Source organism: Cupressus sempervirens, chromosome 9 (assembly GCF_028749045.1).
Source record: "Cupressus sempervirens isolate cs-2001-9-10 chromosome 9, ASM2874904v1, whole genome shotgun sequence".
NCBI classification, from domain to species: Eukaryota; Viridiplantae; Streptophyta; class Pinopsida; order Cupressales; family Cupressaceae; genus Cupressus; species Cupressus sempervirens.
Window position 1 is genome coordinate 563,531,911 of NC_143126.1, and position 144,179 is coordinate 563,676,089.

The window sequence follows — 144,179 nt, forward strand, 5'->3', positions numbered from 1 at the left end:
TACTTTTCAAATAGAAACAAATCAAATAGCTTATCCAAAATTGATTCAAACCAACAAAGGCCTCCTTGTGAAAATACACATTTGTCTTCAATTGAGCGGATTTCATTAGGTTGCAAAACCACTCCAAACCTTTGGATTTGATCCTCGATTACCTTTTCAAGATAGGATTTTGAAAGGATTATTGTCATTCAACATTGTAAAAAATTTCATCTCAATAGTAGGGAAGAATCACTTCCTTAAAAATTCACATGGACTAAAATACACAATTTATGAATTGTATAATAGCATCTTTAACATGCCTAGGAAAATTCTATTGAAGTACATATTACAAATTTATTTTCCATACTAGATCTCTTCCTCATTTGTAGATCCCCCATACTCTTGCATCCACACATAAAACTTGTCCACATATGGATACAAATCATTGCATTTAATGAGAATTTTGTAAATTAACAACAGAATGAGAATGTCAAGTTGCAAAGGCCAATTGTCAAGAAATAGTTGAATGATGTTGAGTCATAGGAAGATGAATTTGAACATTAGGAAGACAATATCAAGCATGTAGAACATGAACTAGAATCTAAATAGGAGAGATATAATGAGCTTGAAATCATTTTTCAAGATGAACCTATTAAAGATCAAAGCAGAAAAGAACTTGTGCTAGAAAACTATGTGAGAAGACATCATACACCTCAGCAAATTATTAGAGATAAATAATTTGGTGTTATGACAAGAAAGAGACTTAGAAATAAGAAATTATTAATTTTTGAGTTTGATCCCAAATTAGCAAAAGATTATTTGGAAAATGGGGACTCAATATAACCAATGAATGAAGAAATTACATAGATTGGAAAGAACAAAACATGGACACCAATACCTAAACTTGAAGAAAAAAAATGTTATTAGAAAAAAGTGTGTATTCAAAAATAAGATATATGAAAAGGAGAAGTCATAAGGAATAAGGATAGACTAGTATGTAAAGGATATCCACAAGAAGATGGTGTTGGCTATGAGGAGACATTTTTCCCTATTGCAAGACTAGAAGGAGTTAGAATACTACTTGCACATTCTTCTTACAAAGGATTTAAGGTATATCAAATAGATGTCAAATTTGTATTCCTAAATGGGATACTTGAACAAGAAGTATACATAGAGAAGCGTGAAGGTTTTTTGACCCCAACAAAAAGAATATGGTGTGCAAATTACACAAAACTCTATTTGGTTTGAAAAAAGTCCTTGGACCATGGTATGAAAAACTACACAACTATTTGGTGAAGATTAGATTTGTAAGAACTAATGATAACAATAATATATACTTGAAGACTAGTGATAAAAATGAGGTATTGTTGTTTGAAATATTTGTTTATGATATCATATTTGGAGGAAAGGAAGCATTATGCAAATCATTTTCTGATGAGATGGACTTTGAAATGTCAATGTTTGGTAAGATCAAATTCTTTTTTGGATTACAAGTATATCAAATGAAGGAAGGTATCTCCATTACTCAATCCAAGTACATCAAGGATATACTAAAAACTTCTAGAATGGAAGATATAAGACTAGTTAGTACACCTATATCTATTGGACATAAGTTATCTAAGAATGATGATTATACTGATGTGAACCATACATCATACAGATCAATGATTGGAAAACTACAATATGTTGTTTGTAGTAGACTTGATATTGTATTAGCAATTGGTATAGTTACAAGAATTTCTGCAAGTCCTAAAGAGAATCACATGATGGAAGTGAAAAGGATACTGAGATATATGAAAGGAACATAATACTATGGATTTTATTACTAGAAGAATGATAAGTTTGAACTAAAGGTATTTATAGATCCTAATTGGGCGGGAAACATTGATGATAGAAAGAGAGAAACTGGAGGTACATTCTTTAGAGGAAAGAGACTAGCCTCTTGGACAAGAAAGAAGTAGAATTGCATTTTTCAATCAATAGTTAAAGCTAAATATGTGGCAGTAGTAGTAAATTGCTCAAATATCATATGGATCAAGCAATTTTGAAAGGTATGAAAGAAGAGATTATTGATCCAATGGTTATCTATTGTGATTACAATAGTGCTATAAATATATAAAATATCCCTAGAGTGTACATAAAGACAAAATGTATTGCTATCAAGTATCATTATTTGAGAGAGCTAGTTCAAGAAAAAGAATTGAAATTTTAGTATGTGAACATTAAAGAGAAAATAGTTGATATATTCACAAAAACTTTACTTAAAGATGCTAATGAATATTTAAGAGGTAAACTAGTAGTGATACCCCTAGACAAAACTACTTGAACAAAGATGGTGCTTTGCATCAAATATACTAATCAAATTATGTTACAATTTGATGCAGATAGTCCTACTTTTGGATTTTTCTAAGGTAGTAGTAAGGGAAAGGGGTAGAATCATGGTGTATCAGTCATACAAAGATGACAGTTGAATAATTTAGAACTAGCATGAAGGTATCTACATGGAAAAGATGCATGAGTGGAAATGTCTTTGGCATTTTTGTCAAAGAGGGAGATATTGTAAGTGAGTTACCCATGAAAAAGGAAGAGGTTACTAAGAGGGAGAAATTGAATATAAAGAAGGATCTGATTGATTTCATGATCTTATATGATAGAGGGAGCTTATGTGTTTCATATCAAATTTTCATGGATGAGAATCAGAATCAAACTAAAAGATAGGGATTGTTAACACATGGATGAGAATCAGAATGAAGCTAAGGATATTAATGAAGATTTGATATTATACAAAGAGGGAGTTGCTCAAGATAGTGTATATTTTGGATTGCATAGTACCTAGAGGTGTTTCCATAAATTCCAAAGAGGGAGATTGTTGGAAACTACAATTAGAATAATTGTTATATTATAATTGATGTCAAACCTTATTGGTAAGATAGTTTGTTATATGATCTAAGTGTTAGCATGAATGCTAATGGTATTATTTTGGAGGAGTATGCTAAGCATTACTAGAGAATTTGGAGATAGTTAGCACATTGCATTCATCACTATGTTTTCATTGATGACAACATAGTATGGTTTTTGTGAAGCCTAAAAGAGTTCCAGGCAGAGAACAAGATCATATTAACAATGTATAGAGGATCAAGTGAATCACAATTAATGATGGATTCTACACTATGTCTTTATCATGTGGTTAAGTGTGCATACAGAGAATCAAAGATATTAGAAGATATGCTTGATTTATAGAGAGCAGTATATAGACAGAGTATCTAAGAAGTGATTTCTGATGAATGGATTGTATCTCCTAACAGAATTGGAATCATGTTATATGAGGTAAGATAGTGATATAAGACAACTTGATGGTGATGTTAGTGAGTGCACAAGGTATAGAGTCACACATGTAAAAAGTTGTAAAGACTGAGAGACAATAGAGTTATGTAATTGTGAAATAATTAATAATCATAATGTGGTGCTTTTATAATTAATTAAGAAAGCTTCAAGGCTAAATCAAGGAATTTTTTTGAGGACATGGTATAAAGGAAGGATTTTTTTTTTATAGATATATGCATGAATTTTGAAGTTTGCAAACAAGAGAAGATTATTTGGTAAATGTGACTAAGTGATCTAAGGGATTATTGGATGCAAAGTTGGTGATCTGGTATTGAGAATAGAAGAAGAAGACAAGTTTACTTGACATGATAGAGGAAGAGGAAGTACAAGTACAATTTTCTACAAGAAATAATACATAGATTAGTTGGCCAATAAGTTCAGTGATCTTTCCCCTAAATTTATTTGGATAGTGGGTCTATCTACCTTCTATAACCCCTAAGAGGGTTGGAATCTCCTAACAGGGATTCAAACTCTCCTAATAGGGACTAGTATGTACTAAATGTATTTTATTGACTTCTAAAAGAGTCCATCCTATAACAAGGAATATTTATATTAGTACATCATTTTGTGGGTACCATCCACATAGGAGTTTTCCCTCTAATCAAAGGTTTCCTAGTTAACATATCTGGTGTTATTGTGCATGAATAACTTCTTATGGTTGCTAATTATATTTCTCACATGGTTAAGGATTAATACATGTTGGAAATAACAATGGGAAAGTAAGTTCTAAGAGGGGAGGTTGAATCAACACTTAAAAATTTTGCCTCTAAAACATGTCACCATCATCCATCTCATAACCTAACATATAAACTAAAATTACTTAGCATGCATCACATTCATAGCACAAAGTAAACAACACATAACACAATAAATTTGGTCACCTAGAAACCCTCCAATGAGAAGGTAAAACTAGGTGGGCATGACACCCACAAATCTTCACTATTGCAGTTGTATAAGTGCGACCAATTATGGTTACAAATTGTTTGATCACAAGCTATGATCTACCTTATGAGGGGTCTACCCTATTAAAGGCTTACAAAGACTATTAGGTCTCACCTTGCTCGAGGATTTCAAACTCACAATTAAGTAAGCACTTGGTTAAGAGATTTAAAATAGCTTGTTAGGACTACTTTGTTAAGAGATTTACTCTGTGTCACTTGTTAAAATGATTCAGCACTTAATCCTTCGGTTAGGACCTTTCTACTTAATGTCCAATCTCCTCTTTACTGGTTTTTTTCTTGATCCTTCTAATCAAATCTATCTTCACTAAACCTTTTGCTTCTTTTCTATGTTCCTCTTTGATTAATTTTTCTTTGCATAGCTCTATCCTAGCCATCATTTCCACCATGAAGTCTCTCTAAAATCCTAGCATTCATTTCCTCACCCATGGATAAACTCTCTAGGGTTTTACCTCCTTAAATAGACAATGGTGGAGAGGGCTAGGTCAAAATCAATGGTTGTGGTTTAACCATATTGCCTCATTAACCTTCCCTTAATCTAGTTGGTTGCATGTAATGCATAGGGATTCATAATATGACTCCATACTTATCTCTTCTAATCATAAATTCATGTTATGTTAGCCCAAAAATAGTTTACATAGGAGTTTGTGCTATAAAAAACAACTTTTCCAAAATTATTCACTTAGCATCCAAAGATTAATGCCCTGCCTTCACTATGCCCTAAATTTTGTAACTTGGCTTCTATACAACTCAAAAATTACTAATACTTGGCATCTAAAGCAATTGACATGAATAGATTGCTCAGCACTAGAGTGACCTTGCACATACTGGTGCTTGGCACTAACTAGTCATAGTACTCAACATGTACTATTTGGAAACCTATGCTTAGAATGCTTTGATCACTCAGCTCACTCTGATCACTAGGCATGCACTATGCACTTGACTTGCACTATAATTTTGCTAGTTAATGACTAATTTTTTTGTCACTGCCTTGTCAAAACCAAAATGAGATCAACAATAAGGTTCATAATTAATATAATAGTTGGATAACTAATTCATCTCTCCCCCTCTCAGTTATATTGGTGGACTTTACTTTCTAACACTAAGCATCATATCTATTTGATTGATGAAGAGGATTTGAGAAGTTGGTCAAAACCAAATTATCTTTAGTATAGGTTGAGTTATGAAGAGGAAACTACAAATGGACACTTGATTAGATTTTGATAAGATAAAGTTATTATTTAAATCATGTTCCAAGTGGAGAAGATAGTTACACTAAAGTCTTGAAGAAGTCATTAGAGATAGACCAAATGCATAGGCTTGACTGAGCAATAGAGAAGAAGATTAAAAAAATTGAAGTAGAAGTCGAGTGATGCTAGTGTCGATTGAGCCACAGTATGTGCTAAGTAGAAATAGTGTTGACCAAGCATCAGTATTGAATAAGTGATAATATATGTGTCAAACAATAAATTTAGTAGGTATTGAATAACCCAATGATGATGGAGTGATAGAACATAGTGTTGGTCAAGGAACAACACTTTGATAGTTTATGAAAAATCATAATTTTCATCTGACAGAGTTGATTTCTTGGGATATGGAAAATGTGTTGAAGATAAGTATGGATGACTTGGAACATTTAAATCAAGAAAAAATATGTTTGTGCATTTCTATGCGAGGATTCATAAAGAAGCTTCTAGAAAAGAAGAGGATGAATAAGAAGGTGGATAGATTCATTATATGTGTAGAATCTAATCATAACCCTAAAATCTATAGTGATGTTTAAGGGGTAGAAATTAGAACTACCTATTTAATGAGGTACAAGAGCTAAAATTTAATAAGGGTAAAGGTTGGAGCATTTTTTGTTGCTATTGACTGGTAAACTTAAGTAGAAGGCTGAGAAGAGTTGAGAAGAGGTGAAGTGTGATTTCTTGAAGGGTTGCCAAGAAAATCAGAGATGAAAATGGCAATGAAGGCTAGACAGTCAAGCATCTTGTGAGCCAAACTGAGATCTAAATTTGCAAAGTGAGTTGTACTTGAAAGATCAAAATGTGGTGTCACTTTTTAACCATTTTATCAGTATTTCAAATTATTTAATCAAGGTTGACCTAATAGTTATATGTAAATCCTTTAATCAAGGTAGCATTCTAATGCAATATTCTATAGTCCTGTAACAAGACCACTCCTAATAGGGTGATTAAATCCTTTAACAAGGTCACATTTAACAATGTTTTTGTAACCTTTAACAAGGTTAGCTCCTTATAATAAAGCTCACTTTAGAAGAGTGAAAAAATGGTGACATTTTTTTGGTGGTTTTTTTCCAAATTGGGTTTCCATGTTAAATCCAAGTGTCAAAATTGTGTGGATATTATATGTGATGATTTATTGTCAATGTTTACATTCTGCAAGCCTATTATATTTACAATAGTGAACTACTAGTTGATGTTACTGATAGTTGACTATAGAGGTTGAGCTATTGAATGTTAAGATCTAAAGTTTCTTAAGTGTTTGTTTGTTCAATTAGTAGATCTGGACCTTGGATAATTGATTCACCTTCCTTCTTAGTTATTCTAAATATTCTAATAGCATCAATTTCCCAAACACACTACATGTATCCACATATGAAAACATGCAATATTGAACCATATAAAGCTAAATATTATCATAATATCACTTGTGAACATGCAAAATACCTACCTAACCATAGAAATTCATAACTCATTAAATTCATCATACAAACCTCTATAAATTGAACTCACTTAACTACAAACATCCCTAAGCAGAAGTCACACATTCACAAATTCTTATCTTTAACATAATAAACACATCAAACCAATGAACTCATTGAACATCTTAGGAACACTTTCTTTAATAGAAAAAATATGTTAGCATCAATGAAAGCACTTATATTCATATTGTTCCAACAAAAATTTTATGAAAAAGATGGTTTTGTGTTCCTATAATTTTATTTTATAGAAAGATTCATTAAAGTCAATAAAATGCATGAGAAGGAAACTAAAACTTTATGAGGAAAAATAACATTAAAAACCTACATCGTACATGGTTTTGAACCTACCATCTAGAGTTATATATATCTCATAATTACCTCTACCATATCAACCCAAATGGGTTTGATAAAGAGTCTATCATGTCCACCTAAAGACAACTTCATAATTTTCTCTTCTCCCACTTGAAGAATTGGTTGACATCATCAAAGCCTTTTTTATTAATGAAGAATTCCTTTATTTATCTTGGAAACCAAAGCAAGTGAAATAATATATTCATTGATGACCATATCTTGACCATACACAAATATATTTTGGTCTCTCAGGCCTTTGAGAAAAATATTAATCACTTCTAGGTCACTATTTTGTAACATTTCCTTGTATAGTGATAGAACCCTTTCCTTTGAAATCTTACATACTTGGGTATTTTTGACACAAAATTATACACCCCTGCCTAAGGAACTACTTCTCAAGTGACCTTGTGTAACATGGAAATGGCCTCCAAGTGTGGGATTTTCACTCTAAGGTTGAATCTCCAAAGAAAGTCAGCTTCCTTACTATCAAGGTGCACCTAAACTACTCTTGAGAGGAAAAGGGAGAAGGACAGCATAAATTAAAATGTTGAAAGGGAAAGGGGGGTGATGCACCACGATAGATATATGTTTACAACTCTATCCATGTATGTATAACACATCAATGAAAAGTCCAGATAGACAGATCCTAGCTATATTCTATTTTTAAGAACTCACATGCAGGTTTGGAACTAGTTGAAGTGCTGAAAGGAAGGACATCTTCACATATACAAAAATAATCAAGAGTTTGGACACAACATACAAACCTTGAAAACTAGAAAGAAAAACCCCACCAAAAGGCAAGATACATGCACATTTGACAAATGGAAAGAAGAGGTAAGGAAGGAAAACTATATCATTAATGGAAGGCAAGGAATTACATAGCATAATGCTGCTACAAAAAATGCAGACAAAGAAGAACCTAGAAAAAGTATTTACAACTTTTCTTTATAGATCAAGCATAACCTAGATTTGACTATAAAGTTTGAACCCCAACTCAAGGTGGAGTCAAGTTGTAGAGAGTAGCAAATAATGAATATCAGAACTAAATTTGATCATGAAATACAATCTGTTGTGATGAAGTGATAGGAAGGGCTAACCAAATGCACCCAATCATAAGAAATCAAATCCCATGAGATTTGATCATTACAATCATTAATGAGGCATGGAGATGCATAGATGGAATGCAAACAAGACCAAAGAATGTTGTTCAACATTAAAGAATAGTCCTTGTAACATATCATGGCTGCAACAAATAAATCTACATTGCTATCAAAAAATGCGGGATGGGATAACACGCAAGTTAACATGTTGCAAAAATTACAAAATTGACCCACGTGGAATAAATTTGATCTACCCATAAATGTATGAATCATTGATGTAGATCCTCATTTAAGAAAAAATGGACCACATGCTGTGGAAATTTCCCCAATAAAGGAATAAAATACAACCATAGATTCAAGATCTCCACTTAACCACAGATGATTGAGATGCATCTGTAAATATCCAAAAATGCTTCAAAATCTAATGGCCATTGTACCTTCACAAGGGGCCCCAAGAATGATGCAAAAAATATGGACACCATCTGATTAAAAGTAGCCCAACACAAGAAGGATCCACCACGTAGCATGCAACAGTTGGTTGGTAGATTTCTTGAATGTTTGGTTGAAGAGGCAGCAGTGATTTTGTGACTTCAGAAAGAGTAGAAAAGGAATTCTCCAAAATGGCAAAAATGGTTAATGTAAAATGTTAATTTTGGTAGAAAATGTGTTTTAACCTGTAATTTGGCACATGAAGGAAAAATGAGTCAACTTGGCATATGAGGAAAATGAACTAGCTCAGCACATGAAGAGACCACATTAACACAAGATGTTAACTTGACCGTGTGTTAACCCACATCAAAGAATCTATCCCATTAAAGATCTCTTAGATTGGTTATCAGCGATGGGCTGAATGTGGGCCAAAAATGGCCAATAGGTATTCCTATAGACCCATTTGTATGAAAAGAACTCTCCCCAACTCATTTCCCCTCCCATTAAACAATTCACCTAAGAAATTTTAAAATACACTTAGAGATTAGGAATGTTTAGGAAACAAAATTGGATTGAAAATTGATGCTACTATGCATACTTCCAAAGAAACCCACAAGAAGACACTACACACATGATGAAGGATACTCCCCTTACTAAATCAAGCACACACAAAAAAATAGAGAAACAACAACACATTACAAGAAGAGGAACTAGCTTTCAATTATCTTTGATAAAATGGAGTTACAAAATTTAGAAATATGGCATGCATAGCCACATGGGAATTTTCCTTATAATATTATCTGGGCTAGAGCCATCATATACATATCCAAAACCGTCTTAGACAACCCTAAGGGCCTTCTTTATATAGGCATTTTTTTAACTAATCAAGAAGGTTCTAGAAATTTAAACCCTAAACTCTGAGGTAGATCAATATTAAAATATTATTATTCATATTAATTATATTAAAGTAGGCCCCAAACAACTTTAGAACAAAAAATAAATTTTGAAGGAAATTTATTTTTGTCCTTTTCTAGTAGTGCAACTTTAGAAGATCATAACTCATCTTTGGTTGCTCTACTTGACTATTATGACCCCATTTCATAAATGATACAAAATGACTCTTTAATGCCTTATTAGTGAAAGCCCCAACTAGTTGAGGTTTGACTAATTTTTGAAGCCTCTAAAGACTTTAAAATGGAGTTCACAACTTTTGTACCCTTCTGCCAATACCAAAAAGAAATTAATATCTACAAAAAGTGGACTCATTCTTGCAATTAAACTTTACTAGAAGGTTGGTATATTCAAAGTAAAACCTTCACAGAAGAAATTAGAACATTTTGAGCTCCAATGAACAACTTACTAAAAATAATAAGATTTTAAAATAGAAACTCTACATTGTGATAACCCTTATTAAAAAGATAAACCATATAATAGAATTTTTTAGGGTGATGCAAGATTTCCCTTTCACCCAAAATGCTCAAATGCTCCTATGTCAACAAACTTAGATAGTGTGTAAGAATTCTTGTAATTATCATGGAATTAAAAATCCACCCTACAATAACCCTATTGGAACTCATATTTAATGATGCACTGAGCTTTGATGGGAGGGGTTTCAAACATGCCCAAGTCTTTAATGATTTTTTGGTGACACCCATATGTACAAAAACATTATCCACCTTATTACTCTCACAATATATGTGGACAACAAGGATATGTTCAAAGGAATTAATTAGGCTTAGGGAATCAATAAAATATATTCAATAGACTAGTTAGGGCTATGCATTTTTTAACACATTATATTATGTTTATGGAATACTCCTTTAACCAAATATTCCTAAACCTCTAAGAATGAGCCAATTTAAGAGCATTTAAACTACCAGAATTTCAACATATGAATTATCTTCTATAATTTAAGAAAAGGGGATTTTAAAAGGGATTATTTTCCCCAATTCATAGGATATATTGGAATGCACATCCACCTCAATAAAATTATGATTGATTCCACTTAGAAGGTGAAAATGTAGTATCCATACTTGAGGGGTTTTGATTCCTTTTATTTATTAGGATTTGAGAAAGGTAGGAAAGATATTGATGTAAGATACCAAAAAAACATAGATATGATCTGATCTAGTTGGGAATATGATGTAAAGGATGATGGAGAAGGATTTGAGTGCACCTAGAAATGAAGTAGGAGAAGAGAAATTTCACATCTGAATTCTCAACTACCAAAATAATCTATAACTACAAGTCTGGCCCTAGCATATTGTAATCCAATTCTTTACCAAAATGAGTTGAAAGTGGTAGGAATAGGTTGAAACTTGGCCTTTTCCTACGAAGAGGTCACCAATGGCATTATGTTCCATTAAAATTAGGTTGAAAGTTTTTAAGATCCTCCATGTGTACTTGCATTATCCAATCCAAAATCCATATCTCTATAACATGATCCTACATACAAAAATGGGGTAAATAGTTGGGAAAGGGGGTTTTCCTTGGTCAAGCCCCTATTTAGAAATCAACCTTCAAAAATGAAATGAAATTGTATAAGGAAAGATGAAATGGAAATCATATCTAAATTGTAAAGCACCTTAAATCTTGATGATGCAATGTCTCTTTAAATGTGATCACAAATATTAATTCAATATCTTGATCTAAAAGAAAATCTTAAAAGAAATGCCTTGAATGAAGGATGTTATAATTTTTGAAAAATGCTTGATGAAAAAGGAAGAATTATTGGAAGGATTAAAGACTTGGATGCTCAATTGTACAAGAGAATGTTGGAAACTAAAATTGGAACAATTATTATGTTGTCATTGATGTCAAACCTTACTGATAAGACATTTTCTAATAGTGTAGATTAGCATATCAATTGATTGAGGAAGAGGATTTGAAAAAATAAGATAATAAGGTGAACTAGTAGACTTGTTGAGTATAAAGGAGTAAGTATGAGGGAATTACAATGGGCACTTGATCAGTCAGTATTTGACAAGATAAAGTGTTATTTGATCATTATATTAAGTGAAGAAGAAAGATTAGTTGAAGTGCAGTAGAGAAGTTAAGTAAAACACTAAGCTTGACTAAGTGACAGTTTTCATGGTTAATAAAGAAGTTGAAGCATACGATTAAGGAACTTTAGTTATAAATATGAATATAGTATAAGTTGAGTGAAGGTAATGGTCAAGAAATTTGAAGAGAAAGTTGTAGTAAAGACCAACATATTATAAGTCAAACAAGTCAGTGGAAGTTGAGTGAGACAAGATCAGTAGAGATTGAGCTACCTAGTGTTGACTGAGTGTCAACAAATTAACAGTTTGTGAATGAATCAAGATTTGACTCCAACATGGTTGAATTTATGAATTGGTAAAAATGTGTACATGATAAAGATTGATAAGATTGCATATTTAATACATGAATTGAGTTTTTTAAGAGATATGAGTCAAGGATTTAATGTAAAGTTTCCAAAAGTTTCAAAAAGGAAGTAGAAGGACAAAATGGTGGACAGATTCAATGAATCTTATCAAACCCTAAGATCTACATGATGTTTAAGTGACAAAAGATCAAATTGGTCTATTTAAGGAGACATATGAGATTTTTTATGGTTTTTGGACTAACAAATTTGTGAGGAACCTATGAAGAACAGTAGCAAAGGAAAAGTAAGAATTTGGTGAAGATTGATTACTTAAAGGGTTGCTGCACAAATCATAGATGGAGAATGTGATGAAGCCCAGTAAATGAACTAGAAATGAGCTGAATGGAGGTCTAAATTTTCAACGTGGGATGCATTTTATCATATCAAACCTAGTTGTTACTTTCTAACATTTGTGACAGTAAAATCTTTTAATCAAGGTGGACCTAATAGTCATATTGTAAATCATTTAATCAAGGAGATATTCTAATGGAATGATCTAAATTCCTCTAACAAGGTCACTCCTAATAGGGTAGTTAAATCCTTTAACATGGTCACACGTACTAGTGTATTTTGTAACCTTTAATAGGGTTAACTCTTAACTAAGCTCACTTTAGAAGAGTGAAAAGTGGTAGCATGTTACTTGGTGCTTTTTCCCAAATTGGGTTTTAACATTAAATACTAGTGTCATACTTCTGTGAATGTTATTTTCATGGTGCATTTTATTTATTTTTTTGATTACATAAAAATAGGTTTTAAAAGACTTCAAATCTTGTACAAAGTATCATAGAGACAAGAGCAAAGAAGCTCAAACAACAGAAGTCCTCTTATCCAAAAAAGAATAGACAATACAAGCCAAAAAAAAGAGGCTAGAACACAACTATGCGTGGAAAGATAGTAAAAGAGAAGTGAAAAGATAGCCCCGTGATAGCTACAAAGTCTTTAGAAGGTTCATTTCTCAATATGCAAGCATGTTCATATTTTTCGCAGACACTTTCATGTCATCCAATTTCTTTGCTTCCACACCCTCATTCTTCTTGGAATTAGCCCTTGTGCACTTTCTCAGGCCTTGGTCCTCTTTTATAGAATTAGAGTCATGGCCTTTACCCTATTCAAGCTTCTTTAGTAGGGTGTTAAAGTTGTCATCCATGGTCTTCAATATAGTGTGGTTCTAATCTACCAATTTCTTAACCATTTTTCCAGGTTACCCACTCTAGTATCTAGACCATCCATCCTTTTTTGAAGATCTTTTTCCAACTGATCTAAATTTATGTTCTTGGCTTCAAGTGGTGGCACACATTTCATCAAATTCTTTACCTCTTATGCATTGCCTATAACCTCATAAAGTTTGTCAATGTGTTGACCCAATGTTCTCTCCCCCCTTTTCATCTTGTTGAGCTAATCAAAATTCCTTGATATATCTTTCATTTTTTTCCTTAAGGTGCCAATATCCTTCATCATTATCCATGGGTTACCAAAGATTCTGTTTAGAAACCCCTATTCATCCTCATCCCTATTATACTCAAAGAAATCCTCATGCTCCCCCTGTTTGTTCCTATCCAACTCTGTCTCCTTAAGTTCTTTCTCAACATCCACATTGTGAGCAAGCACTTTTTTCCTTTTTCTTTCCACCCTCTTAATTATTTATTTTATTTATTGTTATGTATTTTTGTTATTCGACATATAATAGAAAAGAGAGATGAGTGATGTGATGAATAAGTTGAATTATTGATGAATTGTTATATTGGCTAATTAGATTTATGAGTTTGAATATGGTTGTTGAAGTTGTTAAAAGCTTGAATGGTACATCTAGACATGAGGATAACTAATTCCCACCATAATAATTGGTAACAAAGTCTTGGTGCTTGTAAGGAAAGTTTGAAGGGACTTAAGCTAAAGATCAAGATGTACAAGAGAAATTCTCAGCATGGAAACAATTGATGACATTACATCTATCTAGAGTTGGATATTCTATAATATACTAATTGGACAATGAATATATTGAAGTGCCTAGACCCATGAAAATTGAGAAAATCAAAGAGAAGCCATAACACAATCAAATGATGATAGATTTGGCATCTTCCTTGAGTTATGTTGAATTTTTTGATGTAAAGGATTATAGTATTGCAAAGTATATGTGGAACAAGTTGGCACAAGTTCATGAAGGAGACAAAAATGTGTTAAGGGCTAAAGCTTAAATGTTGAGAGGCCAGTTTGATGAGATCAGAATGAAAGAAGAAGAAATTGTTTCTCAATATTGTGGCTAAATCAAAGAATTGTTAAATGCAATTAGAATTGGAGCACACATATCTTATGAGATTGTGATAAGAAACATATTAAGAACTTTACTTCCTATCTATACCATTATATTATATTCAATACAAGAACAGAGATGTACACTTGGTAATGATTTGACATTGGATAGTAAAATTGGTACACTCACTGCATTTGAATTGTCAACTTTTGGTAATTATACACTTTTTAATGTTGAATGTTCTTTCAAGTCTCAACTAACCATTGATGGATCTAAAAGAAAGAAAAGTTCAAAGAGTAATTATGTGGACAATGATAGTGAATTAGATGATGATCTCGATGATCTAGAAGCATTATTGGCAAGAAGGCTACCAACAAGAAAAAGCAAATACAAATGTAAAATTCCTATTATCTATTTTACTTGTAACAAAGTTGGCCATATTGCTGCAAGATGTCCTAACAAAAAATCAAAGGAGAAAAGGAAAGATAGAAAATACTAAGGAAGGATGGACAATAGAGATAACTGGGGTAATAGAGACTATAAGGGAAAAGGTAAGAAATCTTGTTGCATTTATGAAGAAGATGGCGTTGATAGTGATTTTGATGAACATGGTGAAGAAGTTATTTATGTTGCAATGAAAGATGAATTTGATGAAGATGAAAAATTTGAGAAAAATTCTCTAATGTCACATGTGAGTATGAATGATAATTGATAGTTGTTGCTCACATTATATGACTGATGATGCAAGTAAGTTTGAAAAGCTAGAACATTACAAAGGTATTTATGTTAAGTTTGAAAAATGATGCACCTGTTAGGATTTAAGCACAGACAAAAATAACAATTACATGCAAATATAAACAAATATTAGAAAATAATAGATCACATAGAAAAGAACACAAGGCACCAAGATTTAACATGATTCACCAAATCCTTGGGCTACGTCCACCAAATAGAAAGTCCAATATTATTATGATCCAATGATTACAACCTAATTACAATCCATAATCCCTTGTAACTCAATACTATCACAAGAACTAATTTTCACATCACCCACAATGAAACAATCCCTAACCCTAGGCCCTTTTATACAAGTATTTTTACCTCTTTAGGGTTATAATTAATAATTACATGTTGGCCCAAAATCTCGATAAAATAGGGCCAAAAATTTTTTATGGAGTATGTATAGTACTTCCCTAATTAGTCACCACAATCTAACAATCTCCCACTTGGGAAATAATCAACCTCCACACTTAACAACAATCTCCCACTTAGAGACTAATCTTGTAGCTATGTTGCTACTCCATGAGGCTCCCACTGGATCAAACCACACTAGACTCTGTTGTGCTTTTATTCTTGTTTAGTCTAGAAGACCAACTGAAGCTAAAGAGGAATTCAACTTCTCCCTTGTTACCACCTTTGTAAATAATTTTTTTGGATTGTCATGTATACGTATCCTGTCCATCTTTAACTATCCATCATCCAAAACTGACTGAATGAAATGGTACTACAACTGAATGTGTTTTGTCTTTGAATGTAGAGCTAAATTCTTGGCAAGATGAATGGCACTCTGACTATTTGTCAACAAATAATTATCCCTCTAAGGGTGTCCCAATTCTTCCAAGAATAATTAAACCCGTATCATCTCCTTGGCTACCTTTATAGTAGCAACATACTCTACTTTTGTGGTGGATAAAACATTAACCTTTTTGTAACCTAGAAACTCAGCTCATGACTACCCCACCAATAGTAAATACATAACCTATAGTACTTCCCTTGGTATCAATATCCCCTACCAAATCTGAGTCAACATATCCCTATATATTAGTACTAGAGCCCCCAAAGTGTAAACACTTATTGGATGTTCCTCTCAAATAAATGAGAATCCATTTGACTACATTCCAATGCTCAATTCCTGGATGACTCATACACCTACTAATGATTCCCATTATATGTGCAATAACTGGCCTTGTTCATACCATAGCATACATCAAGCTTCCTACAGTTGAAGCATAGGCTACCTTGGACATCTTATCCTTCTCTTCTTGTTTCTTGGGACACATCTCCTTAGTCAACTTCAAATGACTAGGTAAAGGTGTGCTAACAACTTTAGCATTCTCCATAGAGAAACATTGCAACACCTTCTCAACATAATCATCCTGAGATAGCATCAATTTCCTATTCTTCCTATCTCTACAAATCTTCATGCCAAAGATTTTTTTTACTGCCCCCAAATCCTTCCTAGCAAAGGCATGTGATAACTAGCATTTCAGCCCCTTAATATGATCCATATTAGACCCAGCTACAAGCATATCGTCAACATATAAACATAAAATAATGTAGTTATCATCATCTAACATCTTAAAGTAAGCATAATGATTTAAATAACCCTATTGTATTCATGCTCATGCATAAACTTGTCAAATTTTAGTACCATTGTCGAGGTGCTTGCTTTAAGTCATATAAACTTTTCTTCAATTTGCACACTAAGTTCTCCCAACCTTTGACCTCAAATCCTTGTGGTTGTGCCATATATATCTCTTTATTCAAATCACCATGAAGGAATGTTATTTTAACATCAAGCTACTTCAAATGCAAATCTTTAGTAGCCACAATACTTAAAATAGTGTGAATAGAAGTCATCTTAAAAATAGGAGAGAATATCTCATCAAAATCAATGCCCTTTTTCTATGCAAATCCTTTTACCACTAACCTGGTTTTAAATCTTTTCTTACCTCCATCCTATTCTTTCAACTTGTAAACCCATTTATTCTGTAAAGCCCTTTTATCTATAGGCAACTTGCATAAATCCCATGTCTTATTTTTCAGCAAAGAGTCCATTTTGTCTTTCATTGCATACTCCCATTGAATCATAGTATCCACCTACATAGCTTCATCATAACATTTGGGTTCACCAGCATTAGTAAGTAAAATAGAATACAAAGAGGGAGAAAATCTTTTTGGATCTCTAATTAGCCTTGTTGACCATCTAACATTCACTGGTGTGTGTGATATTTTTTGTTGTGGTTGTTGCACATCATGAGGAATTTCTAGAACATCATCTTTTGGAGTATCATCCAACACTACATAATCATCTTCTTTCTTCTCATGTTGCTGAAATAGATTTTTGTACAACACTTTTTCATTGAATATAACATCCCTACTTCTTATAATTTTCAAAATCCCAATGCCTATAACCAAATTCATTAATTCCATATCCAACAAATACACATTTCTTTGACTTAGCTTCCATCTTGGTTCTATTTTCAGAATCTATATGAGAAAATGCTTCACAACTAAAGGTTTTGAGAAGAAAATAACTCATCTTCTTACCAGTCCATGCTTCCTCTAGAATACCACAGCCAAAAGAGTAGAGGGACCTCTATTAATCAAATAAATAGTAGTATTGATAGCCTCTACCCACATGTGTAAGAGCAACCCAGCATGCAACATCATGCTCCTTGCACACTCCATTATAGTCTTGTTCATGTGTTTAGCCACTCTATTTTCCTATGGAGTCCTTGGAACAATTTTTTGTCTACAAATACCTTTAGTGGAGAATCAATTTTCAAATTTATGATTGCAATACTCACCACCATTACCAGATTTAAGACATTTTAATTTCTTACTAGTCTCATTTTCAACCAAGCATTTTCATTTCTTAAAATTTTGAAATATATCAAATTTTTGTCTGAGGAAATAAACCCATACTTTTCTACTTGCATCATCAATAAATATAACATAATAACTCAGTCTTCACAAAACTCACTCTCTCTTTTTTTCCATACACACAACTTTCACATGAATTTATATTAACACATTTTAGACCTAGTGAAACTTTCTTTGAATGAAGTACTTTCATACCTTTCTCACTCATGTGTCCAAGTCAATTGTGCCACAACACTATATCGAAATCTATAGCAGCTATTTGTTCTCCATCCTCAATTGTAGCAATTGTTCTTGAACATTCACTTTTCTCTAAAACAATTAGAGTAGATGAAACAATATGACCTATACAAAGATATAAGGTGCCTAGTTTCACACCTTTTGCTACTAAAAAGGAACCTTTTGAAACCTTCCAATTTTTATAATTAAAAGTAACAACACAACCCTCATCACCAAGTTGCCTTGCTGAAATTAAATTCCTACTCAGCCTTGGAATATGTCTTACCTCATGTAGTAGCCAATGATTCTCATTCTACAACTTAATCTTAATTTTATTTTTCCAACAATCTGACAAGGTTCATTATCCCCCAAATAAACAAGTCCAAAATCCCCTTGGACACAATCAATGAAATAACCTCTATGAGGTGTAGTATAAAATGAAGCACTAGAATCTAAAACCCATGAATCATCAACACTTTCTAAAGAAAGAAGAAAAGCATCCTCTTCAGATTTGTTACTTACCACAATTGTCTCCTTGTCTCCATCTTGATTTTCTCCTTTATTTTTCTTTCAAGTCCAACAATCTTTCTTCTTATGCCTTGGTTTCTCATAGTACCAGTAGTTGCTTGGTCCTATTGATTGAGACCTCATCCCTTTTGACTTTCCTCTTGATTTCCCATGATTTCTAGAATTACTTCCTCTCTCAGTCGTTCTGCCTCAACTTTATGTGTTCAAAGAACTTCCTAATGTAGATCCACCTGAGGTTTTTTTATGAGTTTCCTCACTCAAAATAACATCGATCACATCATCATATTTTAGGGTACTAGATCCAGAAACATAATTGCTCACAATCATTACCAAGCCATTCCAACTTTTAAGCAAAGAGCACAAAATCAAAGAGCCCTAATTTCTTCATCAAAATTAATACCCATAGAAGATAACTAACTAGTAATAGTATTAAACTCATTTAAATGATCTACAACACATTCATCTTCTATCATTTTCATATTAAATAAACACTTCATGAGAAATACCTTGTTTGAAGCAGAGGGCTTTTCATACAATTTCGCTAGGGTTTCCATCTACTCTTCCATCATCTTTTTTTTTGTAATATTAAATGTCATTGATGGTGCCAAGCATAATCAAATACTTACAAGTGTCTTTCTATCTAAAAGATCCCACTCATCATTGACATAGATCCCTGATTCTTGTTTTATCCTTCCAACGGCTTCCATAAATCCTTCTAATAGAGAGAATCATCCATTTGCATCTTCCATAACTGAAAGTTCTACCCATCAAAATTGTCAACCCTCATCTCCCATCAATCCCACTCAACCATAAGATCCTATAGAGGATAACTAAAAAACAACCTCGCTTTGATACCACTTGTTAAGATTTAACCATGGACATAAATAACAATTACATGCAAATATAAACAAATATTAGAAAATAATAGATCACACGAAAAAGAACACAAGGCACCAAGATTTAACGTGGTTTTCCCAATCCCTAGGCTACGTCCACCAAATAGCAAGTCCAATATTATTATGATCTAGTGATTACAACCTGATTACAATCTGTAATCCCTTACAGCTCAATACTAGGTTGCAAGAACTAATTTTTGCATCACCCACAATGAAACAATCCCTAACCCTAAGCCCTTTTATATAAGTATTTTTACTACTTTAGGGTTATAATCAATAATTACATGTCAGCCCAAAATCCTAATAAAATAGGGCCCAAATAAATTTTTGGGGTGGAAGCTTGGCCCAGCCCTGAACCCCATTGAGGAATTATGGAGTATGTACAATACTTCCTTGATCAATCACCATAATCTAAAAACACCATGTTATTTGAAGGGTAAATGATCAATTTACTAAATGGAAAGATTAGATGTGGCAATCTATATCAAGTTTATGGATTGAAATATAATATGTTAAGTGTGGCATATTTGAACAGTTTAGGCTACCAAGTTGAATTTCAAAACAAGAAAGAAAAAATCTATGATTCTAGAGTGAACTAATTGGAAGTGGAGAGAAAACAAGAGGTAATTGTTGAAGTTGATAAAAGATCAACCCCACAACTCCCAAGAATCACCTGCATGCAAACACCTATCACAGAAAAAGACAAGCAAAAAGCTATGCAAGATCCATAGATGAGACAGCCTTGATGAGAAAAAGGATAAATTTTTATAATAAAAAGTGTATCAATGTTTACAATGAGAGATCATCCTTATAAAAGAGATCAAAACCCTAAAAAGGTCTAACTTAGTTTGCATCATAATAATTAATAAAAGAATTAATTATTAGATGCCTAAAGCTTAGCTTAAGAAAACTAGAGTTAATTAGGAAATATCTAATTTCTCTAACACTGCCCCTTCACATAAACTTAGTGAGTGGCTAAAAACTCAGAAACTACTACTAAAAGTAAATTTAGATATCGACAAAAAGGCCTGATGAGGTACCCAACCACAACCAAATCTCTAAAATGAGAAGTAGAGAAAATCACATGGGAAAAACCCTACTCCAAAAAGAGATGGAAAACATGTTGAAAGAAACTTGTGAAGGACTAAAGAAGCCTCCAAACTAGGGAATGTTCCATAATATGAGAACAAAAGACAATCATAAAGAGCACCCCTAAAGCATGTAGAAGTTGCAAAGATCTGTCAAAAGTAACTACTGGTCTCAAAGAACCTCCACTAAAATGGAACTTGACCAGGTAGAGAAGAATATAATCTGCATCAAATCAAGAAGCACACAAAGGAGGACAAATGAACTAGAAGATATAGATGACATAAAATACCAAAGCTCGCAGAGTTGATCAATCAAACATGGAAGGTTGCAACCAAAGTAGGAATGAAAAGAAAAGTGTTTATATGGTAAATGATCCATCTCACTGAAATGCATAGGTACCCAGCCACTAATCTACCTATTACATCGGAACAAATGCTAAATACATATCTCACTCCATCGAACCAAGGAAGCATGAGAAATAATAGAAGAACCCCCCATAATATAGACAAGGGTGAGGTGACAAAAAACTAAAAAAGTGGGCCAAAAGAACTTCATGTCAAGGAACCATGATCAAGATGCACAAAACAGTGCATATGTGTGTACTGAGGTGATCAATCTCAAACACATTATGAGGATAATGTCATAGGAGGAAAACTCACTGGACAAAGGAAAATGGCAAATAAAGGCAAAACAACAACCACCCACAGCACTTTAATGAGAGTAGTGCATGTATAATAAGGCACAATATATTGTGAATCCTAAGAATGCAATAATCTTCATGAGTCTCCTTAGATTGAATTGCTCAAATCAGAAGGCAAAACAAGGCAAAACGACTTAAACAATAACACAGATGCAATACAACACTTTATCACAATGCCTTTGTAAGAATGCATAGAAATGATGTATAAATAGACCAAAAGAGATGTAAGATTAATACAATAGATAGTACAACCCATGAAAAATCATTTGAAGCAATAAAATCAATCCTTCGACTTGAAACAACCAAGATATCCACCAGGATGAAAAAATGCAAAATATGGAATAGAATGTGCCTAGAGAAAAATCTAGAAAAACAACTAGCATCACTAGAAAGAGATTGAAAAGACCTATCCAATGATATAAATAATTCCCAAGTCAGAGATAGGATGCTCAAGATATGTCTCCCATAGTGTAAAAAGGATCCCCTAACTTTAATAGCAAAAAACACCATCAAAAAAGAATCAAAACTAAAAACTAATAGTACCATTGTGATGAGATTAGAACCATCTCTCTAATGATATCTTGTTTGCAAAAAATGGAGTCTATATACCCAAGATATGAGCAAAAATAAGAAGGTAGGTCCAAACAGAGCTTGAAGTAAAAAAAAATGATGATGTAGTGTTGATGTCAGCAAGTGATGAGCCCAAATTTGATGGTCAAATAGTTGTCGAAGCAAAAAATGCTAGAAAATTACCCCTATTGAAAAACATATATGATCATCAGAAATAAGTGTCGGGCAAAGGATTGGTGCTGGAAAAAAAATCTAGTGGCAAAAAAAAGGTATCTGAGCCAGAAAATAAAGTTTGGTGGCAACCAAAGGCACATGTGTTTTTAGAAAACATGTGTACAAAATAGAACTACCCCAAATTCATGAAAAATGTTGGTAAATAATGTGACATTGCCTTTGAATACCACTGATCAAAGAACCACCTTCAATGCATGAGAAGAAAGCGCACTAGAAAGGTGCATGGAAATGCACATGCAAATATTGCCACACGAATGCATAAATTTGCTAACTACCTTCCCATAAGCCTAAAAAGAGATGCCAATCAGCAAAAAAAACAATTTGTACTAGTTGCATGGCCAAAAAAAGAAAAAGAAAACTTTGCATCACACATGGCACAATAACCAGCAAGGGACGTTAATCAATGCACCAATCCACAACTAGCCAATCAAGTCATTGATCTCCAAAGAATGAGCAGGAGTTGGAAAAATGCATGGGGCATGGGGTGGACTTTGTGCAATGAGCTACAACATAGATTTAGCATAATTAGAACCAAAAATGGGCGCTATTCTCAAGAGTTGGGTAGGCACAGGTGGGTCCAACGTATCTGAAACTACAAAACTCAAACCAAAACCATCATGCATACCAAAATCACTGATAATAGTCCCAAAAACCATCTGGATAGAAGAAATAGCTACCAAGAAAGGAGGAGGATAGAGTGGCCAATAGTGGAAAAATAAGCATGGAGCAACCCAAATTTTTGGCAAGAAACCTAGCAGTAGCAAGAAATCACAATGACCTCCATGTGCAAAAGAACCCATCAAAAAATTTGAGCCTCTCAGGAGGTATGTCAAGTGCAGAGGGACCACAATAGACCTCCAAAATGTAGGATGACCCCAAAAATAAATTGAGAAAGTGTTAAACCACCGAAATTCATAGTTGTGCAATCTCCAAAAAAGGCATTGAAAGAGAGCCCAATGAATTAAAAATACATTCCCATCATGAAGAGTGTGTCCCACCATCCAAATTCCATGATGGAAGCCAAAAAAGATGTGGCCATGTTGATGTAGGGAGCACAGGTCAAAAAGACCTGCATGTACTTTGAGCGTTGATAGGACCCAAAAAGGATCATTTCCATGACACCAAAAAATGTTCAAGCTTCTAATAATGTAGTAGAATAGGTAGGCTATGTTTGTACCATCATGGGGCCCCAAAAACACATGATGCACCAAGAGAAAAAAAGATGTTGCTAACCAAAATGATGGTTTTTTGAACAAGTGTTGAAGATGGGTGACCTCCCTTCACCGATACCAGATGTAAATACAAAGAAATATGCACATTGACTTGTGAAAAACCATAGTTTTTTTTTTTGATAAAACAAATCAAAAAAAATGGTCGCCTCAATTTTTGAGCCCAAGTCAAAATGACCTGGTGCAAAAAAAATTGTCTCTGATTTCAATAGCGTCTAAACTAGACATATTTTATCTGGAAATAGGAGTTTTTGAGTGCTTTGAGCTTAACAGTGATGTCTATTTGGGCTCAAATGACTCTGAAAAATAGATCTTGCCAAATCCAATACAAAATCCTTTGAAAGCCACAAATCTAAAAATAGATGTTAAATCTCTCAAGAACATAATAGGAGTATGAAGATTTGGAGCTCTGATACCATGTTGAAGTTGATGAAAGATCAATCTCACAGATCCCAAGAACCACCTACATGCAAACACCTGTCACAAAAAGAGACAAGAAAAAAGCTATGGAGGTTGGAATTCTCAGATCCACAGATCAAACATTCTTAACGAGCAAAAAGAGAAATTGTTATAATCAAAAGTGAATCAATGTTTACAAGGAGATATCATCCATATAAAGGAGATTGAACCCTAAAAAGGTCTAACCTAGGTTGCATCATAATAATTAATAAAATAATTAATTATTAAATGCCTAAAGTTTAGCTTAAGAAAACTAGAGTTAATTAGGAGATCTCTAATTGCTCTAACAATAACTTATTCTATCTAGACCTATCTAAAGATACATGTCTATTTTCACAATTTGAGGATGTTTGGTTATGGCATAAGAGGCTATGTCATGTGAAATTTCATAATTTGGTAAGCATTAGTAAAATAGAAAGATTGATAATTACCAAGATTAAGAAAACCAAATAAAGTGATGTGCAGACAATGTCAAATGGAAAAAATGATAAATTCTAGTTTCAAGAGAAAGACCTATTCTTCTGGTGATATTTTGGAGTTGGTTCATACTGATTTATGTGGTCCTATTTGAGTGAAAAATTATTATGGTGACGAGTATTATATCTTATTTTTTGATGATTTCTCTAAAATGATGACTAATATTACTTAAAGAAAAATATGATGATTTTCAAATGTTTAATTGGTATTTGGTTGGAGTTGAAGAGGAAATAGGTAAAAGTTTGAAATTCTTGAGATTAGAAAGAGGAGGTGAATTCATATTTGAGGAGTTGAATACAATCTGTAATGATAAAGGAAATAATAGAAAAAATTCAGTACCAAGGACTCCACCACAAAATGGTGTAGCTAAAAGAAAGAATAGATCAGTCATGGACTATACAAGAATACTGAAGATGGAAAAGAACATTTCACAAAATCATTGGAGAGAAGTTGTAAGTATTGTTCTCTATAAACTGAACTAAGTTCAAGTCAAGAAAGGTACAAACCAAACCCATTTTGAACTGTGGTATGGCTATGCACCTAATGTCAAATATTTTAAAGTATTTGGAAGCAATTGTTACATATTGAAAGATGCAAGGAAAACTTGATGAAAAGAGTGATGAAGATATATTCCTAGGTTATCCCACTAAAAGAAAGGCATACAAATGTTTGAATACTAACACTAAGGAAATTGTGAAAAGTGCAAATGTTAGAGTTGATAAATCTACAAAAATGAATGAAGAAGAATGGAAGTAGGAATCTAAAGATTACAGAAAATTTGTCTACATCTATGAAGGAAAATCAGGTACCTTACTTGAACCTGAGAAAAAAACTCTTGAGAATCAGTAGAATCACACTTTTGAACATCATTAGACAAGCTCTATCGAGTGTCAACAAGATTCCAAGCATCAAGTTGCAGGAGCCGAGTCAGAAAGAGAGGAGACTGAGAACCAAACAAACAAAGTTGAGTTACAATAGAAGTTACTTCCAGAAAGCTAAATCAAGTGAATTACCAAAAGGAGAAAGAAGATCTGAACCTATCTTAGAAAAATATATGAGGAGACACCATACACCAAATCAAATCATCAAAGACAAATATTTAAGAGTCGTGAGAAAAAAAAATTAAAGAATTATACATGTTTTCTATATAATTTTGAGCTAAGAATAGCCAAATATGCACTGGAGAATGAAGATTGGATTAAAGAAATTAATTGGAAAATTGATCAAATAGAGAAGAATAAGACATGGATATTGATACCAAGGCCAAAGGATAAGAATGTGATTGGAACCAAGTAGGTATTCAAAAACAAGGTGAATGAGAAAGGTGAAGTCACAAGGAATAAAGCAAGCTTGGTTTGTAAGGGATATACACAAGAGGAAGAAATTGACTATGGAGAGACATTTTCTTCGATTGGAAGGTTGGAAGGAGTAAGAACATTACTTGCATGTGCTACTTACAAAGGGTTCAAGGTATATCAAATAGATGTAAAATATGCATTTTTTAATGGAATCTTAAAAGAAGTATACATTGGACAACCTAAAGGATTTGTAAGCCCTAGTAAGAAAAATGTGGTATGTAAGTTGCACAAAGAACTATATGATTTAAAAAAATCCCCTAAAGCATATTATGAAAGGTTACATACATATTTGATGAAAACTAGTTTTGCAAGAACTAATGAAAATAGTAATATGTATTTGAAAATGGAGATAAGGCATTGCTAGCCAAGATATTTGTTGATGATATTGTATTTTGAGGACATAATGTATTGTGCAAATTATTTGGTAATGAGATGAAGAAATAATTTGAGATGTTAATGTTTGGAGAGATAAAATTATTTGTTGGTTTGAAATTCTATCAAATGAAAGGAGGTATATACATTACACAATCAAAGTATATCAAGGAGATATTGAAGACCTTTGAAATAGAAGATTCAAGACTAGTTGGAACACCTATGGCTACTGGATGATTCTGATAAAGTAAATAAGATATATTATAGGTTAATGATTGGAAAATTGTAATATGTTGTTCATAGCATACCTAACATTCCATTAGTTGTTGGTGTTGTTGCAATATTTTTTGCTAATTCTAAGGAGAATCACATGATGGTTGTGAAAAGGATACTAAGATGTCTATAAGAAATAGAAGAAAATGATTTATGATATAAGAAGAATGAAAATTTTGAGCTTAAAGTCTACATGGGTGATCGTTGGGCTAGAAACATTGATGATAGAAAGAGTACAAGTGGAAGTGTTTTTTCTCTAGGCAAGAGATTGATTTCATGGATAATTAAGAAGTGAAACTGTATTTCTCAATCCACAACAGAAATTGAATATGTTACATCTATAGTTAATTCTTCAAACATTGTTTGGATTGAGAAATTGTTGAAATGTACAAAGGAAGAGATTATTGAACTTGTGGTGATACATTGTGATCACACAAGTGCTTTAAACATATCTAAGAATCATGTGATGCACACAAAAACCAACCATGTTTCCATTAAGTATCATTACTTGAGAGAATTGGTGCAAGACAAATAAGTAAGACTAGAGTATGTAAATACTAAGAAACATATAGTTGATATATTCACAAATGCATTACCTAAGGATGCATATGTATATCTAAGAGGTGAATTGGGAGTCATTCCCCTATCTGAAAAAAATTGAAAAGAGGTGAAGCATTGCATAAATTGTTATGTTTAGAATATCTTACAAATTGATGCAAGAGGTCACACTTTAGGAGTTACCTAAAGTTGTGAAACGTAAGTCAGAAGAATGAGTTGATAAATTCACAAGTATGTAGATGGTGGTGACAGAGGCAAAAATAATTTTAGAGATCAATCAGTATAGAAAGTGACAAAAAGAGGATTATGTGTACATGATATGTACAGTTGATGTTGTCTTTGGAATTTTTGTAAAAGAGGGAGAATATGTTGTCAAGTTACCATCCAGTTACAAGACAAGGGAGAATAAAAATATCTAGAGATGTGTAAGGGAGAAGTATGTCAAGTTACAAATCATGGAATGATGTCAAAGAGGGAACCATTACAATTAGTATTACAATAAAGAAACTACAATTGGTATCATAGAAGGAGAAGTGTAAAGAAGCAAAGAGAGAGAATATGTGTGACTTCATAGATGAGAATCAGAATGAAGCAAGGGATATTAATGAAGATCGGATATAGAACATAGAGGGAGCTAATAGTAAAAATTTAGAAGATACTTTTTCCATTGCATGGTAACTAAAGGTGTTGTCATTAATGGCAAAGAGGGAGATTGTTATAAAACTACAATTGGAACGATTGTTATGTTGTCATTGATGTTAAACCCTACTAGTAAGATATTTTCTAATAGTGTAGAATGTCATATCAGATGATTGACAAAAAACATTTGAAAAGAGAAGATAATAAGGTGAATTAGTAGAGTTGTTGAGTAAAGAGGAGTAAGTATGATGGAATTACAATGGGAACTTGATCAATTAGTATTTAAAAAGATAATGTGTTGTTTGATCATTATATTAAGTGAAGAAATATTAGTTAAATTGTAGTAGAGAAGTTGAGTAAAAAACTAAGCTTGACTGAGTGACAGTTTCCATGGTCAATGAAGAAGTTGAATCAAAAGATTAGGGAACTTAAGTTGTAGCCGAGAAAACAATATTAGCCAAGTGAAGGTAATGGTCAAGCAAGATGAAGAGAAATGTGTAGTAAAGACAAAATGCAGTGTAAGTCGAGTGAGAAAAGATTAGTAGAGATCGAGCTACCTAGTGATGATCGAGCTGAAGAACATAGTGATGATCTAGTGTCAACAAATTAACAATTTGTGAAAGAAATAGGTCAAAATAGGTCAAGATATTAGGATGACATAGTTGCATTTACAAATTGGTCAAAATATGTAAATGATAAGATTGATGAGCTTGTTAGAAATAGGTGTTAGATTGTGGTGATTGATCAGGAAAGTATTGTACATACAAAAATAATTGGGCCCTATTTTATTGAGATTTTGGGCTGACATGTAATTATTAATTATAACCCTAAAATGGTAAAAATACTTGTATAAAAGAGCTTAGGGTTAGGGATTGTTTCATAGTTGTGATGCCAAAATTGGTTCTTACAGCGGTATTGAGTTGTAAGGGATTACGGATTGTAATCAAGTTGTAATCACTGGATCATAATAATATCAGACTTTTTGTTTAGTAGAAGTAGCCTAGGGATTGGGTGAACCACGTTAAATCTTGGTGTCTTGTATTCTTTTCTATGTGATCTATTATTTTTTGATATTATTTATATTTGCATGTAATTATTATTTTTGTTTGTGGTTTAATCATAACAAGTGGTATTAGAGTGAGGTTGTTTTTTAGTTATCCTCTGCAGGAAAGCCTCACAGTTGAGTGGGAGCGATGGCTAATGAGGGTAAGCTGAGGGTTGATAGGTTTAATGGGTAGAACTTTTAGTTATGGAAGATGCATATGGAAGACTATCTTTATTAGAAGGATTTATGGAAGTTGTTGGAAGGAAAAATTAAGAATCAGGGATCTATGTCAAATAAAGAATGGGATCTTTTAGACAGAAATGCACTTGAAAGCATTCAATTATGTTTAGCACCATCAGTGGCATTTAATATTACAAAAGTGAAGATGACAAAAGAATTGATGCAAACCCTAGCAAAATAGTATGAAAAGCCCTTTGCTTCAAAAAAGGTATTTCTCATGAAGCATTTATTTAATATGAAAATGGCAGAAGGTGGATTTGTTGTAAATCATTTAAACAAGTTTAATACTATTACTAGTCATTTATCTTCTGTGGGTATCAATTTTGATGAAGAAATTAGGGCTCTCTTGATTTTGTGTTCTTTGTCTGAAAGCTGGAATGGCTTGGTAATGGTTGTGAGTAATTTTTTTCCTAGATCTAGTGCCCTGAAATATGATGATTTGATCAATGTTGTTTTGAGCGAAGAAACTCATAGGAAAACCTTAGGTGGATCTACATCAAGAAGTGCTTTGAATGCACAAAGTAGAGGTACAGCGACTGAGAGAGGAAGTAATTCAAAAAATCATGAGAAATCAAGAGGAAAGTCAAAAGGGAGGAGTTCTCAATCGAGAGGACCGAATGACTACTGGTAATGTCAAAAACTAGGGCATAAAAAGAAAGATTATTGGAATCGAAAGAAAAATGAAGGAGATAAACTAGATGGAGACAAGGAAGAAAATGTGGTAAGTAACAAACCCAAATAGGATGCTTTGCTTCTGTCTTTAGAAAGTGTTGATGATTCATGGGTTTTAGATTTTGGTGCTTCATTTCATGCTATACCTCAGAGGTTATTCCATTTATTATGTCTAAGGGGATTTTGGGTTTATTTATTTGGGGTTAATGAACCCTGTAAAATTGTTGGAAAGGGAGATATTAAGATTAAGTTGCAGAATGGGAATCATTGGCTACTACACGAGGTAAGACATGTTCCAAGGCTAAGTAGAAATTTAATTTCAGCAAGGCAACTCGATATTGAGGGTTGTGTAGTTACTTTTAATGATAAAAATTGGAAGATTTCAAAAGGTTCTCTTGTAGTAGAAAAAAGTAATTAGGAACCTTATATCTTTGTACAAGTCACATTGTTCCTTCTACTTTAATTTTTTCAGAGAAAAATGAATGTACAGTAATAGTTGTTGCATTTGAGCAGGGAGAACAAATAGCTACTATAGATTCTGATACAGAGTTGTGGCACAACAAACTTGGGCATATGAGTGAGAAAGGTATGAAAGTACTTCATTCAAAGAAATTTTTACCCCGTCTAAAATGTGTTAATATGGATTTATGTGAAAGTTGTGTGTATGGAAAACAAAGGAGAGTGAGTTTTGTGAAGATTGGGAAAGAAAACAAAAGGGAGAAATTAGAGCTTGTGCATACAGATGTATGGGGATCAACTCAGGTATCTTCCCTTGGTGGCTCTAATTATTATGTTACATTCATTGATAATTCGACTAGAAAAGTATGGGTTTATTTTCTTAGATAGAAATCTGATTTATTGCAAACTTTTAAGAAATGGAAATGTTCGGTTGAAAATGAGACTGGTAAGAAATTAAAATGTCTTAGATCTGATAATGGTGGTGAATATTATAGTCATGAATTTGAATATTATTTCTCTACTAATGGTATTCATAGACAGAAAACTATTCCAAGGACTCCACAGAAAAATGGAGTGGCTGAAGGCATAAACAAGACTATAATGGAGCATGCAAGGAGCATGAGGTTGCATGTTGGGTTGCCCTTACACATGTGAGTGGAGGCTATCAATACTACTATATATTTGATTAATAGAGGTCCCTCTACTCCTTTTTATTGTGGTATTCCAAAGGAAGCATGGACTAGTAAGAAGGTGAGTTATTTTTTCTCAAAATCTTTGGTTGTGAAGAATTTGCTCACATAGATTCTAAAACTAGAACCAAGCTGGAAGCTAAGTCAAAGAAATGTTTATTTTTTGGATATGGAATTAATGAACTTTATTATAGGCTTTGGGATTTTGAAAATCATAAAATTTAAAAAGTAGGGATGTCATATTCAATGAGAAAGTGGTGTACAAAGATCTGTTGTAGCAACATGAGAAAAAAGAAGATGATTATGTAGTGCTGGATAATAATCCAAAAGATGATGCTTATAACATCCAGGTTTCTAGGGTCTAAATTAACATCAATCATACTCAAAGATTACAATTTTAACTTCGACTTCATAAGAAGGCAGTTACATCATTCATGTTCATGTGAAGAAGATTACCATTAAAGTCAGTGAAACAAAATTTCTTAACTACATACTTGAAATAATTTTTAATGAAATTACTTCAGAAATTGAAATCAAATACCTCAAAAAAATTGAGACTGAAATTCATCTAAGTATACTTCTGCAACCACCTAGGTTAGTCCACAAATATACTATAACAATTTCTCAAATCGACTGCTATCTCAAAAATCATTTGATGAATACCACTAAATACCAATATAACTTAAATCAGGGCATCACATATCATCTTACCAATTAGGGGATCAAGTACCATCAGTTTATTTAGGGCTTCTGGTACTGCTTTACCACTTAGGGCTTCTATGACCACAGATTCAATTTAGGGCTTCCACGACAATGGATTTTATCTAGGGTTTCTGCAATGAAGAATTCAAATTAGGACTTTTGCAACCACACATTCAACTATGGTTTTCAATACCATGGATTCAGTTAGGGCTTCTAATACCACCATATCAATTAAGGTTCCAGCTGTCACACAATCAATTAGGGCTTCGAATTTCTTTTCCTTCTAATTGCTTATCTACGACAATTTCTCAAGATTAGATAATTACTTATATTCAATATTCATTTATATGAAATAGAATGATGATAACAATGAAATAATTCAATTTAATCTTACCTTTTCATAATAAAAATGATAATACATGTTTCTGATAAACAATTGAATGCATAGCTTACTTTTGTCGGACTCATATCCGACATCTTGAGAGAGGTGAAACATTGTCAGGGGCTTTACCACCCAACCTCGGACCACAATATATCCCCACACGATCTCCAATGAGAAAGGCCCTCCCTACCCAGAATTGACAGGGAACATCTTACCATCCACTGGGCTTCCTGGTAATTAACTCATCGTACAACTTGGCAGTAGAAGTTCTCCATAATAGGAATATGCGTGAGTTATTAATTGATTCATATTAAATTGATAAATATTGAAATGTCATAGCTATTACGGATTCAATTATCATAGATTCCTCTTTTTCACTTCACCACCATTTTTTTTTCTTGGTTACATAGCTGGGTGAGTTCCAAGTAATATGAAATTCTCAGATTAACTGGTTCTGTCAATTTTACATGCATTTAGCCATTCAAAAACTATGATCTTTAAATTATGTTCTTTAAAGGTCTAATTAATTATCTCCACCTCTTCACCGTATTGCCTAGTGAGTTTTCCATGGTGTATGGAGTCTTGATAATGTTTCTAACTGTGTATGATTTAAATGAATGTATTACATTTCTAAACCAGTTTTAATTGCTTACAGCTTCCATTGCATCTCTATCTCTTGTATGCATGATTGATTCAATCTTATCAAATAAGAATCATCTATGATTTAAGAAAAAATTTCCAGGAACTTGAAATCTTTTACTGCCCAACATGATTTAGTCAGCTATTATTATTAGTGCCAATATGTTGGTCTTGCTTTACATTTCTTTACCTCAACAAGAATCATTGCTGATGAATTGGTGTCCTGATTTTCAAAATCTCCATTGCAAGTATATAAGAAAAAGTATTTGGTTCTAAACTAAGATGGTTGATATTATATAAACTATCATGTCATGGATTACTTCAAACTATAGAATGAATCTGTTTACTATCCCTTGGAAGAAACAAATATATCATGATATGGGTTCAGTACATCCATCAACACATTGCTGATGTTATACTAGGAAAGGTAGTAACAAGGAACCAGTAGTGTATGAGTTATTAGAATTTAAACTAGCAAATAAAGAACATATAACATACTCGGCTATTGGCAGTTGTATTACGTGACCTCCACAATGAATCTTGAATAGAGCATTCTACTCGTGATTTTGGTTTGACTTTCTTACTAAGGTTCCATGGTTGGTGATGTTCTACAGTAATCTAACGATCATGAATAGAGACATGTCTACTCCAGATCAACTCACAAGAATAGACTTCCCACGCTCTTCTTAGAGGAGCTACCATACTGTGCACAGGGACTGAACAAAACCTTAGACGAATGAATGGGCCTTCTAGGGTCGTGGGCCATGATATTGGCAACTATTCCACTGATAATTGAGCTATTACTTCCGCTCCATAGAAAAATCATAGCAAGGAGTTTTGATGAAATATCCATCCTCGCACTTAGGGATTCCTTCAACTAAGTTATTCTCAGGGTCAAAACTACTCTTATATGAAGTTGAATCCTTATAGTGAGATTTAATAGCTTCTTGCGAGCATAATACAAGAAAGACAAAAAAGAAAGATGAAAACAGCTGAAGAAACAAAGAAGGCTTATTCTATCATGAAAGAAGTGCATTTTTCTTCATCAACTCTGCAAATTGTTGACGAAATAGCCCAAACCCTTTACTCAAATCAATACTCTGATGATTCTCCATATCTTATGCAACATTGTGGCAAGTTCATAGGTTTTGGACGTTGCAAGGATCAGGAAGCTATATTAGTCAGAAGTCAATTGCAATTGGTGTGACATTTTTTGTCTTCGAGTTCACATCTTCTTAGAAACACATAAACAAAATACAAAAAGACCAATGAAAGAAGTGTTACGAGTTTGCACACCAAGCCCCAATATACAATCGAAGAAACCATTAAAAAAGATGCTTGGCTCTTCAAGTACCTAATAGTTACAAAGAAAAACCATTCGAATTTCCCTCAACTCGATTTTTAAAAGGAAAAGAAAGAAGGAAGGAAAGGAAGAAAGAAAAAATAGGAATTTATTATAATTATTAAAATCTAATATGAATAAGAAACCTTTACTTAATTGATTATTAAATTATATTGGGCTAAAAAGATTTTATAATTAGATGTATCAAATAAATAATTATTAAAAATAATATATTGAAAGATAAAATTAAAAATCCTTTAAGATACATTTTATATTTAATCCTAACTATTTTAATTAAATTATTAAATAACTCATATAAGTCCCGTAGATGTATTTCGGCTAGGTCTTTTACCCATCTGCCCAGTGATGGTGATGCCCTGCCTAATTCTTTTTTGACAATGCTTTCACCCCTTCGACATGCTCCCTGCAAGGAATTTCTCCATAATTTAATTATAAATTATATAATCATAAATAATCATAATAGTTAACCTTTCACCTTAATTTCATGAATTCACAATCAATGATCAACTAACATGTCATCTTCACTTGAAATCATAACGACCAACTATCTTACCATTTCACCAGATTATATCAAATCAAACTGCCAACTGACTTCATGCTAACCTCAATGGCTATATTTGAAGCTAGGTCAAAAATTGGGATGTAACAATGTTCCAGCCATTCTTCATGATGTACAACAACTGCAACAACAAATACCACACACACCAGTGAATGTTAGATGGTCAACAAGGCAAATTAGACCTCCAGAAAGATTTTCTCCCTCTTTGTATTTTATTTTACTTACTAATGTTGGTGAACTTGAATGTTATGATGAAGTTGTGTAGGAAGATACTAAGATTCTGTGAGAGTCTACAATGAAAGACGAAATGGACTCTTTTTTGAAGAATAAGACATGGGATTTATGCAAGTTGTCTACAGGTAAGAGATCTTTGCAAAATAAGTGGGTTTACAAGTTAAAAGAAGAGGATGGAGGTAAGAAAAGATTTAAAGCTAGGTTAATTGTAAAAGGATTTGCACAAAAAAAGGACATTGATTTTGATGAGATATTTTCTCCTATTGTTAGAATGACTTATGTCCGTACTATTTTAAGTATCGTGGCTACTGAAGATTTGCATTTAGATCAGCTTGATGTTAAAACAAACTTCCTTCATGTTGATTTGGATGAAGAGATATATATGGCTCAGCCACTAGGATTTGAGGTCAAAGGTAAGGAGAACTTAGTTTGCAAATTGAAAAAAAGTTTTATGGCTTGAAGCAAGCACCTCGGCAATGGTATCTGAAATTTGACAGTTTTATGCATGAGCATGGATATAGTAGGTGTCATTCAGATCATTTTGTTTATTTTTAGAGGTTTGATAATGATAACTACATTATTTTATGTTTATATGTTGATGATATGCTTGTACCTAGGTCTAACATGGATCATATTAAGGGGATGAAATGCCAGTTAGCACATGCATTTGCTATGAAGGATTTGGGGGCAAAAAAATAAATCCTTGGTATGAAGATTTATAGAGATAGGAAGAACAAAAATTTGACTCTATCTCAAGTTGATTATGTTGAGGTGTTGCAACATTTCTCTATGGAGAATGCTAGAGTTGTTAGCACACTTTTACCTAGTCATTTGAAGTTGACTAAGGAGATGTGTCCCAAGACACAAGAAGAGGGGGATAAGATGTCCAAGGTATCCTATGCTTCAGTTGTAGGAAGCTTTATGTATGCTATGGTATGTACAAGGCTAGATATTACACATGTAGTGGAAGCCATTAGGAGGTATATGAGTCATACAGGAATTGAGCATTGGCATGCAGTCAAATGGATTCTCAGATATTTGAGAGGAACATCCAATAAGTTTTTACACTTTGGGGGCTCTACTACTAATTTATAAGGTTATGTTGACTCAAATTTGGTAGGAGATATTAATACTAGGTGGAGTACTATAGGTTATGTTTTTACTGTTGGTGGGGCAGTCATGAGCTAGGTTCCTAGGTTATAGAAGGTTAATGTTTTATCCACTACAGAGATAGAGTATGTTGCTGCTACAAAGGCAACCAAGGAGATGATATGGCTTCAATTCTTCTTGAAAGAATTGGGACACCCTCAGATGGATAATTATTTATTTATAGATAGTCAGAGTGTCATTCATCTTTCAAAGAATTCAACTCTGCATTCAAAGACCAAACACATACAGTTGCCATACCATTTCATTTGATCAATTTTGGAGGATGGACAGTTAAAGCTAGACAAGATACATACAAATGACAATCTAGCAGATATGTTTACAAAGTTAGTAATAAGGGAGAAGTTGAACTCCTCTTCAGCTTTGGTTGGTCTTTTAAACTAAACATGAATAAAAGAATAGTAGAGTCCAAGGTGGTTTGATCCAATGGGAGCCTCATGGAGCAGCGGCATAGCTACAAGATCAATCTCCAAGTAGGAGATTGTTGTTTAATATGGAGCTAAATCACTCCCTAAGTGGGAGATTGTTAAATTGTGGTGATTGATCAAGAAAGTATTGTACATACTTCATAAATTCTTTGGGGCTTGGGGCATCTCCTCAAGAAAAAAAATTAGGGCCCTATTTTATCGAGATTTTGGGCCGACATGTAATTATTAATTATAAACCTAAAGTGATAAAAATACTTGTATAAAAGAACTTAGTGTTAGGGATTATTTCATAGTTGTGATGCAAAAATTGGTTCTTGTGGCGATATTGAGCTATAAGGGATTACAGATTGTAATCAAATTGTAATCACTAAATCATAATAATATCGGACTTGTTGTTTGGTGGACGTAGCCCAGGGTGTCTTGTGTTCTTTTTTGTGTGATCTATTATTTTTCAATATTTTTTTTATTTACATGTAATTTTTATTTTTGTCTTTGGTTTAATCCTAACAATAGGGAATATTGAGAAAGGGTTGAATCAATATTCTACAAACTTTTTCCTAAAACTAGATATAATTAATTACCTTGTAACATGCATATGAGAGTAAACTAATGAAGTTGAACTATAAGAATAACCATACATAAAGAGAAATCATAACACTATATTTCTTTAACTAGGGAAACCCTGACCAAGGTAAAACCCCAATGGGGATGGTACCCACAAAATGACCCACTAATCAAAAGTATCTGGTTAAGGATGTTGACCCTGTTAGAAGTCTATTACATGCATATAGTGCCTCAGTCCTTGTTAGAGGACTAGGCCACATTAAAATCCTCAACCCTGTTAGGAGCTGATATATTAAATTACAAAATGTATGCAAGATGATCCCACTTCCCAAACATGCAATTATATAATGTGGTTCTTCATACAAAGAGATAGATACAAAAATTGCTTTACAATGTTGTTATCTTCAATGTCTAATTTTTCCTTTGCTGATCTTCACATACCTCTAAGCATACAGCATAATTCGCATCACATATAGTTCACATAAGTTTGCATATCACTTGCCACATTTAGAACTTTGCATACCATCATCTTTCCTTAATACCTTTACATTTTACAAAACTTGTCTAGTCGGCCTTCAAGCTTTCACATGCTTGGAAAAATACAAAATTAATTCTTTCTCTCTTAGGGTTAACATCTAAGATGTCATCCCTAATTATTTAAGTAATTATTTTGCAAAAAAAACAATTCCTTAACCCATAATTCAGATTTCTCTTTTATACTTTGTTCTATTATGTACATTGTACTGGTGTTTAGTCCATAACTCATTCTATATTGTCCATGTTGTCTTGCACTCTAGCATACGTCATCCTGAAACTATGTACTATATATACCTAACTGTACACATTCCAATAATGCCTCTTTCAACTATGCATACAAAAATTGTCTCTATTATGTCAGTTACACTATCTGATATCTAGACAATTTTCCATGTCTAACCATGAAGTCTTCATCTGTTCATAGTACCTTCTTTACACAAAGTATATGTTGCCATAAATGACAACTCTAATATTATTCCAACTTATCCTACTTATCCATATTTCCAATAGAGATGGCATATTTAATGCATGAATTGATTTTGTTAAGTGATATGAGGCGAGGATTCAATATGAAGTTTCTAGAAGTTTCAAGAAAGAAGTAGAAGGAAAGAATGATAGAGAGATTCAACGAATCTGATCAAACCTTAAGATTTATGGTGATGTTTAAGTGGAAAAAGATCATACATATCTATTTAAGGAGACATGAGAGATGTTTTATGGTTGTTGGACTGCCAAATTTGTGAGGAACCTATGAAGAACAAAGTAGCAGAGGAAAGGTAAGAAGTTGGTGAATAGTGGTTTCTTGAAGAGTTGCCAAGCATATCAGAGATGAAGAATGTGATGAAGTCCAGTCAAGGAATCAAGAATGAGTCAAATGGAGATCTAAATTTGCAAAGTGGGTTGGATTTTATCATATCAAACCTAGTTGTTACTTTTTAACCATTGTGACAATAAAATCCTTTAATCAAGGTTGACCTAATAGTCATATTGTATATCTTTTTATCAAGGTGACATTCTAATGGGATGATCTACATATCTCTAACAAGGCCATTCCTAACAGGGTGATTAAATACTTTAATAGGGTCATACCTAATAATATGTTTTGTAACATTTAACAAGGTTGGCTCTTAACCGAGCTCACTTCAAAAGAGTGAAAAGTGGTAGCATGTTACTTGGTGGGTTTTCCCAAATTGGGTTTCCATGTTAAATCCACGTGCCATACTTGTGTGAATCTTATTTTCATGATGCATGAAATAAATTATTATCTATTTATGTTATTCGGCATATACTAAATAGAGAGCTAAGTGATGTGATGAATAAGTTGAATTATTGATGAATTGTTGCATTGGCCAATTGTATTTATGAGTTTGAATAAGTTGGTTAACATTGTTAAAAGTTAGATTGATACATCTGGACCTAAGGATAACTAACTCAACGCCCCCCGCCCCCACCCTCTTAGTTATTCTAATCATTTTAATGGAGATATTGAGCTCAATTTCACTTGCTTGATCATGAAGGCTTGAAAACTTGTTCATGAATGCTTACATGTGATGAGGTCCTCTTATAATACACTCCCTATCTTTGGGATGAAAATTTGATCCACAACAATTGCATATCAAGAAACCCTGCTAACACAAGATGATATCAAGTTCTAGGCCAATTTTGGGCCCAAAATACAACGTAGAGGCTATCAATAGTGACTTGTTCCATTGAAAATGAGCCTAAATTGGAATCATGGGCCTCAAACAGTCAGTAGGTTAAAATTTACAACCAGTTCAATGTACATTAGAGGAAATGATCTAGAGCTAGAGTGATGAAGAAGCAACCAGTTAAATGAAGAGATCATGGAAAGCATAGATAGAAGTTGGCATTGCATTTCAAGTCGTTGATGTGATCAGAGCAAGGGTCTAGATCAAATCATGGTCTACCACATCAGGAGGAAGAAAATTCAAATATCATATAAGGATTCATGTGACCAAGCATTGAAGGGTCAAATCTCTATTCATAAAGATCAATCTAGCAATGGACCGATAGTGAGCCAAGTGAAGTGGTTAATAAGTAATGAAATCCAACATCCATTGTTTTACTGTTTTAGCCAGATATATATTCTTTAATCTTCATAGCATAGTAGAAGCCGTAGATCTCCTTCCACCTAGTAAGTTGTGGGCCCATATCATCAATTCATCCTAATCATCCAACAAAGCTAAGATGGGATGGGCCTAGTCTTGTTTGGAACCTAAATGTTGAAGGACAATAGGTTTTAGAGAAAGTCTCTGAAATAGTAACACTTTTCCACACTCAAACCCATTTCGGGCCTAAATGTTGGACAATTTTTTTTTGGAGAAGTTAATGTTAACTCTTGTTGACAATCAAAGAGGAAGTCATGAAGTTACACCTGACGGCTAAGCATAGACAGGGCATCAAGCTAATCATCATTCAATCAACTTAGAGCAATGACTCCAAATGAATTTTGGGTCAATTTTGGGCAACATTCATATTGTATTCACAAAGTCTTTGAGAAGAGGACATGATGGCATACTTTATGTAGCATTTATTATAGAATTGGTCCTTAACAAGTGTTACACATTGTTCAATCAACAAAGATCGAATGGCCTTAGTCGTGTTTCAGGCCTAAATGTTGAAGGAAAATTTTTTTTGGAGAAATTCTCCGAAATAATGACACTTGTACACACTCAAATTCATTTCAGGCCAAAAAAAGTTAAAAGGATCAAAATTGACTGGAAAATTCATCTGAAGATATGACCAAGGCTCCACATGTCAAAATCTTGCGAAACTGCAAGCCAAAGTTGTCAAATATGAGAAGCAGCGAGATGAGGCTATATGGAAATGATATGGAAAAGCACCCATGTGTAATATGATAAAGCTTGTGATAGGGATCAGGTGACCAATCACAAAAGGCTTGATTTTGATTCAAATATATAAGTATTGTATATCAATAGAAAGATGAAAGATGAGAGATGCTTTGCAGCAATAGTAGGATGAGATTTCAAGTGGACACTTGTCATGTACAGATCAGATCCAAGATTCCTCATTCTTCTATATATTTCTCTTCTTTTTCATTGTAGGGGGGTTGGTTCCAATGTATTGAGGAGATCTAACAATATCCTCATTCGAGGTGTCATGGAGATAAAGAATGTAACTGATGCAATGAAGGCCAGCAAAGTTAAATCCGTAACTTCAAAGAAGAATTGATGCTCTATCAAAAGCATTACATTCTCCATGCAAGACATGACAAGTGTCACCTCTTCTTCCTCTCTTTTTTTCTAATATTTTGCCCATATTTGGCATTCTCCTCATAGGCTAAGGGTTTTTTATGGATGACAGATCAATCAATCCTATTTTTAGAACATGTCTATGCTTTGGATGGTAATCATAAAATGTAACTAGCCAGCTCTGAAGGGCCTATAAATGTAACTTTTGGAGAAGTAAATATGATCGGCAATTTTTTGTACAATCTTCCCTTGGTAGCTATGACTACTAAGTGAGACTCAAAGTTGTAGAGAGAGGATTGATTGATGAAAGGGTTGGGAATTGTCTGAGTCTTGATAGCTTATTGGGGTAAGTAGTTCTCGTGACTAATTGTCACTTTGATTCTTTCATTTTCACGTTACTATTGAGCCTAGCTGGTTAGGTTGTTTGAGAATTGGAATGCAAACTAGATGGGAAGTCATTGATAGTGGTTTTCACATGGACTATGATCCATTTACATTGGGAACCATTCCATTTTTAATTTTGTTTTGATTTATTTAGTTTAGATGCACGTAGAAGTAGATAGTAGTTTAGAGATAGTCCTAAAATCCACCTAAGTATCCTATATTTATAGGTTACTTGGTTCTTCCTCTATTGCTCTTGGGTTAAGAGCATACCTTTAAGTTAGTTATAAGACCAAAATAGATTGAAAATCTTTCTAGAGGGGAGTTGTAACCTTATAATTTAGGGGTCTTTGATAGAGCACCGACCTAGACCTATTCTGTTGGTATTAGTTTTTTCCTTTAGTTTTGGGCAAAGAGTCGAGGCTAAGACCATTTTCAAGAAAAGGACAATCTGTTATCCAATGGTTTTTTGCAACTCTACTAGGGATTTGAATCAAAGTTTAGTGCTTGGGTTTTCATTCTCAAAAATTAATAGGTTCCTCCTTGAGGATGGAGGATGGTGATGATGTATGAAGGACCTACTTTATTTGGTCTAGGAAGGTCCAGTGTAATTCAATGGCCTTTCCAAATACAAAAATCAGGAGAAGGCCAAGGCCTAAACCCACTCTCCAAGAACTCAATGAGACTACGGATAAGTTGATGCAAGAGCTCATGGTTCTATATAAAGAAATCATCTCCCATGTTTTCCAAATGAATATCAACATTAAAGGTGATCATATTTATGCATCCCTATGGGAATGTATGTGCACCAGATTCTACAAGCCGAAAGACATGCAAAGAGAGGAGCTAAGGTTGAAGCAACCAAGGTCAAAGCTCATTCACACTCTCGAAGAGCTTCATGCCATGGATGACAAGGTGTTTTATGATCATTTTTCCCATTATAGAGAGAGTATATCCTATGCAAAACATGAAAACATTAGTATTGAAGATTATCATATGTCAAAGATGATTAGGAACCACATCCGTGCCCATTTTCATAAACTAAAGGACCTGCAAGAATGTGAAAGAAATATGATGAAGCAAGAATAGACAGTTGAAGATGAACGATTCTTGGTAAAGTCACATGATTACATCCCTAATAGTTTTCCAATGTTTTATGACCAAGTGAACATTGCAGATGCTCTAAAAGAAGAATGTAAGTCTTTGTTAGATGCATCTGATGAAGTGAATCTCAAATCAAAGGTGGACAATCAGCATCCTGCTCCAAAGCGTCCATTCCATGATGAGAAAATAGGAAGTAAGAGTTCAATATCTTCCCAAGAGATGTGCAAAGAGCAACCCATGACAAAATATTTACATTGTGAAGAAGAGCTTCAGGAAGATAAGGTAATGCTTCTCACTGGTAATGAATCTTCTCCTATGAAATATTTGATTGAAGGAAGTCTCGTTGTCACTTGTCAGTCTTTGGACATTTATGCATCAATAGTGGATACAAATCTCCTTTGTAAGAAAGAGGATCCCTTTTGTAAATACTTGTCATCCCTCAAAAAAGATGAGTCATCTAATGGCTTGGTTACTAGCTAAGATCATATTTAAGAAGGGTTGTTCATTATTTAACCTCATATGTTTAGTCCTTCTCTTTTGAAGAATAATGATGATACACTAGAGAATAGGGAGAATCGAGATTATTGCATATCTGAGGGTGATTTGATTCTTAAACACATGGAAGTGGATGTCTATCCAATAGCAGATCTTGTGTAGAAGAAGCCTTTATGTGCCCAGGTTGACAAAGCTCAATTATGTGAGAATGACACTAAAAACCTCGGTGCTAATCACCCTACTTCTATTAAAGATGTGTGTATCCATCTTTCTCTCCTAGAATATTATCAAAACAAGACTATAAAAGGACTTGAGGAGGATGAAGTTGTTAAATTGTAGCTTCTGTCGGATTGAACTATTCTAGAGTTAATCCTTGTATGGTTATTGTTAATCATTAATTATACATACTCTAATAGATTATATATATATATATATATTGTATGCTATATATTATATATAATATATTTATTTATAATATAGATATGTTATAATTAATAATGTTTTAATTAATGATTAATTAATATATATAACCATAGAGACATGTCTCTTCACAAGACATGGCTCTTGAAGATATATTTATATATCTTGAAAATCTGCAATTGAAACACATAGAATTACAACAATGTTATTACATTTGCAGAGATCCTAAATTTAACATGGTATCAGAGCCAACTGTAAATGTAAAAATAAAAAAATAAAATCAATATTAGAAGATGCACAGTCTAGATAAGACAACATAGAAACAAACCACTCAATTTATAGACATGGGGAAGCAACTTGATTCCGAAGTCTCTTAGCCATCACAAACATGTAGACAAGCGATAAACAAAGCAAGAAACTGAGTGCATTGAGGGATATTCAAATAAGATTACGATTGACTACCCTAAATACATTGATACCTCATCATTTGCAATAGAAGTGCATCCATTACAAGTAGAAAGAAAAGAAAAGAAAGACTATCATATTTCTAATAGATCATTGGAGGGACCGAATGGAAGATAATTGGAACTAAGACAAAGATCTCTATTCACACGAAGAGTAAGAAAAAATTAAGACAATACCCACATCAAAAACTACATAAATACTAGCAATTGATAGAGGAGTAAGTGACGGTGATTGTGTAGATTGTTGTAGTCAAACATAGGATGGAGAACTACTAAGTTACATCAATAGCCAAGTATGAATAAGAATCCCTTCACAATAGTAATAAAGGATGGAAGACTTTCACAGATGAGGGTTACAAAAGAGAGTAAAAGAGATTTGTGAATTCGCAAAATAGTAACATTATTGTCAAAATGATATAGTCAACTTAATCACAGATTAGAACATATGATTGATTGATCCCAAGGGAAACATCCTTGGTATTAAGGAAGGAGATCATATTGGTAATAAAACCCTTCCTCATCGCAGACATCCTAAAATGACATTGTCATGAGTGTGTTAGATTTTTTGTTAATACCTTGACCGCTAATGGCACTAGTGTGGAGTTCGTGCTATAGAAGGAGACAAGTCGAGCATTTCAATAATTTCATTTGGCAGAGAAATACTTGGGCAGACTATATTCGTCAGCATGAATACCACTTATCGAACTTCTAATTTAATAATGGGCATTTAAAATAATAAAAGATATCACTCCTATGTAGTGCCTTGCATGAACATTTGGACAAAGCAATAAAATAAATCCATAATATAATTTTTTTCATCCGATCAAGCCATTACGAAGGATACAAACAGAGGCACGAGATGTCATGGGAATTAATACAAAATTATTCCACGTGAGCAGGTAGTCAAAAAGGTGACCACTATGAGCGGATGTATTCAAGATGATAAGGATGTAAGGCCCATCATGGTCCATGTTGCCAACGTGCTTGAAGGAATTGTCGATATTGTCAATATTCTGCCTATTCCCAGATCTCTACAATTGTTGATGAAGAAAGGTGAAGGAGGAAGCATTAAAACTAATAGACTACACATAATATTAATATTATATTAGGATTTTATATAGAGAAAAGATCCACCTGGACTACCAATGGACTATATGCTTGGTAATCAATGCTAAGCAAAGATCGATGGGGGAGATACCTATATTAGACAGAAACATAAATAAATAAATAAATAAAGCTCAAAGGGAATATCATTGACATGTCACACTCTACTCTTATCTATGTCCCAACCAAGTCATAAGGTAAGTATAGCTAAATGAAGTATGTATGGTGTAAGTTTTCTCTTCATTGTTTAAATTCTTTACATTATTAATATGTAATAAGGGGAGATATAATAACCTTGGAAATAGCATAGAAAAGAACATAAGATATGTTTTGTTGATAATTGTATAAAGATTTACTCATGTTTAATATGATATGGTTATACTTGATAATAAAATGGAGAAATAATATACTAAAAGCATAGATCAAAATATACATATATTCAATATATGTATATATTTAAATATCTATTTAAAATAAATGTTTATGTGATCTATACTATATTGGAAATTATATAATGATTAATATGAGTTATAATATGAATCATGGAAATATTAATGAGAAATATAATTATGTTGTAGAAGCTATTTTGCCTTGAGGCTCTTGTAAAGCAAGGAGAAATTGTGAAGGGGAGCAATGTGATAGAACATAGTAAATGAGTTTCATTAAGTTCTGAAAGAATTGGTAAACATGCTACAAAATATGGTGAAGGGTCTTCTTTTGAAACACCCACATATGGAGAAATATAATTAGTTCCATTTACGTCATCGTGGATGGAGAAAGGTAAAATTAGGTATCGTTATACTTGTTTGGTATATATCATCATATCTAATTTAATTTAATTTAGAAACATAGCATTATTGTATTCCTTTATGAATATCTATGATGAAGAATTATATATATGTAATTACTTAAAGGGACATATAATTGTTATTAGAATAATAACATTAATTTTGATTTTATCATTATGATCATTCATTTTAATTTGTATAGTATGGTGAGATAATATAAACGTAAATATGTGATCTCTAGTAATACATAAATATGTCTTTTGATTTCATATTTATTTTGATAAGGAAATATGTATATATGGAAATTAAAAATATATATGAAAGTGAATCAAGTATTGTCTCTAAGATATTATCCCTTAATTACAAGAGAAAATTATTTTCGATTATTATATACTAAGAAATATCTTTCTTACATATATCTCTATACATATAAGCTATGTCCCTTGATCTTTTTTTCCTTCGAGAATGTTATTTCAGAAAAAAAAAGGGAGGCTAATATTTCAAGCAACCTTGAAAGAGAGGGAGCAGATAGATGATATGATTTAGTAAATCTTTGGTGATCTTGATCATATTGATTCAAAGGGAGTAAATCGTGTTGTGATAGAATCTTTAATGATCGATAGATTGTAACAGTCAAGAGGACTGTAATTTCATGCAACTATGTGATTTAATGGGTCTACCCCTTGTGGACAAGTTTGTGTTCACTTATACTACTAAGCTTAAGGTTTGGAGCGTCTATGGATGAAAAGATCAAGTTGTAAATTAGAAAGAAGTATTCAAATTTGATGTAATGTGAAAGTTCCAAAGACCCTGATGATCAAGTTGGATAAAGTGAGGATCTTGAAACAAATATCCCTGATGATTGAGATTATGAATATCCTTCTTTATTAAGAGGGAGTTGCATAATCATACTCTAGGTACCGAGTACGTAAAATTGCTCGATGATATAAAAGTTGGAATTTCACATTGTGGGGGGTAAACTTAATAAACAATGTTCAAATTCCCACTTGAAACCATCTTTAGAGAGGAGATTTAATGATTTGACATTTATGGATTGTCATAGAAAGATAAGTAATTCTTACTCTTGAGTATTACAATTATCTACTTACTATAGTCTCTTTCTCAGTTATAAACTTATACGTACTATAAGAGTTAAATTGCATTGATCTTTTCCTTTATATCTAAAGATGTTCTTGCAGAAAAAGGAAGTTGGGACGTTTGCCACCAAGATTATTGTGTAGGCTCTAGAAGTGAACATCCTTTATGATTAAGATTATGAAGAGGAAATCTAACATTGCTTCAGATTAAGAGGGAGCAAATAAGAAAATGATTCTATCAAATTTTTATTCAGAGGGAGTAGATCATATCACTTTAGAGGTAAAACTTGACATGATTAATGATTATTGTTTCTTATGCACTTATTGACTAACATCATATGGTTGATGATTATATGCATATAGTGATAAATCTACTCTTTTAGAAAATGCTCCATGTCATGTGACCTTGTGATACTGGTGCATTTATCACAAGGATGAGTTATATTAGTACAGATGAGCAAAGTGCTGATATTTTTACCAAGCCTCTTGCAAAGTTGAAATTGTGTACTTCAGAGGTAAAATTTGATATGACTTTGTTGTAAATGCATTTATTAAAATATATGTTCATGAATATAAAATTATTTTTTCTTGCAAGCTTGTATTGTGAAAAGTGACGACTTTTCTTATAAAGGTGATGACCTTTTGTGTGTTTTGATCCTATTATAAAGTGATGACTTTATTTTAGTTGTTTTGTTTTCAAACAATGGTTGAATTTGGTGTTATCTTTTAGGCCGAATTTTTCCAGACACATTGATAACCTTCATGGGTCTTTTGGGTGATAGCCAGACACCATGAAAACCCATTATTTTTTAAAGTTTGGGTTATCCTTGTTCTTCAGGCCGAATTTTGCCAGACACATTGATAACCTTCATGGGTCTTTTGGGCGATCGTCGGACACCATGAAAATCCATTATGTTTTCTTTATCTCTCTTAGTTTAAAACATAATGATGATTACACCTTATTGTGTAAGTTAAACTTATTTCAATTTCCCTTTGCTTAAGAGGGAGTATTGAGGATTCTAGTCTCTATATTGAAGTAAATTCCATATGTTAATTTACATATGTGTGTTGATGAATTCATATTGATGTGCCATTTTAGGGATATCATAGTGAGATGATATCTCCTTATACTCAAGAACATAGTATGTTATATATCAATCTTCCAAAATAAAGAGGGAGTATTGAGATAGCTTCAATTGTATCTAAGTCATAGCTATGGTAGAAAACAATTGATATACATATCATTTTATTGTTGGCATGGTTGTTCTAACACATTTTTTGAAGCGATGTCTACTATAAAAAGATCTCACCTATGATATAGACTTCCTGTTGAGACTTTATTATCAAAGGATAATGTATCTAGTGTGAGATATATATATATATATATATATATTAAGGTCTTTTTAATATGAAATTCTAAGATTATCATGATAATGTATTCTATAAAAATCCTCCTGAGCTAAGTGGGAGTGTTGAATTGTAGCTTCTGTCAGATTGAACTGTTCTAGAGTTAATCCTTGTATGGTTATTGTTAATCATTAATTATACATACTCTAATAGATATATATATATTATATATTTATATATAATATAGATATGTTATAATTAATAATTTTTTAATTAATGATTAATTTATATATATATATATATAACCATAGAGACATGTCTCTTCACAAGACATGCCTCTTGAAGATATATTTATATATCTTGGAAATCTGCAATTGAAACACATAGAATTACAACAATGTTATTACATTTGCAGAGATCCTAAATTTAACAGAAGTGATATATAATGAAGCATGGTTGTTTGGACCTGAGTGGGCAATCAGTCAATTATTGCATACTATCCTAGAGGTTTCGAGTTGCCATGATGTTGATGCAAGTAGAATCCCTACTAGAAAAACAAAATCGGTTATGGAGGAAAGGCTCCTACTTTTCTCAACCAGTTGATGGTTTCACGTAACTTCCTTATGTCACTATTTCTATGGTGGGAATTCTTCCTGCCTCTATACAAATTTTAGGCTAGGTTGTGTGCTTTAGCTTACCTCATTTCTTTCCTACTTTGTGTGTTTTCTTTCATTTTTTTTGTCTTCCCTACTTCCCCGCCACCCATTTGTAGATGCATCTCCTTGTGCTATTCTAGACTCTACAACTCAATGGACAAGGCATTGATCTCTGCAATTTTGGTTGTGTGTCCAATTGTAATAAAGAAGTAAGGTAGTTTTTTAGTGGTGTGTGTGTGTGTGTGTGTGTTTTGTTGATTCCTTTGCCAAAACTCAGAGATATCCAGGTACCTACTTAGACATTATCATGCCTAAGTACCCAAGTCTGAGGCAATTGTTGGTGTACTTTAGGTCTTCCCAATTTTGAGCTCCTAAGTGAATGGTAATCCAATGAAAAATATGGCAAGTCAAGCACTATCAGTTAGCTAGGTGATTCTAGGATGGGTGGGCAAGTGTCAAGCTTTTCCTAAGATGAGAAGAAAGTTAAATGAGCTCTATTGATACATCTATCCATGCTCAAAACCTGCTTGAAGTGAAGAACCAGTTCTTTGTACATTAGGAGAAAAGATTCCATGAAGATCTAGAGCTAGAGTAATGAAGAAGAAACGAATTGAACGAAGAGATCATGGAAAGCATAGACAAAAGTTGGTGTTGCATTTCAGGTCGTTGATGTGATATGAGCAATGGTCCAAATCAAATCTTGATCAACCACGTTAGGAGGAAGAAAATTCAAATATCATATAAGTAAGGATTTGTGTGACTAAGCATTGAAGAGTCAAATCTCCAGTCATAAAGATTCACGTGGTAGCAGACCCACAGTGAGCCAAGTGAAGTGGTTAATAAGAAATTGAATCCAAGAGCCCTTGGTTTACCACTTTAGCCAGATGCAAACTCTTTAATCTTCATAGCGTAGCGGAAGCCGTAGATCTCCTTCCACCTAGTAAGTTGCAAGCCTAGACCATCAATTCATCTTGATTGTCCAACAAAGCTAAGATTGAATGGCCCTAGTTGTGTTTCAGGCCTAAATGTTGAAGGACAAATTTTTTGGAGAAAGTCTCCAAAATAGTGACACATTTCCACACTCAAATCCATTTCAGGCCTAACCACCATTCGATAAACTTAGATCAACGACTCCAAATGAATTTTGGGCCGATTTTGGGAAATAGTTGTCTTCTATTCACAAAGTCCCTAGAGAGAGGACATGTGGCATACTTGACATAACATCTATTATGGCATCAGTATCCTTAACAAGTGCTACACATTGTTCGATCAACAAAGATCGAATGTCCCTAGTCGTGTTTTGGGCCTAAAAGTTGAAGGACAAAAATTTTCAGAGAAAGTCTCCAGAATAATGACACTCGTCCACACTCAAATCCATTCCAGGCCAAAAAAAAATTAAAAGGATCAAAACTGACTTGAGATGTCATCTGAAGATATGACCAAGGCTCCACGTGTCAAAATCTTGTACAACTACAAGCCAGAGCTATCAAAGATGAGAAGCAACAAGATGAGGCCATATGGAAATGACATGGCAAAGCACCTAGGTGTAATATGAAAAAGTTGGTGACAAGGATCAGGCAACCAATCACAGAAGGTCGCGTGTCAAGAAGAGTCAACCAAGGTTTGACTAAGCTTGGAAAGGGCCTGATTTTGATTCAAATATATAAATATTGTATATCAGCAGAAAGAGGAAAGATGAGAGATGCTTTGTAGCATCACCAGGATGACTAGATCTCAAGTGGACACTTGTCATGTATAGATTAGATCTAGGATTTCTCATTCTTCTATATCTTTCTCTTCTTTCTCATTGTAAGAGAGTTGGTTCTAGTGTATTGAGCAAAGCTGACAATAGCATCATTCCATGTGTCATGGAGTTGAAGAATGTAACTGATGTAATGAAGGCCTATGGAGCTAAATCCATAACTTCAAAGAAGCATTAATGCTCTGTCAAAAGTGTTACATTCTCCATGCAAGATGTGACAAGTGTCACCCCTTCTTCCTCTCTTTTTGTTATATTTTGGTCATATTTGGCATTCTCCTTATAGGTTAAGGCTTTGTCATAGATGATTGATCAGTCAATCCTATTTTTAGAACATGTATATGCTTTGTATGGTAATCATGAAATGTAACTAGCCTGCTCTAGAGGGCATATAAATGTAACTTTTTGAGAAGTAAATATGATTGGTAGTTTTCTGTGCAATCTTCCCCTGGTAGTTGGGACTATTGAGTGAGACTCAAAGTTGTAAAGAGAGGGTTGATTTATGAAAGGGTTGGGAATTGTCTGAGTCTTGATAGCTTATTGGGGTAAGTAGTTCTCATGACTTATTGTCACTTTGATTCTTTCATTGTCACCTTACAGTCGAGCTAGGCCTGTTAGTTTGTTTGAGACTTGTAATGTGAACTAGTTGGGAAGTCATTGATAGTGGTTTTCACATGGATTGTGATCCATTTAGGTTGGGAATCATTCCATTTTTTATTTTGTTTGCATTTAGTTAGTTTATATGCATGTAGAAGTAGCTAGTAGTTTAGAGATAGTCCTAAAATCTGCCTAAGTATCCTATAGTTATAGGTTACTTGGTTCTTCCTCTATTGCTCTTGGGTTAAGAGCATACCTTTAAGTTAGTTATAGGACTAGAATAGATTGAAAATTATTCTAGAGGGATGTTGTACCCTTAAAATTCAAGGGTCTTTGATAGAACACCTATCTAGACCCATTTTGTTGGTATCAATGTGTTCCTTTAGTTTTGTGCAAAGAGTTGAGGCTAAGAACATTTTCAAGAAAAGGATAACTTGTTATCTAACAAACACCCTATTTCTCCTCATTTTGGCAACCATAATCAAGATAATCAAGCATTCTCAAAGATTTGAAGGCAAGCTTCCAAGATCTATTATCTCTCCAAGCATCCAAGGCATTTTGAAGCCAATCTTATCCATTGTAAAAGTTCTCTCCCATGACAACAAAGTATAGGATTTTTCAAGAAAGCAAGAAGATCCCTTGTCCATCTGTGTGCATTCTTCCTCTATAGCAAGCATTTAATCAAGCATTACAACATTGAATATCTAGGAGTGGTGTTCATAGATTCATGCATGTGTGAAGGTATCATTGATTCTTTTCTACATTCCAAGGTCAACAACTACCATTCAAGTAACATACAAGCATCATATTGAATATGTGCGATCTTGATATCCATTCATGAAGGTATTGGCAAGGTAGATCTAATATTTAACTTCAATTTTACCTTACTTGTTGTTTTATAAGATTGATTCCTAAATAGACGTTTGACCAAGGAAAACCTCTTTCCACAACCTTTTTATTGTATTCGTGTGTGTAGGTATGGGTGGCATAGCTATCGCAACTTCATTAAAAAGTTTGGGATCCACATATAATTTACTATCAATGTTTTGGCAAAATATATGGAAACAAAATTCTCCATGATTTTTGTTTCTAGGAACAAAAGGCCTAAGGTTTTTTTCACCTAGAAAACCAACCTCATATTCATATAATAGATTAGTGCTACTTCCAGATTTTGGTTTCAAGTCATTGTAGCTTCATGTCTATTTTTCACTAGTTTGTATTTTTTAAAAGTGCTTATATTTGTTAATTTAGTCTTTTATCTTGTGTCATTTGGCCATTTTTGGTTGAATCCATTTCATTCTTTATCATGATCACAAAAGATCATTGCACTCACTTAGTAATTAAGCCTTACTTGAGCCTATTGGGTCACCTTCCTCCCAATTGTGCATTGGAAAAGTATTTGAAATGGTGCTCATAGAAAACATATAAAAAAGAGTTTCTTGGAACCCCTCAACAATCTCCAATTTACTTTCATTTTTCCTTATTTTATCAGAGCATTGGCATTCCTCTACCAAAGGCTATAATCCATAGTTTTAATTTTATCAATTACTTTTGACCACTTCTTGAGATGGGGTGAACATCTTTGGGTTTTGTTTTCCCTAGTTTTGGCCATTATAAAAGGAGTCACACCTAGGGCCCTCATTTTACCTCCCTTAGATTCATCATCCTCCTTTCTCTCTTGAGAGATAAGGAGAATGAATAAAAAGGTTATCTTCTACTTCTACCTCCAAAGTCTTCATGGGACTATTCTCATAACCCTCAAGAGCCCCCTCCTTGGTCTTCAAAGGTTCAATCTGTGAAAGTCGTATGTTATAGAGGAGGAAGAAACCTTTATAATATAACACGACAATGAAGCTTGGGGAGCCCCCACTTCCATTAATGTCTCTTTCACATGATCAAGATCCGCCATCAAAGGAGAGTGTGTTGTGAGCATCTTTGAGTACTTGAATGCATCTTTCACTATCTCATAAATTTGCATTATAAGAATAGGATCCTTACTAGAGGATCCATCTTTTTCAATAGCTTCAGGTGTGATTTCTTAGGAAATAGCCTAGTGGCCTGTCTTTTTCATACAAAAAACTAAAAAATAGATAGATTCAAACTCTACAACTTATTTCCCACTCACTAAACTTAGACATAAGATTTATTAAAACATTAGATTATTGCACTAAGAACCTTTCGGATATAGTCACTAGATTATAAGATTTATCAAAGCATTAGATTATTTCACTAATAAAGATTATTGCACTAAGCACCTTTCGGATATAGTCATTTTATCAATAGTCAATAGCTTACCAAAAGTACTTGTAATACCCTTTAAAACTTCATCCCAAAATTCCATAGGAAGCTCAGGAAGTATCACCCAGACTACAACCATATTAAACAACCATTTATAGAATCCAAATCTGGTTACCATGTTTTCATAGCAAAAGTGGATTTTCTTATTAGCCAAGGCCCTCCAGAAAGAATTTTCCACAAATCTTTCTCATAGGAAAGAGAAAAAGATAAGAAGCATTTTCGACGGCTAAGGCATTAACCTACCTTAATTTTCTATGTATTAAGGGCCAAAGCCCTAACCAAATAAATATTTGGTCTAGGGCCCAAAAATTTACACATCATAGTTATCATTGATAATATTAGGGATGGAAACAACTCACCAATACTAGGATTTGAGACACATTGGACCAATGCAGAAGAGCTTCTACAATAAGATTCAGCACCATGAAAAGTATCCCACATTGGAATTGTCTTAGAGAAAATATTCTTGACAAGAGCTTAAGCATTATACCAACTCCACAAATGCTAGGGATGTTTTCTTCACATGAGGAACCCAATAACATACTCCAAGTTATCAAGGTACCTTGTAAGCCTTCTCATCTTCAAAACCTACCCATCATCTAATAGCTCCCACCCACCAGACCAATAACATCATAATTGCCAACCAAGCCCACATTGTGTTGCATTCCCTTTGTCATTAACATGATTTTGCTTCACACACCTGTTTCCCACTCTTTTTTTACTCAAACTCGCCTTTCTTTTTGAACTTCCACTAACACTCACCATCCCCAAATCTTTCATGTAAAATAGATATAATTTGTCATTATAAATATTAGTAGTTGATCCATCACAAGCAAACAAAAATGCAAAGTTGCAACTAAATAAGAGAGAGCTTAATTGCAACAATGTAAAGAACCTCTTGAAAAAAATTAGTGGCACATGTTATGTTTACAAAGGCCCTAATCACATTCTTATAGCCTCGCAATGAGCATGCAATTGAACAAAAAATTATAAAGAATGACAATATATTGATACAATATTAAAATTCTATGCCAAATGAAAAGATTGCATTGAAATGAAGTTATGAACCAAATTTTATGCTCTATTCAACTCTCTCCTAATTGGAGGAAGGATAATGTTGCAATGATAATTGGGGAGAGGCAGTCATTGGGTGTTGTTTACATGGTGCCAATTGTGTTCAGGGGGTCAATAAGGTGACATGATGGTAATTTTGATGAGGTGGTATGGGGATATCCTACTAAAAGTCAATTCATGTATGTAGCTAACAAGATAGTATGGTACTAAGTGAGAATCAAGAAGATATAATAGTGGACATGATAGTTAAAGGTTCAACATGGCATTCAATGGTGTTCACAAAGGGTTGATGAGTGTGTGTGTATTGCAAAGAGTACTAGCAAGAGAATAAAAATGACCAGAGTGAAAGACTATCAAGAATAATAAAAGGTCTTAGGAATTCATAGAATTACATAATAAGAAAACAACTACATGTTCACAATCACAAATAGTGCTACTAAGTTTAGGAGATTTCACAGATGCCTAGAAAAGTATAGGGACACCTATGCATCCAAGGATCATAAAGACCATTAGCAAGCTTAGAAAAATATACATTGGCGCCAAAAAAAAGAGGTGCCATAAGATTTAACACACACTTGTAAAGGAGAAGGGACACCTTGATGTGCAAGCATTGAATGACAACACAAAAAGTATACAATCTTACGCATGGTTTACACTCAAGGCACCATAACCTTAAAAAAAATTAAGTTGAAACCTATAACTCCAACCTTATATTTCATGTTTTACAACTTCAACTAGAGTAAAATATAAGACTTTCAAATGAAATGCTTTAAATTTAATGAACTCATTTCTTTTGAGAATATAAGAATTTCAGATGAAATGCCAATCTTTATGCTTTTGATTAGCTGATTTACAATGGTGAACTCATATTTTTTAACCTTGCCGAAATTAAAATACTTAAAATAGTGAGCTTTCACTAAACAAAACAAAAGCCAACTTTAAAATTCTCAATATTTAGTCTCTATATATTCAATTTGAACTAAACAAAAGTCAAAACTAAATATTTTAGACCCTTTGAATATTATGGTGAGCTTATATTTCACAAAACTCCTAAAATGCCCTAAATAAAAACAAAAAAGCTGAACCTATATACATTAGAAATTTGATGGCATGTAAGGTAAATTTACATTAATGTACCCAAAATAATAATACTTGAAAACTAATTCTAATTACATATTTGCTTGACTCCGAAGAAAATATGAATGATTAAAAAAGCAACCATTCAATTCATTAAGAGTATGTAATAAATGTAGTGAACTTTGCATTCATAAAAAATATATGGAGATGAAGGTGACAACTCGTAATGAACTAACATTACAATAAGGAGATGGAGCTTACATTATGGACTTCAACAAAGATAAAATAAAATAATGATGCTCTGAGCATATTCTTTTTGTATTAAAGCATGATAAATGCATACAAAGCTTTTAAGAGTCTCGTTTTTAGTGGGTGGCATACTATTTGGCAATGATGTGGTTAAAAGTACTACAACAGCAGCTATGAACCTGCTAGGGACTTTTCATAAATTGTGAATACATCTCAACTCAAACTATATCCCATCATGAAGTTGAAAAGATGTCAAATTCCAGTTAACCTTCATGTAACTTTGCTAATAACAAATCGATCAAAAAATGTTTGTAGATGGATTAAATCACAGATGGAAAACTCACTCGGCAAAAACTCACCAAGCCCCAAAACAAAACTTGGGACAAATTCGGCCAGTTTTTTAAAAAAAAATTAGGGAAAAAACTCGAGAACCAAAAAAAATATCTTAAGTTTAATTAAATATACATTTTTTTTATAAAATTCAATGAGAAGATGCATCCCATGAGTTAATTAATGAGAACACAAAATATAAAGAAAATTTTATATATATAAAAAATGCAGAGTGGGTACAAAATCACATTCTCATGCAGAATGTTGATGGCAAGAAGAAAAATAGTAAATAGTTTTAATAAATCTATAAGCAAACACATCATTGTACTTAGTTTCTATAAAACTAAAAGTAAATACATCATAGTAAATAGTTTCTATAAAATTAGAACTAAATGCATCATAGCAAAATAGTCCAAGAGTGAGTTTGAGCAATTTTGGCATGCTAAAAAGATGTTTGTCTTGGGTGTGAGCAAGTGTTGAGCTAAGTCTGTCAGGACTCGGGAATATAAAATTGAAACAAAGTGATTTCATATAAAAAGACTTAAGAGTCGTTAGAAAATCATTGTTCAAGCTTCAAGTTGACCTCAGCCAGAACAAATTGTGATAGGTAACACTGTTGAAGACATGCTAAATCTTGAAATTTGGCTAAGCCTAAATTTTTTTGAAACCCACAAAATCAATAATCTATATTTTAACTCCTAAGAAACCTATCTCAAACATCTTGACAGTATTTATAGAAATATAACTTAAATGTTATATTTGTATAAATCATATTCCTAGCTCTAGTAAAAACTAAGGGAGAGGTAGAAGTAGACTGTCTAGTCCTAGAAGTCTATAATGGGCATGATTGTGCATCCTTGCTCAGTATGTTTTAGTCTATGGCTTATCCTCCATCCTGGATGTAGCCCAGCCTCTAGCTTCTCCTAGCACTAGCAATGACTACTAATTCAACTCAATGTATCCAATGTGAAACTAAATCCTCCGCCCTCCTCCATAGCCTAACTCTCCAAATCATTGATGCCATCTTCTTCAAAAATCACCACAAATCCATAGAAATCAGTTTGCAAGTGTTTGGAGTATAAGGTATTGGAAGACTATTTTCCCCCTCTCACCAAAATACAAGTGAAGTGAAGAAAGACTATTTTGCCTTTAAGTGTTGTTATAAAACTACAACTGAGTTTTTAACCAAACACTCAGGGAAAAACTCGGCAAGTACTCGAACAAAAATTCAAAAAGTTTTTGGTGCCAGTAAAAGCTTAAAAACTAGGCCTGTCTTTGCAACTCGGCCAGTACTCTGCCAGTGGTACGTCTATGGATTAAATAATACTAGTAAACAGAGGACAGACAAGGAACTCAATGAAAAACATATCTTGGGCTTGTACATTTCTATCATCACTGACTAATAAATGGCAATTCATGGGCCCAATATTAAGAACACTTCAAATGATTCTTAATAGAATGAATATTAGTATAAATCAATTATTTGATTCTGAGTAGTACAAAAGGTTCAAATCCTTTATATGTCATTTCCTAAAACAAAAAATACAAAGTTCAACCAGGAGAAGGATGTGTGAAGAATCATTGAACATTTTAATTCTTAACTTGATTTCTGCAACATAGCTACAAAATTTGATCCAGCAAATGCCGCAGGGCCACCCACAACAGAGAGCAAAGCTACTACTGTTTGCAAACCTATTTGCCAAATAGAATCCTCAGGAACAAAATACACACATAACGGGCCTGCAAGTAGAAGAACTATTGCTAGATTTAGAAGCGTTCCAGGTGTGTTAGGATCGGTTGCTGCAGAAAGTATTCCCAGCTCCTCTGCTTTTGAAAGAAGGCCCAGTTTTTCTATTGAAGAAAGAGAAAACCCAAAGTTTTCAGCAGCAGATAAAAGGCCTGCCTTTTCTGCTTTTGATAGCAACCTCAGCTGTTCCACTCTTGTCAGCAATTTTACAGATGAAGCTTCGCCATTATTCTTTGATCTTAGAACTGCAGCTTTATCTCCCAGTGGTAGAACTTTAACCTGCATATATCATTGTGGTTTCCAACAACAAAAACCGAAATAAAGCAACAGAAATGTTGATCTCTGACAATTCCTCAATTTGCAGTTATACTGGAACATGTATAAAGTTTAATCATATTAAACATTCCATTCAACATTGTAGCTTAATTTGCATATGCAAATATATCTGCTTAAGAAAACTTAGCCATTGAAATAAGGCATAAATGCCTAAGTTCTTTTTCCCTCTGATGCTGTTTGCAAGCAGCTGGAGGAAAATATATATGCATAACTGAAATTATTATGTTCCATGGCGTTCTGGGGATGGGGAAAGGGAGATGGCATGGAGCACGTCTCAAAGATGGCAGTTCAATGGCCATTTTTGGGGGACACAGAGACCACTAATATATGACTCCTTAATGTGTCTGTGTGTATGCACACATGTGAATAAACCATGACACCAGCAGTATAACAAAAGTATAACAGTAGCATAAACAATAAACATTGAACAACAATAAAATTAATCATGGCATTCATTCCAGCAGTATGTGTGTGTGAATAAACCATGACACCAGCAGTGTAACAGCAGTATAAACTTCAGTAGCATAACAACAGTATACCGGTAGCATAAACAATAAACATTGAACAACAATAAAAATTAATCACAGCATTCATGCCAGCAATATTGACTATTAATTAAGTATATTAGTCTTTTGATCAACTTCATATTTTAAGAATAAGTTAAACTGTTGAAGTATCTCTAAGTTTCAAGCTTCCAAATACAAGAATCAATGAACCTATCGATTTCCAAAGGTTCAGAACCATTTGTATCACTGTCACTCTCTGAAGTGGATCATCTAATGGTAGCTTAGTCATTCCTAGTTGTACTCCTCCACGTCAATCTACCTAACATCTTCAGGATCAACATCAAAATGTATTGCTGAACTTTGCCAATATTTAGTAGTTTGTCAATCTTAAAGTCTCAAGGAAGTATGAATTGCAAGTAGTTTTTTCCACTCATTTCTGTTATGGTAAATCGATGTGAAAGCGCCTTATATATATCCACAAAGACGATGTTTCAATTATGAAACAATTGTGAACTAAAGACAAAAATAGAAACTACCTAATAAACTAAAGACTAACAAAGAAGATCATTAAAGAAATATTACGATATTGTAATCCTCTCCCTTAATGGTCATCGTCTAACTACCCTGCAAAATACTCTACGTCTTGTGGTCATAAATTCTTCAGAACATTCTCCTACCACTGAGATTCTCCTTGGATCTGCAGAAGGTATTAGGTCAAGAGTAGCCAAAGTTTATCCAGAAAAAATAGAGAAGGCTGCCCCCTTCTTCAAAATGCTCTGCAACTCTACCACTGAGATGAGTATGCCACTAAACTCCCAAAACCTACAGAACTGCTGATAAAAAAGTCAGCACAACACGTCAAATCTGATGTTGGATAAAAGAGCTCTCTCTCCCTATAGTCAGAGACACACACTGAGAACAACTGCCACGATTTTGAGGAAAAATTGGTAAAACCTTCAAACTTTTGCAAAACAGCATGACACCCCTAAACAGACTGCAACAAGTCACAATTTTTGAAGAAAAATTTTCAAACCCAAGAATTACAAATCATTTTTGGGGGGAAAAAAATGGTAAAAACTTACAAAGCACACTTTACAAATTACAAAATCTGGAAATGATTTTTGAGGAAAAAATCGAAAAAAAAATAGATAGCTGGCACAAAATCCAAGACATGGATCGGCATATAAAACATCATTTTTAAGGAAAACTGGTAAAACTTTTCTTTAAACCAAAGAGCCCTCTCTGGCAAGAGTAAACCCTTAATTTTTGAGGAAAAAATTAAAGTCCAAAACGAAAATTTTATAAGGGGCAATTATTAAAACCCACTAGAGATTTTTGAAAGGGAAATATTATGAAAACACATCAGAATTTTTGAAGGGGAAACATTATGAAAACCCATCAAAAAAAACCTCTGTGTAGCAAAACACGAGACTTCGTGTGGTAAAAAACATATGGAAGCAACATGCAACTCACAAAAAGAACATGCAAGTACATGCAACCCTAAAAAATTAGACTTTTGCTCAAACCAGGAAATTGCACAATCCAAACCCTTGACCAGACTTGCAATTTTCAGCAAAAGTTTCAAAGGCAAACCACAAAATTTTCATAAAATACCTCCTATGGTTTTCATTTTTTAAAAAATCAAAAAACAAGTTTTTGGAAAAAAATTCCAAATCAGAAGAGGCTTCAATTTTTCTTTAAAAGATTGCCAAATTTTATGAAATCTTATAGACCCATTCGGATATCACGTTATGATAAATCGATGTTGCATTAAATAGAGGAGATGAAAGGTCCTTATATACATTTACAAAGATGATATGTCTATTATGAAAAAAATTATGAACTAAAGACAAAAATAGAAACTAACTAATAAACTAAAGACTATGATGGCCACTAAGAAACATTACAATATTCTAATAATTTTGTGGCAAGTTTTTTTGTTTTAATGGAGTCAATGAAGCTATAGGTGGATAAATTCCTCTCTACAATCAGAGGAACTAGCAATCTGTAGAGTAAACAAGAAGCAAGTTGTTCCAATTTTGTTGTGTTCTTCCCATGAAATTACCAACATCGAATAGGGGTTTTTGGTGCAATAGTGGCCTCATCTGTCTTAGTCTTAGTTTGTTGAAAGTAGGACCTTAAAGATCATAAAACTAAAGCCATTTCTCTCTAAGAATGGTTGCATCTACTATGCTATATGTTTTACAATGGGCTGCCATAGACCCCTCCACAATCTCATCATCCTCAAAAGAAAGTATTTGGCCAAGTCTAAGTGCATAACACTTCGTATTAAGAGCATAGACAAACATATGAAGAGGGGTATTTATTGTGTTCCCCCTCTTTGTTATAGAAATGCAAATGCAAGATCCTTGTCACAATTTCCTTGCTTCATTTGATTTAGAATGCTATAAAAAGTCTCATAAGCCTAGGAAAGCCAATAAGTGATAATAACAATAACGATATGTAAATAAATCAATTGCCGATCAAAATCAAGCATTCGTCAAGGTTTAGGGTTCAAGCAAGGCTATGGCAGATCATTTTGAGGTGCTTACAAGATGGCTTACCAGGAGGAGGGTAGGGGTTCTTTTCAAAGGCATCATGGTTTTATCTATGCAAATCAGTGGAAGCCACAATGGCCTTTTTCAAATCAAAATGTTTGTCCATCTATAAGATGGAAAGGTTTTCCAAGGAAGAATAGGGGGAAATAAACAAATGGACCAAGAAATGCTCAGAACGGGGATGGGAGAGATCGGAACGATCAACAAAAGCAACATCCGATGCAACGATTTTTTTCAACTAATCTGGGCGGTCGGGTAGATTTTAGCTCAGTGGCACAAAAATTCTGAAGGCCCAAGGTTGTTGAAAAACAGATGGCAAAAACAATCATAGAACCCTTGGAGGTGAGATGCATTGTTAGTGGCATAAAGGTTGCAAATCAATCATGGATAAAAACAATAAGCTTTTTGAAAAAGCCATGCTTTTTTCCTTAAACAGGGTAGGGAATGGCTAGCTGTTTGGAAGATGAAGAACTAGTGTGATCAGAATTGGAGACATGTCAGAGGTTTCAAAACCTTGGAAAATTTGTATGGTTACAATTGACAATGCTCATGATAGGGATTTGACTATGAATAGTGGCCCTTACTTTTTGGAGGGAAAGGCCTTCTATATAAAGCGATGCGAACCAAATTTTGATCCCACCAAGGAGGTTATTTAGACATATCCTATATGGATAGGGCTGTGCAATCTGCCTCAAGAATATTGGAATGATGATTCTTATCAGCTCATAGGGAACAAATTAGGATCATATATAAGAGTTGTAGAGATGGTTGACAAAGTTTCTTTACAAATGTTCTCCCATTTATGCAATCAGTGCAATGCATGCCACCCATTATCAGGCATGGTAGAAATACATTCTTCGGAAGGTGTTTGGAGACAAGCCCTTTCTATAGAGGAAGAGTTGTTGGTGTGTGCTAACTGCTTAAACGAGGATCACGACTCAGATGTTGTTTATTGTACGGGGTAAACGAAAGTTTATCGTATTTAGAGAACAGAATGTAACACAGAACAAGATATTTTATTCATATAAGCAAATATGCAATTGTGATTACAATGATGATTTATAATTCCATTCAGACAATGTATATATATCTCCTGAAGGGGTGACTAAACTGTCACGCAACCTTCCAGACTCTAACTAATCCCGTCGGATATAATATAGTTTTTACCAGCAACATCATCCCCCCAAAAGAAAAGTCATCTCCGGATGACAAAATAGAGACAACTACATCACTAAGTACATCAAGACTCAAAACAAACTAAGAAGAAGAGGGGTGCATCCCTGGTAGGGCTAGTGTAATAGATGTCCTCTATGCCCATAACTCATTCAATTGTGCCTGCAACTCGTGTACTTGTTGCGTTCGGGCATCCAAATTCACCTTAGCTTGCATCTGAAGTTCTAATGCTCTCTTCATCATGTTAGCAATGTTTCGGAGCTCCACCTCCTTCGCATTTGACTCCCTCTTCGCATCCCCCAACTGAGATACAAATGTTGCCTTCTCTGACTCTATCTCAACAATAAGTGCTGCCCACTCCTCCCACGCTGCCTACTGTGCAGTCAAATTGGCTTCTACTGAAGCTAATCTGGTAGTTGTCTTCTCCCGAGCCCTCGCTACTGTTGCTTGATCTGCCTCACTCCTACGTAGAGCATAGTATGCCTCTCGATACACCTATACTATCTCTCGAGTCAAGTGCTCAACTCTACTTACACTACAAGCTCCATAGTAGTCCATTCCTACCACATCTCTGGGGTCTCTATGTTTAGCTATCCTCTCGCCTCGAAACATACTGAGAAGGCTACTAGATAACCAACCCGCATGAATGACAACACCTGCTCTAACTCCCGCACCACCACCTCCAAAGCACGTCTCTGTGTTGAAACTACTACTCGACGACCTCGAGTCACTACGTCTGCTAGGTACGTCTTGACATCCTCCTCCCCTATAGCTATCGAGGGGTCAGATGGTGTGGGGTACTCTGTGGCCATCGTTGCCTCTATTGCTTCTAACATCCTCTCCGCGATACTCCCTATCAGAGGTGGGGGTGGTGGTGGCTCCATTTCAACGGTAGGATGACTCTCCTCTGGTGGGGCTGGGGGATCCACCGCTTGAGGTACTTCTGTCATGGGTGATATAGTGGCAGATGTTCGTATTACCAGTCTAATACTAAATCTCCTACCCAAGTACCCACTCAAGTCATGCTCACTTAAGTCTTGAGCTGCAGTACCCTCACTAGTGGCCAGTAATGCATCATCTATTGTGACCACTGCATCAGATCCCACTACCTCTAGTACAAGGTAAACAAATGTTTATCGCATTAAGAGAATAGAAAGTAACACAGAACAAGATACTTTATTCATATAAGTAGATATGTGATTTCGATTACGATGATGATTCATAATTCCATCCGGACAATGTACATATATCTCCCAAAGGGGTGACTCAACCATCACGCAACCTTTCGGACACTAATTAATCTTTTCGGCTATAATATAGTTTTTACCAACAACAAATGTTTGTGATCATCTTGGGAAAGGGAAAGAGTTGCAAGATGATAAGCTAGTGCTGAGAGCAATAGATCTCTCAGAAACTCTTTCATATCAAAAGGATGTATTTTGCAAAGATCAGTTAGAGATGGCATCCGAATGGGAGTGTGCTATTGTGAACAAAGGGAACTTGGAGACAGATTGTGAAAAGAGGGACCCCTGGTTGGATGAAATGAAGTGCAAGATGTAGGATATGTTGATTGCCTCTTTAGAATCTAGGGAAGCTTCAATGGTTAGGATAGATGAAAGGGAGAAAATGTAGGAGGATGCAAATGTAATGGGGGAAGGATTTAGAGGGGTGGACTTAGCTAACCTCGGACAAAATATAATGGACATGATGGTGGGTCAAGCCCAAATGGAGGCTGGTACAATGGTAAGCATGTTGAGAACCCCAAATGAGAAGGGAGTTCTTGAGGATGATCGAAGTAAATCAGAAGACTATCGGGCAGGATGGAGAAGTCGGAGGAGGTTAAGATGAGCTCTAGTTATAGAGATGGATGGGATCAAGAGTAATTGGAAAATGATGGCTAGCAAGAGGATGTTCATGTTAGAGATATAGAAATATCTCCAATCAGAAATCTAGAGGACTCTTTCAATTCAGTAAGAGACTCTAGTGGGGATTTAGTGGAATCGCACTCAAAGATGGAGATGGAGAAAGAACTAGAGGAGGATTTTCTGGGCATGACAGGAGATGTGGTGCTACATGAAAAGAGAACTTTGTCACAAACTAATGTGAATGATATGAAGATCAAGGTGGGAGAACAGAAGAAAGGATGTAATCCGATTAAATCTTTGATCCAATTGGTGGGAAGTACGAAGGGTCAGAGTAAACTGAGATAGGGAAGAGGCTATGTCTCTTCCCAAAAGAGATGAAGTTACTATTGTGAAATGTCAAGGGTTGCAACGCCCCTGACAAGATTCGCTTGATCAAGCACGATTTTGATCAAGTGAGGCCGGATGTGGTTCTTTTGCAAGAAACAAAGATCAAGCCAGAGGACTGATATATTATGTGTAAGAGATTCAATACATGGAAGTATTCATGGATGGCAGCTCAAGGGGCCTCAAAGGGTCTAGGTTTTATGTGGAAGAAAGATTTGGTTAATGTGGTTGGGATGCACAGGAGCAACAATGGCAATGGCTGAAGGTGGGATCAAAGCAATTGGGAGCGCAGTTTAATGTGGACAATGTATATGGACCTACTCAGGATCACCAAAAAAGAGCTCTTTGGCATTCTCTTTCAGGGTTGCTACAGGTGTTAGGTGAGGAAATTATGGTCTTGGGTAGTGATTTTAATGTTATCCTAAATTCTTTGGAAAAAAGGGGAAGCAAGGGTTGCAGATCCTCAAGTCAAGTTAATTTTAATAATTTTGTGATTGGTAATGGCTTGTTTGAGATCCCCTTCAAAAGAGACAAATTTACATGGACAAATAGACGAGTTGGAATTGTTAATATTGCAAAGAAATTGGATAGATTCTTACTTGCAGGGTACTAGGCTAGTTCACATTGGACTTGGGAGGCTAATATCTTTCCAATCCATGGATCGGATCATTTTCCGATAGGTCTTCGTTTGCAGGAGGATTCTTCTTCTAATAGATGCCCATTCAAGTTTGAAGCTATGTGATTGAGAGCAAAAGGCTTTCAAGAGTTAATTAAGGATTGGTGGTCTTCTACTCCACGTTTTTAGGGTAATAAGGCTTTTAGTTTTATCCTCTTTAAAAAGTTGTAGTATCTAAAAGAGAAGTTGAAAGTGTGGAATAGGGAGCATATTCATAATATTTTTCACTAGAAACTAAAGTTGGAAGAATCCTTGAAGAAATTAAATGATAAGATGATCAGGAATGGGATGCCGAAAGAGGATTTTGAGGAGAAAGTCCTCAACGAGGAATGTGCAAAGGTGCTAGCTAGGGAAGAGACTTTTTGGACATAGAAATCAAGGGAGACATGGCTACGTGATGGAGATCGAAATACAAAGTTTTTTCATAATTCGGTGAAGATGAGAAGAGCTCATAAAAAAAACAAATCTATAGAAAATGAGGCAGGTAAGCTACTCCAGGATGTAAAGGAGATTATGGGGGAAGCGGTGGCCTTTCTTAAAAGGAAAGGATTGAAGGAACTAGTGGATGAAATGGATGGGAAAGGTCCCTATGGCGAAACTCCAAAAGGCTCTATGGGTTAGGGTAAAGATAAAGCGCCTGCTCTAGATGGCTTTATGACTTTGTTTTCCTGGGCCTTTTGGGAGTTATTTGCAAGAGATATATGGGAAGTGGTAGAGGAGTCACGAGGTGGTGGTTTTGTGCTGAAGAACTTGAATAACACTTTCATTGCCCTAGTCCCTAAGAAGGATGAGGTAGTACACTTGAGGATTTTAGGCCCATTGCCCTCTGTAACACTATGTATAAGATCATCTCAAAGGTTATTTAGAATAGATTGAAGCTAGCTTTGAATGATGTGATTTCAATTGAACAAAGTGGCTTCTCCCTTGGTCATTCAATTTATGGGGTGATCATAGCTCATGAGATGATCCACTCTATTCGCTTAAAGAAGTTGGAGAAAATGATGGTTAAACTTGACATTAAAAGGGCATATGATGAAGTGGACAGGGGATTTCTTTTGAAAGCTTTAGAAAGGTTTGGTTTCGATTAGTGCTAGGTGAATTGGGTCAATAGTTGTATCTCCACTCCCCACTTCTCGGTGTTGGTTAATGGGAGCTTGTAAGGGTTTTTAGAGGTGGAGAAAGGAATTAGATAGGGGGGGCCTCTCTCCCCCTTTTTATTTATTATATTGGCAAAGGTATTGGGAAGGTTGATTACTCAGTGAAGGGACCATGGTTCTTAGAAGGAGGTTAAGGTAGCAGAAGGGGTAATGGCAGTGTCTCATCTTCAATTTGTGGATGACATCTTTTTAGTGAAGCTTCCAAAAGAAAAAATAGGGTTTTGAAAAAGACAAAGTTTCGGAGCAAAAGATAAATTGGCAAGTCTGAAATTTTCTTCTTCAACACCCCTCTCTGTAAACAAAGGACTATCTATAGAATCCTCAACATTTGAAATGGTCCTTTACCAAGTAGATATTTGGGGAGTCCTCTACTCCAAGGCAGAAATAAAGCTGAATTGTGGAAAGGACTGGTTGATAATTGTTTGAAGAGGTTGGAAGGATGGAAAGGTTGTTGGTTGACCTCTGCAAGTCACATCTTAATGTTGAAATCTGTGGTGTCTACAATCTCGATTTTTTCCATCGTGTGCATGAATATTCCCAAAAAAGTGATCAGAATTGTGGAACAAAAGATGAGGAAATTTTTTTGGAATGGCTCTAGGGAGGAGGATAAACTTCCTTTGCTCGCTTGGGAGAGCATACACGAGCCAAAAGAGAAAGGTGGATCAGGGTTGAGGGATTGGAGTTTTATGAATATTGCTCTTGGAGCAAAGCTGGTATGGAATTTGTATAAGAGCCCTAAGCAATTGTGGGTAAAAATCCTAAGAGCTAAATATTTAGATGTTGGTGAGGTGGAAAGAATTTTAACAATTAGGAACCCTCTGAGTGGGTCAGCAATATGGAATTTCATTTTGTCTTGTAGGCATGTGATAACTGACCATATCTCTTGGAAAGTTGGGGATAGTAGGAAGGAAAAGTTTTGGGAAGATTCTTGGAATGGTTATCCAGTCCTAGATGAGGTTGAACTAGATGGAGATCTTAAGAGGATTCTGTGTGAAAGATGGGGAGTCAGGGTGAGGGACTATACGGTTGAGGTTCAAGGCCTGCTAAGTAGGGAATGTAGATGGAAGGATTAGAGAGTTGATTGGCTGTCATAGAACAACGCAGGCTACTTTGATTAACATTTTTAAAAGCATGAAGTGTGCATGATTGATCCAGATGATAAAGTGTTTTGGTGCATGTCTTCTTCAAGGAAGTATGCAGTCAAGTTGGGTTATGAGTTGGTCTCCAGAGGTAGGCTTGAAAATTTGAGGTGGGTGATCTATGTTGGCATAAGGACTGACTCTGAAGGCCGATGCATTTGCATAGTTGGAGGTGCAGGGAATGATTCTAACTGGCAAAAGATGGAAAAGAATTGGTTTTTACAGCCCAACTAGATATGCAATGTGATATCAGCATGAAGAGGCATGAAGAGACAGTAGATCATTTACTTTTGAATTGTTCTGAGGCATCAACTTGCTAGCAAATGGTATAGGGTAAATTGGGATGGCAGGGCCAATAGATGCCAAATTCAAAGGAATTCTTTGTTAATTGGCCTCAAACTAAAAAATGCTCTTTGCTATCTAATCTATAGATGATTACTCCTTCCATTGTGATTTGGAAGATTTGGAAAGAAAGAAATAGACACATTCTTCAAGATAAGGTGAAATCAACTGAAAGATTGCTTTGAAGAATTGATCATTCTATTGAGGAGGTTATGAGTGCAGCTTCATATAGGAATGGATCTACAAAAGTAGAATTCACAAAAGAAGATGGAGTAATTTAGAAGCTATGGCCTAGCATTCAAATAAAGCAAGCTGGGAGTGGGAAGCAAGATAACCATATTGATGAAAACAGAAGAGCAATTTCATGGATAGCACCAAATGATGGATGGATCAAAGAAAATTTTGATGGTGCTCCAAAGGGGAACCCTAGCCCATCAAGGGCTGGTGTTATTATAAGAAACTAGTCAGAGGAGACTTTAACCTTTAGAGGGCTCTAATTAATGGATGTAACGAATAATAATACGGAGATGAAGGCAGCTTTGTTGGCTGTAAAATGTGCAAAACATTAGGGGTGTTGAAGCTTCATTTAAAAGGTGACTCTTTAGCGGTGGTAGAAACTATTCATTTCAACAGGATTCATGCTTGGCATCTGGAAAATTATGTAAAGGCTATCAAAGAGGAGTTGGAAAGTTTTGAAGATTACCAAGTGAGTCATGTCTTTAGAGAATGTAATGGGGATGCAGATGCTTTGTCAAATGGGCTTCAAGCTTCCAACAAATTGGCAGGGTGCAGTTTAAAATTTGTTTGGGAAACGGTAGCATAGGAGAGAGAGAAGAATGATAATGGCAGTGTAAGGACTGTCAGCAATTTGACAACAATTTGCCTTTAAAAAGGTGCAGCAATAAAGTTGTTTCCAAAGTAATTGGTGTTCTAATTGGTTTTGGTGAAAGGAAACTATGGAGCTAACATTCACCTTCAAAATGCAGAGGCAGCAAAAAGCACTCCTTAGGCCAATGGCGGAGAAGTTGTTGAAGTTATTATTGTTATGGCCAATGAATGGTGTTATGCGTGTGGTACAGAAAACACTGGGGAGGCTATTCCAAGAGTCAACCTGTCACTGGAAGGTTCAAGCGGATATTGCAGCCATGATAATGGCGTGGGGGTTGGAGTTGAACGAGGACACGCCGGTAGTAAAATGGGTAATGGAGACATTGTTTCCAAAAGACCTAATTGTAGGTCCAAATTCATTGTTGGAGTGGGCATTTCCAAGTTGTGATTTCAATTATAGTGAGTGTTTTGAGAATGAGGAAGGGAATGCAGTTGGCCGCTTTTTGTCTTTATGTTGGCCGAAGAGAATTGATCAAAGGGCCTACAAAAATGAAATTGTTGCAAAATGGGCACAATTGAAGGAGGAGATTTGCTTGTTTCAAACGAATAATGGATGCAAGGTGGTGGGGTTTTCTGTTATACCATCGCGGAGGCATCAGTACATGATTCATGTTGTCGAAGAATGGTGGTTCGAGTTGTTTTCCCAAACAACTGACCTCTGATGTGTGTGCCCTCATTTTTTGTTGATGATATGTGCTTTGTTTTTCCTGTATGACAAGATTGTGATGGCGGAGAGGTAGGTAATTGGTGATTTTTGCTATGGTTTTTATAGAAAACCAATAAAAGTAAGACTAGGTTTTGAAGGTTTTTAGGGGGTCAGCCAGAGCTTTTGGGCATAAGCTATTGGATGAAGGTGGACGAACATGATTTTTGATGGTTTGGAATCTTTTGGTTTTACAAAGATTGAAGTAGTCGAGATGGTTGGCGTAAAGACGAAGAAAGCAAAAATTTCGTGTGGATGATGTAAGAAGATCCAAGTTGGAGGCTAGGTGATGTGGAATATGAATGTAAATGTTATTATAGTGATTATAGGCCAACTAAGAGGCTATTATGTAAAGGATAGATATTTTAGCTAGCTTTAGTATTTGATAAAAAGGTCTTTTAGGGAGATGTATATTGACCCTACTATAGGTGTAACAATCTTTTATATTAATAAAATAAATACTTATTACCGACCAAAAAAAAAAATACGTAACTAAATCAATGACCCAACAATACAATAGCAATATAAATTATAAACACTGAATGATGATAAAAATTAATAACGAAATTCATGATAGCAATATTGAGTATTAATTTTAAAGCATTTTATTCCTCAACTTCTTGTTAAAGTAACTCAAAGTCTCAAACTTCAAAATACAACTATCTATGAGTCTTTCAATAAACAAAGATTCAAATTCATCCGTGACATTGTCACTCTCCTCCTAAAGTGAAGCATGCAATGGTAGCCGACCATTCATGGTTGCACCTCCTTGATGAAGGGTGTTCCCCTTAATACCTCTGCACACAACAAAAACAAAGAAACAACACAAATTGAGCGAACAAAATATGGGCTTCTTATCATCACCACAAATGCAGAATTACAGAATTACAATATGCAAACCCACATGGGCATCTTCCTTACAACAGTCTGCAAGAAAGAGATATGATTATCACCCAAGATAACCTACGACCCTTCCTTATATAGGTATTTCTCACCGCCCAAGAAGGTTCTAGACACTAAGCCCTAACCTTTGAGGCCAACCAACCCCATATTATATTATTTTATTATACTTTATTACATAGGATTGCTCAAGACAAATTACAAACTACATTTTCGGATGGCTCCACTTCTAGAGACCATAACTAGCAAACCGTTAAACCAATGGGCTATTATAACCCCATTTTGGAATCCTCAGTTAAATATCTATAAAGGCTAGTTGCACAAGCATCCATTAGCTGAGGTTTTGCCTCATTTCGGAGTCATTTAGGCCTTCATCAATAGACCTAAAGTTTGGATAGCCAAAACTCATATTGAAAATCTATAATAAGTCCATTAATACACATGATATGACAATAAAACTCATATGGCAGGTTGTTATGTCCAAGATGAACCCCCACATATGAGATTAGAACAATCTAAGCACATAGTACCAACTTATTGAAATTAGCAAGCTCCCACAAATAGCAACTCTGCACAGGAATAGCCCTTATTGGAAACACAAAACTAGAAAACTGGAAGTAGAAATATTTTTGGGTGATGCAAGATTGCCCTTACACCCAGGATGCTCTTGCATTAGACATCTAGCGTAATTTGAGAAGTGACCCTATCACATCTCAAGTATTCAAAGGAAAACCAAAACGGTGAACCTCCTCCCGTCCTAATCATGATGAATCCTCCACCTGCCTTCCTTTCCATTTGACCAAATACTCTTCATAGGTTTTGTTCCCTGTGCTTCTTCCAACACGATTGTCTAATATATCCTAAATGTCCCTTGTAGCTGAAGTAGATGTTAGAATTCTCCACTATGCTTTTGCAACTTCATCTCCATCCTCCTTCATAATGTTCTGTCAAATCTAAAATGTTGAATACTGGTGAGATATTCAGTTCAGATGACAACTCTACTTCATAGGCATTTCCAGAATCATTCATTTTCAATATTTTGCATGGTCCAAACTTTTTCATTTCAGCTTACTATATGTACCCACTGGAAATCTCTCCTCCTTCAAAGGAACCATGACTTCATCTCCAATCTGAAATTCCTTATACCTCATTTTCTCATCAGCCTTAGCCTTATATTTTGTATTCATCCTTGTAAATGTGTTTCCTCACCTCCTAATGGATGTTCTTGAAATGTTCAACAAAATCTTCTACTTCAGCACTATTTGTCTCTCCTTTATCCAACTGCCTCAATTCAGAAGCATTTTTGGAATTGCTCCCATATACAATCTGGAACGGTGATTTATCAATACTCCTATTGACAGAATTATTGTATGCAAATTCTATCTATGGTAAAATCACATCCCAGCCTTTTGGCTTATCCCCAACCAAGCATCTTAATAAATTCCCCAAACTCCAATTCACCGTCTCTATTTGTCCATTAGTCTATGGATGATGCGATGAATTGAACTTTAAATCTATCTTCAATTTCTTCCACAATGTATGTCAGAAATACCCAACAAACTTGGTATCTCGATCAGAAACTATGCTCTATGGCAGACCATGTAGTCTCACTTCTCTAAAGAACAACTTCGCCACATGAACAGCATTACTAATCTTCTCGCAGGGAATGAAATGTGTCATTTTTGAAAATCTATCAACCACCACAAATATTGAATCATGCCCTCGCTAAGTCCTTGGTAAACCAAAAATGAAATCCATGCTAACATCTTCCCATGACTTCTCACAAATAGATAATAGCTGATATAACACTGCATTCTGCTTCACTCCTTTCACCATTTGACATTCTCTGCAACTCTACACAAACTTCTTGACATCTTGGTACAATTGTGGCCAATAATAATTCTTAGCAACCAAAGCAATGGTTTTATCTCTAACGAAGTGTCCAGCCAATCGTCCACTATGCTTCTCCTTGATGCGATTCTCTCTCATAGAACTTCTAGGAATGAACAATTGACTTCCTTTGAACAACATACCATCTTAGATTATGAAGTCCAAACACTTTGTCCTGTCAAGTGTAACAAGTCTTGTACAAGCTTTCCAAGCTTCACGAAAACTGAACCACCTCAACCTACATCTATGTCAGCAAAAGTTGTCTTCTACTAAGAGCATCTACAACTTTGTTAAACTTCTCACACTTGTGTTTCAAAACAAATGTATGACTCTGCAAAAACTCAACCCATTTCAAATGCCTTTGGTTCAATTTTCCTTGACAATTCCAATATTGCAAAGCTTGATGATCAATATACAAAACAAACTTCTTAGAAAGAAGATAATGTCTCCACTTGTTCAATGCTTGAACTATAGCATAAAATTATTGATCATAAACAAAATACTTTCTTTTGGCATCATTCAATTTCTCACCAAAATAAGCAACAGGTCTACCTTTTTGGCTCAAAAAAACTCCTATTGCAATACCACTAGCATCACAGTCTACTTGAAACATCTTATTAAAATCTAGAAGTGCCAAAACAGGCTGCTCTATAACTTTCTGCTTCTAACAATTGAAACTCTTATCCGCTCCTCAACCCACTTAAATTGTTTCTTATCCTCTCATTGTTTCAGTCAAGGGTCCACAAATACTGCTAGAACTTCTGATAAAAAATTTGTAGAAACTAGTCAGTCCATGAAAAGATCTTATCTCTGTTACACTCCTTGGAATAGGCCATTCAAGGATAGCCTTCACTTTCTCAAGGTCCATTTTCAGACCTTCTCCTGATACTACAAATCCGAAGTGCACCAACTCCTTCACAAAACTACACTTCTTCAAATTTATCAACAACTTTCCCTCCCTCAACTTATCAAACACCTTATAAATGTGCATCAAATGCTCCTCCAATGTCTTACTAAAGATCACATCTAGGTAAACAATGACAAACTTACCCAGAAACTCCTTTAGTGCCTCATTCATGAGCCTCATGAAAGTGCTCGGTGCATTGGTTAGCCCAAAAGGTATGACTAACCACTCGTACAATCCTTCCCTTCTCTTGAATGGAGTCTTCCACTCATCTCCTTCTCTGATACAAGTCTAATGGTACCCCACTCTTAAGATCTATCTTTGTGAAATACATAACTCCACTCAAATAGTCCAAAATATCATCCATTCGTAATAATGAAAATTTGAATTTGATTGTGATCTTGTTGATAGCTCGAGAATCTATACACATCCTCCATTCTCTATTCTTCTTAGCTGCTAATATTGTTGGTACAACACATGGACTCAGACTCTCTTGAATCAACCCCTTCTACAACAACTCATGAACTTGTATATTCAACTTTTCACTTTTTGTTGGTGTCATTTTGTGCATTGCCTTGTTTGGCAAAGTACATCCTAGAATCAAGTCCATCTAGTGATTGCTCTTCCTCACTAGGGGTAATTCATTAGGTACATTATCCAACACAATATCTCGAACTCTTCCAACAAATCTGCAACTTTTGCAGGTACCTCTACTTCTTTACCATTTTTTGGAATTATAGCAAAACACATATGCTCATGCCTCATACCCTCGAGAAACTACTTTCCATCAACAAAACATATTCTGATAGCACTACATACCTTTTCTTCTATCCTTCAATGACTTCAACTTATGTTTCACTCCATCCTTTGTCTGAGTGTAGTTATTTGCACACCCATCATGCACAACATGCCTATCAAACTACTACAGTCCTCCCAGCAACATATGACATATGTCCATAAGTATGATATCACAAAGCACCTCATTCTAGTAGCTTCCAATCTTGAATTTCACTAGGCACTGCTCATTGACCATGACCTTGTGGTCATCCTGCACCCAATACGGTATGGACGCAAGTATTTCTACCTCTTGAGATTTAACTTCATGACCATCTTTTTTGGCACCATATTGTCAGTGCTTCCACCATCAATGATCACATCACAACACTTATCTTCACATTTGCACCTGGTGCGAAACAAACTCCTTGATTAGGTTTATTCTCACCACTCAGCAAGAATATTCTATTAACTAGGACTTCCCCTCTTTCAGCATCTTCAGAATGTGAGGATTTGGCATCTTCATCAACATGCGGAACTTTGGCCTAGCCTTCAATTCTTCTATCAGTCCTTCCTTGGCACTTAGGACACTCGAATGCCCTATGCCCTTCTTCTCCACAGTGAAAACAAGTTCCACGAAGACCTCTACCAAATCCTTGCCCTCTTCCTCTTCCTCTCTGATCTCTATTATTTTGATCATGGAAAAGATTGTCTCCCCACTGATTTTGATTGCTACTACTAGCCTCCTTTTGATCATCATTTCGGCCTTTATAAGACTGTCCGCCAAATCTTCCACTGCGACCTCTACAACTATTTTTGTTATTAAACTTTTTGTTTAGCTTTTCTTCAACTCCTAGGGAAGACTAGTATGCCTCCTCAATACTGGTCATTCGAATCAGACCCAGCTCCTCCTAAATGTTTATCCTCAACCCATTAAGATAACGGATGACTTTCTCCTTATCAGCTTCCACATGGCCAATTCTAATGAGAACTCGATAGAACTCTTCAGCATACTCTTGAACAGATCGTCCTGCTTGCTTCAACCCTTGTATTTTCTTCACTAGATCAAGCTCATAATCAACGGGAATGAATTGTTGCTTTAAATTATCTATCATCCGATCACATTGGGTGATTTTATCTTTCCCTCTCCTATTTCGCTCCATTTGAATCTCCAGCCACTAGATCCTTGTGTAACCCTTCCATTTGGCCTTCGCAAATTTGGCCCTATCTGGATCTTCAATATCCTCTTACTCAAACTATTCTTCTAATTCATTGATCCAATCGATCAATTTCTCTGGATTAATACTCTCCAAAAATGCGGAAACCTTAAATTTAGGTCTTTTCCCAAGCTTAGAAATTACCCTAAAAAAATTTTCTTCTAGGTTAAAAACTTCCTCTTCTCCCTAATCAATCTTCCGTTCTCCTTCTCTTTCATCCTCACTCTCATCTCTTACGGCAAGATTCATCCCCTACACATATGTTCTTGCAATGCTTGCATTTGCCTTATATAAGAATTTTTCACGCCCGGGGAAGGTTCTAGACACTAAGCACTAACCCTTGAGGCTGACCAACCTCATATTCTATTATTTTATTACACTTTATTACATAGGATCGCTCAAGGCAAATTACAAACTACATTTTTGAATGGGTCCACTTCTGGAGACCATAACTAGCAAACTATTGACCCGGTGGCCTATTATAACCCCATTTCGAAATCCTCAGCTTAGGATCTACAGTTGCCAATTGTGCAAGCCTCCATTAGTCAAGGTTTCACTTTGTTTTAGAGCCATTTAAGCCTTCATTGCTGGACCGGAAGTTTGGATAGACAAAATTCATACTGAAAATCTGCAATAACTGCACTAATACACATGATATGACAATAAAACTCATCTGGCAGGATAATATGTCCAAGATGAACGCCCACATATGAGATTAGAACAATCTAAGCACATAATACCAACTTACTAAAATTAGCAAGCTCCCACAAATAGCAACTCTGCATAGGAATAGTCCTTATTGGAAACACAAAATTGGAAAACTAAAAGTAGAAATATTTCTAGGTGATGCAAGATTGCCCTTACACCCAGGATGCTCCTGCATCACTCCTTCTTTTCAATTTTCTTGGTTGGAGTTTGTTGATACATAGTATCTATGGATCCTAAAGTTCGAGGAACTATGAATTGTGACTAGTTTTATACTCATTTCAAGATAAGCTTGTTTCTCTTAATGGAGTGGATGAAGCCATGGGTGGGCCAATTCCTCTTTGCAACAAAAGAACTAGCAATCTATGAAAGCAAATGAATAGGAAGTTATTTCAACTCCGGTGTGTCCTTCCCATGAAATTACTGTCATCCAATAGAATTCTTTTTGTGTAATAGTGGACTTATTTGTCCTTCCCATGAAATCACTGTCATCCAATAGAATTCTTTTGTGTAATAGTGGACTTATTTGTCCCAGCCTTTGATTTGTTGAATCTAGGACCCTCTAGATCATCAAACTAAAGCCACAAATCTCAATGTATCTTTTCTCCCTCAGTGCTATAAATTTTACAAAGGGATTCCATAAACCTCTAGGTGCAAATCACTTCAGATTAAGAGCATGGACAACCACCTGAAGAGGGGTGTTCATTGTGTTCACCTCTTTGTGAGAATAGGCCTGATATACTCCTTGTAGAATTGCAATCTAGGATCCTTATCATGAATTGTTTGTTTCATTTGATCAAGCAACTATAAAAAATCACATAAATCTCTCAAGCCTAGGAGAATTTGTGTCCACATGTCTAATCACCCCCATAACATGTGATATCATAGAGAATCAAGTAGCGTTTAAAAACTTTAAAATAAAAACATGATATTAACACTATTAATAAGGAAAATTAAAATTTTCAAATAAAATATTGGAAACTAAAAACAAATTACAAACTCGAACAATTTTTCTGACCTGATATTGGTAAGAAAAATTGTCACCAAGCACTCTTTTTGTCACCATCTTTCCTTATGTCTTTGATTGAGCCCACTTTTTCCATTCTTCACAAACCAACATGGATTGTAGAGCATTCTAAACATCCAAAATTCTATCCAACAAAATAATATAGTTAGCATATATAGTTTCAACTACTTTCTGGATTTTTTTATTTGAATAAGACTCAAATAGTGCAAATGAAATGTAATGGTTACATACAAGCATTTATATGTCTCTAGTCTTTGCCATTGCAACCATCACCCAGGCTATTTTGCTGTCTTTCAAAGCATGTACACAACATGAAGTCCAAAAATCTGTCTGTAAGTGCTTTCAACCATCAAAAGAGCTTATGTAAACATAAGTTGAATATGTCACAACTTATACAACATTAGAAGACCCAACCTTATCTCTGGCCTCTTTCAAATTGTCAAATTGGTAAGGAGCATCCTCGTTAAAGTAATAACTTAACCATTAAGTTATCTTTACTTCATTCTTAAGATTTCACTTGTATGCATTAGTGACATTTAAGAATTATATTAAATATTAAATGTTTCACCTTTCAAGGTTTCCTTTAGGCACACGATCTCATTTATAAGGATTGATCCATCATATATTTCAGTCATTCGATTGTTTTGATAATATAATCTCACATATTTTCAGAGCCCAAACCCTTTCTTTTATACTCCATTCTTCCCTGTGATAAGTTATCTTTGCATGCAGGTGATCTTGGCTCCATCAAGTTGGTTGGACAACTTCTACATTGTACCACTTTTGCTCCATTTTTCGAACTCGAATAAGCGTTGAAAAGCTCTTCTCGTGCTCTATCTTCAGTTAGTTCTTCCATAAAATTAATTAGATACACAAGATTTTGTCTAAAGCTTTTTTGCATTTTTTTCATTTGCCACTGTAAAAATCACTTTTAGTGTTTGGTTCTTGCATTGTGAGGGTGTTGTGAGGTTCTCACACCATCACCCCAAAATTTTGGGGACCCCCCTTTTTTTTACCACCTCAGCAAATTTTTGGATTGTCCAACATTTTTTTGATTTTTTGAGAATTTTGAGCCTTGGACACCTTCAGGCCAGTGGGAGAGACTTAGCTTATTTTTACCCGGTTTCGCTTGATTTTCCAAAGCAGCCAATTTCATCCTTAGGCCAGACAAAATTTTCAAAAAGGCAATGCTTGGCTGGATAAAATTGTAAATTTGTACTTAAATGGTTTCTTTTGAAAATTTGGATATAACTGTGTGAACTTAGATTATTTTCAAAAGGGAAATTTTGTTAGACTTGAGTTTTGGAAAATTTTAAATTCTTCTTTGGTGAAAAAATTAATTTTGTGGAGATGAAGCCAAATTGCAAAATCGATTTTAGACTCTAGAGGTAATTTTATTTTTGTCAAAAAAAAAAATTAATGGCATAGCAAAATCAATTTGGATATAAATTGCAAAAATTGGCTTTAATGGGTTAAAATTGCCTTGAAAACTTTTTAGCCTTTAAAGAAATTGGTAATTTAATATTGAAAAATGGCTTTTGGTTAGCCAAAATCCAATTTTAATGACGTATTAATTACTAAATCCTCATTAAATGCAAACATTTATCATCTCCAAGGCATTATTTACTTTCGTTTTGCAATTTCGGTCTAATTGGCAATTTAAAAAGGACAATTTTCATTTTGGCAAAATTAATTCTTAGCTAAGTATTTAATTGTGGGCCATAATATTGAATTAATTTTTGTTTTTTCTCCCCTCTAGGTTCAAGTCGGCCAGCTGGGAAGACATGTGGAATTGGGTATAAGAGGAGATCCTTCCCCCTTTCTCCCTCATTCCTCATTCATTCTTTTCCATGCTTGGGCAAGTTTTCTTGTGAAGAGCAGATTTGGTGTTTGGCAAATTTGTTTCAAGGCAGATTTCTCTTCCTTTGCAATTTTTCTTTTTGAGGGCAGATTTCTCCATTATTGGCGATTTTTTTTGAGTGGGGACAGATCTGTACTATTGGCAATTTTCCATGATAAAGGAGCAAGCTCTCCATTGTTAGGCAATTTTTACAAGGTCTGATTTTGCTAGGGAGCTGTCATTTTCTGCCCTAGTTTGGGCAATTTTATTTGAAGAAGAGATACATGATAAATTTCTGATTTGCAAGGGATTTGAAATTCTCAAGGTCTGATCCTAAACTCCAAAAGAGCCAAGATCCGGCTATTGGTAGAGGTGACTTTTAATCATTTAGAGTTGAAAAGGGTCCTTAAGCTGACTTTCTTCTTTTGTTCTAGTCTAAGGATTGCCTCCCTTGGTTCTGCTTCTCTATTGTCCACCTCTTTACCATCCCATAATAGGGCGACGAGATGGAGGATGTTAGTACAAGCAAGAATCCTAGGGGAACAAACACTAAGAAAGACAAAGAGGATATGATGCCCAAAACACCTTTCTTCTCAAAAATGAAGCAAATAACTGACACCAATATTGGTACAGTAGACATGATACGGGTAAAGGACAGACTAAAAGAAGGACAATCCCCTTTGGCAAAGAAGATATACAGAAGTGGAATTGTGCACCCAGCAGCTTTTCCTCCTACATTGCCCTGTCCGGAATTGGTTATGGAATGTGCATCCGGTTTGATCTAATCAGTAAATCCATCATCTTTGGCGAAGGGAGGAGAGTGTTGGCCAACATTGGTGGACAAGCAATCGAAGAAACATTTAACATTCCCCAGTACAAGAACATGACAGTAGTGATGATGGATCAAGTAGCTAAATCATTTCAGGATAACCAGGAGGCCTATTTCACACACCTAAAGAAAAATTGGCTACACAAGGGTAGAAAAGGCATCAACAGATCATTGAGGCTTACAGTGGTGGACTTCAAGTCAAAATACGGAGATCTCATAGTGCTTCTCAGTTGGATCATGGGCCTAGCTCAAGGTATGCAATTTGAAAACTGGACGTACTTCATTGATGAAATTGAAAAAGGGAAGAGAAGATTTGATTGGGCTAGGATCATAAGTGAGAACCTAGAGTTGCAACTTAGAACCGTCCAAAACCAAAGGCAATTCTACGTGGGATCCTATTTGTTTTACCTAATTGCTAGATTGTACAAGAGTCCGGGACTTAAGGCTTTAGGAGAAGTTGGCAAGGGGCCGAGGCAATATTTGGTGCATGAATGCTATCCACAGCTTCATTTGCACAACAACAAGGATTACAAGATATTTTGTGACGCCTTTGCCATGAAGACAATAAGGGTACTACAAGGGACACCTGCTAAAAGACTTTCATCAAAATCAAAGGCAAAGATAAAGAAGTTTGGGAGTTGGTTCATCCAATTTCCGCAATTCACCTACATTAGAGTAGCAGAGAGTACAGTTTGTCCCAAGAGGCTTCCAAGATACCCACCCAACAAGGTAGTTTTAATGGAATTGGCTAGGCAACTTGAGCACTATGATAGAATAATGAGAAATAAAGGTAAAATAGGTATTACCTTCTCACTCACAATTGGCAATGATAGTTGCCCCAGTCGGGCCGCCTTTGCAGCTGCGGAGAAAGAATTGGAATGGTATCATCTAGGATGGTACAGAGCAAGGCAAGGGTTTGATCCTAATGGTCTTATCAAAGGTATCTCATGGAAATGAATTTAAGCATGTTCCCACCATAGAGGACTTTTGGGCCAACGCCAAAGATGACTTTCACATGAGAAAGCTAGCTTTCTCAAGATTGTCGGTGAGCATGATGAGAGATCTCAAATGGAGAGGCCTTGATATTCTTGATCAACTGGAGGATGATGGAAATGTGCTGAGAGAAGATTATGATACAGTAGAAGGGACAGAATTGAATCCAGTGGATTGGGATGAATATCAGGATCCTTCCTTGGAGGTAGTCACAAGGGCAGTAGATTTACATACTAGGTCGTGGTATAATAAAAGACTAAGGAAGCTACAAAGACAAAGGATTCCCCTTACCTATGAGATGATGAAGCCAAAAGAGGGACGACAAAATCAGTCGGATAGAGGAATGAAGGAAGTAGCCGGCAGCAGGAAGCAGCCAAAGACAAGAAGAGAGCCTTGGAGGCAGAGAAGGGCAAAGAACATTCGAAACCTTCGGCCAAGAGACAACATATAGTTCCATCAAGAGAGAGCATAATTGAGGCTAGAAGCCAAGAAGTCAGTTCAAGTGACAAAGGGGCAGCGGTAGAGGTGAGCTCTAATTCAGAATTAAGTGGTTACAGCAAGAGCATCGAGTATTCCCCTCTCTCAAAAAACCAACAAGGAGATGATGTGGCAGTAACTAGTGGAGAAGAAGATGGGCCGATTGACATCGAGGCAATAAGTCAGGCACCCAAGGCCATTGGTGATGCTTTGTTAGTTGAACCAAATCTAGATTTGGGGAGATGCACTGCACCACTATGGTTAAGGCAAATGCTTATGCCAAGAGGCGAGGTAGTAACTGCCTAGATAGTTAAAGACATCCAAGGATTAATAGAAAAAGGTGATAGCGAGAACCAGAAACAAATGGCAAAGACGATGGCAAAGGTAATTAGGAGCGACAATGATGGTCACTGAAAGGTTCAGATTGCTATTCCAACAGTCAACAAGGTAGTGGATGAGATTGCGGCCCAAGAATATGAGATAGTAGAACACAACTTGGGAAGAAACATGGATGATATGGAATGTGAAGAGATCTAGGAGGGTATAGCTTTGATTAGAGAAAGGTTGAGGAAGGCAAATTAAAGGATCGTAAAGTTGGAGGCCGAGAACAAATATTGGAGAGATTGCCAACCCATCCAACAGTTGCACCAGGCAGCCCTTCCTCAAGATAGTGGGAGCAACCTCGAGGAGATATCAGCTCAACTACATGAAGTTATAGATTGGATCCATGATACAATCCAAGATGGGTGAAATTTCTTGCTCTACTTCATCTCGACATTTCGGTCATTGGTGACTGTTAGAGACAAGTTTAGATTATTTGAAGAAGAGTGGAAGGATTTCCTTCCCATCAAAGATTTAGCTATTCCCAGGCTACAGGCGTTCATTGGGCTACTGGAGGCATATTTGCAGAGGGCCAAGTTGGTTGATGAGAGAGGACTGAGTACAGTTGAATCTTGGTTGGTTGCCTTGACTACCAGATTAAGAATACTCGAAGAGATACAGAAGGCGGTTGCACATCACAGCCCAAGCGTCGACACTTCTATTTCATCCATGATGAGCGACATTGGGATGGCACTTGATTTTGAAGAAATCAGAGAAGAAGATATCAATGAGCCAAGACTTGGATCGAGATTGGATGAGCTAGGAAGGGTTGCCGTCAAGAAGAAGCATTTGAACACCCTTTCCTCCCTAAATGCTTTCATTGGATTCACAAAGGAATATGAGAAAGATCATAAGAAGACACTACAAGCAGCAAGCAATATGGTGAAATCAGCTGAACTCAAGATGAAGCACACACCTTGTCCTCCTATAGAGGAAGTCAACGAAAGGCTAGCTAGGTTCATCGCCTTAGCTAAAAGAACAAAAGAAAAGGGAAGAATCATATTAGAAGATCATTTAATGTAAGCCCAAGAGGCAATTTTCCCTTTCTTCTAGAATAGGACAAGTGTTTATTTCTGATTGGCCGCCATTTTGGTGCCTTCTCATTAGTTGCCACTTTTACACTTTTTTCATTGGTCCATTGACGAGGTGGCATCTTCTCATTGGCCGATGGGGTGGAAACCCTAATTAGGGTTTCTAGAATTCAATCTAGATCGTTGGTTTTGCTTTTAATCTCTACCGTTGGTTGTAATTTTGGCATCTATAAAAGGCCATTTGCTCTCATTTGTAAGGGTCGGAGAAAATTGTTGCATAAGATAATACCAAAATCACTCTCTTTTTCATTGTTGTGACTTGCATGGTGATTAAGAACATTAGGTGTTATTGCATGGTTTCTACTTCCACATAGATTTCTTTTCAAGTTGTTGAAGCAAATTTCATTTCAAGTTGCTAAGTAAGAGTAAAATAGATGGATAGTTGTATGGTAGCATTAGTAGGTGTTTGATAGGGATCAATACTAGACCACTAGCATCCTAGCGGCCTGTTGGGAAGCCTTGAGTGGCAAACTAGTTTATTTTTCCTTTGAATCATTGCACCTGTGGAAGTGAGGCCGCTAGTTAGCTTTCATTAGGTTCGATCCCAGTCCATTTGCTAGTCTTCCATCCATAGGAGTAGGAGTAGGATAGCAAGTAATTTAGGACTTAGAACTTAGGAGAAGAGAGTTAGAAGAACACCAGTCGTAAGAAACATTCACCCTCCACCATCACTGTCACCATCAACACCATCTAGCATCCGTACCAAACCACCATCTCCATCATCCCATCAAAGTCCAAATCATCCTCAACAATTTGTGTAAGGCCGCCTACATGATTACCAGCGAATCACATCGATAAAACTGAGCAAGTATCCACAAGAGTAAGGAACATTGGAGCTATTCTCATATCCCATGAGCAATAACTTTTCAAGAGAGGAATTGTATGTTTGATACTCCGTATCGAATATCCAATTACTAATATGTTATGTAAGTGATACAAAACTCGCATCAACAGGGGGGATTTTTTTCTTGCTTCTTATCATTTAATTCAGAGGACTAGAACTTTCTCGCATTCAAACACTCCAAAATGATCGATACCACTTTTTCTCTTGACCTTCTTACACCTCACAACTTCAATACGTGGAAAGCCATCATGACTCAACTTCTCAAATCCATGGGGTTGTGGTCTCGTTTAGATGTACTCAACCAGTACTAACATGGCTATTTGAGGTTATACAACATAGAAATAAGATGGATGAGGCTATGGGTTTGATTTCCTTACATGTTTCAAATAGTTTGTTATTCATCTTGATGGGTGTAATAGTCCTCGTGAGATGTGGACCAAGTTTAATGATTTATTTGGTACAATTAATGAACTTAGAGAACTTCAGATTGAGGCTAAACTTACTTCACTTGTACTTGATTCTTTTCCCTCTATTGAGGATTTTCTGATGAAGTTTAAACAAAAGAGATCGTTGTTACATGGTTATGGAAAGAATAAAATTGATAGATGGTGTGTATACCTGATTTTGTCAAAGTTTCGAGGGAGCTTTCCAATATTCTCATGTACTTTCCATTCCACTATGGATGCCTTGGGTTCTAAATTCACCATGCCCACATTTGAGGCTTTTTGTAATTGGTTTGCTAGAGAGGACCAGCTTACACAGTTGGAGTCTCTGACGGGATCAAAGAACCAAGCATTGGTTCCTCAGATATCCAGAGGGACGTAGAGGTAGAAACTGAAGCCTAAAACAGATCTATTTGGCAATGAGACTTCCTCCAGCCACCTCCAAAAATCATATTCAAAAAAACCAACTCTGAAACCAAGAAAATCTAAGTCTAGTGAGTCTTCATCTAAGGCTAAGAAGTATACATGTGGTCCCTATAATTTTTGCGGAGAGGAAGGACATCTAGTTTCTAGGTTTTGGAAATGTTTAGAGGCTTTAGAGGAAGCCATATAGCAGCATAATATTTCTTTTTCGAGGCCATATCCTTCCACAGAAAAAGGACAAGTTCTTTCTGCAAGAGCTTTGTCTTCTACTGCTTCGTGGATACTTGATTATGGCACTTCACACCATATGACACACTCACATGATTTGGTCACCTCACTTGCCCATAATGATACTTCACAGATTACAATTGGTGACTCAACACAGCTTTTAGTTACAGGTTCTGGCACTGTTTCATTGGATGGTGGATCTCTTCAGGATGTTCTTTTGGTTCCTGACATTTCTACGAACCTCCTTTTTGTTTATCAAATTTTTCATCCTGGTTCTGGTAATACAATTGAGTTCTCACAACATGATGTGGTTATTCGAGACCTCCATAATCTTGATTTGGTTGTGGCTACTGGGAGTGTTGATTCTCAGACTCAATTCTACAGGTTTGATGGCTTTGAGAGGTCATATAGTTCAAGTGTTTCTCTTGTTTCACATGCAGAGTCAGTGAGTAGGCTTTAGCATAAGCATTTTGGCCATGTCAACTATAGATATTTACAACAAATGAGTACACAAGCACTTGTGATTGGGTTACCACAGATTTCTTACATATGTGGTGTTTATCACAGATGTGTTCTTGGCAAGCATCATTGGATCCCTTTCCTACAGGAAGAGCCACATGTGCTAAGGCACCCTTGGAGTTGGTCCATGGTGATCTCATGTCCTTTCTAACTCCTTTTTTAAAGGCCCAATATGTACTCACATCATTAATGACTTCTCCAAGCGTACATGGGTGTACTTTCTAAAGCACAAGTTTGATGTCTTTGATTCATTTTGAAGCTTTAAGACATTCGTTGACAAGCAGTCTAGACTTTCTATTAGGACGATATACATAGATAATTGGGGGGGGGTTATGTGAGTCAAGATTTCAAAGATTTTTGCATTGAGCATGGCTTGTTGATTCAGTTGCCAGTTCCCCACAATCGCAATAAAATGGCGTTGCTGGGAGAAAGAACAAAACCTTATGGGAGATGGTCAATTGTATGATACTATCTTGAGATATGTTGTCTTCTTTCTAGGCTGACGCAGTGAATTGTGCCAACTATATTCAAAATCGGATGCCTCATAAGGCATTACGACATATGAATCCTAAGGAGGCTTGGTCCCATGTCAAACCTAATGTTTTTATGTTCCACGTTTTTGGTAGTGAGGCTTGGGAATTTATTCCAAATGCTCAGAGGAAAGCCATGGAAAGGAAGAGTTGAGCACTCATATTTGTTAGCTACTGTGAGGATGTGAAGGCTTACAGGTTGTTTGATCTTGATTCCAGGGGATCTTGTTTCAGCAAGAGGTCTAGTTTGATAAGCACTATCCTTAGATGGATTCTCCATCCCCAACTTCTCCCTCATTGCCTAGTACTTCATTTTCACCTCTTGAGGATTCCATATATTCTAGGGCTGATACAGCTGATGACCCTCCTTCACCACTGCCACCACCACCACCAAATACTTGCATTTTCCGAAGTGGGCCCGTGTTCCTGTTGAGACAACAGGTTCTTTGGCAAGTGATTCTTCAAATAATCATCACACTTGTCCTCAGACATCTGGTACTGGTCTTTTGAGTCATGTCATTTCGAACGCTTAGAAGTTTTCAGAAGCAACAAGTAACCTTAAGTGGGATACGGCCATGGATGAGGAGTATTCTTCTTTGATGAAGAATCACCCTTGGGATCTTTATTCTCTTCCAAAAGGAAGAAAGTTGGTTCAGTGCAATTGGGTGTACCATACCAAGTTTGTTGTAGATGGTTTGATTGATAGGTATAAGGCACATCTTGTTGTGAAGGGGTTTTCTTAGGTGCAAGTTATTGTTTACTCGGAGACCTTTTCTCCTATCACCAAGATGAACTCTATTTGCCTTGTACTCTCCCTTGCAACTTCTCAGGGATGGACAGTGTTTCGGATGGATGTGAAGAGCATCTACTTGCATAAGACCTGCATGAGGAAATCTAAATGGAGCAGCCTCGGTGTTATGTGCAGGACTCGTCGCTAGTTTGTAGACGTCAAAAATCATTATATGGTATCAAACATGCCCCTCGGGCTTGGTATAAGAAGATGGACTCATTTTTGCTTGCTTCACACTTCACCCATTGTCATTCCAATCATACAATGTTTATTCAGTGTCATAGGGCTGATCTTTTGATACTTGTGTTATATGTTGATGATCTCATTATTACAAGTCGTTCATCCTCTGTGATTCAAAGTATTTAAAGAGCTTTGATGGATCAGTTTGAGATGACAAACCTTGGTCTTCTGCACTATATTTTGGGCCTACAGGTTATTTAGTCTTCGGATGGGATTTCCATACCTCAACAGAAGTATACTCTTGATATGCTTCATATTTTGGCATGCTTGATTGCAAGTCTGCCCCCACACCATTTCAGTCAAGGTTGTTTTGTCTACCACAAGCACTACTCCTTAAATAGATCCCACATAATATAGGCAGGTTGTTTTACCTAACTCGCACTCGTCCCGATCTTTCCTTTGCGGTTGGCCTTGTCTCTAGATTCTCGCATGATCCTCATGAGAGTCCTTGGCAAGTGACCAAACTTATATTTAGGTACATTCAAGGCACCACACATTATGGCATTCACTATACATCAGGATCCCCTAACACAGTTGACTTCACTGACTCAGATTGGGTTGGTGATGTCAATGATTGGAAGTCTACTTTCGACTTTGTATTTTGGTTCTAGTCCTATCACAAGGTCTTGTAAGAAGCGGATGGCTATTGCATTATCATTTACAAGAGGTTGAGTATCGAGCAATGGTTTCAACTAGTCAGGAGATTTTGCAGCTTTGTCAGTTAATGACAGAGTTTGGCTTTTCTCCTAATAGTCCCACTATTCTTTGCGGTGACAATTATAGTGCCATTCACATTTCCCACAACCCAGTAGAGCATCAGTGGACTAATTATATTGAGATCCACATGCACTTCATCAAACAGTTGATTCAAGATGGTTCTCTCATCTTGGAGTACATACCTACAGTGAAGTAGGTGTAACAAACAAATTTTCATAACCAATTTAAATCTTCTAATAATCTGTTTTAATTAGCAACTGATTCTATTTCACATGACAATGACTTCCATTAACTAAATATAACTATGATAAAAGTAACTGTTTCTAATCTAACTTTGTTTCACATTCAGCTAATATATCGAGATCAAAAGGAATAAATAAAAATATACAAATACATAGCTAACAATTTAACCATTTCTAACTGATAACTTATTTAGCTGAAAATAAAGTAACGACAAACTTTCTGAACTGAATTATATCAACTGAAATATTTATTCAATGTAAATGTCAATATTTACTTTATCTAGAAAACTAAACTGTCTAATTATTCTTCCAAGGGTTAAAAGTAATAGTGTAAAAGAAACATATAGTAATAATGGAAGAATCCCTTTATCTTGTTGTTCAAGCCTCGGCATTGGTGAAAGGAGAAGCATTGACATAGGCTTAACCTCCCAACCTTGGACCATACTTATCCCCACACATCCTAACTTATTAGAATGGCCCTCCCTACCTCGAAATCGGGCTTGGGATGTTCTTTAGTCCAACCATCCGAGCTACCACGTGGCTGAGTGCCCAATCAATTATACCTATATAACTAACGTCTGCAGATAAACAAAAGATCTTAAGATTGGCACATATGCCTAAAACTACCTTGGCCAAGAATTTCAGTCGGGCTCGTGAACCCAATCTCCACCACTTGACTTGACAACAGATTTCATTAACGGGACATGCATGAGCTATTAATTATTCATTATTCAAATCTGATTCCATTGTTGATTCTTGCAAGTTAATTCCACCTCTTCACCCTTTCGTGGCTTCTATGCCTAGGTGAATCCTGGGTGTCTGAAAGATTATGATCTCCTTGTTATTATATACACCAATTCACCGTTCCATGGCTTCTTTGCCAGTGAATTCCTCGATGTTCATAATTGATATAAAATGTGCATTGATGTTGATTCATACATTTCAATCAAGCTTTCTACAGCTACCATTTGAATTCATAAATGTTGATACTTAATGAGGATCTGAAAGGATCTAAATGTAATACAAGGAATTAACAGCAAGGTACCAAAAAATTATCTCAGACTGCATGTAAAGCCGACTATGGTTGGATATGAATTTGAAGAGAGTTATGTTCTTGAAAACCCATTTAATCTCAGCCTATTATTTATACGGTTTAGCAACAGACATTATAATCAATGAAGTCGAACTATGAACAGCATCGCTTCCTTGGTATACCATTCAGCATTTAAAGAGGGATAGCCATCTACAGTCGGACTTAGACTTAGCAGAGATAATAAAATAGAATAAAACACATGACCTGCGATTTGAATATGGCTCTTCCTCCTGTGGCCGAAACTCTTGTTCACCCGCTATATGATACTTTTCTCAAACTTCCTATCGCCAATAGAGTTAAGGAAAATGGGAAATTGGGAGTATGAAATACTTGATGGTTATTCTATCGAGAACGTCCAAACTCAGCCTGGTATATTTTGCAGCAGATAGAAAAAGGGAGAAAGAAAGAGTGGAGAAAGGATTGATCTCCAAATCGATTCATGGCATTCTTTAATGGTTGGCCAAACTCCTCCGCTACCATCAGTTATCAAGAAGACCATTCGAATACATCATAAATTCGAATTTGAAAAGGAGAGAAATAAAGAGGGTAAGGAGTTGAAGAGTTTTAAACTTATTTTATTATTATAATATGCTCTTATATACGTTCACATAAGTATATTGATGAGGTGATATCATTAGATTATATTTTTATAATTTATTGGTGCCATTTCATTTTTATATTTATGTGTTTGTATTTAAGTGTTTATTATAATGATAAAATAAGAAAATTTAATAATAAATTTTTGAAGGTATGAATTATATTTTAATATAGATTATTTTATGTTTTTATTATATCGTTTCCTTAATAGCTCATGCGGTCCCATAATGTAACCTATGGACAAGTCTCTATATCGTTTCCAAGGGAGTCTTAGGTCATACCTATCGATCCTGATGATCGAACCAAATGACCATCCCATTGCGACGATCCCGTTTAGCAATGCTTCCACTCTTCAGTCTTCTCCTGCAATCACCCAAGCAAAACATTCTCGCCAAAACATTAATTCAAAAATATATTGATCGTTAATTCAAATCAAACAACTGCTAGTCATCTAATATCAGTTTTAGGTTACTGATCATTTCATCAACGTCCATAAATAACTCATTTCACATGATTATGAAAAGAAATAATTCATTAACAGTTGGTACAACGTATATAACTAACTCAAAAAGAAATAATCCGTTAGTAGTTGATACAACGTATATAAATAACTAACTCATTTCACATGATCGGGAAAAGAAATAATTTGTTAAACCAATAGTTATGACCAAATTAAAAATTAGGGCAAAATTTGGGATGTAACAATAGGTTGTAGACACCTTCACTAAACCTTCATCATCTCCGCGTTGTCTTCAGTTGTGTTCCATGCTTGAATGAAGGAAGTTGTCCTTGGGGGGTTTTAGTGAGGCCTCCCTTCCTTCATTTTCTTTTTTCAGCATTCTTTCCATCTCTTTTTGGAGTAGAGTTTTTCCCGTGTGGTTATCTGTATTTCTCTATTTTACAGAGATTTAGTTGTGATTGGGTACCTCATCAAGCCATGTTGTCGGGACCCAAGTTTACTTTTAGCATTGTACATTTTATTGCTTTTCTTGCATTGTTTGTAGATGGATTCTTGTTCATCTAAAAGGGGGCAGTTAGAGTATAGTAATAACTTAATCATTAAGTTATCTTTACATCCTTCTTCAAATTTCACTTTTATGCATTAGTGACATTTAATAATATTATTAATTAATAAATTATTAAATGTTTACCTTTTTGGGTTTCTTTTAGGTTATACGATCTTCTTTAAAGGGATTGATCCAATATATATTTCATTTATTTGATTGTTCTGATAATATAATCTCTCATATTTTCAGACCCAAACCTTTTCTTTTTTAATGCATTATTCCCTATGACAGGTTATCTTTGCATGCAGGTGATCTTGACTCCATGAAGTTGGTTTGACAACATCTACAATCCTTACGTTTCCTAGAATGATTACTAGCTCTAAAAAATTATGAACCGGTAAGGCATTTAACAATAATATTAATGAAGGCTTGACGTTGAATATTTGTCCACCCATCCATAATAACGGAACTATTAGTCCTAATCCATTAATTTTCATCTCCTCCATCAACATGCTCACCTTCGAATATTGTTTGCCGAGGAAGGAGATGCGCAATCTATGTCTCTAGGGGAAGCATACAAGGATTAAACTACCATTGCATCTCTCAACATAGCTTTGAAGCAAAGTGACCTTGCCCAATGAAATGTAATAGAGTGGACATAAATATATTTGGCTACTAAACCATCAAGATGCTCATGCTTTTGCATATTCATCAACCCTATCATTGTGTTTTTTCTTGGGTTTCACCACTTAGTGTGTTGGTTAAGTGGTTGTGGTGGTGTTGTGCCCACCAAATTTTACACCCCTCTTGGGCCATTATGATCACAAACTTGTGTCTTTTCTGATCCAATGTGTTCATGTGTTTGAGCCTCAACTTTGTTAAATGGGGATGAGGTCCCCCGATTATGGCCAAACAAATTCATAGCTCTAGGTCAAAAATGTTTCACGTGAGGCTAGAGGGCATATCGTGGCAACAACACCGGTCATGTTAAAAACTTTAATAGCCACTCATTTAGAAAAAATAAAATAAAAAATTCTCAGAAGCAGTAAGAGTGGCATTCCTCTTGCCTCTATGACAACTCTCTCCAACTGACATTGAGATATTCATGCAAATCAATAGATGACCATTTCTTGTTGTAAGTACGACCAATGATTTTGTTCTCAGTCACTCCAGCCAACTTTGCAATTTTAACCTGATGTTTCAATGTCATACTCCCATAAAATCCAACCCCATGTCCACTCTCACCCAATAGGGGTTTTAACCATAGCATAGCTCCCATGGTAATCAGTTTGGCAAAAAATGAAATAGACAATGCCTACAACCTCTTGCGGTTTTACCCTTGTCGATGGTTAAATTGAAGGCAAATTCAACAAATGGTTTCTTGAGATTCAAAGAGTGCAATGTCCCCAAATCAATGGAGAGTGAATTAATTAAGTGGTCCCAAAATTTATATAATATTATAAAGGACTTGTGAAATTCATTGATTTAATCATAAAATAAAATGGGGCCGAAATAATAGAATAATAAATAAAGTTATATCAGCCCATTGCAACTTTCCAAATACTTCTTGGAGGCTTTTATAAGGTGTTGACTGCAACCACAGGTAATCGTCATGGAGTTATCTTTTCTTGTATATTTGTGAGTTCTTGTTTAGAGTTTCAGAGGTGCAAGACCCTCCCTAGCCAACAATTGCAGTTTTGGTGGTTAGCAACCACCCTAGTCTATTGTTGGAAATATTGCCTTAGATATTTCACTTTGTACTTCATTGCCAGATTTGTGAAATCAAAGATTATTCTATTGGTGTGGACTTATTAGTGTTATATTTCTTGTGTTGGTTCATTAGAAATAACATAACTGCCCGATGGAGCCATTGGTGGAGTGGAGGTGTCATATGGATAAGTTACCACACAAGGAAGTGAAGGTATAGTATGGAGGAAGTCATCATCGTACGGTGGTAGAACACGTACAGGAGAGAGGTATTGTATGAAAGAGAAGGTCAAGGCATATGGGTGAAATTGTGTCATGAAAGAGAATTCATCGTACCCCTAGGGGTATTTGGTCTTGACATTGAAAAAATTCCTTGGAAGGGGCGACTTCATTGCTCTTGTACAAGTGATGTTCCACTACATAAGAGGGGAAGAGGCATTGTCATAAGGGCATTACCATAGAAAGTGTTGTACATTACAACAGTATCAAAGCCAGAATCCTGCCAGCCTGTGGAATGCTTGGGATGATTATAGAAATGAAAAAAGGGAAGAAAAGGATAATGAAATTGCTGCTACTAAAATCACCAAGTGGTATAATACATATCAAACAAGGAAGAATCTTCTGACATTTCAAGAATATCTAATTCTGATAGGAAAAAGTGTACCTATGCATGAGGAGGTTATCAAAATCTTTGATGAATACTCAAGTGAACTTGAGGAAATCAAGGCTACTAAATCCTTTGATAGGTACCATGTAAGAAAAAGAAAAGAGGAGTTGGATCTTGAATTAGGAACTCAATCAGAATCAAAGAAAGACGAAGATATGTTCACCCAGCCATAAGAGGATATGGACAAGCAAGAGACAACAATTGTTCCTTCAAGTGAAGAACACATAAACTTTCAACACAAGTGCAAGGATGAAGAACACGTTTGTATTCTTGTCAAGCCAGCAGTGGTTGATTAACTTCATAGAGATGCAAACTCTAGCAATTATCCCTTGCGAGAGTAATCTCTACAATTGGTTACATATGGAGTTTACACTTTGGTTGGGCATGAGGCGTGCACAATTATCATCTCTCCTTGTGAGTGGCATCTATATGGAGAAAGCAAGTTGAATTTTGATGAGTTATTCCTCAACTTCAAGCAGGGCAATGCTTATATCAGAGTGGAGTAGTGGAAGGTCGTTGGGGATTCATAGGTGGTACTCGTAGTCACAGTGCGGCATCAAGCTTTCATTGAATCCAGTTATCAGCACCTACGCTTGGTTTGGGATCCTTAAGCTTTGTAATTGGCAAACGGTTTGATGATAGATTGCTTGAGTGCAAACAATCTTTGGGTGGCAAGGGTTGTAATGTCCCCAGATTAATGGAGAGTGAATTAATTAAATTAATTAGTTAGGTGGTCCTAAAATTTAAATAATATTATAAAGGATTGGTGAAATTAATTTATTTAGTCATAAAACAAACAGGGGCCAAAATAATAAATTATCTTGGTCCATACTTTCCAAAATCTTATTGGAGACCCTTATAAATCATTCACTAGCACTGTAGGTAACCGCCGTGTATCTTTTCTTGTGTATTCGCTACTCCAATTGGAATTGAGTTCTTGTTTGTAGTTTTGCAGGTACAAGACTCTCCCTAGTCTGTGATTGTACTTTCAATGTTTAGTAGCTACCCTAGTCTGTCATTGGAAATATCACCTTTGATATTTCACTTTGTACTTCATTGTTAGATTTGTGAAATCAAAGGCCTTATTTGAAATTCCAATAATTCTACTAGCGTGGACTCATTAGGGTTATATTTCTTGTGTGTTGATTCATTAGCAATAACATAACTATTTAGTGGAACCATTGGTGGAATGGCAGTGTCGTACGGATAAGTTACTGCACAAGGAAGTGAAGGAATAGTACGGAGGGAAGTCGTCACCGTACGGTGGTAGCAGAATGCATACGGGAGAGAGATATTATATGGAAGAGGTGGTCATGGCATATGGGTGAAATTGTGGCATGTGAGACAACCTGCCAAACAGGAGTATCTGGTACTGACATCAAGAAATTTGCTTCAGAGGGGCGACTTTGTTCCTCCTATACAGGTGGAGAGGTGCTGCCGCATGAGAGAGAAAGAGGTACTGCCGTATATGCATTACTGTATGGAGTGATCAATACATTACAAAGAGCCTTTTGTAAAAAATTAAAGAGAAGGTAAGAGAATGTAAACGGTCTTGTGGAATAGAAGATAAGTTTGGATCTTCAGAATTAGAAGAAGGGTCTACTAATATTCTATTTGCTTCATTTTCAATTTCTTCTTCCTCAAGATTGGCACTGCTGCTGCTGCTGCTCATTTTCTAGCGCTAATTTTAATGATAGAAAATTTAAAGTTTGAAACGAAAACAATTTACAAACCTTCTAACAAAATTAATTATAACAGTAAATTAAAAGAAAAACAGAATGGCATACCTTCATTGTAACTTCAAATTTGCAGCTATTATTTCATTAGACTTGGATCTTGTGCAAAATGTGACACAATGCAATGGAGAGGTATCCAAACTTACCTCTCAAACTCCCTCATCCTTGCAACACCCTTGCACCGTCAACTAAAACTGAAAACCCAAACTCAGAGCTTGGAGGAAACAGAAAAATGCCAAAAACAGATAAATTTTGCCTTGGAGGGATTTTAGGGTGTATAATGGGCATGGGGGGGTTGCGGCACCCCCATGCCACCTTTCAAGTCAAAAGTTAAAAAACAAAGCTTTTGAAAAAAAATTAAATAACAAACTTTCCTTGTTGCAAGGGACACCTAGCCATCCCAAACAGTCGAGGGACGTTTCAGATATCTCCTCAAAAATCCTTGGCTGTCCCAAACATAGTCAGGCATCCCCTAGAGTTTCCTAGACGTTTCTGACAGTGGGTCATGTCCCTCGGCTATTTTGTTGCTTTCTTAGAGGAAATGATAGTTTTGGGAAATGTAAGGATGTTGATTACTAGTCTGGCATTTTAAAGGAGGTCATAGATGAGGTTGGGTCTTTTAATGTCGTACAATTTGTGATAGATGGAACTCATGTTTGTAAGTTATCTGATTTGATGGTTGAGAATGCTTCCAAACATATATTTTGGACTTCGTGCTATGTACATGTTTTGAAGAATGCTTTGAAATACATTGGAGAAATAGATTGTATAAAGGTAGTAGCAGCAACGGCTAGAGACATACAAATGTTTGCATGTGACCATCACACCACTTGCAATCTTCTAGCCATATTGAAAGAAAGAATTCCTCAAACCAGTTGAGACTATATATGCTAGCTATTTAATTTTGTTGGAAAGGACTTGCTCTACAACCCATGACAGTTTGTGAGAGAGTGTTTAATGACACATGGTGGTCCAGTATCAAGTAGGAAAAATTGTTTGAGTTTGTACTTTGTTTAGTTTTTTAGTTTTTAGTTTTTTATATTTTATTTCAAAATTACAATTTTCATTACTGATAGGGCTAATGTCATTATTTTTAATTTTAAATATTGCTTGCAGATACATTTTCTCTATCATATTACTTGTTGTGGGGCTAATCCAGTTCGTGGATACAAACTCTCCTAACCTTGGAGAGATTTATGAGACTTTTGATAGCTGCTAGATCAGATGAAGCAAGCAGTTTGTGACAAGGATCCTAAATTGCAAATCTATGAGGAGTATATTAAGTCTATCATCACAAAAATGTGGAACACAATGAACATCCCTCTTCATATGGTTGCATAGGCTCTTAATCCAATGTTGTATGCACCTAGACCTGGCTGAATGCTTCCTTCTAGGAATGCTGATGCGATGGAGGGGTTTATGGCAGCCCTTCATAAAATGTATAACACCGAGGAGGAAACCATATTTCAAGAGCAATGGCTACAGTTTTCTGATCTTCAAAGTCCTATATTCAGAAAACTAGAGACCATGATGGATAGGGTCATTATTGCACAAAAAATGCTGTTGGATGGTGGAAATTTCATGATGACACACCAAAGTTTAAACAAATATTGTAAGGAGAAATTGGTCCACCTATGGCTTCATCCACCCCATTAAAAGAAACAGGCTTGCCTCAAAACAAGCAGAAAACCTAGCTGCAGTTCATAGTGCCTTGAGACTTGAAGATCGCTAGACCACTAAGTATTAACAAACTCCATTAGCACGTTAAGATGTTGATCCTAAATATTCTAGGTAGATTGAGCAATTTAAGACTTTGGGTCACTTCAGTTTTAAAATTTGAAGTTGAACAACAAAATGCTTTAATACTTAATAGTCAGTACTAATGTGATGAATCTTATGATTCATTTTTATTTTTGTTGTTCAATGTTTATAGTTTATAGCATTGTTGTACCGCTGTCGTTATACTAATTTATTTAAGCTGATACTGCTGTCATGATTTATATACTTACTAATATTCTCTCTCTCTCTCTCTCTCTCTCTCTCTCTCTCTACCTTTTTTTTTTTTTTTTTTTTTTTTTTGTTAAATCATATATCATCATCCCCAGCCATCCTTAGAGAATAGCCCTTGAACCACTGTCCCTAAAACCTCCCTTGCCGTCTTGCCATCACCGTCCCTAAAACACAATGGAACTTAGTGTAATGGTGATGAACTTTAATGTGGTAGGTTCCACCATAAAAGACTAGATTCTTGAGTATTTTAAGTACACTATAACTATCATAGAAAAGTGAGGTTGGTGTTATTTGGTGAAGTTGCAAATCAACCAATATTCTCTAAAAGCACATTGCCTCACAACTTGTATTGATAGTACCTTATATTTTTCTTCTGTGGAAGATAAGCTCAGTTACCCCAGTTCGCCATATTGGCCCAAGAACCCTACCTGGGTTCGAACCGGTTCAAAATTCAAGTCTGGTTCGACCCAAGTTCAACCAGGGTTCGAATTTCCCTAGGCTGGTTCAAAACCACAGCCCAAAATTCAAACCCGGGTGAATTTGGGCTGCCCAAATCGAACCCGTCTCAAATTTCGGTCAAATTTCTGTTGTTGGCCGACTTTCAAATCACTTTTTATAACAAAATTAATATGTTTTGAGGTCCAATTTCCCTAAAAAATGAATTTAAGTAGGTTATGTTGGCTTCTAACATCATTTGTGGTGTGCAAATAGGTGATTTTGTGAGCAAATGGGTGATTGAGCAAACAAAGTTTGTGCAAGGTGGAGCTTGAAGACTAGATTGTTAGCTACAAAGAAGTGTTTGTGTCTCATTGCTACATCTTTGCACGCTTACAATGTCAGGAAGAGGTAAGTTCTTGTTCTATTTTGCTTTTGTTTCAATGTTTCATAAATATTAAATATTAAAGGCTAGAGTTTTAAAATTTATTCTCAATAATAATATCAATATGTCAATGTGTACACAATTTCTTATCATGGAAAAGGAGCTAAGGGATCTACATCTTCCTCAGTAAGCAATGTCAATATCCCACAAAGAAAAGAACCCCCATCTGATTCTCCTTTGTGGAAGTATGCGGATATTCTAGAACCTCTTCCAAGAAGTGGTGGCTTGCGTTGGAAATGTCGAGGTTGTGATGTAGAAAGAAATAGTTCATATTATCGTGTGGTGGGTCATTTGTGTGGATAGCCTAGTAGAGGAGTGAAGAAGTGTCCAGGAAAAAAGAATGCACCTATGCCAAACTTAGTAGTATTAAAATATATTGAAGAGCATGAGCGAGCTGAAGAGAGAGAGGAACTTAGACAAAATGCCATTGATGGCAATAAGAATAAGAAAAGAACAAAAGGAATGAATCCATTCTAGATGTTGTCATAGAAAATCACCCCTTCTATACTACCTCAGCTGCCCCTAATTCTTAAAATGAAGCACCCATTCGACACAAAATAAAGGGACCACTTGAAATTGCATTTCAAAATCAGAGTAGGGAAATTGCCGACATTGATGCAGCAAGATGCATGTATGGAAATGGGTTGTCTTTTAATCTTGTTCGCTCTCCATATTTCAAGCAGATGTTGAGAAGTGCTAATAAAGCACCTGTAGGGTATTTAGGTCCTAGTTTTGAGAGAGTACGAACCACCTTGTTGGATGACGAGACCAAGTTGATTGATGAGCAATTGAAGCCCATCAAGGATTCGTAGATTGAGACAGGGGTAACAATTGTTTTGGACGGCTGGAAAGATGCTAGAAATCATCCACTAATCAATGTTTTCGCAATGTCCCCTAAAGGGGCAATGTTTTTTAAAGCAGTGGATTGTGAGGGGCATGTAAAAGATGGGCCATTCATTGCTAATAACCTAATTAAGGCCATTGAACAAGTGGGTGCAAGAAATGTTGTCCAAGTCATAACGAACAATGCAAAGAATTGTAAAGTTGCTGGTTTGTTGGTTGAAGAGAGATACCACCATATTTTTTGGACACCTTGTGCAGTTTATTCATTCAATCTTATGCTATAAAAGATTGGGAAGAGTATTCAGTGGATCAAGGAGATGTATGCAGAAGCTTTGGACATCCAGATGTTCATCACAAAACACCACATGACTCAAGGGATATTCAGAATGTACTCACATTTGAAGTAGCTGAAAGTAAGTAAACTTGAACTCAAGTTAGTTAATTTTTAAAAAATAGCATCTTACAATTTCTGATTTTTTGATTATGTAATGATGTATATTCTTTTATCAAGTATGTATCTAAAAATTTGTATTGTTTTTGCTCTATTTTATGTTAAAGGTTTCTGAGACACGTTTTGCATCAAATATAATCGTCTTGAGATGACTTATGCAAGTGAAAGAGGCACTTACCATTATGGTAACCAGCAACAAATGGGCTATATGGCGGCAAAGCAATACTAAGAGGGCAACCACAATAAGGAGGAGGATATTGGATGAAAATTGGTGGGAACATGTGGAATATCTCATTAATCTCACCGCACCCATTATGATCATGCTTAGGTATGTCGACATGGATAGGCCTTGCCTTGGAGAAATCTATGATGGCATAGACTCAATGCTTGAGAAGATCAAGCAAATTGTAAATGAAAAGGAACAAGATCCTCAAGGGACCTTCTTCAAACAATTGCGAGCAATTGTTATAGAAAGATGGAACAAAATGACCACTCCTCTACATTTGCTTGCCTATGCAGACGCCCAAATACTATAGCACCCAATATATTGATCTATCGGGAAGGCTACCACCCTATAGAGACATAGAAGTGTCTGATGGATACAAGGCAGCATTTGAAAGACTTTTTCTCGATGATGAAGTACGAGATTTGATTACAGATGAGTTCATACAGTGTGGAAGCAAAAAATTTAAGTAATGATGCTCTTCGTCATCGGTCTACGAAGGATGCTCATAGTTGGTGGTACCTCCATGGCCAAAGATTTCAAAGGTTGCAGCCCCTTGCAATCAAAGTGATATCACAAGTAAGTTTAATTTTAAAAAAATTGTTATTAGTTTCCTTTGTCTAAAAAAATTGTTAGAAATTCTAAGATTCAAGTTACATAATTTAAATTTTATTTTAATTGTTTACATGTCATGTCTTCCTAGATTGCTAGTTCATCTACTTCAGAGAGAAATTGGAGCACATATTCTTTCATTCATTCAGTGAAGCGCAATAGGTTGCAATCAAAAAGAACAGAAAACTTGGTGTATGTGAATTACAACTTGCATCTCCTCTCGCACAAGACTAAAGAATACAAAAAAAGGGAGACAAAGAGGTGGGATGTAGATGCAGAGTTGACGGACATGGATATTTCTGCTTCTCGGCTTACAATTGAAAGCTTTGAAAATTTTGATGCCCATACTATTGTTGTTGGTGCTGATCCCATTGGTCTTAGCTCTATTGCTGAGTCAGCTAATGTGGAAGGACTATGAGGAGAAGAAGAAGATGAATATTAAAATTTTATACATTATGATTACTTTATTTGAAGATGAAACAATGATAATTGAACTTGCTGTTATGATTCATGGATAATGATTTACTTTTAAGTTTTAATGTTTTGAATCTCTGATGTTGAACTTGAAAATTGAAATATATGATGCTATGATCTTTATTCATGATGCTATGATTACAACTTGCATGTTTAAAGTTTATGCCTATGGTGTTTTTGTTGTTTAAATGATTAACTTAGTTTACATCATATGATTTTATGATACTCTATGCTTCTAGGATTCATTAATATATATAGATATATAATTTTTTATAATTTTTACATCTTTTTTGTACGAACGAACCCAAAACCCTTTCCAAAATTGTCATACCGGCAAACCGGTTCTTCGAACCGAACCCGAATTGGTAACTAAGAAGATAAGGCATCAAAATGTTGTAACTTATGTCACGATTCCGTAACCAAGAGTAGAAACATAGTGGTTGTAGACAGACAGCTCATCCAACCCAGTTAGAACCACTATATATAGATAGCACAAAGTCTATGTCTTTCTGGTACAGAATGGCAGAGTTGAGGGTCCCTTCGACATATTGAATCACTTGGATTGTAGCTTGTCAATGGTCTTCTAGTGGCTTGGACATGAATCAACAAAGATGGCTCATTATACAACATTGGTCCAGTTCAGTGGTTGTAAGATAGACCAAACTACCAACAGATGATAAATGGACACAGTAATTGTCAGAAAATTAGTGTAGGTTAACAGTTTGATCCAATTGCAATAGGTGCAAATTTTTTGTTGCACTCTGTTGTATTATTTTTTTCTAGGAGTGCCTTAGCATGCTTAAATTGTGAAACAAAAATAGCATGATAAAATTGCCAGAATTCTACACTGAAGTGATAAATTGAGAGGACAAGTGCTGTAATATGAAAAATAGAACAAAAATATGATTTCCACTGTTGAATGTTATTGGCCCCAGTTTGAGTAATAACATAGACAATCAAGTTAACTATATCATCACCACTAATTTTTATTAGAGATTGGGATCAAAGTTACTTCTTCTAAACCAAGAATCGCTAAGAGATTAATCAATATTAAAATACCAGCCTTGAGGAGCATGCTTAAGTTCATACAAGGACTTGATCAACAGGCAAGCCAAAAGTTCTTCACTAGGAATTGAGAACCCTTGCAACTATACTGTTTAGACTTCCGCTAATAAGTCTACACTCACATAGGTACTTTTAATATACATTTAATATATTATCTGTCAAAAATGAGCAGCGAGTTAATCAAATGGATGGCTACCATCTTTGTAGTGGGAACAAAGGTTTCTTCATACTGACTCTACCCCTTCATGAAGAACATATCATTTTAAGACATGTTCAGATTTGTACTTGTCCAAAGAATCAAATAACTCACTCTTTACCTTGTTAAACCATCCAGTGACCTTCTTTCCTTGTGGTAATTCAGAAAATGCCCAAGTTCCATTTTGCATTGAGACGATGAATTTTACCTTAATTAAAGCTCCAAGTTCAAGCTTCTTTTTGTTTTCATCATATGTAGTTCAAATACCCACAAAACAACACAAGAAAAAACTACCTACACACCACTTTGCACAAGACATCTTCTCTAATCATGCAGATTGGCCTTCCATTGCATTTGGCAATTCATCTTCTTGAAAAGCTTTCACCGTGGTATAATAGCACTTTGGCCTTGGTTGCTGGCTCCCCTACAAATTCTTATTATCACCCTGTTCTTCATCAATCCCCCTAGAATTCAACCTCTCTAATCTTCTTGTCTACCGAGCCTTATTTGGTTTCCACGCCAAACTTGTTCCAAGTATTAGTTCATTTCAGCAACAAACCTTGTTGTAATATTATTAGTAGTAGTTTTTCACAAAATATTGTCTGTATATTTACCATCATCCAAGCAAAAAGATATTTTCTTATCTACAATGTCTCTACAAACAACACTTATGTTCATAGAATCAACCATATGTGTCTAGGTTTCTCACTGTAGATTTGCATTTTACATATAACCTACTTTTCTAAAATGTCCCTTTTCTATCACATGTTGTATGAGTTGGCCTATTTATCCAGGGTCACATAGGCTAACCAGGACATTAAGGGACATTGAGGCCATTTGGCCTAGGCAGTTTTTGTTACAAATCAATCTGCGGCGTTTGGATGTCATTTTGGCATACTTGCTATTTATAGTAAGTTATTTGGACAAAGTCAAGATCTTCAATGATAGTATCATGTTGATGGTTAATGGTTAACGGTTAATATCTGTAGAAGATTTTAATATCATTAAATATGATTTATTTATTCATTTAAAAGGTTAGATTATTATGAATGTGTGACTTAAATGGGAAATATTTAATTAATAAAGGTTCCCTTATTTAATAACATATTGGAGACATAAAATGTAAATGGGGAGTAATGTTTATTTATTCCAAACATCAGTAAGATGAGTTAATAAGCTCTTATAAGAGCGTTATAAAAGATCTCAAAGAGCTCACTTTCAGGCATGCTGGATGAAATAAGAAATTTATTAAATATTGTAGAGTTCTTCAAGGGTTTGTGAGGACAAAATCCCTCATGGATGATATTCTCTTCGCTGTTGAAAGACACAGTTAGGAGGATCTTTGAGTATTCATTTCAAAGGTAAAAATCAGATCATTTGCTACTTTCATTTGAAAGTGAGTCTCGGTTTTATTGGGATCAATCTGAGAGTCTAAAGTTGGGGTTGAGTTCAAGTTCCTATTGAAACATACATCAGCTGGCCGATCTTTAGGAGTCTGCAAATAAGTATCTGTTGAGCTATATAAGTTAAAGGAAGTGTCGTATATGGCCAGAAACTTTTCCAGAACTGCAATACAGCTCTGTGATCACTGGGAAAGGGTGCCAAACTAGTTTGCAAATGTATTGAGAGTGTCATACTGGCTGGAGCAGTGCCACGTGAATGTCCTACCAACAGCTGCGTCCTGTACATCACCAACGGGGACATTGTACAAGTCTGAGACAACACTTTAGAAGCCATAGAGGGTTGCAACAAAGATCTGAAGTCATATACACTCATGTGGATGAGGAATTGAGGGCATGAATATTGCTGTTGATGCATTAGAAGACAGTATAATGTATGTTCCAGAAATCTGGTATGCAAATGTGTGATAGTATTATTATTCCTTGTGGAAAACCAAGCATCAACTTGCTGATAAAGATTCTCAGTGACAGAAGTGACAGATTAGAGGCTTTATGTATGTTGACATGAATGTATTTGGTCCCATATTGATGTTGTTATAAAAAGATATCATGTTTCAATTGGTGTATAAGTTGTATTTGTTCTTTGCATCTGCTTATTTTCTGTTGGCAATATCATAGTTGCAATATCGGTATCTTTGTTGGTTGAATATGTGTTTATTCCTTAACTCCAAAAACAAACAAAAACACTACTAGACAGTCCATTACAGTGGCATCAAATCAATGTATCCTGCCATCCTGGTGGGTACAGTATGAGTGGACAGTGATATGACTGATTAGAATGTCCAACCATTGACTCACCATTACAATACATGAAGAAACAAGATATTGCTAAATATAGGGCTAGAGGTACAAGAGGTTCCAGAAGAAAACAAGAATACAGGTAAAGAGAACACAGGTCATACAAGTGAACAAGCCACAAGAAATGTGGGTGAGAAAAGAGATCCAAGTGGGGAGAGATTTCTCAATGTATTAGACACTTTGTACAGGGGTAGTGACAGGCTGAACAAAAAGCCCCAGAACAAAATAACAGATAGAATTAAAGATGCAGATTAGGGCTAGATGGATGTATTTAGATGTTAATAGTGGAAGAAATAATGGAGGGAACAATGGTGGAAACCATGGACAAAACAGTGGCAATGGAGGGGGAAATATGAATGATAACTTTGGACATGCAGCCCAACTAGCAAGGACAGTAAATTCAAGGCCGCTTATACCCACCTTTCCACCTAGGGCTCGAGCACAGCCAGAGAATGAGCCTCCAATCATAAAATTACAGGAATGGGTTTGATAAGATTAGGAACATGGAGAAGAAGAATTTCAAGCAGTTGTCGGTTTTAGGGAATAAATGGATGTTGGATTCAAGTATTTGCCTTGCATAGGTGGCAGGGGACAACATCATGACCTACAAAAGAAGGTGACCAAGCTCACGTTACCTTACCATGATGGATCTAGGAAAATCACAACTGAAGTGTGGGTATGAAAGGTGGACACCTATTTGTAGTTGAAACCCATGCCAGAGGAAGCTATTAATTTTGCAGCAATACATTTAGATGGCATTGTACATGCATGGTGGCATCATGGTATGGTCACTAAGGGGCATGACCAGATTACTTCGTATGGGAAGTTTAAAGTGAGATTGATTGAAAGATTTTATTTAAAAAATCCTGAACTAAATTTCAAGGAGTTAGCCTAACTTAGACTGTAGGGATCAGTTGAGTCATACATAGCAGAATTTCAGAGGCTCTCCGTCTTAGTGACAAAGATCTCACAGAGAGACAGCCTAGCTTAGATAGTAGGGGTCAGTTGAATCATACATAGCAGAATTTCAGAGGCTCTCCGTCTTAGTGACAAACATCTCAGAGAGAAGACTCTTGGTTCTATTCATGGATGGGTTAGTGGACCCATTGAAAGGGTGGATCAAAGGTCTCAATTCTTCTACATTACAAGAAGATTACAAGAAGGCAAGGAAGGTGGAACCCACGTAATGAAAAGAGTAAATTTCAATCCAACAGATTTCCATCAGAGAAAGACAAAGACAAGAAACACTTGCATAAGGATTCCCATCAGCAGAGGAAAGATTCAGATTGATTGGATAGCAGGTCATTAAATGATCTCAGAAGGATGAAATTATGCTTCCATTGCAGAGAACCATGGAACCCTTCACATAAGTGCATTGTTAAAGTGAAGGCTGAGAAAATTGAGACTTTTTTGCTAAAGAGTCGACATTGGAGAAATCAGAACAGCAATCTGATCCAGAGAGCAGCAATGAAGAAAATACTTTAGAGGGGGATTATGGTGAGGATAAGAGCATTGCATGACTTACTGGTACCGAGCAGGCAATGATGTTCAAAGTGAGTGGTGTAACATAGAGGCAGCCAGTTGTCTCATGGACACAAGAGTTACTCATAACTTCATTAATGAGATCATTCTTAAGAAGACAGGACTACAAACAGAAGAACACGATGAGTTTAGAGTGGTAGTAGGCACTTGCATGATTCCTAGTCTTCATATGCAGATGGGTGACTATGAGATGATGGGGAACTTCTATGTGGTAGAAATGGGTGATTATGACATTATCCTCGGTATGACATGGATGGAATCTTAGTTGAGTTCACTTTCAACATATAGAAATTGGAGATGAGGTTCGAGCATCGAGGGCAGAAAGTGATACATAGAGGAAGGTCATGGTGTACTTAGGGTGGTTTATCTCAGAAGAATAGAATATTTGTTTAGACATGAGGAGGTGGAATGGGCAGAAGAATGTCTTGTTATCCCTACATTTTATGAGCAGCAAGTTAAGTGTTCCCATCTGGATGTACAGAAGGTAATATCTCGACACACTAAGGTGTTTGATAGCATTCCTCATGCAGTTCCACGTGAGAGGGGTATTGAGCATGTGATATAACTGGAGGAGGGAATGAAACTAGTTATCACCACTTCATACAAACATCCAAAAAAATACAGGGATGAAATTGAGAAAGCAATTAAGAAGTTGTTGGAGATGGATCACATTACACCCGGTAAGAGCCTATTTGCATCACGATGGTTTTAGTGAAGAATAAAGATGTGACTATGTGGATGTGCATTGACTGCAGGGTGTTGAACAAAAAGACTATTACAAACAAGTAACCCGTACCATGGATAGATGAGCTGCACAAAGCTTGCTATTTCACCAAAATAATCTTGCAATCACGAAAACACCAGATCCTGATGAGAGTCAAGGATATTCAAAAGACAAGATTTAGGTGCCATTATGGCCACTTCAAGTTCTTCGGCATACCATTTAGGCTTACCAATGCCCCTGCCACATTTCAGAATTGTGAATTGAGTGTTCAAAGGATAATTATTGAAGTTTGTGTTAGTCTTCTTTGATGACATCCTAATATTTAGTAGAAGCTTGGAGGAGCACTTGCAGCACTTGGAGGATGTTCTAAGTAATAGCAGAGTGAGACATTGTTTGCCAAGGAATCAAAGTGTGAAATCAGCATGATAGAGCTTCTATAGCTTGGCCACAATATCAGTGCAAATGGGGTGAGTGTGGACCTAGAGACGATTAGAGCCATCATTGAATGGCCAACTTCAACTAACCTCACACAGCTTAAGGGGTTTGTCAGATTGTGTGGCTTCTACAAGAGGTTTGTGAAGGGGTTTTCACAAAAAAAAAAAAGCATTAACAGATCTTATGAAGAAGGGAGCTTTTGAGTGGTCAAAATCAACACAGCAATGTTTTGAGCATTTCAAGCAAGTGATGTCATCCTACCTAGTTTTACCATTTCTAGACTTCATCAGACCATTTGAGCTGCAATGTGATGCTTCAAGGGATGGGATTGGTGCAATATTGATGCAAGAAAAACATCCCATAGAATATGAGAGAAGGAAGTTAAGGGTGGTGGAGAACAGCTACTCTGTTATGATTAAGAGATGTTGGCCATCATGCATTTGTTGGACAAATTCAAATCTTATTTGGTGGGAGACAAATGGTCGATTGAGAAAGATCATAATAGCATAAAGTACTTTATGAACCAAAAGGATCTTGATTATAGGCAGCCCAAATGGATCACCAAGCTACAAGCCTATGACTTTGACATTGTATCAAAGGGAAGAAATATGTGGTAGCAGATGCACTCTCTCAGAAATCACCTATATGTTCCTTAGTGGAGATACCAGCTGATTTGAACGAGAGGATTGCAGTGAAGTATGCCAAGCATCCGTGGGAAGCAGGACTAAAAGAGGGTACCACTCTGGATGACAGGTACTCAATAACAAATGAGTTGATCTTCTATGAGAATAGAATTTATTTAGTGCTTTCCTCACACCACACCACATAGAGTTGATCTTGAGACATTCCATGACACACCATTGGCTGGTCACCTAGGATTCCTCAAGACTTTTAAGCAGATTCAAGAGAGGTTCACATGGAAGGGGTCAAGAATGAAGTCCTGAAATACATTAGGGAATGTCCAATTTGGCAACAAAATAAGAATGAGCATACCTTCCCAACTGGTTTACTTTATCTAGAACTGAAATTGCTTGAGGACAAGCAACCATGTATTTAATTGGTATATTTATAAATTTATGTATAGATGAACTCAAATTAACTCTACCCACAAAAAAATTTCAACAAATCTGTGAACTAAATCATTGAAACTAAAAGTAGGTCCACTTTCAAAATTATTTTGGATGCAAACCAGTGATAGTGAAGGACTTATTTCCTAACTGATCAAGTGAAATGGAAGCATCCTTTTGATCATCACACTATTTCTCATTAGCCATATAGAAAAGAGACTAACATGTACTTTGCAACAATCCAAGGATTGTTGTCCATGAGACCAAGTGGTTTTATGCATTGGGTTCTCATTGGGGAAACCCAACTATAAATTCCTAAAGTAACATCTAAGGTGGAATTCTCAATGGTGACTATTGGTCTTTCATTGTTTGTCTTCTAGAAGTATCTATATCATTTCTCTTAAAGAGCTAAATAATGTATTTCTCATAAGGAGCAAAGTATTTGTACCAGCTAGCTAAAATGCTTAAATGAGCTATAGTTGTAGACTCTCAGAAAATATGAACAATGCAAGGAGTGTTATTTTACCTCTTTATACTTGCAAAGCTATGCTATTGGAATTGCTGGTAAAGCCTAAGTCCTCGCACTAGTATGGTTCGGGTACGATTCTGGGTATGGCTTGGGTACTTCTTGGGTGTTTGGGTTTGTTTTGAGGCCGTACCCAAGAAACTACACAAAAATATGTGCATGCATATGAAATAAAATATGCACTACTTTTTGATTCTCATCAAATCTATATTTGAATATGCCAAGCAAATCTTTGTATTAACTTATTAAGCCTTTAAATATTTAGAAGCAAAATATGAAGTAGCCAAGACTGTCTGATGCTTCTGATGAAGAAAATAAGAATATTAAATGTAAATTTGAATTTGAATTTTTATTGTGTGATGACATTTTGAGGCTTGAGTATTTTCATTTTTAACAAATTATGAATATGATATTAGAAGTATTTTGATTATAATTTTATTGGCTATTATAGATTTATGAGCACCATTCTCCTTTCTATATTTATGACTTCGATGTTTGAACATATATATATAATTTATGCTTATGTGTTTTTGTGTGCGCATTTGCAGACGTACCCATATCCATACCAAAGGGGGAAAAGATGGCCGTGCCTATATCCCCTACCCATACCCAAATCAGCAACCTAGTTGCTGAGGCTTGTTCTACAAGCATTCACCTGCAAAGAGGTCACTTGAACATTTCAAACAACTTGCTGACGGTCCCTTCTGACCCTTCTTTCTTTTAGATTTAAATCTTAAGCCCATTCTGCAGGATCACGTCTAATCCTTTCACCTTTTGATATCTGCTTTTCAGAAACTCTATTCCATAATTTCCATCGCAATTATTTCTTATGTGAGTCTAAGTGTATCATAGATTCATATTCATAACTTATCAATAATGGTTCTGTAACTGGCCACTTTCTTACAAGAATGTTGAGAAGAGCAATGTTTTCCCATAGCACATGGCTATGTTTCATTGTCAATAAAATAAAAGAGATGTATATCTAACACCAAAGTTGATCCAAAAAACACAAAATCAAATTAGTCAACGCTGAAGAGGGGCTTGAGATGGAATAGGACAGAACAGGCTTTGGCGGAAAGAAATTAAAACGAATGATTGGTTGGCACAGCTTGGACCCCAGAAATATAGTGTTGCAAGGGGTTAATAGTATTTGGTTGCATCAAAATTTGAATACTATTTCATATTCAGATTCCTCTCAAAAATTATGCGCTTAATGGCACCTCCTTTTGAGTCCATATGCAAAAGTTATGGCCTCAAAAGTTTTGACAACTAAAAACACATTTAAGGGGTGATTTCATTTGTCAGTGGCAGTTTCAAGCAAAACTGCCAGGGTAGTTTCATAACCACCAACCAATGAAACTCAGCAGTTCCATTCTGAATGAGCATGCAAGAGGAGGAAGTGACAGCGAAGCATTTTGTCTTCTTATTCGTATCGTATGGGTTTCCAGTTCAAGCCCAAAACATCTTCGATTGTGCAGGTTTCTTGCCAATGAGCATTAGAAGAGATCAGCAGGCATTTTCGAACCATTGTCAGCCAATTTTCGGAGTAATGGGCTGAATATGAGTGCTTTGTGAAGGTTGGTCCAGCTGGTTGGGTGCACGCAGAGTTAGTTGCCAACGGGTGTTATTTTGAAAACGTTATCCAAAGTTTATGTTGTGTTATTGCTGAGTTCAAGATGTTATCAATTTTATGTTAATAGTTGCAAAGTGCGACGATGAATTTTCGAGTCATCTGTGAGGTCCATTCATTCAAATCAAGTGATTTGTGGTGTTCATTTGACCATAGAGGCCAGGACAGAACTACATACAGTAATTCCTCGTTGAGCAGTCTAGGTTACCGTATCGATAAGCAAGATAAGAGCTTACATTATCATAAAGTTAAAAAATTGGAAATAATTTTCCGAATCTCTTTTTGTTGGAAGATTAACGCCTATGTTTATAATCAATCATCAATTTAGTGTTAGAACAGAAGAACATTCATTCCAGCAAATTAACCACCAACATTTCAACTAACTTAAGTTACGAAGAAAAGAAACTCAATTTTGCATTGTTTGCCTCATTTGGAAACTGAGCTTTACAGTGTTTCCCTCATTTGCGAACTCATCTTTACATTTTTTTTCCCTCATTTGCAAACTCGCATTACAGTACATGTTTGGCAATCATTAAATTCCTAGTTTGGAAAAGATGAGAATACCTTCTGTGTGCCAGAGGGAGTCCTCTGCGTGGCCATGGCGAGTATAGGGGATGGTCTTCCATATGCTAAGCGAGGGCACAGAGAGGATGCCATGCTTCTAGGTGACGAGGAACAACCCAATCCAAAGCCTTCCATAACTCTCTATCCTTATGCTTTCCTCCCTCATCTCGCTGTATAAATTTCTTCCAATTGTGTTTCACCACGCCAGCACATCCGCACACACTTACCCTCAGCTTGGCTCCACCACATTCTTCTGACGTGCACAAAAACTCACAATTTTACAAGTGAATTAATTTAATATTACTAGCAATAGCACCTTGGTGTGCAATGGTAAGTCTAATATATTTTGAAGATAAATTAAAAAGAAAGTTTTTTTAATGTATAATTTACTAGATGATGTACTAGTTGTTTCAATGTAGAAATAGAAAGTCAATTTTCTAAATCAAATGCTTGTATTTATTGAAGGACAACACATGATCATTGCAACATCATGAATTATTATGGGAGAGGATTGAATGCCTTTTAATTGTTGTGGTGTTAAGTTTTTATCCACACTTAGTGATCTAATTCTAATATTTTCAATAACATTGTACCAATAGTTATGACTTTAAACTTGTTTTTGTTAAATGGTGACTAGTCATTATTGAATGAACTACATTTGGTCTCACATTTTCAGGGTTTCATTTAGACAACTTACCCAAAAGCATGCTAATGTGACATTGTATTTGATGATGTAGCCCTAAAACTTCAATTAAAAGCATGACTTGTGGAATATGTTACGAGAATGATAAATGAAATTTCCTTGTAAATTTTTGAAAAATGCAAAATTAGGGAGCTCACATGGTCTCTAGATTTGAACCAAAGGCCTCCCAAATGATTATGTTGTAGGGTGCCACCTATATTTGTTAGAAGTTGTAATCTTTCCTTGGTGTGTTTATAAACTAAGGTTAGACCTCCTTTCTTTATTGTTATAATATATTAGGATATAAGCCAAGGTATCCTAATATATTTCTTTTTTTGTCCTCTAGTGGAATATGTGAGGACAAATATTTATTGTAATTTGTAATTTAGATTATTCCTCCTTAAGAGGAATCTCACACTTGGCCTCACACACTTATGAATGGTGGCATTCATAGACATGGGAGTTACATTCTAACTACTCTCTCTCATCTCTATTTAAGAGATGACCCTCCTCTCTCATTTCTAATGAGGTTTCTTCCTCTTCTCAATTTTTCTATGAGCGATTGCTCTCTCTCTCTCTCTCTCTCTCTCTCTCTCTCTCTCTCTCTCTCTCTGTAATGCCCCGCCAAGGGATCCAAAGAATTAACCTAGTATTTCACTAAGTTTGGTAGCAGTTTTTTTTTTTTTCCCATGAAAGTAAATACCACATATAACTTATTCGTAATAACAAAAGCAATAGCAATGTCCATCTAAAGAGTAAACTTAACATATACAACAGATTACATTCTTTAAGATCCCCTTAACGTGAATTACTTACATGAATCCATCTAGTACAACATCCACATGAAATAATATTGATAAGTCCAATGTTCATTCATTACATAACCAAATGCTCATTCATCCTCTGTACATGTCATAGGGTATGAAGGCTTAAAAGAATATACATATGTAGAATAAGGTATATCATCCTATTCTAATCCATGATACATCAAAGTAAAGATAATCACATGATACTCATGATACATCATCATAAAAGTCATTTACATCTATCATAAAGATCTACAAAATAAACTAAGTGCACAGTTCCTCCCAACCGTTAATAGCATCATTAGACCATCGTGGATCCTAGCCATCCTTCCGTGCGTAACATTCCAAGCACCGAAGAGATCATCGGTATTATCATAGTAGGAATGTCACTCCTAAACATCCTACTAACATAAAAAGTAAAGCATAAGATATCATCATCTAACATATGCTAATCATCAATGAAAGGATACATATCCACCATCACGAAGGACGCATTAACCACAATGTCTCAATGAATCTCAAATGATAAGAGTGGAAAATACACTACCACCCGACCGCGTGGTACCTAAGTGGTCCACTCCCACCGTGCTGAGGAGATAATCTCAAGTCCCAAATAGGTTATCAAAACCACATAGCACACGACTCTAAAGTCCAGGAATCCTAAAAGTATGCTAACTCAAAGGTTCGAATCACAAAATAGACATCTACTTCCCAGAGGCACACAATGACATGTAGGAACCTACTATGCAAGCGGAAAAGTGTCATTGCATTTATCTCGTACAAGTTACCCTGGCAGTTAGCTAAATTTCACGGGTCCATACAGATCTCATGCGGCCACTAGTATCCTTTCATACTGACAAGGCATACTATGGAATGCAAGGTCGCAACCATGCGTTCTCTCTACTCCCATCCTAGCCCATACAAGCACTCAAGGCATGGGCGAGAACCAAAAACTCTTATCTTTTTAGGTTCATTTAGTTAGTATTAAGTGTGTGAATGTTATCACTTATTAATCCAACTTACAATGAGTTACCCTGGCAGCCTCTTAGGGCCCCGACCCCCATTGCAAGCCACTTCCCGACACTACATGCAAATATCCTACCCTAATGCTCATGGTATCATAATCATAAAGAAAGTCCACAAAATCACCATAATAAGGATCAACAAATATCCATGATTAAAAATCATCAAATATGCATAAAAGCATCAAATCACCATGAGCAACATCCATAGAAAATCATGAACACAACAGCTCTCTATTGGCAACTGAAGTATCACTGATAATAAAAAATATCCATTGGTTCTCAATAACCAAAATATATCTCAAAATCATACTGATCGAAGACTCCAAAATGGTTGAGTCAAACATGTCACAACATGACATCATTAATAATAAATCCACATATTAGTCCCATCATGGCGACTAGAATATATCCAAGGATAATTGATCGATGACCAAAAATAATGGTTAAGTCAAGGGTCCCAAACATAAGAATCTCAACTATAACAATCAGTATTCACAACCAATTTATAGAGCATTCCATCACATAATCATGGTTGGGTTTATAAAGATCGAGATTAAAACATCATCAAGACATCACATTCACATAACCCCCCAAGCCTCTGGTAGACGTCCTATACCGGTCAACACTAGTCAACCCAAAACCCAAAACATTAGCATAATGAATACACAATGTAAACACATGTTTTGGTTTTGCTAAGTTTTCAAATTTGAATTCATATGCAAAATCTCAGTTTTTGTATTCCAAGTTTAGAGGAAGAACATTTTCCTACGTTTTTCCATGTATTAATTTTTTGGATGGATTAAAAATTCCCTCTAAACTTCAGTTTCCAATTATAATATTTAAAAGACGTTTCCACTAACTTAATTTTCATATGCTTCATATATCTTATAATCTTAAACTATTAATTAATTCATAATAGTTAAAACTATAAAATTACAAAACTATTCATCATTAAAAAAAATGAATTTATAAATCTTTTATTATCAACTTTAAATCTTTTAATAACATATATATATATATATATATATATATATATATATATATATATATATATATATATATATATTTATTTATTTATTTATATTTAAATATATACATATGTACATATATAATATAATATTTTTTTTTTTTGCATTTTATAAAAAACGGAACCGAATTTTTATTAGTTTCGATTCATAAAGGAAATCGAATAACAAAATTTCCTTAGAACAAAGCCGAATCGAATATGTCGTCGGCTGTCACTGTTGTGACATTTGCCGTGGGTACCCTACGACCAATACAGTCTCGGGTACACTGCGTAGCAGGTACCGTGCGACCCTTTAAAGCACGGGTACGGGGTGCGATTCCGCCCCCACCCAAACATGCATTAGTATTTGTTTTATCAAAGAATCGCAGCGCGATTTAATAAGTTGCAAAATACGTTTATAAAAAACGCTTCCGCCATAGTAAGGTTGTGATTATATATATATATATATATATATATATATATATATATATATATATATATATATATAACAAGGTTTATGTGTGTATATATATATATATATATATGTACATATATACATATATATATATATATATATACATATATATATATATATATATATATGTACATATATACATATATATATATATATATATGTACATATATATATATATATGTATATATGTACATATATATATATATATATATATATATATATATATATATATATATATATATATAATATACAGAATCTTAGTATGTTTATAAAAATACAAGCTTTCATTTTCAGAACCTCTCTATGAAACTTGTTCTTTTAAAATTCTCTGATGGCTAATTCTAATGGGTTTGTCCATGAATTGCAACCCTAGTCCGTATTATTTTCAGATCTAAGCATATAGAATCCTTATACAAAACTTAATTGCCCAAATTGAAAATGCACAATGAAGACATATGGAAAATACGAAGAAGACAAGGGAAAGCAAGATGCAGAAGTATCATAATGAAATCACAAGAATCTACTCGGATTCTGATGCTAACTCGCTTATTCTCAGATAACCCGCAGAGCAAGCTCCCCTTCTTCAGAATTTTCTCGAATCCTCCAATGCTTCAACTGTTCTCCATGCTAACCACACTATCCATGCTATGTCCAAGCTATTAAGGAATGCCCGAATATAAAGAGCTTTCAGATAACCCTAGAATGCTTCTAGAACCAGCTGGAAGATATCGTCAACTAAGCATGGACCTATTTCCAACCTTTTTGATAAGCCCTAGGGTTGTAGACACCATGTGCTCAATTGATGCACTAACCCCCGTGTTGTTGACACATGAAAAATGGAAAACTGCATTAATTTTCAAGCAAGTTTATAATTCCAATTATTTTTAACTAATTTCCATTTATAACTCCCATTTTAATTTTTATAACTTTTATTTTAATTTTTTTATAACTTTTATTATTAGTATTTGTTTATTAATTTATTAATATTTTATAATTATTATTTATTTTAATTTCTAATTTTCTTTTAATTTAATTCTTTTATTTCTTGATTAATTCTCCTTGAACTAATCATAATCAAAATATCAAAAATCATGATATTTAATCTCTCAAATAATTAATTTATTAATTAAATCTATTTGTTAAGACTTAATTAATAGAAAATTCACCATAGACCTTCATGATAAAATATGAAAACCCATCATAGGACAATTCATACGAAATCAGTCTAAAAGATTAAAAATCACAAAATGTCATCCGACACATTCAGTGGGTACTCAACTCAAATACTTGTCCTAACTCACTAGGACAAATGGTTTTAGGGTTTGGGATTTGGACTTGAGAATTTATCTCCCCTCTCTTATCATTGAGATAGTATAATAGGGTACGCTCATCCTGGCAATTCAGGGAAGTCGATACTCGGTACCTACAACCTGCAGAAAAGCCATGCATGTACATACAATATATATAGTGCTAAGCTAAACAGGCAATGGCAGGAAGTGGTGCATCGTGTAGATCCCGACTAAGCAGGTGACTACGACTCCCTTCCTTAACCACATCAGAAACGCCATACAATAAGAAAACACGCACACCATACACATGCAAGTATGGGGTAAGTATCCATAATAAAACACATAAGATAATCAACCATCTAACTAATCATCAGCAGTAACTGAAAACAATATAATGATCGTCATACATACATGAAATGTGAAGTCTAAATGATCTCATCATATAATAACTGAATCCATAACATAATGTCTGATAGTGTCAAAACAATACCACTAATACATCTACATAAAACTAGTCCATCAAAGTCTGATAATAATAGCAATAATATGTCCAGAGAAGATGTGAACGAGGGTAAGCACTACACTCTCTCTCTCTCTCTCTCTCTCTCTCTGGCTTTTCATGCCTCATTTACAATGCTCACAAGGGGTTTTCTTTGCTTTCCCCTTTTCAAATATCTTGTCTCATGGTGTTGGATCTTGAAGCTTTCTCTCTCCTATCTTATGGTAATATCTTTTCATGCATTAACTCGCTTAGATTCTTTCTTGGTATTGCTTATTTACATATTTCTTTTTCCATTTCTAACATGGTATCAGAGCAGTTTAATCTTTGTTTTTGAGTGTTTGCATGAAGGTACGATTTGAAGGAGACTCTTGAGAGAGATTTCACTAATTTCTTCTTTAATCTTCTTAAGATGGAAGAAATTGAATTTTTTTTTGGGTTTGGCTGGTTTACCGCCAAACCTAATTAACTCTTGTTTGCTCTAATTTGTGTAGGTTTTGAATTTATTCTAAACCTGATTAACTCCCCTTACTTTGTTAGTCAAGTTTATTCTAAATCTCCTTTATCAAAATTTGTGCTAATTTTTTTTTTTTATTATTATTTTTTTTATCATTTCATATATATCAAAATCTCAAATATTATCTTTTTTATTTTGATAATAATATTAATTCTTTTGTAATATTATAATTAAAAAGTTTTAATATCATTTCTTATCTAATCAATTTTTTTTTGAAACTACACTCTCTAAGTTTCTAATTTTTAAGTTTCTAATTTTGTCTCTTGCATGTTTAGAATATTCTCTTTGCAATTATTATTTCTAACTCTTTATCTCTCACGTCATAATATGAATGATGGTTCATTCTCTTTATGCATTTTTAAATTGCTTAATCATTACTTTTGCATGCCTTGCATTCACTGTGTTTTGTATCATTGCACTGTTCTTAACAGCACTATCTTTTACGCTTTTTTGATAAAATTCTGATATGATATCCAAAGCAGTTGTTGCTTGCATTTTCTGCATTGAGACAGCAAGTCAAGAGTCATTTTCTGGTATAGATTCTTCAGGTTTCTCCCCCTTTCCTGTTGAGTACTGCTTCAAATTTTTCAACCTTTGCCAATCAGCTTTCTTTCCCTTTGCTGTGGAGTTGTGCCTCAGATTTTCCCCCTTTTCCCATCAGTTTTCTCCTCCTCTACTAGTGATTTCTGGTTCAGAGTCGTTCCGCTCTCTCACTCTCTCTGCCCTGCTCTGCTAAGCCCAAGATGGTGTCCTACTCTTCTTCTTCTTCTTGTTGCATGGCAGCTGCATGTTTTCTGGCGGCGCTTCTCAGTGCGGCGGCTGCTCGGCAGTACATGGTGGGCGACAGCGCTGATTGGGCTCCGCCGGCGTCTAACACCATGTCTTTCAATGACTGAGTTGGGAAGAACAAGTTCCTCATTGGCGACTCCCTCGTGTTCAAGTGCAATCCGACCATGGATTCTGTGGAGCGAGTGAGCGCGGAGGACTACTACAGCTGCGGTGCCGTGAATCCGATCGCATCTTTCAAGGACAGCAATTTTGTCTTCCAATTCACTTCGCATGGCCCATTCTACTTCATCAGCGGTAACTCCTCCAACTGCAACATGGGCGAGAAGCTCATCATTGTTGTCATCTCCCCTCGCAACGCTTCTTCCCACGTCTCCCACTCTCCCTCCCCCTCCATAATTATGTCTTGTATGTGCCTGGGGAATGTGTGCAGGCGCTACGGCTTATCTAGAGCACCGAAACTAGTGGAAATGATTGCCACTCTGCCGAAAATCAACAAGGCGATGGTGCTGCCCAAGCTCAGGGCAAAGCTCGTGCGCACTGCATCCAGCATTACCGTTGTCGCCGTCATGTCAAAACCCCATCCCTGCCCTCACATCGCCTCTCTGGATATATTTGTGTCTTCTGCCCTGGTGGCCCTGATTCAGATTTCGAGTACAACAGAGTAATCAATCGAAATCTACTAGATTTTTTTCTGAATCAATTTCCAACTTTTTTCTCCTAATGTTCTAATTTGTGCAGAATCTCTTGTGATTGCTCTATAAATTCATGGTGGAGTCAAGTGGCCTTGGATTTTAGTGAGCAGTAGAAACTAAAATGGGTGCGCGAGAATTACATGATTTATGATTACTGCTCGGACCAGAAAAGGTTTTCGCACAGCCTTCCTGCCTAGTGTCGCATTCAAACTGTTAATTGACCATAAATGCTGAATACGTTTCAGTCGACAGGGCAGAGCATATAATTTCTCAATATTCTTTCACAAATTCATTTCCATCAAATCTTTTTTGTTTGATATTGCAATAAATAGATTAGGATTTGATGTACAACGATCACTTGCAATCCTCCCCTTGATTTTTTATTTGTAATTTTAGTGTTAAACTTGTAGTTCAATCTATATCGAGGGTGATCAATTGAGGCTGATGATTTTAGTGTAAGACTTACAGAACTTGTCATTTCATAATTATTATTCTTGTCTATTGTTATAATCCATATTTTTAATTTAGATATTTATTTTATTTAAAAATAAGTGTAATATAACATTTTATATAAAATTTGAGTATCAATTTTTTGTCTTTTTTATTTCTATTGTGATTCATTATTTCAATTATTCTAATTAAGAAGCTTATAATTAATAGTTGTGTTGTAAGCTTTATTAAAAAAATTTATCTAAATTTTTAAAAAAAATTTTAATCTTTTTCTCTATTTTTAATCATTAATTCTATAAATTAAATTAAATGATATGAAAAGATATTCATTTTGATTATTATTTGTAGGAAACACTTTTTTTTGGTGGAGTACTTCAATAGAAGGTTATATCTTATTAGTTTATATATTATATAATCATACCTATATTAATTTTACAAAATGAAATTAAATAGTTCACACTCTTATATATGCATAACACATATTGCATTTATTGTTTATTTGAAGAACTTGCTAAAGGATGGTACAAATCTGATTTATTTGCTAGACTTTGCACCAAATGTTAAATAGGGTATATTAATTTCATTGTTACTTATACCTTTTCAAGGGGATGATTTATAGCTACAATTTTCACTGATTCTTTGTCTTTCACCAAGTATTGATTAGTGTGTCTCACTATCAATTATACTATGGTTTTACACATCTCTTTCTATATAGAAATGGGGCATTTTTTTAATAATTTTTATGCCATCCTTTGTATGCACATAGTTATATCTTTCTTAATGTTTTATTTCAAAAATTTACTTTTTGAAACACTTCCAATCTTAGAGGCATATGTATGGGAAAAAGGGGAGATGTTTTCTAGCCCCATGACTTTATGTTCTTATTACTTTGAGATTATATTTTGAACCAAGGTATTTAACATAAAGGTGATTATTCTAAAAAACAAAGGGGGGAATCATTTTTCTAGCATTAAGCTATGATTTAATAATTGTACTGGTGTGATTTTATACTATGATATTTTTTTTTAGGTATATTTATTCAAGTATATATGGATGCACGCATATATACCAAGATAAAATATACAAGCTATTTTGATTGTGATGTGTATGTTCTTGTGTAAAGTAAATATCTTTAATTCTTTCTATCTTTCAAATAGTTTACATACCCATGTTCACCTTCAATGGAGTTTTATACCTGATATCCATACACTTATCTTGCTTATTGCTCTTCAATATTATCTCTACATATTTTTTTTGGGATTATGAGTTATCATACATTTTTGCCTTCAATTTTTACTATGATCTATTGATTTGCACCTAGGTTGTGCATTTTTTATGCTTTTATAGCATCATTCTATGCCCATGTTGGCATTTTATGGTTTTATACCATTGATCTACATGATTTATATGATATTTGTTTTTGAGTTGCATAGGGAGCCAATTTTTCAAGGTTAACTATGTAGGTCCCCTCAGTAAAACTGATACATAGTTTCCTTATCTGGCCCACAGAGTATCTCTCCATCCTATATTGGTGTGCACTCATTTTATATGGAGTTTCTCTCCATTTGATTCTATATGCTCTACTTTGAAAGGTTGATTTTTATGGAGTTTCCCTCCTTGTTGTTCCATTTTTGTTCCTCAATGCGAGGATGATATTTTATGGGGATTTCCCATTCCAATCTCTTTGTCTCCTTGGTGTATGCTCTTAGTTGTGATTTATTCATGGTATGACTTCCTACACCTTGCTCATTTTTTGATAGGTGACGAGGCTACCATATCTTGGAGCACTCCAATATTGGAGACTCTATTTGAGAAAGTTGTTTTGACCCATGTTGATCTTTTTCCTCATGGCAATGATGTTGCTTGTCCATGATAGATTTGTTATTTGAAGGCAATATGTTGTTACTCCTCATAAACCCTTCCTTTGGTCCTCATCGGCAATAATTCTTGGAAAAACTGTAACTTGAATTATTTGGTGCTTGAGGCACATGTTCTACTTATTTATTATTGTCTCTCTTATATTTATTTGATAAATATACAATGTGATAATGTTCTGCATACTTTATTGCCTAGATCGTGGGTCATGTAGGTGATGGAGTCACGACCCATTCACTTGTAGTGAGATGACTCATTAATGGATTGTCTATATCCATGTGATTGATGCAATATTGATGCAGGTTTCATTAGTTGGCCTTGTCTATAGTCATTTGTGCATTAGTATAATATACTTTTCATGAGAGCATTGATCAAGATTTTTACTCAATTTGTCCTTGTTGATAATTTTTTGAGTATATACTTTATCTTGATATCAGGTTATCTCCATTGTTTTGTGGTAACATGTTTTATTTTCCTCATTGTTTCTCTATGAGAGTTTTATTATCCTTATTCAAAAGGATTTCTAATTTGAATATAAGATGAAATACTTCTTGTGGATAGTTGTCTTGTTTTTTTTTCCAGGTGATCCATCAAGGAACCTTCTTGATTTTTCACATATGAAGATGTGTCTATGCTTCCACTTGATCACATTCAAAGGACTCATGTACTTCTCTTGGATCTGCAAATGTACCATATGGCTTGAAGACAATCAAATTACTTCATATTGAAGATTAAGTTGCAGATTGTTGTAAATTATGGGTTGAATACCCCTTGATATAATTACCCCAAGTAAAGATTAAAGGGGGGTGTTAGAAGTTGTAATCTTTCCTTGGTGTGTTTATAAACCAAGGTTAGACCTCCTTTCTTTATTGTTATAATATATTAGGATATAAGCCAAGGTATCCTAATATATTTCTTTTTTTGTCCTTTTTCCACTACATCTTATTTTGTCCTCTAGTGGAATATGTGAGGACAAATATTTATTGTAATTTGTAATTTAGATTATTCCTCCTCAAGAGGAATCTCACACTTGGCCTCACACACTTATGAATGGTGGCATTCATAGACATTGGAGTTACATTCTAACTCCTCTCTCTCATCTCTATTTAAGAGATGACCCTCCTCTCTCATTTCTAATGAGTTTTCTTCGTCTTCTCAATTTTTGTATGAGCGATTGCTCTCTCTCTCTCTCTCTCTCTCTCTCTCTCTCTCTCTTAGGCTTTTCATGCCTCACTCATAATGCTCACAAGGGGTTTTCTTTGCTTTCCCCTTTTCAAATATCTTGTCTCATGGTGTTGGATCTTGAAGCTTTCTCTCTTCTATCTTATGGTAATATCTTTTCATGCATTAACTCGCTTAGATTCTTTCTTGGTATTACTTATTTACATATTTCTTTTTCCATTTCTAACAATATTGTAAGTATTATATTAATTATATTGTTTAGGTTATTTTTTAATACTATTCACAAATATTTAAAAATAAAAATAAAAAATCTTATTTTTCATTTATTTACTTTATTATTAATTATTTCTAAATTTAATTTTAATATATAATGGGTTGAAGCCCAAATTAATAATTTGTTGAGATTGATTTTTATTATATGTTAAGTTCAAGTATGGTCCAACCCAAGAATCTTAGATAAGAGGCTCACAAGTTACCAGTGTGTTGTAGTCTTTATTTCTAAATTATTAATTTTCTTAGGTTTTGATATAAATTGACTTTTTATTTCTTCATTCTATTTTGATATTAGATTTAGAGTTAAATATAATTTTATAACTATTAAAATGATTTAATTTAATTGGTTATTTAAAATTTTAAGTCACATGTTCATGATATATTTTATATAAAAAATAATTCTAACTTTTTAATTAACATTATTATAATTTAAGCTACTAAAGATTAACACCATAGTACTAGTGTAAAACAATGTATTAGGCGAGAACCTGCTCTGCATCCTTTCTCACTTATTCCACAGTTTAAATTTGAATTGTCATGGCCTTAGAGGACTCAGGCATGTTGGAGGCTTTGGTTTGCTCGGACCTACACATGGTGCTGGATCTATGCACAGAAGATTCTCCCTCCTTATTTGGTAATGTGTCAGGTCAAACCAGCACTTTTGAGCCCCCTTTGTTAGTTTCTAGAGTTGACTCTGCTCAAGTTGAGGTTGGGTCCACTAATTCTCTCCCCATCCCCAAGGGAGGGTGGAAAAATGTTCCTATGGGGGGGTAAGGAAGGGAACACCAAGCATGTGGATCCAAAAGTCATCCACGATGTTACCGAACCAGAAATTTCATTCCCAAATAGTGTTGTGGACAATGTTGTTGCCTTCCTCAAACATTGTGTTGTGGGTCATTTTATTTCCTTCAAGCCATCAATAGAGATGACCAAGAAGTTGGTGGCATAGAAATTATCTATGAAGGGTAGTGTTTGTGTCTCAGCCATGTCCAATGGCCTCTTCTACTTCTGCTTCACGATCGCTGAGGACCTAGCGGCTATCCTTTCTGGGACCTAGTAGTATGGCAAGCACTATCTAGCCCTGGAGAAATGGCACCTTGGCTTTGATGCTAGCCTAGAGCTCCAAAGCCTGGCCCCAGTTTGGGTTGGTTTGCCAAGACTTTCGCTGGAGTTCTGGGATGAAAAGATCCTAAGATGCATTGGCAACACTTTTGGACATTTTGTTGTTGCATAATAGGTAACTCTGCTTAAATCTAGACTTGTCTTTACTAGATTCAGTGTGAATATTACCATCAATAGGATTCTTCCGACCATGGTCACATTGTCCACTTAGTGGGGGAAAAGGGTCCAACTGATAGAATATGAGAACATCAATCTGTATTGCCAAAAATGTGGGTATTTTGGCCATGTGTTGTCGACTTGCAATTCTCCTTCTCTAAAGGACAAACAAAAGGTTGGCTCGTCAGGCATTGCTAAAGAATCTACTATGTTAAGCGAACCATCAACTACTCCTGTGAGAGTAGAAGTTCAAAGGAAGGAGGAAAACCCTGGTGGTAAGTCTTCAGAGGAAAGAAAAGAGAATTTTAAAGTTGAGGGAGCTGACAAGCTAAGGTGGCAAGTGTGGAAGCTAAGAAAGGAACAGATATGGAGGAATACCCATTTAGGAAGGAGATAGATGATCTACTGAATTCCCCATGGTGGGAGAGATTACTATTAACCATGCTCCATAGGAAGGCAAAATTGGAACCCCTGGTGGTGACCCCATGTAAGAGGAAATTATAGCCAACGCTTCTGCTGGGGGCCAAGTGTACTTGGCTAGGAAGCCTTTGGAAACCTTGAGTTACTTGGCTAAGAAATAGACCATAGTGTTAGTGACTCCTATTAAGAACTCTTGCAATGGAGGTTTTCGGGGGGGGGGGGTGGGGTGGGGTAGTGGGGGTAGGGAGGCTAGGGGTGTAGGGTTCCAACAATGGTGAACCTGATACATTAGGTCACTAGGGGATTTTTTACCCCAAAAAGACTCAAATTGGTGTCTCTTGAGGAAGCGGTAGCCAAAGTCATGAGAAGCATTGAGGAAGCTGAAGGAAGTATGGCTCTCTTGACCTCGTCCTCCCCCAAAATGAGTGTTATGAGAGAGTGGGAATTCCCTAAGAGGAAAACTAGGGGTGGCAAGAAACTAGATGTGGGGGTAGCTAATATAGTGGGTCGTCCTAACAATAGAACGAGTCAAACGAAGCAAGCGGCAAGGGAGGTGGCCAGTGGAAGACAACTTACACTAGAGACAATTAAGAAAGGTAAGAAATGAAAATCTTCTCCTAGAATATTAGGGGGTTGAACAATGCCTAGAAATAGTATGCTTGTAAACAGTGTATCCCTACTAAAAGGATTGAATGTATCCTCATTTAGGAAACTAAGATGACTAACCAAAATTTTACTAAGTTGGTTGATAAGTTATGGCTTGGTATTGTGTTCTTTCATTTAGAATTTGAAGGGGCTTTTGGGGGCCTAGCAACTATGTGGAACCCCAGTGTTATGATGGGAAGGGAGGTCCATAAAGAAAAGAACTTCATGGTTATAGAGTTCAACAATGACAAAATGGTGTGGAATCTAGTGAACATTTACGCCCCAAATACTAGGGTTGGAAGAAGTGAAGTCTTGGAAAGGGTTTGAAGAGAGGTGGGAAATATGAAGGACAAAAGCTTTATGTGTACGGGGGACTTTAACACCCCCCTATACCCTTCAAAAAATCTTAGGGGGATCGATGACTTCTTAGAAAGTATGCAAGATCTTTTACATTTCATTAACACTTATGACCTCCAAGATGTGGACCTATAGAGTAACCCCTTTACTTGGTCAAACAACAAGAAGGGCCAAGACTTGATCCAAGTTAGGTTGGACCGACTCCTAGTTTTAGGGGATTGGCCTCACATCATCCCCTCCTCCCTAGTTAATCTTTCAAGAACTATTTCTGACCACTCCCTAATCTTGTTCAATTGGGAGAATGAACTTGTGAGTGGGCCCAAACCCTTTAGATATAAAATCATGTGGAAATCCCATCCAAACATCAGGAATAAAGTGGAAGAATGATGGAATACCATAGTGGATGGGATTGTTATGTTTCGGCTGACTTGGAAACTGGATAATGTAAGAAGGAAGGATTGGGCTAAGAGATCCTTTGGTGATATGTTTAAAATCAAAAAGGGTATTGAGGAGGAGCTCAAAAGGCTAAAAACTACCATGGCAACAAGGGATGACACTAATGCCACCACTCTAGAGGAGGAGAACTATAGGAAAAAGTGGAAGGATACTATTAGCAAGGAGGAGATCTTTTGGAAGTAAAGGTCTTGCATTTCCTGGCCGACACAAGGTGATAAGAATACCTCTTTTTTCCATAGATTTGCTTCGAAACACAAAAAATGAAATACCATTACCTCACTAGAAGAGAAAGGAGGAAGGACCCTAAAGGAGCAGGAGGAAATGGGAAGACATGCAGTAGATTTCTTCAAGAATTCTTACAAAAAAGAGGACAAGAGGAGAAACAATTTAATTAGGAGACATATGCTCAATAACATCCCAACTGTGTTTGGGGATGAGGAAAATGATAAGCTATAGGAGAAAGTCTTAGAAAAGGAAGTAAAGAATGTTGTGTTCTCTATGAAAACCTTAAAGGCTCTGGGCCTAGATGGCTTCTTGCCAACCTTCTTCTAGCACTTCTGGGAAGTGATAAAAAATCAACTAATTTGGACCACTAAGGACATGATTAGAATAGGGAGGACACTAAGAAGGATCAATAAAACCTTTATAGTCCTAGTGCCTAAGATCCAAACACCCAGAACTATAAGAGATTGTAGGTTGATCAGCCTTTGCAATACCATTTATAAAGTCTTCTCCAAGGTGTTGGTCAATAAGATTAAACCATTTTTGGATATGGTTATTGGGAGCCCTCATAAGGGGTTTTTCCTAGGTTGTCAAATTCTAGATGTCATGATTACCACTCATGAAATCATCCACTCCATGGAGAAAAGTTGAAAATCGGGTATGGCCTGTAAACTTGATATGTCTAAGGCCTATGATAGAGTCAATTGGACCTTCCTTTATGATGTACTAGAACAATTAGGGTTTAGTAAGGACAATGTGACTATCATAAAGACTATGGTGAAAACCACACAATTTGAGGTGTTGCTTAATAGGACCCCCTGGGGAAATTTTGATGCTAACAAAGACCTAAGACAAAGTGACCCTCTATCCCCTTCCCTTTTCATTATGGTGGCTGAAGTGTTGGGAAGGTCAGTTAGCAAATTGGCTATGTTAGGAACTTTTATGGTATCCTACCAGCTACTTCACTAATGCCTAAGGTTATTCAGCAATTCATGGATGACACTTTCCTCTTTGGAGAATCCTCCATCCAAGAAGCTAGAGCTTGGAGGACCCTATTCACCAATTATGAGAACTGTTTAGGTCAAAAAATTAATATGGTAAAAAGTAAGATCTATTTTTTAAATACTCTTGGGGTTTTGTAGGTTAATGTAAAAAATATTCTTGGATGCCAGTCGAAGAACCTCCCAGAAACCTACCTTGGTCTTCCCCTGACTATCAAGGAGGTCTCTACCACCTTTTGGAACACTATCGTAGAGAGAATATGAAAAAGCTTGCTAAGTGGAAGGGTAAATTACTTAGCAATGTAGGAAACCTACAACTCCTAGTCGCGGCTCCACAAGGAATACCAATCTACTTCCTCTCAATATTCAAGATTAATTAGAATATGGTGGACAAAATTGAAAGACTACAAAGGAAATTCCTTTGGTCTAGCACAAAGGAGAGAAATAAATGGAGCCTTGTCAATTGGGATACTATGTGCAAACCCAAAGATAAAGGGGGGTTGGGAATGAGAAGAATTGTTGATATGAATAAGGCACTACTCACTAAAGTGGGGTGGAGTCTGGTTGAAAATAAAACCAATTGGGGAAGAATCATGAGGGCTAAATACCTAGCCAACACTCACTTTAGATATAACCTCCTTAATAATGATCTCCCTAGTGGCTCTAAGATTTGGAAGAACATCCTCAAAAACAAGTCCCTTCTACAGAAAGGTGTGAGATGGTTGGTTGGGAATGGTAAAAGAATAGATTCTGGGAGGACAATTGGATAGGGGGAAACCACTCATCTATAAAAAGTTCAGTGGCCTCTAGGAACCGTTGAAAAGATGGGTGGGTATGAAGACAGAGGACTATATTGATGATTGAAGGAGATGGAAGTGTTTATCCACTTTGGATATTCCTAATAGAGAGGACCATTTGATTAAAGAACTGGAGGATATGATGAGACACCATACACTTCCTCTACATACCAGTTGGATGAAGTGGATTGGGATAGGAAGACTAATGGTCAGTTATTAGTTAATTCTACCTACCAGCTTATTTTTGAGAAAGATCATACCTCGATCAACTGGAGTAAAAATTGGAATAGTCAGTTGCTACCAAAAATCAATTTCTTCTAGTGGACGGTCATGCATGACAAGATCCTTACTACAGACAACCTTTGAAGGAGAGGTATATCGATTACCAACAGATGCTACCTCTACAAGGAGGAAGCAAAAAGTATTGTTCACCTCTTTTTGGAATGCCACTAGGTAAAAGTACAAACCTATGTCACTTTTATAAAGAAACAAGATATTAGAACTTAAACTGTTCGACTTTAATGACAAAAAATGCACATTTTTGTTTAGAATTTGAAGATGATGTAAACTACTGAAATGTGTAAAATTGGATGAAGTTTATGCTTGTAATTTTTTTTAAATGGAGTGAAAATTTTATGTTTTGTTTAATTTTTAAAGTCTATTTTCTATTTTTTTATAAATACTAAAAATATAGAGTTTCGTTCCCACCAAACAAATATATGCAAATGATCATATTTTGGTCTGATTTTGTAATATGTTATAGTTGACATGTATACCTAGTGGACAAAAAAAAATGATTTTGGATTTATATGTTTCAAGTTATAAGAGTTCAAAGTTGAACTTATCAGAAATTGACAGTTTTTTTTCTCGACAAACTTTTTCTAAGAAATCTACATATTGTTTAAAACAAATTACATATTCTTGAAGATGACTTTCTCCTCTAGCGGTACACATTAATTTTTAATTTTTTGAACATGATTTACTATTTTTTTCTTTTTTTGAACAAACATCTTCTTCAATCTTAAAATACCTACTTGTAATATTTTAAAATTATAACATATTATAAATACTCAAAATACTACAAAATTTATATGACCATAATCTTGACTCCAGATCTACAAAAGGGTATTTTTAGTTTTTTGAAAACACTTAATTTTGTATGGAGAAATCAACTCTGGAAGTGAAAAGTTTGGAAAATTGCATTTTTTGCTTGTATGGCTGCCACTTAGGATGACACATAGACAGTTACAGCTAAGACCCTTTCGATCATAACCCTTTCAGCTATAACGTAACCCTGTTGGCCTAAAAAAATGCTAGCAATGAAATTGGCAGTTTCTTATAAAGCAAATTGTTTTTTATTTCAATTTATAATAAGTATATAGTAAATTGAGAAATATAAAGGAGCATTTTTAGAAATTAATATTTATCAATAGTTTCAATGACAATTACAAAGGATCGTCAAATGTTTTTTTTACCTAGTTATTTTTATGTATTCTATATTGAAACTTATTGAATTATATTTTCTAGTGCAATCTAAATTAAAATATTTTTCTATAGATCAAAGTATTCAATGGGTAATAAAAAGGATAGATCAAGGAAATATGATAGAATAAGAGATGACAAAATGAAAGGTCATACAAAAAGTAATCAAAACCAACCTACTGAAGTTCATGAAGAAGATGAGATTCATGAAGAGGATGAGATTCAAGTCGATGAACAAATTGGTAGTTCTAATAATAGAAATGTATTATTAGGTGTAGGAAATTCGATGGCTTTGGATGAGGATCTACTTTTAAATCAAATTCCATCTATACATATGGTAAAAGAGAACACCATTAAAAAGCATTGCCCAAACATGTGGGATGAATATTTCAAAAATAAAAGTATATTTGGAAAGGCACAATTATTTGTCAAGTTATTAGGAGAAAAGATACGAGGCCTATTTTGGAGTTGTTGGGTATTGATAATAGGAAAAACCATGTGCATAATGTTAATAAAACAATAGTTGAAAATTCACAAACTACTTATAAAAAATTGGCAACATAACTCGAGTAGGCAATTTGAGCATTACATGTACAGTATTGATGACTATTATATCTAGTAGAAACTTGGCACATAGAAAGCAAGTATGTGCAATTTCTAATTTACTACAAATATCTAGAATAATTGTTCAAAGATACATTAAGAGGATAAATATGCTAGATGAGTACATTGAGAATAACTGGGTGAATATTTGTAGAGTTCCTCGAAAAGACAAAATTTTTGAAGATGTAAAAAGATTGGTTATTGAATTTTGGACCACATCCTCTCGTGTTTCTTCCAATAGATGTGATACTATACAAATTAAATATCAAGAGGCAGGGGCGAAAATTGAACATCCAAAACATTTTATAGATATAAAACAAAGTGATTTATTTCAAACATTCAAGCAAGAATTTTCAAACGTCAAAATATGTCAAAGAATGTTTGAGAACTTGCATCCTTCCTTTGTATGCATAAATAAGATATGTGAAACTTGTTGTTGTCGAAACCATGTTGAATTTGGTCTATAATCGCAATCATATAAAAAAGTTATGGTAGTACTTGATCCAAATTTGGTCATCCCTAGAATACGACACAATTTGTGAAAGTCTATATTATGTGATAAATTAGAAGATTTAGATGAGTTCAAAGTACAATGCATAAAAAATCAATGTGTAGATTGTGGATATTTACATAAATTTCCACTGTAAATTGAGAATATTAATGAATCGACACCAGTTTCATGGATGAGATATGAATATGAGACATACCAAAATAAGACAGGAGTTGAATCCAAAAAAATTGTATTGAAGGAGAGTGAATTGCGGTATAATGGGTTTATGACCAAGTTTTGTCCATTGATATATCCACATATCCAACATTGTCATGGTGAACAATGGCAAGCTAAATAATTTCATGATTTAGAAATTTGTTTTCCACCTGGTTATATTCTTTCAGTTGTAGATTTCTCTGAGAACTATACATTTTTACCTCAAATAGAGCTTTGAGGGCAATATTTTCATTTTGAACAAGTTGCAATATTTGTGCAAGTGATTTATAGACATGCACAATTTGAGGTGGATGAGATAGAAAGTTCGAATGAAAATGAACACATTATTATCAAGGAGGTTCATTTCTATATTAGTGATGATAGAGTTCATGATAGGAGTTATGTTGCTCATTATTTTGCAATGTTCTCTGAAGATCTTAGAAATCATGGAATAAATGTTTTAGAGCAATGGATCTGGATCAATGGTTGTGTAGTTTAGTGTACAAGTGCACATTTTTATTTAACTTTATTTAAAACTTATATTAATTTGTACATGTGTATTTCAATTTGATGTATATATAATTATTTTAAATATCATTTCATGAACTCACAAGACAATTTAAATCTGCAAAAGCATTTAATTGGTTAGCCATGCAACATGCTAGAAGCAATGTAAGATTTTTGTGGAACTTCTTTGAAAGTGAACATGGAAAAGGGGAGCATGATGGAGTAGGAGCATGTATAAAGCATGCACTTTGACAACATGAACTTGCAGGTACATATACATTTAGTGTTTTCTTGATCTACTCATAACATATATAGATTCTCTCTAGAGATCTAGACATACATACATACATATATATATATATATATATATATATATATATATATATATATATATATATATATATATATATATATATATATATAGTGTATTTTAAATTATATACATGTGTGTTACACATTCAGGTAATATGATAGAGAGTGCGAGTGAAATATTGAATGGTGCAAAGATCATTTTGCTACTCAATATATTGAATACAATAAGCGTTCTTTTTGGGAAGTGAAAGGTAAATATGATATATATATATATATATATTCAAGTAAATAATTCAAGTTTTTAATTATATATTTATTCATAAACATGATCATTATTTTCTGTATTTGTAATAGATGTAGATCGATCTAATCCTTACAATTGTCAAATGATTTCTAGTATTAGGAGTTTACATCAAGTGTTGACTACATGACACCACAAACCTCAAGTGATTAAAGTAAGAGAGAAATCATGTTCTTGTGACAACTACATTAAGGAGAATCCAATCAGTGTATGTGAAAATATTGTGAATGAATATGCTTCACATTGGGATTTGAAGGACATAGTCAAAAAGCCTCCTTTTGAAGATGTTAACATTGACATTGACATTCATGATCCTATATATTCAACTAATTATGAGCATTTTTCTGATTTAGTTATGGCAGGTTTGTGGCATGTATATATATGTTCATTAAAATAAACTTATATATTTAACACTTTATAAACATGTTTATTTTTATGTACATGTAGGAGATATTTTTTGTTGTCCAAGCCTTAGCAGATAATGCAAAAAATGTAGACTATTATCTTCTAAGTTGCACAAAAGCAAACCATAAGTTTCTAGAAGGAACTATAGATGTTTAGATGGACAATCATATCCAATTGGATTAGTTGTTATTGAAGGAACATATTATCAACAAAATAGGATAACTGATAGTGGTATTGAATTTATTGAATACATGCCTGGAGAAAAAAAAAATTACATTATAGTAACCATGTTTTAGTGACAAAGTTGCAATTTGATGCAATATAAAGAAGAGGACCTCATAGAAATCAAAAGTGAAAATTGTCTATTGAAGAACATGAAAAGATTCTAGAGATAATAAAAAATAGAGAGGATCCTAACAATACAGTGTTTGTGGAGCTCTAGTTTGGCTATTTGTACTTATTTTCTATACAAGTCTCATACTTTCATATTTACTACATATACATGATTTTGGATATATGTTTTATAAATTTGTGTACATTGGATCATGGATCTTGGATATATGCTAGAAATTATGAACATGTATTGTTATTTATATTTTGTGTATAGTTTGATGTATATATGTATTTTGGAAGATGTTATTTATCCCCTTAATACAACCCCTTAAGACATCTCCTTAGGATCTCCCCTTTAGACAACAACTTAAGACATCCCCTTAGGACCTCCCCTTAAAACATTCCCTTAGGAGCTCCCCTTAAGAAATCCCATTAGACCATCCCCTTAAGAAAACCACTTAAGACATCCCATTAGGACCTCCGCTTAAGACATCCCCTTAGGACCTCCCCTTTAAGACATCCCATTAGGACCTCCCCTTAAGACAACCACTTAAGACATCGCCTTATGACCTCCCCTTAAGACAACCACTTAAGACTTCCCTTTAGGACCTCCCCTTAAGACATCCCCTTAGGACCTCCCCTTAAGATAACTACTTAAGACATCCCATTAGGACCTCCCTTTAAGGCAACCTCTTAGGACCATTCAGTGATTAATTACTCGCGTCTATTCCTTACTGTACATTCTTTATGTTTGCATGTATTCTTTACTAATTAAATGCACTCTTATCTATTCTATAACACGTATTGCATTCTTTATGTTCATATGTATTCTTTAATGTATTATTCGTCTTCTTATATGTATTAAATTTAGTGATTAAATGTATTCTTTAATGTATTATTCATGTTCTTATATGTATTATATAACATGTATTACATTCATTTTATATACATTCAACATGAATATTGAAAACATACATACACTCAACATGAACGTAACATGTACATCTACAAAATAACACATCTATGAAATAATGTACCCATGTAAAATGTATCCAAAATCCCATATAAAATGTATCCAAAATACCATATAAAATGTCTCCAAAATACCACATCAAATGTATCCAAATAACATAAACAACATCAAGGTCTCCATATCAAATGTATCCAGGCAACATAAAATAACATTGAGGTCTCCATATCAAATGTATCCAAATAACATATATCTATATAAAATGTCTTGACATCAATGAAATAGACATCTAAAATAAGACAAGATTTTTAGGATTAAAAATAATAATTGCATGGAAATATAATCAATATCAGAAAATAAGAGATCACACAAAAAAGAACATAAGACACCAAGATTTAATGTGGTTCGCCCAAACCCTTGGCTACGTCCACCAAATAGCAAGTCCAATATTTTATGATCCAGTCATTACAACCTGATTATAATCAGTAATCCCTTACAGCTCAATACCACCGCAAGCCTGTACAACTCAATACTGTCGAAAGCCAATTTTCACATCGCCTTATCAAAAATTCCCTAACCCTAAGCCATTTTATACAAGTATTTTCACCACTTTAGAGTTACAATTAATAATTACATGTCAGCCTCGAACCTCACCGAGGAATTATGGAGTATGTATAGTACTTCCCTGATTAGTCACCATAATCTAACAAAGATCAACCACATCCCCCTCCTGATCCATCACCCCAAAAGGTTCTATGATGTGGGTCTGAACCCTATGTCAAATGAAATAAATTTGTTATAAAATTATGTACACACATTATATCACACACACACACACACACACACACACACACACACACACACACACACACACACACACACACACACACACACACACACACACACACACACACACACACACACACACACACACACACACACCTGTGACTCATGTCGTACGGGATTTTTTGGCATCTAAAGATCACCAAAATGCAACATACTGTCACTAAGACCCTATAGAACACACATGTATGTGCACAAGTTAGATTGAATCAAGAATATATGTATGTCTCTAGGTATATGTATTTAAGCTCAAATATGTTAAACTTATAAGTGTAAATTACATTAACAAATAAATTTAAACATATAAATATGTTTATTGTAGCATCATGTAATGCTCTTCCAATCTGACTGATATCTGAATCATCTAGTGATAAAATAGCCTGGTCTATTTCAACTGCCTCATCTGAAAGCATAGTGGTAAATAACATTGTTGTACTGTGAGGGCCTAAGTATGAGGGTGTTGTGGGAGGAGAAATAGGATCCTAAGTAGGGGGGGGAAGGGGGGGGGGGGGGGGGGGTTTGTTGTAGGACCCTGTGTAGGATCAGGTGCTACATGATCTTGAGTAGGTGGGGGGTGGATGCAGTAGGAGGAGGTGTTGTAGAAAGTGCATGAATATCCTCCTATCTCTATGAACCCTGTGATCCTAGTGATCCTACTATGCATGAGAGAATATGGTTGATCTGTCCACCAATGTCACTAGAGGAATCCTCATGATTGTCGATAATGCCTAATATGAACCAAGAAGATCAAATGTTATATAGGATGCCATATGATGTAATGCATCAACATCTGATATAGGAGAAACCTCTAGCGGAGATGGTATATCTGCTATCCCATATGCATCATCAACTCCTATGTTAGAGGATGCAAATGTCAGAATGGTACCACAAGATCGTAACATATATCTGCCACATCAATCTGAAGACATTTCCTGTAATTATGTAGAAATTGTGGCAATGCTAGAATAGATCTGAGTCTTAACTATATCATCTAGAATAGTCATACCCATAGCAGTCATTTGTGGAGCTCTCGGCATGACCAAAAGGTTTGGACCCACCATTGTCCATTTATTAACAAGCGCAAGGGTGTTCGTAGGTCTAAATCTCTCTGATAGTCTACCAAGACCCTGTTCAACATGACTTGGAAAATCTATATAATCTACATCATGATGTAAATGAAATTCTACAAATAATTATTTGTAGAAATAGAGTGGAAACTCATCCTACTGTGGCCACCTATGATGTGCAGCTAACTAGTGAGGATATATAAATGGTGCAACATGATGATCTGTACACTTCATAGCCAAATAACCTCTAACCCTAGGAATGTCTATATAAAAGGGAAATGTGCTCTTCACCATAGTGGTGGAGACCTCTGTATCAATCTATCTATACTACACAACGCCAATGACACTAAAAGAAAGAGAAGAGTAAAAAATCTCAATACTAATATCATCATATGGGTTGTATGATTCAAATGATTGAATCATATGACACAACTCATCTCCCATAGCAATAATCTTCTCCCTATTAGGGAGGGTGGTAGAAGCCAACAATGTAGAATCTAGAAACTCGATAGTAGGAGATAGCCTAGCAACTGTATCTCTAAACAAATGTTGTCTCTCCTCAGTAGATGATGCCAATCTACATGTTGTACTAGACTTAGCACTATGACCCCCTCCCTGAAAGCTAGCCTCCCCTAAGGATGTAGGAGCACCATTGGTACCAGATGTCATATTGTATGATATTCAAAGAAGATATGTCTATAAATCTAGAGCTAATATATGTAAGTATATATAATTTACTAAAAGTTAAATATAATTTAAAACACATGTATATATATGTATAAATCTGAACAACTAAAAAATATAAACCATTTTATTTAACACACATGTTTAAAAATATATATCAACTTGATGTATAACTTAGATGTGTGTGAACAAAAATATGCGTGCATATATACATGTGATAAAAAAAAATTTGAAATTAAGTTAACTTTCTACCTTTTTTTTACTACATGTTAAAGTACATATGTTTACCATATGTTAATATTTTCTAAAATGTAACTATTCTTTAGCTATAGGTCTGAACAAGTTTTCTAAGTTTCATATATATATATATATATATATATATATATAGTTCAGTTCTACCTAATGTTTAACTACATGTTAGTTATCTATATATAGGTTTACTACATGTTAATATTTTCTAAAATGTAACTAATTTTTAACTATAGGTCTGAACAAGTTTTCTAAGTTTCATGTAGATCTATCCTGTTTATTTTATATATCTTTTAAAATTTGTCAAAGTTTAAGTTTCCAAGTTCATAGAACTAGAAGTTATTATATTTTAGTTCTACCTAATGTTTCACTACATGTTAGTTATCTATATAGGTTTATACTATGTTAATATTTTTTGAAATGTAAATAATTTAGTTATCTAGGCCTGAACTTAAATTTTCTATGTTAGATGTAAAATCTACATCTATGATTAAGTAGATATTTAATTAAAAAATAATATAGTACTCTATCTAACATTGATTTAACTTTATAAAAAATTATCTAATCTAAATAAATAACTACTAAAAAAAATCCACCTACCACTTACGACCAAAACACCCTACTCCACTCCTCAGAATTTGGAAACTGCAACAGTTAAAATTCCCTCCAAAATTGATTTTGGAAAATTTATATTGCTTTGTACCCTTTCAGCTAAAAGGGTTTTAGCCATAACCCTGGTGACTACGTCGCCATGGGAAAGTGCCATGCACATACAACCGATAGGGTTATGGCCGAAACCCTTTTGGCCATAACCCTCCAAGATATCCCAAATGGTGACATAGGTTTGTGCTTTTACCCCCTATACTTTAAAGGTTTGGTCCTATATTTGGAATAGATTCCTATTGGTTTGGGTCAAGAACATAGGTATGGAACAATTCATGGAGAACTGGAGCTGCCCTTCTACCACCCACATCTCAGAGTCCTTTGGAATCTCCTCCCTCTACATGTTTGTTGGGGTGTTTGGAAGGAGAAAAATAATCGGGTCTTTTGGGAGGAGGAAAGGGCTGAGGAGGTGGTGGGAGAGATTTTGGGAAAGCTCATCATGGAGAATGTTATGGTGGCTAAGTTTAGAGTGCCACAGGAACCCCCGAGCAGGAAGGAGGAGGATATTGCTAGAAGATGAAATATTCTCCCTAACTTCTACAATTTTGATAATTCTAAAATGGTAGCTAGAAAAAACACCCATTGGATCCCCCCCATTTGGTCCACTATCAAACTCGACTTTGATGGGGGGGGAGGCGACAGTTGGAGGTGTGTTGCAAAATGAAAAGGGTGATGTGCTAGTTGCCTACTCAGGATATTTGGATTAGGGAACCAATAATGTGGCAAAGGCCACTACCTTACTTTGGGGGCTAAAATTTGTTATGGAGTTAAAGGTTGGAAGACTAACCATAGAAGGGGACTCTAAACTCATCATTGACTCTATTAAAGCATTCACTCAACCAGGTTGGGCCCTATATCACATCTTGGGTGACATATGGCATTACCTCATGACCCTTGATCATTATGATTTACAACACACTTATAGGGAAGGCAATGCGGTGGCACACGCCTTGGTAGGATTAGGGTTTGATTTTGAGAACATGAAAAGATGGAAGAGTACTAAAATGTTACCTAACTATATAAATTTCCTCATTAGTAGGGAAAAGACCCCCTCTAAATTAGGTTTGATGACCTTCTAATTTTGGAGAAGAGGAAAATTTAGCAGCATTTCTTTTATTATGATAGTTAAGATTGCCTTGATTTTGACATGATGTTTCACAAGGTTCAACTATGTGGATCGCTTCACAAAAGGGCACGAAAAAGGGGATGCAATAAATGGCATCGACTTTAAAATTAGTGCCATCATTGTTTAGTGTTATGGTAGGATTACGAAGAAAATTCACATTATTACTAAGGCCAAATCATTAAGGTGTTACGTGCAGATTTTTTGTACTCCCTGTAATGATATTTTAATCTGGTTGGTACATTTTGGAATTTGCAGTCTCGTGAAGCATAAGAAAGAAAGCATCTTAACCATCTGTTACTTTATTTTTATCCCTGCCTTGGTGATTTTCTAGGTGCAAATGAGAATTACTGAGATTGAGGAAGGAGATATCATTGAGGAGGTTGTTTCCATGGGTGGGGACCTTAACAGATTGGAGCCCATTAAGATGGAGGATTTTTCCAAAAGGCTAGCCACATGGATATTGTTAAAGGAAGGAGGGTTTGTCCCCTACATGTAAGCCATGGTTGGCTACAATGAGAATTGTTTGCAATAATTTGTTACTAGCTGGAAGGATAGGCGGGTGACTATCAATGGCATTACATTTTAGGTGAATGAGAAGTCCATTGTCATGGCGATGAGGTTGGAAATTATCTGCAGAAAATGGCAAATGATTAGAAGGTTGCAGATGAAGCTAGCCTGTCTAATTTCTTCAGAAGTAATGAGGCCCTAGATTGGTACTGTGGTGATTTTAGGAGGGATAAGCTTATGGAGCCCTAGGATGATGTGTGTCTGATGATTATGAAGTATATGATGCTGGAAAGCATACACAGTGTGTGTGTTACTTTTACCATTTCCCTCTACTTAACCATTTTCATAATAGGGAGTTGGTCTACATTCCATTATTTTTGATGCATGTCCTTGAAGAGATTGTAATGGATGTTAGAGAGAAAAGGAAGAAAGGGGCCAATTTCACTATCCTACATCGAGGGCTCATGTTTCATCTTTTTTAGTTGCACTTGGTCCTTTGCCCTCCCCATGTGATAGCCATTGATAATGTCCTCCCCTCTACACACACCACTGCCCCACCCCCCACAACCCCATGTTTGGAGTTTACAGGTGGCAACTATGCCTCTACCCCTCTACCCTCTCCTAGCCAAACCCTTGTTAAGGGTAGGAAGAAGAAAACTCTAGCCTTGGAGTTGACTTCCAATAAAAGAATTAAAATGGATAAGAGGGTGGAGGTGGAGATTGAGGATTCAAATGAGGAAATTGGTGGGAGTAGAAGAAGGTCAAGAAGAATTACTAAAACCTGTGGTAGATATAAACAAATGGCCAGTCACTCTCAAGAGGAGGAGAAGGAAGATACTAATTTTGAGGAGAGCGACAAGATCTCGGGGGATGGCTAGGAGAAGGGGAAAGAAGAGATGGAAAAAGATGTGGAGAAATGGGATGATACTTTGGATGGAACTTATGATTTTGAGGCAGATAATCCTACCAAGGACCCCTCCCTTGACCCACCCATGTCTTTGCCACTATCACCCTAACTTCTACTAACAACTAGGAGAACCCCAAAGCTGTTAATGACTTCCCTGACACTATATCATCCCCAGTTAAGAAAGATGGTCTGGAAAACCTAAAGGCCCACACTAATAATCTTGTGGTGTAGGAGAATAGGAATTCTATGGTGACCAACAAGGCTCTTCAGTTGGGAATTGAGGAGAAAGGGGTTGTTACTCACAAGGATCTCCATAAGCTAAAAGACAGGTGCAATGCAGTGGAGGAGGGCTTCACCCTCTTCTCAAATTTCACTCTTAAGGTGACTCGTGCAGTTGCCACCATTCTTCAGCTGCTAGCTAATGCGTTAGAGGAGGACGGCCTTGAGAAGGAGGACTTGAAGCTTCTCTATAGCTTCCTTGCTAAAGATTGGGCCAAGGTACTCCTAGCTAGGAAAGGAAAGAAAAAATATGCCAGTTAGTGGCCCCCTAGTGCCTGCTAGTTTTTTCTATCCATCATTTGGTGATGGTTTTTTTTTTTTTTTTAAATGTTGAACTTGGTTCTAGGTTGTAGGTGGTATAATGCGATGACCACCTATATGCATTTTGTTAATTTGTTAAACTCTATTGGTTTTAAGGGTGAGATCCCTAGTACTATTAATTACTGTTATATTATTACTTATGTTTTTGATATAATTCATTAGGGGGTATGTGTGGTTGTCTATTGGTTGTCAATTGGTTTTTGCTAGTTGCATCACCACTATTGTAAAGGGGAAGCCCCCTAGTTTTGGTTGCTTTTATATAAAAAACATTATTATAATTTATAATTGTACTCAAAATAAAAGTTTGAAATAGTCAACTGGGGTATGCCTCTTTTAATTATGTAATAATATAGGACTATGGTCCAGGGCAAGGCTGGAGGTTTTCTTCTTCGTTCTTTCCTACCAGTGCCCATTTGAATGGAGTTACTTTATTGTATTATTATTATTATTATTATAATCAAGGCCTTGGCCATTTACTAATTTAAAGAATTTATTATAATTTATAATTATAAATATTGTAATCAAATTATATTTTTACATAATTTTTTTAAGTAGAATTATGTTAAGACTTTTTCTATTTCTTTAAATATTATCACTTTATTTCATCATTACCATTTATAGTGAAGTAGTATAAAAATTATTATTAGTTGAATGAAATATAGAAGAAAGTATAAAAAATAGGTTAAACTCTCAAAGAATTAGATAGAAGCACTCTTTGTCACATTTGTCCCAATTGTAAAATTAACTTTATAAAATCAATGTGATGGATTTGAATTTCTCATGGAAAACATGAATAACAGATAAGGTACAAAAATTATAAATTTATTTAAATTACTATGTTCACCTAAGTATCCCTCACTACAAATTTAGCATGGAAACTTTGCTCACATATAAACATAAATTGCACAATTACCACCACAATTACATTATACCATCAAACTAATCCGAAACTTACCTAAATCTTTATGTTTTATATGAATTATAATAAATCATCTTTTATAATACAACAAAGATATGTGAAAAAATATTTTTATAAAATTAAATAAAATATCTTTCTAACACAGTCAAGATATATTGATGGAAAATAATTTAAATATTAATTATATATATTTTTAATGTCAATTTTCTAATATTCTTGAAAACCATAACTACACATTAGTAAAGAATTACTTTGGATGAATGTTGTAAATGTATGAATGTAGGTCATTGCTTGTATTTTCAAAAGAAAAATATTTATAGATGTTATGGTAACCATAGATGGATGAAAGAATTTAAATCTCTTTCATGGCCGCTGGAGAGCCTAGTGCAACATGAGCTCCAAGTAATGGGATAGATTCCTTAATTGTTGGTAGGTGTTTAAAGGGGAAACAATAAATCCCCTAGTTGGACATCACTACTTTGGCAATGATGGCATGGTGCAAAACATTAGCCTCAATCATGACAACACTAATTACTAAAGTAGATTAATCTTGACCTATAGGGTATAAGCTCAGTTGAGCTTAAGCAATTGATAATCTTTCTTGCTTGCACGTCGCACTCGCTCACTTTTTGGGTTATCAAGCATTGAATAATTATATCTCAAAATTGAGTTTTGATGTCCAATGACATATCAAATAGGGATGGGAAGGAAAATTAAACTATATATGGTTCCTTTGGTGAAGGAAAAACTAAAATCTTGATCGTCGCCAAAAATCTATTTTCCCCATGCAGAAGAAAACATCAAAGCTAATGTTTTTAGTAGATGGGTGGAGAAAATTCAAGCCTCCCTTGCCAAACTTCTACTTCAAGAAGAGCTTGTGATAATAGCAACATATTCCAGACACTATAGGTGTATTTCTTGAAAATTTACTAGACTGTGTTCCTTTCTTAACCTTATCTGATGGTTTGGTTTTTGCATCTTTATGAACCATTTCTGCAAAGAATTAGCTACTGAATGAAATCATTTGGTTGGAATTATGTTTAATAAGAAAAATTACTTTTTCGTAGTCTCGCATTGAAAACAACAATCACAAATGTCCATAAATTAGAAATGATGAGCTGACATATAAAGGTTTTAATTTATCAACACATCAGATTGCTTTGATGGTAGTTGTTCTCTCTCTGATGTTGTTAGTCATTAGATTGAAAATATAGCTCCTCACTTCCATATAAGGAAACACCTTCGGCATAATTATTTTTATTTTCTTAACGGACTGTATCTTGTGTAAACCCAATTTCATTATCCTTGGATCTCGAATCTCATTTGTAAATTAGTCAAAAAGTGGATTTTCTTTAGTGGAGGATTTTTCATTTATAAAGGAGTTTTTATGTATGTTATATAGGAATTTACTTTACCAAATGTATATAGTTTACAACAATAGCTTTATTTCTTATGGTGTGAAAGTCAACTTAATAAATTTTGATTTCTAGCGAGCTCTTTAAGAACCTTTAAATTTTAGGAGAAAGTCAAAGATCAATTGTCCAAATTTAAACAATTAATTGTATTTCATCCTCTTGTACATTATATTTACTCTTTAAAGCTTGATGGTGGTGTATTGCAAAGTTCAAGCTATTAAATTGATATAATGAAAATGGTTCCTACTATTTGAAGTGCAATTGTGCATTCTTTAGGTATTTATGATCTTGATGATATTCATATTTCTATATGTATTTCTTTGACAAGTAAATTAATTGTGAAATATAAAGGTAGAGATCCATTTATTAGTACATTTTTATTTGTTGGGGTGTTACAAAATTGGTTAGTTTTTAACTAGTGTATGAATCTATTGTACTTATATTAATGATGCATAATGGTAGTAACAAGTTGCACTTGAGTATTTGACATCTCCACAATTCAAAATGTGTAACACCAATTTCTATACATCATCTCATAGTAGTTGATATAACATCTTTGATTCTGTTGTAGATTTCTATACACCATCTCATAGTAGTTGATATAACATCTTTGATTCTATTATAGTTAAACTAGAAGTAATAATTCACAAGTTTCACTAGATGTTTTTTTTGTGAAATGTTCAATCTTAAAGTAGGCACAATGATCAAATGAATAGTAATAGTAAGGTACATGAGTTTTAATTTTTTTAACCTACTTTCAAATTGAATGTTTTGAATAACTTTTCTATATTATTTTAAATTTTGTGTATATCATATTTGATTATGTAATACCCCTCCTTTGCTATCATTGTAGATTTAATTGTTAAAGTTCTATATGACTCTTCTTTAGATGTGTTACCCCTTATTTGATATTTGAAATGCAATACTTTGATATATTGAGTAATTGATTATGTCAAGTTGTAACGATTTCCTACTTGTAATGAAGATGCTTTAATTACTCTCAGTTAGTTGATGAAATGACTTTTATGATGATGTCATATGGTGTGTCTTAGAAAGATGTTTATTATGTCCTCCATGTTAAAATATGATGTTATTTATATATAGGACTTACTATTATACTTGTTAGTTGGCTGAAAAAGTTGTCAGTTTAGAAAATTGTAAATCCTTCTCTTAATTATTTACCAGCTAATTTTTATATCACTCCATTTTTAACTCTTATTTTATATTTATTAGTTGTTATCTCCACTTTTAACTATTGTTTTCTTTTTCTATTTATTTTTTTAAAAAAAATTACTTGTGATCTCCAAATTATCTCATTATCTCTATTTACTAAACTTTTGATTTTTAAAATTGATCTTAAATTTAGTTTTTAAATTATTTTCATTTTCTTATTAGCTTAATTTTTTCTTTAAATATTATTTTTTAGTTTCTACAGTTTATTTAGTCAATAGAATATTTGTTAGAGATGTTATTTTTCATATTATTATTTTTCTATTTCTCTTATTAATTTTTCATAATAGATTTTTTGATGAGACTTTTTTAAATAATTTTTTTCATATTTGATAAATTGAATTTAAATAAATAATATTTATTAATCTATTTAAAAGATTTTAGTAATATTATGGTATTTAAATTGAATTTTTTTTAATAATCTAATTTGTTCACATAAGATTATATTTTGAATCTCCACTTTTAACTCTCTCTTTTTTTATCGGTAAGAGGCCAAAGCCAAGATTCATTACTATTATGTGATATGATTAAGTATTATTATTTATTAAGCTTGTGTATATTTGAACCCAAGACCTCTTGGATAAGAGGCTTACAATTTACCATTGTGTTGTAGGCTTTTATCGATCTCCACTTTTAATTATTGATTTTCTTTTCCTATTTATTTAAAAAATAATTACTTGTGATCTCTACATTAGCTCATGTTGTCATCTATATTTATATAACTTTTGATTTTTAAAATTGATTTAGGTTTTAGTTTTTAAATTATTATAATTTATTTTTTATATTAGTTTAGTTTTCTCTTTTAAATTATATTTTTTAGTTTCTATAATTTATTTAGTAAATATAATTAATGTTAGAGACATTGTTTTTTTAATTTTTTAAAAATATTTCTCTTATTAATTTTTCATAATAATTTTTTGATCAAGTTTTTTTAAATGATTTTTTTATTTGATAATTTGAATTTGAATAAATAATATTTATTAGTCTATTTAAAATATTTTAGTAAGTATTATGCTATTTAAATTAAAAATTATTAATAATCTAATTTGTTCATATAAAGATCATTATTTAAAAAAAAAAAATCATGGAGCACCTATCAGCTTATCGTTGCAAGCACAAAAGCATTCAACTGCTAGTTGTTATTATTAATTTAAACAATAAGCTACATTTTAAATCATGTTTGCATTAATTAATAAAATGGAGGAAAAGAAAATAAAAAAATGTTTTAATTAAAAAGTTCATTAAGTGTGCATGAAAGGATTAAATAATAAAAGTTCAATTTAAGGAGAGGCCTTTGCATGTTTGAAAACTGAAAAACCCTAGTTAGAGTTAAATTCTTTATTAAAATATTCAAGCTCATTTCTACACACACAGGTTTTGGGGAGCTAAATTTAGAATTTGAGCAAAAGAATTGTTCAATGTTTCAAAGGGTTTAGATTTGCATGTGTTCACAGATTGTTTCAGATCTTAGTTGTGGTTTTGAGGTAGGGTTTGAAAACCCTTTATAGAATTTTATTAAAAAATCTATCTACTTCCTGTCTTCTTGGGTTCTTGCATAATGCATATTAATTTATTGTATTGATTTTTTGATAAAGAATTATGTCGTAGATTTTGAAAAGGAAAACTTATTGATCAAGAAAACTTGAGTGAGAAAAACTATATAAAAATCTGGAATATTATTATGGTTTTATTCCTTTAAACCCCTTTCTAATATAGGAAAAATTCGATTACAAAAAATTACAAGAACACAACAAATTAAACAGCTAAGTTTTCAACTTTAAATTTGTCATTAGAACTATGTGATTATCATGAATTTTTTAAATAACAA

General features: G+C 34.9%; 1 protein-coding gene across 1 annotated transcript; it reads right to left on the minus strand.

Moving 5' to 3' along the window:
* Nucleotides 1-57,445: 57,445 nt before the first annotated feature.
* On the minus strand, nucleotides 57,446-109,935 carry LOC149539898 (wiskott-aldrich syndrome family protein, putative (DUF1118)). Its single transcript, XM_089801119.1, has 2 exons — nucleotides 109,787-109,935; nucleotides 57,446-58,027 (listed from the first exon to the last, which is right to left on the minus strand). Exons 1-2 carry the CDS (start codon nucleotides 109,919-109,921, stop codon nucleotides 57,599-57,601), a joined length of 564 nt encoding a protein of 187 aa, XP_089657245.1. The 5' UTR covers nucleotides 109,922-109,935; the 3' UTR covers nucleotides 57,446-57,598.
* Nucleotides 109,936-144,179: the final 34,244 nt, after the last annotated feature.

Coding starts and splice junctions, on each gene's coding strand:
- LOC149539898 (XM_089801119.1), bottom strand. CDS start 109,921: ATGGAAGGCTTTGGATTGGGTTGTTCCTCGTCACCTAGAAGCATGGCA. Junction 58,028..109,786: donor CTCCCTCTGGCACACAGAAG/GTATTCTCATCT, acceptor TGATATATGCAG/GTTAAAGTTCTACCACTGGG.